This window comes from Thermobia domestica, chromosome 5 (genome assembly GCF_964235325.1).
Source record: "Thermobia domestica chromosome 5, izTheDome1.hap1.1, whole genome shotgun sequence".
NCBI classification, from domain to species: Eukaryota; Metazoa; Arthropoda; class Insecta; order Zygentoma; family Lepismatidae; genus Thermobia; species Thermobia domestica.
Genome location: NC_137458.1, coordinates 203,809,954 through 203,954,132, shown reverse-complemented (window position 1 = coordinate 203,954,132; position 144,179 = coordinate 203,809,954). Strand labels below are relative to the sequence as shown.

The window sequence follows — 144,179 nt, the reverse complement described above, 5'->3', positions numbered from 1 at the left end:
TTTTGCGGTACATTCCGGGACAAATGTAGCACACACGATTGGCATAGGTTTTGTTTCGAAATTCCAAGGTTGGAGGCTGCCGTTTCTCCAGCCCCCCCCCACTTTAAAACCCTTATAACTACGTACCGGAAGTGGAACAAACGAAAATGTTTGCGGTACATTCCGGCTCAAACGTAGCACAAACAATTGGCATAGGTTTTGTTTCGAAATTCCAAGGTAGGAGTTTCCGTTTCTCCAGCCCCCCCACTTTGAAACCCTTATAACTTCGTACCGAAGTGGTACAAACGAAAAGTTTTGCGGTACATTCCGGCACAAACGTAGCACAAACGATTGGCATAGGTTTTGTTTTGAAATTATAGGTGGGGGGCTGCCTTTCCCGAGCCCCCACTTTTAAACCCTTATAACTTCGTACCGGAAGTGGTACAAACGAAAATTTTTGCGGTACATTCCGGCACAAACGTAGCACAAACGATTAGCATAGTTTTTGTTTCGAAATTCCAAGGTTGCAGGCTTCCGTTTCTGCAGCCCCTCCACTTCAAAACCCTTAAAACTTCGTACCGGAAGTGGTACAAACGAAAATTTTTGCGGTACATTCCGGCACAAACGTAGCACAAACAATTGGCATAGGTTTTGTTTTGAAATTTTTAGGTTGGAGGCTGCCGTTTACCTAGCACCCCACTTCGAAACCCTTATAACTTCGTACCGGAAGTGGTACAGACAAAAATGTTTGCGGTACATTCCGGCACAAACGTAGCACAAACGATTGGCATAGGTTTTGTTCCGAATTTCCAAGGTTGCAGGCTGCCGCTTCTCCAGCCCCCCACTTTAAAACCCTTATAACTTCGTACCGGAAGTGGTACAAACGAAAATTTTTGCGGTACATTCCGGCACAAACCTAGCACAAACGAATGCCATAGTTTTTGTTTCGAAATTCCAAGTTTTGAGGCTGCTGTTTCTCCAGCCCCTCCACTTTAAAACCCTTATAACTTCGTACCGGAAGTGGTACAAACGAAAATGTTTACGGTACATTCCGGCACAAACGCAGCACAAACGATTGGCATAAATTTTGTTTCGAAATTCCAAGGTTGGAGGCTTCCGTTTCTCCAGACCCCCCACTTTGAAACCCTTATAACTTTGTACCGGAAGTGGTACAAACGAAAATTTTTGCGGTACATTCCGGCACAAACGTAGCACAAACGATTGCCGTAGGTTTTGTTTCGAAATTCCAAGGTTGGAGGCTTCCGTTTCTCCAGCCCCCCCACTTCGAAACCCTTATAACTTCGTACCGGAAGTGGTACAAACGAAAATGTTTACGGTACATTCCGGCACAAACGTAGCACAAACGATTGGCATAGGTTTTGTTTCGAAATTCCAAGTTTGGAGGCTTCCGTTTCTCCAGCCCCCCAGTTTAAAACCCTTTTAACTTCGTACCGGAAGTGGTACAAACGAAAATTTTTCCGGTACATTCCGGCACAAACGTAGCACAAACGATTGGCATACCTTTTGTTTCGAAATTCCAAGGTTGGAGGCTTCCGTTTCTCCAGCCCCCCACTTTGAAACCCTTATAACTTTGTACCGGAAGTGGTACAAACGAAAATTTTTGCGGTACATTCCGGCACAAACGTAGCACAAACGATTGGCATACCTTTTGTTTCGAAATTCCAAGTTTGGAGGCTTCCGTTTCTCCAGCCCCCCCCACTTTGAAACCCTTATAACTTCGTACCGGAAGTGGTACAAACGAAAATTTTTGCGGTACATTCCGGCACAAACGTAGCACAAACGATTGGCATACCTTTTGTTTCGAAATTCCAAGTTTTGAGGCTGCCGTTTCTCCAGCCACCCCACTTTAAAACCCTTATAACTTCGTACCGGAAGTGGTACAAACGAAAATGTTTACGGTACATTCCGGCACAAACGTAGCACAAACGATTGCCATAGATTTTGTTTCGAAATTCCAAGTTTGGAGGCTTCCGTTTCTCCAGCCCCCCCACTTTGAAACCCTTATAACTTCGTACCGGAAGTGGTACAAACGAAAATTTTTGCGGTACATTCCGGCACAAACGTAGCACAAACGATTGGCATAGGTTTTGTTTTGAAATTTTTAGGTTGGAGGCTGCCGTTTCCCTAGCCCCCCACTTCGAAACCCTTATAACTTCGTACCGGAAGTGGTACAGACAAAAATGTTTGCAGTACATTCCGGCACAAACGTAGCACAAACGATTGGCATAGGTTTTGTTCCGAATTTCCAAGGTTGCAGGCTGCCGCTTCTCCAGCCCCCCACTTTAAAACCCTTATAACTTCGTACCGGAAGTGGTACAAACGAAAATTTTTCCGGTACATTCCGGCACAAACCTAGCACAAACGAATGCCATAGTTTTTGTTTCGAAATTCCAAGTTTTGAGGCTGCTGTTTCTCCAGCCCCTCCACTTTAAAACCCTTATAACTTCGTACCGGAAGTGGTACAAACGAAAATGTTTACGGTACAATCCGGCACAAACGCAGCACAAACGATTGGCATACCTTTTGTTTCGAAGTTCCAAGGTTGGAGGCTTCCGTTTCTCCAGCCCCCCCTCTTTGAAACCCTTATAACTTTGTACCGGAAGTGGTACAAACGAAAATTTTTGCGGTACATTCCGGCACAAACGTAGCACAAACGATTGCCGTAGGTTTTGTTTCGAAATTCCAAGTTTGGAGGCTTCCGTTTCTCCAGCCCCCCCACTTCGAAACCCTTATAACTTCGTACCGGAAGTGGTACAAACGAAAATGTTTACGGTACATTCCGGCACAAACGTAGCACAAACGATTGCCATAGGTTTTGTTTCGAAATTCCAAGTTTGGAGGCTTCCGTTTCTCCAGCCCCCCAGTTTAAAACCCTTTTAACTTCGTACCGGAAGTGGTACAAACGAAAATTTTTCCGGTACATTCCGGCACAAACGTAGCACAAACGATTGGCATACCTTTTGTTTCGAAATTCCAAGGTTGGAGGCTTCCGTTTCTCCAGCCCCCCACTTTGAAACCCTTATAACTTTGTACCGGAAGTGGTACAAACGAAAATTTTTGCGGTACATTCAGGCACAAACGTAGCACAAACGATTGGCATACCTTTTGTTTCGAAATTCCAAGTTTGGAGGCTGCCGTTTCTCCAGCCCCCCCACTTTGAAACCCTTATAACTTCGTACCGCAAGTGGTACAAACGAAAATTTTTGCGGTACATTCCGGCACAAACGTAGCACAAACGAATGCCATAGTTTTTGTTTCGAAATTCCAAGTTTTGAGGCTGCCGTTTCTCCAGCCACCCCACTTTAAAACCCTTATAACTTCGTACCGGAAGTGGTACAAACGAAAATGTTTACGGTACATTCCGGCACAAACGTAGCACAAACGATTGCCATAGGTTTTGTTTCGAAATTTCAAGTTTGGAGGCTTCCGTTTCTCCAGCCCCCCCACTTTGAAACCCTTATAACTTCGTACCGGAAGTGGTACAAACGAAAAGTTTTGCGGTACATTCCGGCACAAACGTAGCACAAACGATTGCCGTAGGTTTTGTTTTGAAATTCCTAGGTGGGGGGCGGCCGTTTCCCCAGCCCCCCCACTTTAAAACCCTTATAACTTCGTACCGGAAGTGGTACAAAGGAAAATTTTTGCGGTACAGTCCGGCACAAACGTAGCACAAACGAATGCCATAGTTTTTGTTTCGAAATTCCAAGTTTTGAGGCTGCCGTTTCTCCAGCCACCCCACTTTAAAACCCTTATAACTTCGTACCGGAAGTGGTACAAACGAAAATTTTTGCGGTACATTCCGGCACAAACGTAGCACAAACGATTGGCATAGGTTTTGTTTTGAAATTCCTAGGTGGGGGGCGGCCGTTTCCCCAGCCCCCCACTTTAAAACCCTTATAACTTCGTACCGGAAGTGGTACAAACGAAAATTTTTGCGGTACATTCCGGCACAAACGTAGCACAAACGATTGCCATAGGTTTTGTTTCGAAATTCCAAGTTTGGAAGCTTCCGTTTCTCCAGCCCCCCAGTTTAAAACCCTTTTAACTTCGTACCGGAAGTGGTAAAAACGAAATTTTTTCCGGTACATTCCGGCACAAACGTAGCACAAACGATTGGCATACCTTTTGTTTCGAAATTCCAAGGTTGGAGGCTTCCGTTTCTCCAGCCCCCCACTTTGAAACCCTTATAACTTTGTACCGGAAGTGGTACAAACGAAAATTTTTGCGGTACATTCCGGCACAAACGTAGCACAAACGATTGCCGTAGGTTTTGTTTCGAAATTCCAAGTTTGGAGGCTGCCGTTTCTCCAGCCCCCCCACTTTGAAACCCTTATAACTTCGTACCGCAAGTGGTACAAACGAAAATTTTTGCGGTACATTCCGGCACAAACGTAGCACAAACGAATGCCATAGTTTTTGTTTCGAAATTCCAAGTTTTGAGGCTGCCGTTTCTCCAGCCACCCCACTTTAAAACCCTTATAACTTCGTACCGGAAGTTGTACAAACGAAAATGTTTACGGTACATTCCGGCACAAACGTAGCACAAACGATTGCCATAGGTTTTGTTTCGAAATTCCAAGTTTGGAGGCTTCCGTTTCTCCAGCCCCCCCCACTTTAAAACCCTTATAACTTCGTAGCGGAAGTGGTACAAACGAAAAGTTTTGCGGTACATTCCGGCACAAACGTAGCACAAACGATTGCCGTAGGTTTTGTTTCGAAATTCCAAGTTTGGAGGCTACCGTTTTTCCAGCCCCCCACTTTAAAACCCTTATAACTTCGTACCGGAAGTGGTACAAACGAAAATTTTTGCGGTACATTCCGACACAAACGTAGCACAGACGATTGGCATAGGTTTTGTTTTGAAATTCCTAGGTGGGGGGCGGCCGTTTCCCCAGCCCCCCACTTTAAAACCCTTATAACTTCGTACCGGAAGTGGTACAAACGAAAATTTTTGCGGTACATTCCGGCACAAACGTAGCACAAACGATTGCCATAGGTTTCGTTTCGAAATTTCAAGGGGGGGGGGCTTTCGTTTCCTCAGCCCCCCCACTTTAAAACTATTATAACTTCGTACCGGAAGTGGTACAAACGAAAATTTTTGCGGTACATTCCGGCACAAACGTAGCACAAACGATTGGCATAGGTTTTGTTTTGAATTCCTAGGTGGGGGGTTCTGGAAAGGGCAGCCCCCTAGTTAAAACTGCCATACATTTGTACTGGAAGTGATTCATACACAAATCTTTGCGATACATTCCGACACAAATGTTGTTAAACGATTTGCATAGGTCTCGTTTCGAAATTCCGAGGGGGCATCAAAACGGCAGCCCCGTAGCTTGAAACTCTCGTATCTTTGTACCGGAAGTGGTACAGAAAAGAGTTTAGCGAAACGTTCCTGTTCAAAAGTAGTGCAAAGAGTGGGCATAGGTTTCATTTCGAAATTACTGGGTGCGGGGCTGCCGTTACCACAGCCCCTCTTGAAAACTCATATAACTTCGTACCGGAAGTGGAACAAACGAAAATTTTTGCGGTACATTCCGGCACAAATGTAGCACACACGATTGGCATAGGTTTTGTTTCGAAATTCCAAGGTTGGAGGCTGCCGTTTCTCCAGCCCCCCCCCCACTTTAAAACCCTTATAACTACGTACCGGAAGTGGAACAAACGAAAATGTTTGCGGTACATTCCGGCTCAAACGTAGCACAAACAATTGGCATAGGTTTTGTTTCGAAATTCCAAGGTAGGAGTTTCCGTTTCTCCAGCCCCCCCACTTTGAAACCCTTATAACTTCGTACCGAAAGTGGTACAAACGAAAAGTTTTGCGGTACATTCCGGCACAAACGTAGCACAAACGATTGGCATAGGTTTTGTTTTGAAATTATAGGTGGGGGGGCTGGCGAAATGCACCTGAAAACAATTATTAATTTGTTGTCTTCGTTTTTCGTTTGAGTATTTATCTAAACATACGAAAGAAAATATATGGTACTTCAATAAATCTTTTAAACTGTTTCTCAGCATGCTTTTCCAGCTTCATTTTTTCCAACACTGTTGCGATTCTCGTATTTTCAACCAGTTCTCGTCTTATTCTTGGTCCTCTTTCAGATTCTTCTTCGAAATGCCGTTTTCTTTTCCAAAACTAAAGCACTTTCTTCATTGCCTGGGCATCCACATGTGTTTACAATTCATTTGAACCATCTGGATATGGATTTACAAAGTCTTCCTTAAATACAGCAAACAATGACAGAAGTTGTAACACTTCTTTACACAACAATATTATACAAGAAAGTTGCTATACAATTAAAACTTAACACAACACATATTAAGGTCCACTTGTGGTAGCCTCATTAGTAAAGAAAGTATTTCATATTAAGCACCGGATATTTGGTTGGTTCAATAATTTCTAAGAGAACTGTTGAATCCATTCTCATCAAGTTAACCCCCAGTCAAATTCTTATACTTACTGAGTTGCATTATTGTTGTATATACAAGTAGCCGAAAAGTTTTGTAAATATTTTCCATTTCTCCTAAAGTCCATTATGTGAGCCAAGGCACGGCAGCTATATTCATAATTTTCTTCTTCTTTTTTTTTTCATCTTCCAAAATGATTAACAGTGCAATCTGATCTTTGGTATAGGGGTTCTATTATTACTGCTGTCGGCGTAGTTAACATTTGCCAAAGATTCTCCCCTATTGGAGGCGTCTCTAGTTCTCTTGGACGGCTCTCATCGTATAACAAGCGTTTCCTTAACGACAACCACCACTACAGCAACACAACAGTCTTTTCCACCATGGTCTCTTCTGTCTTTTCTTCTGGCATGAACTTAAGCTTTCTGTACTGGAGTTGAAGATTATTCCATCGAATTCAGATTCCGGGATCTCGCTCAAATCATCTTTTGATAGTTGGTTAATATCATCATCTGATCCAATGGTAGTAAGGGAATTGTGTGTATGAATCCCTGCAAACACAAACCTTCGCAAACTGAAAAATATCAAATTTCTGTTCTTCTCCTTCATCATTTTCTATTTTTAAATACCAAGTGGAGCCACTATGTGTGTCGCTCAATGAGGTGGAAGACAGATCGGAATCTATTCTCTGCATTGAAAGATCCTTATGTAGCTCACGAAATGTACGTAGATCAGTTCTCACACTAACGTACGGAAGGATTCCTTTAAACTTCATGTCTTCAAGGGAGAACCAGAAAACAGCAAAACCAGTCACAGTATATATGAACGATGGTCTTACAACTTCTTCATCAAAGCGATACGTATATATTAAGTTGCCATTGCTGTCGTAACTTTGGTATTCTCTACATCTTCGCTCGCAGCTGATTGTTAAGGGTGCGTCGTCAATATAAGGAAATGATTGCTCGAATTTTGCAAGAAAAGAAGTTTTCTTCCAATCAGTCATTGTTTTCTTTTTAGAGACAAGTGTCAACGTACGTCTGCTACAAAGATCAATATCACTGCACTGAATTTTCAGGCTCTTAGTAACGATAATACGGTACTGAGCACAAGAATTGAAACTATCAACAATGCTTTACAATATCCTTTATTAGACATAAAGAATAAACTAACAATATTTACATATTGAAGACAGGTCAATACAACATTATGAATGTTTACATATGTTTGTGTATGAGTGTTCTGCTTGAGGGAAAATTTTATAACTATTGCCGAGCGGGGTTAGGCGGAGTATTAGAGAAATACAGAATGGCTAACGTAGTCAGTTTGTTTCTTAGTAATTTGATTCTACCAGAAAGTAGAAGTTAGTAATTTCATGTCATGGAATAGCTTACAAATTAGGATCAGTGATTCCACGTATATAGAAACTGAGAAATAATGAGTATTTTACTTTTTATATAAAAAAATGTGTATGCGGAGGGGAGAAAGGCATGGTGGCACAGTGGTAGAAGGCTCACCTTTAATGCAATGGGTCCCTGTTTCGATCTCGACGACACGAGATCTCCGGGTTCTTCCGTTTCCTCGACATCGGAATTCCATCAGTTATACCTTCATTCACTTCCCTTAATCACCCATCTCCTTTAGCCTAAGGGGCATAAACGTGAGACACAAAGCTGGAATGCTCATTTAACTCCATTCGAGTTTCTATGTATGCATCGTTATGAAACACCCGGATTCTGAAGGACAGGACCCACTATTATCATGAACTCAGAACCACGACTTGGGATTGAATCCGGTCCATCATCTAAGATCAACGCTTACTATATATACCATTCCCCATCACACTATATTTCCTTTAAGGGAATCCGCTCCATCATCTAAGATCAACGCTTTGTATATAAGATTCCTCATTGCATTATATTTCGTCTAAGGTAGCTGGATTATAAGAGCATGCCACCAGCCGCTGTCTGTTTTATCCAGATATTCATTTGAGCATATTAATTCCTCATTTCTGTGACACAAGGTACCTTGTAGCAAGAAGCCAAGCCCTTAAGTTTGGCTTCTTGCTACAGTTATAAAAACAACGTAAGTCACTAAAGTATTGATGACAACCAACAAGGGTTCGCATATATGAAATGAAGAAACTTAAGTATTCTACAGAGTAGGCATTTTTAGACATTTAGCAACTGCTTAAAACCACTCCTAGTTCTAGGGCAAAGTATAATTACTTGGTAGAACTAAGGTATTAATAAGCTTTATATTATTAATTAAAAACGTAAAGCCTTGTATTATTCATGCAACAATCTTTTAACTGGCTCATCACATGCGTATGTTGTGAGCAGAAATGGCGTGGGTTAAATAAAACTTGACACATGATCTACTGACCTACCATCCACCGTAACCCAAGACCCACCATGATCCATTCTGACCGCCAACCCACCAAAACCCATCATTATCAACTCCGGCCCATGATCCATACTCTCCTGTCCACTGATTAAGGACTTTACACTTGTAATAAAAGAAGTCTGGGAAATATACTAAACTTCAGCTCCTTAAGTTGAACGGCTCCAGAGGTACTCAATTTTTCGAAAAAATTCGGACCTCCACTCTGTTAGGATATGTATTATAATGAAAGCGATATGATAACATCTCACTTGTCAGTTGGGATTGGGGCCTACCTTATAGAATACCAAAAGTAATTTCATTTGGCTTTGGCAGTAATGATCATGCACACATAGTTATATTATTTTTTTTTAAATATAATAATTCATATGTTACAGGTGATTCAAAAAATATTTTTTCCAGTAGTCAGCTCCTCTAAAAACGCATAGGCTACTTCTGGAAAGCCTGCTTCCCTGTCAAGTCCTATTGCTAGACCTATTATTGCAATTACAAATATCAATATCCAGAAGTGCCTCAAGTTCTTTTTTCACTTACATATACTCATCTCATGTAAGTAAATAAAAACAAATGAAAAGGGAAGAAAAATAGAGGCCTTGAAAGTAAAACGAAGACAAATTCACCAGTATGAGATGCTGTCTACAATGCACTGAGTAGAGTAGGTCGGTGGATCGTAGTAGGTCAGAATAGGTAAGTGGGTCAGTGAGTCATGATGGGTCGCATGGGTCACGTCGCATGGGTCGCATGTGTCACGCATGGCGACGACCTACTGACCCATTCACAAATCTTGACCCATTTCATTTCTGGTTGTGAGGAGAGTCTTTTATAAAAAATTTTCAAACTACTTAAGCGTTAGTTAACTGTAGAAATGAGACGCTCAATCCTAGAAAGCTTATTACGGAAGTACCCCTGGAAAACTGTACACTAAAATACCTGTACACTAACTGTACACCTTGTCATACACATAAATCTAATAGAAGCTAGGGAAGTGGCGGCGATAATTGATCCGCAGGGCCAACGTGGCGTCAGGATGGAGAGGAGGACATTTTCAGGGGCCTCCTCAAGTGATTGGCTCGTACTATGCTCATTGGAGAATCTTTATACACCCATTGAAAGATATAAACCCATGCACACTAAATCTTGCGCGTATATTGTAATACACAATTTTTCGCGTTTGTTATATATATATATATATATATATATATATATATATATATATATATATATATATTCGTCTTTGGCTAAAGTTGAGTGATTAGTAAGTGAAGATGATAGAAAGCATTCCTTGTAAGAAAATGTCCCTCCCAACCCCCCAAAATATTAAAATATTATAAAAGTATAAGCAAGAAAACAAAATTAAGCTCGATTGAGTGAACCGTGACAATCGTAACTTCTAGGGATCATTGTAGAAGTGAAGGGAAATTTAGAATTTAACTTAAAGGAGATAGGTAAGGGCAGGGCCGTAGCGTGAGTGGGACGACAAACAAACAAAATTCAAGTAATTCAGATTCTTCTGTCATCTTAGAAAATGATTTTTTAAAATTTAATGTTAATTCAGATGTTTTATTAATGATCAGGACACGGTCAACTGGAACTCTCTCCAGCCATCTGTGTTAAGAGTTTTTATCTTAGAAAACTGACCGAATACGAAGTTAAAAGGGTTTTAAACTGGGGGCTGGAGAAACGGAAGCCTCCAAACTTGGAATTTCGAAACAAAACCTATGGCATTCGTTTCTGCTACGTTTGTGCCGGAATGTACCGTAAACATTTTCGTTTGTACCACTTCCGGTACGAAGTTATAAGGGTTTTAAAGTGGGGTGGCTGGAGAAACGGCAGCCTCAAAACTTGGAATTTCGAAACAAAAACTATGGCATTCGTTTGTGCTACGTTTGTGCCGGAATGTACCGCAAAAATTTTCGTTTGTACCACTTGCGGTACGAAGTTATAAGGGTTTCAAAGTGGGGGGGCTGGAGAAACGGCAGCCTCCAAACTTGGAATTTCTAAACAAAACCTACGGCAATCGTTTGTGCTACGTTTGTGCCGGAATGTACCGCAAAAATTTTCGTTTGTACCACTTCCGGTACAAAGTTATAAGGGTTTCAAAGTGGGGGGCTGGAGAAACGGAAGCCTCCAACCTTGGAATTTCGAAACAAAAGGTATGCCAATCGTTTGTGCTACGTTTGTGCCGGAATGTACCGCAAGAATTTTCGTTTGTACCACTTCCAGTACGAAGTTAAAAGGGTTTTAAACTGGGGGGCTGGAGAAACGGCAGGCTCCAAACTTGGAATTTCGAAACAAAACCTATGGCAATCGTTTGTGCTACGTTTGTGCCGGAATGTACCGTAAACATTTTCGTTTGTACCACTTCCGGTACGAAGTTATAAGGGTTTTAAAGTGGAGGGGCTGGAAAAACAGCAGCCTCAAAACTTGGAATTTCGAAACAAAAACTATGGCATTCGTTTGTGCTACGTTTGTGCCGGAATGTACCGGAAAAATTTTCGTTTGTACCACTTCCGGTACGAAGTTATAAGGGTTTTAAAGTGGGGGGGCTGGAGAAGCGGCAGCCTCCAAACTTGGAATTTCGAAACAAAACCTATGCCAATCGTTTGTGCTACGTTTGTGCCGGAATGTACCGCAAACATTTTTGTCTGTACCACTTCCGGTACGAAGTTATAAGGGTTTCGAAGTGGGGGCTAGGGAAACGGCAGCCTCCAACCTAAAAATTTCAAAACAAAACCTATGCCAATCGTTTGTGCTACGTTTGTGCCGGAATGTACCGCAAAAATTTTCGTTTGTACCACTTCCGGTACGAAGTTATAAGGGTTTTGAAGTGGAGGGGCTGCAGAAACGGAAGCCTGCAACCTTGGAATTTCGAAACAAAAACTATGCTAATCGTTTGTGCTACGTTTGTGCCGGAATGTACCGCAAAAATTTTCGTTTGTACCACTTCCGGTACGAAGTTATAAGGGTTTAAAAGTGGGGGCTCGGGAAAGGGCAGCCCCCCACCTATAATTTCAAAGCAAAACCTATGCCAATCGTTTGTGCTACGTTTGTGCCGGAATGTACCGCAAAACTTTTCGTTTGTACCACTTTCGGTACGAAGTTATAAGGGTTTCAAAGTGGGGGGGCTGGAGAAACGGAAACTTCTACCTTTCAATTTCGAAACAAAACCTATGCCAATTGTTTGTGCTACGTTTGAGCCGGAATGTACCGCAAACGTTTTCGTTTGTACCACTTCCGGTACGTAGTTATAAGGATTTTAAAGTGGGGGGGGGGCTGGAGAAACGGCAGCCTCCAACCTTGGAATTTCGAAACAAAACCTATGCCAATCGTGTGTGCTACATTTGTGCCGGAATGTACCGCAAAAATTTTCGTTTGTTCCACTTCCGGTACGAAGTTATATGAGTTTTCAAGAGGGGCTGTGGTAACGGCAGCCCCGCACCCAGTAATTTCGAAATGAAACCTATGCCCACTCTTTGCACTACTTTTGAACAGGAACGTTTCGCTAAACTCTTTTCTGTACCACTTCCGGTACAAAGATACGAGAGTTTCAAGCTACGGGGCTGCCGTTTTGATGCCCCCTCGGAATTTCGAAACGAGACCTATGCAAATCGTTTAACAACATTTGTGTCGGAATGTATCGCAAAGATTTTTGTATGTATCACTTCCAGTACAAATGTATGACAGTTTTAACTAGGGGGCTGCCCTTTCCAGAACCCCCCATCTTGGAATTTCGAGATAAGACTATGTCAATCGTTTGTGGTACGTTTTTACCGGAATGTACCGCAAAAAAAATTACGTGCCTGAAGTTGGCCCCCCACCTCTCCCAAATCACACCAAACGTTGCTCATCGTTAATGCATCGTTAGTGCACGTTAGTGCATTTAGAACTAACGTTAGTGCTATGAGCGTTTACGAGATATTGAAGATTTTGGTGGAGGACCTACTTCATATGAAGTTAGCCCCCCACCTATCTTTATGCAGACAGATTTTCACTAAACTTAGCGCATCGTTAGTGCACTTAAACACACTAAGCACTACCGTAAGTGCTACCATATTTTGGGATTATTCAAGATTTTCGGTGGGGGGCCAACTTCAGAAATATCAAATTCTATACAAATAGAGGTAGAAACATGGGGTTGACGGCAATCGTTAGAGCGTGATTAGTGCACTTAAATGCACTAAGCACTAACGTTAGTGTTACCACATTTTGAAATTTATTCAAAATTTTTGGTGGGGGGCAACTTCAGAAATATCAAATTCCATACAAAGTGTCAGTATTTTCAGGAATCAGTAACGAATGCACTAATTACTTTGTTAGTGCTTGAAGAGGGCGCAAATTCACGCTGACCACCAAAGATATTTTACTTGTAGCACCTACACTAATTAAGCACTAACGTTAGGGGTTGGTGCACGAAGAAGCACTAACGATGCACTAAGGATTGTACTGGAAATGATCATTAGTGCTTTTTAATTTGGCAGAAATTTGACACAGTGAAAAACTCCCCTTAAATTTCTTATGTGAGTTTCCTGAGATGTAACTGGCCATAACTACACTAATAGTGAAGCACTAACGGAAACAGCTCCAATTTTTTCGTTATTGGTTGAAGTGGGGCGCCAAGTTCATGAAAGCTTCCAAAGGTTTTTTTACTTGTAGGACCTATATTAATGAAGAACTAACGTTAGGTGTTAATGCACTAAGAAACACTAACGATTTCAGTAGAAGAGGTCATTAGTGCTTTTGATTTTGGCGGAAATTTGACGCAATGAAAAATTCCACATGAATCTCTTATGGGATTTTTGTGGCATATAATTGGCCATATCTACATCAATAGTTAAGCATTAACGGAACTATGAGTGTTTTGCAGAAGCGCTAACGATACATTAACGAATGGACTTATTTTTCGTTACTGCTTGAAGTGGGAACCAAGTTCACGCTGGCCCGCAAAGGTTTCTTACTTGTAGCACCTACACTAATGAAGCACGAAACTTAGGTGTTGGTGCACTAGGAAGCACTAATATTACAAGGAAAGAAAACTTTCGAATATATCGTGAACTTAGCCCCCACTACAAGCACTAACGAAAAAATTAGTTTTATACGTTAGTGCATTGTTAGTACTTCTAGAAGGAAGATACAAGTAGTTTCGTTAGTGTTTCACCATTAGTGTAGAAATGGCCAATTATAAGTCTCAAAACTCCCATAAGAAACACATGGGGAATTATTCATTGTATCAAATTCCCATCTCATTCAAAAGCACTAATTACCTCTGTTAGTGCAATTGTTAGTGCATCGTAATTGCTTCTTAGAGCACAAACACCTAACGTTAGTGCTTCATTAGTGTAGGTGTTACAAGTAAAAAAACCTATGGAGAAGTCAGCGTGAATTTCGCACCGACACTTTAAGCACTAACGGAAAAAAATAGTCCAATTCGTTAGTGCTTCTATAAAGCACTAACAATTTCGTTAGTGCTTCACTATTAGTGTAGTTATGGCCAATTACATATCACGAGACTCACAAGAAATTTAGGCAAATTTTTCATTGAATCAAATTTCCGCCAAATTCAAAATCACTAATGATCTCTTCTAGAGCGATCGTTAGTGCATTGTTAGTGCTTCTTAGCGCATCTACACCTAAGGTTAGTGCTTCATTAGTAAATGTGCTACAATTAAAATACCTTTTGAGGCCAGAGTGAACTTAGCGCCCCCACTTCAAGCACTAACTAAAACTTAGTGCCATTCGTTAGTGCATTGGTAGTGCTTCTTGAAAACACTAACAATTTAGTTAGAACTTCAATATTAGTTTAATTATGGCCAATTACATGTAACGAAACACATAATAAATTTATGGGAAATTTTTCATTGCGTCAAATTTCCGTCAAATTCAAGAGTACTAATGATCTATTCTAGTGCAATCGTTAGTGCATCGTTAGTGCTTCTAGAAAACACTAACAGTTTCGTTTGTCCTTCAATATTAGTGTAGTTATGGACAATTACATGTCACTAAACTCCTATAAGACATTTATTGGGAATTTTTAATTGCATCAAATTTCCGCCATATTCAAAAGCACTAATGATATCTTCTAGTGCAATTGTTAGTGGTTCTTAGTGCACCAACCCCTAACGTTAGTACTTCATTAGTGTAGGTGCTACAGGTACAATATCTTTGGAGGGCACGGTGAACTTGCGTCAACTTCAAGCACTAACAAAAAATTAATGCCATTCATTAGTGTATCGTTAGTGCTTCTAGAAAGCACTAAATGTTTGTATGAAATTTGATATTTCTTAAGTTGGTCCCACCAGAAATCTTGAATAAATCCCAAAATATGGTAATGCTAACCTTAATGCTTAGTGCATTTAAGTGCACTAACGATGCAATAACGATTGTCTTTAACTGCATGTTTCTACCTCTATTTGTATAGAATTTGATATTTCTGAAGTTGGCCCCCATCTAAAATCTTGAATAAATCCCAAAATATTGTAGCACTAACGTCAGTGTTTAGTATTTTAAGTGCACTAACGACGCACTAACGATTGCCGTTAACTCTATGTTCCTATCTCTATTTGTATAGAATTTGAAATTACTGAAGTTGCCCATCCCACCGAAAATCTTGAATGAATTCCAAAATATGGTAGCACCAACGATAGTGCTTAGTACGTTTAAGTGCACTAACGATGCACTAACGTTTGCCATTAACCCCATGTTTCTATCCCTATTTGTATAGAATTTGATATTTCTGAAGTTGACCACCCCACCAAATTTTTTGAATAAATCTCAAAATATAGTAGCGCTAACGTTAGTGCCTAGTGCGTTTAAGTGCACTAATGATGCACTAATGATTGCTGTTAACACTATGTTTCTTCCTTTATTTGTATACAATTTGATATTTCTGAAGTTGGCCCCCCCACCAAAAATCTTGAATAAATCCCAAAATATGATAGCACTAACGTTAGTGCTTAGTGCTTATAAGTGCACTAACGATTCCCGTTAACTCAATGTTTCTATCTCTATTTGTATTGAATTTGATGTTTCTGAAGTTTGCCCCCCACTTTAAAACTATTATAACTTAGTACCGGAAGTGGTACAAACGAAAATTTTTGCGGTATATTCCGGCACAAACGTAGCACAAACGATTGGCATAGGTTTTGTTTCGAAATTCCAAGGTAGGGTGTTGCCGTTTCTCCAGTCCCCCACTTTGAAACCCTTATAACTTCGTACCGGAAGTGGTACAAACGAAAATTTTTGCGGTACATTCCGGCACAAACGTAGCACAAACGATTGGCATAGTTTTTGTTTCGAAATTCCAAGTTTGGAGGCTGCCGTTTCTCCAGTCCCCCACTTTGAAACCCTTATAACTTCGTACCGGAAGTGGTACAAACGAAAATTTTTGCGGTACGTTCCGGCACAAACGTAGCACAAACGATTGCCATAGGTTTTGTTTTGAAATTTTTAGGTGGGGGGCTGCCGTTTCCCCAGCCCCCACTTTTAAACCCTTATAACTTCGTACCGGAAGTGGTACAAACGAAAATTTTTGCGGTACATTCAGCTACAAACCTAGCACAAACGATTGACATAAATTTTGCTTTGAAATTCCTAGGTGGGGGGGCTGCCGTTTCCCCAGCCCGCCAATTCAAAACCCTTACAATTTCGTACCGGAAGTGGTACAACCGAAAATGTTTACGGTACATTCCGGCACAAACGTCGCCCAAACGATTAGCATAGTTTTTGTTTCGAAATTCCTAGTTTGAAGGCTACCGTTTCCCCAGCCCCCACTTCAAAACCCTTATAACTTCGTACCGGAAGTGGTACAAACAAAAATGTTTGCGGTACATTCCGGCACAAACGTAGCACAAACGATTGCCATAAGTTTTGTTTCGAAATTCCAAGTTTGGAGGCAGCCGTTTCTCCAGCCCCCCACTTTAAAACCCTTATAAGTTCGTAACGGAAGTGGTACAAACGTAAATTTTTGCGGTACATTCCGGCACAAACGATTGGCATACCTTTTGTTTCGAAATTCCAAGTTTGGAGGCTGCCGTTTCTCCAGCCCCCCCACTTTATAACCATTATAACTTCGTACCGGAAGTGGTACAAACGAAAATGTTTACGGTACATTCCGGCACAAACCTAGCACAAACGATTGGCATAGGTTTTGTTTCGAAATTCCAAGTTTGGAGGCTTCCGTTTCTCCAGCCCCCCCACTTCGAAACCCTTATAACTTCGTACCGGAAGTGGTACAGACAAAAATGTTTGCGGTACATTCCGGCACAAACGTGGCACAAACGATTGCCATAGGTTTTGTTTCGAAATTCCAAGTTTGGAGGCTGCCGCTTCTCCAGCCCCCCACTTTAAAACCCTTATAACTTCGTACCGGAAGTGGTACAAACGAAAATTTTTGCGGTACATTCCGGCACAAACGTAGCACAAACGAATGCCATAGTTTTTGTTTCGAAATTCCAAGTTTTGAGGCTGCTGTTTCTCCAGCCCCTCCACTTTTAAACCCTTATAACTTCGTACCGGAAGTGGTACAAACGAAAATTTTTGCGGTACATTCCGGCACAAACGTAGCACAAACGATTGCCATAGGTTTTGTTTCGAAATTCCAAGTTTTGAGGCTGCCGTTTCTCCAGCCCCCCAGTTTAAAACCCTTTTAACTTCGTACCGGAAGTGGTACAAACGAAAATTTTTGCAGTACATTCCGGCACAAACGTAGCACAAACGATTGGCATACCTTTTGTTTCGAAATTCCAAGGTTGGAAGCTTCCGTTTCTCCAGCCCCCCACTTTGAAACCCTTATAACTCTGTACCGGAAGTGGTACAAACGAAAATTTTTGCGTTACATTCCGGCACAAACGTAGCACAAACGATTGCCGTAGGTTTTGTTTCGAAATTCCAAGTTTGGAGGCTGCCGTTTCTCCAGCCCCCCCCACTTTGAAACCCTTATAACTTCGTATCGGAAGTGGTACAAACAAAAATGTTTGCGGTACATTCCGGCACAAACGTAGCACAAACGATTGCCATAGGTTTTGTTTCGAAATTCCAAGTTTGGAGGCTGCCGTTTCTCCAGCCCCCCCCCACTTTAAAACCCTTATAACTTCGTACCGGAAGTGGTACAAACGAAAATGTTTACGGTACATTCCGGCACAAACGTAGCACAAAGGATTGGCATAGGTTTTGTTTCGAAATTCCAAGTTTGGAGGCAGCCGTTTCTCCAGCCCCCCACTTTAAAACCCTTATAACTTCGTAACGGAAGTGGTACAAACGTAAATTTTTGCCGTACATTCCGGCTCAAACGTAGCACAAACAATTGGCATAGCTTTTGTTTCGAAATTCCAAGTTTGGAGGCTTCCGTTTCTCCAGCCTTCTACTTTAAACCCTTATAACTTCGTACCGGAAGTGGTACAAACGAACTATTTAGCGGTACATTCCGGCACAAACGTAGCACAAACGAATGCCATAGGTTTTGTTTCGAAATTCTAAGTTTGAAGGCTGCCCTTTCTCCACTCCCCACTTTTAAACCCTTATAACTTCGTACCGGAAGTGGTACAAACGAAAATTTTTGCGGTACATTCCGGCACAAACGTAGCACTAACGATTGGCATAGGTTTTGTTTTGAAATTTCAAGGTGGGGGCTGCCGTTTCCCCAGCCCCCCACTTTAAAACCCTTATAACTTCGTAGCGGAAGTGGTACAAACGAAAATTTTTGCGGTACATTCCGGCACAAACGTAGCACAAACGATTGGCATAGGTTTTGTATCGAAATTCCAAGTTTGGAGGCTGCCGCTTCTCCAGCCCCCTCCACTTTAAAACCCTTATAACTTCGTACCGCAAGTGGTACAAACGAAAATTTTTTGCGGTACATTCCGGCACAAACGTAGCACAAACGAATGCCATAGTTTTTGTTTCGAAATTCCAAGTTTTGAGGCTGCCGTTTCTCCAGCCCCCCCACTTTAAAACCCTTATAACTTCGTACCGGAAGTGGTACAAACGAAAATGTTTACGGTACATTCCGGCACTAACGTATCACAAACGATTGTCATAGGTTTTGTTTTGAAATTCCAAGTTTGGAGGCTGTCGTTTCTCCAGCCCCCCACTTTAAAACCTTATAACTTCATACCGGAAGTGGTACAAACGAAAATTTTTGCGGTACATTCAGGCACAAACGTAGCACAAACGATTGCCATAGGTTTCGTTTCGAAATTCCAAGGTGGGGGGGCTGCCGTTTCCCCAGCCCCCCACTTTAAAACTATTATAACTTCGTACCGGAAGTGGTACAAACGAAAATTTTTGCGGTACATTCCGGCACAAACGTAGCACAAACGATTGGCATAGGTTTTGTTTCGAAACTCCAAGGTGGGGGGGCTGGCGAAATGCACCTATTGTTTTCCGTAACTGCAACCATATTAGATGGAATAATCTGCGATAAATTTGTCATTTTTATTTTGGATTTTATAAAGTATTAAAAAACCATACGTTTCATTAACCTGACTTATTATTCATAATGCTTTTGAAATTATCAAATACTTTACCAATCCATTGTATAATATAACAGTAATTCCCAACCTAGGGTTCTCAATCTTTGTTTAGGGGTCGCGGTGGCTCAGTGGTAGAGCGTTCACCTCTGGTGCATGGGGTCCTTGGTTCGATCCTGGCTCGCGCCAAGTGGACATTGAGGGGCACAAACACCGTGTGTGTGGGTTTGCTCGGGGTTCTCCCGTTTCCTTCCACTTTCTTCATTCCACTATTTAATTCATTTCTCGTCATCACCGTCTCCTTTAGCCTAGCCGGCATACCCGTGGAACGTAATACTCAAAGATTTCATTTCAATCTTTGTTGACAATGTTAACAAGATGTCAGTAGAATTTGATTAAAACTTTTAATGACGAATGACGGACAAAGGGTTTGATATGCAACTAGCCCTCACTTAATGTAAATAGGTCGTTCAAGAGCTTTGCGCAATTCGAAATTTACGTAAATCGAATTTCTTTTACCACAACTATTTTCGTAAAAAAGTATGAAAAATCGACAAATTACGCCAAATTAGCAGTTGTTCCTGTCTCACTCACTAGATGGCTCACAAGATAGAGTTTAGAAATTTAATTCTATTTCTTATTTCAGATGTAAGTGCCATTCGTAAGCTTTACTTATATTGCCAACTTCTTACGAAACTGAATTTGCATATATCGAATTGACATATCTCGGGGACTGACTGTACATGTCGGTAAGTGATATACACGACAATAGGTATGTTCTTTATATAGATTTATTGGCTACAGTACGGTGCACAACCGACAGGTACAGTCAGCCGCAAGTGCTCACAGTGTGAGCTTCACACAGACTCCTAAACACGTACGCCAGCTATTAATGGCAGCAGTTACGCTTCTAAAGGAAACGCTGCTCCTGCTTGCACAAGAGAGCGTTTCAGGGACGGAATATCATGTTACCTCGAGCACATCTTTGCCTCCAATTTTGATCACGCATCATAGTCCAAGAGATTGAGACGAGGGCTCCCATCCGGTGCTTTGACTACCATGAAAATGTTAGCAACATGGATCGACTTAGGAAACGGATATGAATCGTGTTGTAAGACTCAGTGGATTTAGCAAAGGAGGTGTGACCGAGAAATTGAACAACATCTATCAGAACATCAGACTGATGGTTCACAGCATGCCTTTTCACTCCAGTTTTCATGAAGTTTAACTTCATGATTCCATGATATGACATCTTCAAGAACGCCATGCCGGGATGCACTTTGGGAACTACCATAGCGACTTCTTTAGATGATATCGTATGTACACTGGATCATTTTCGACGTTCAAGAATTCCTGAGTGGTAAATATATTTCCGTCCGTGGTATGAATCATCTATGAACTAAAATATGCTTTCATAACCCTGTTCCGGCGTAGCTACAGAGGGAAATGCCCTTCATGCGTTTGTACTTGTAGATCAGATTCGTAGATTCTCACGCAGTGTCTGACAATGCACCATGAATGCAATCTCGTTTCTTTCACCATGACACTTTTGATTCCGTACCGGATTATTGCAATCGAGTGTGCATATGTATGTTGGCCAGTGGAGTCCTTACAGCACGTATATTACCCTAATTTGGCTTATCTATGACTGGCAGTTTCATCCGGCAGTATTATGGATGTTTCTGGCAGTTTCAACTCTATAGTAGTCTAAAGGTAACAAACACATTGATAAATTTGATCCTCTGCAGGAGGTTGAATATCTCAATTGTAGTCTTAAGTGCCTTATGCAAACCCACAACAGTTAACCTATTTTCATGTGTACCCCACCACATCTAAAACAAACAAATAAAAGGAGTTTAAATATTGTGATTACAAACCATCATACTCTGCACTACATCGACCTAACATGCGTCCTGACAGCTTTTACTTGGCTATTTATGATCACGTTAAGTTTGTATCAATACCAGCGCATGCTGAAAAGTAACGTGAAAACAGTTACGGGTATCCGTATAAAACAATGCATATACACTAGTAGCACATCTACTTTATCTACAGAGCTCAATCATTATTTTTCTATACCATCACCCTGGCAATCAAATACATCTGCCAACTTCCGACCAGTTTCATTAACTCACTGTAAAATTATTAATTTTGATTATGAAAGCATAGCCTGACTTCTTGCTTCACTGTATCGTCAGCATCAAAATGAAGTCTTTTTAGGTGTCTTTGAACTTCAGACAAAGATGAAAATCTGATGGAGCCACATCTGAACTCTATGCAGGATGAGGTATGACAATTCAACCTAAGTGCTGTAAGTTTTTATTGTCATTGTACTAGTGTGAGGGAGGGCATTCTTGTGGTGAATTAAAGGCACCATTTGTGGACGAACTCATCGTATTCGTTCTTTCAGTTTGTAATGCTCCACTTATAATGTCGCATCAAAACTTTATTTTTTAGAATATTTATTTGTTTCATTTATTATTCATGATTCTGTTAAATACTGCTAATTCCATGTTTGAGTATAGTTATGTATATATCGATAATGAAAAACTGGCAGTTTCACAATCCCAGACGACAAAGATCTAAGTCTGTGCCACAAAAGGGAAAGATAACGCATCAGCTGACATTGATGAACTCTTTAACCCAGAATTTGAAGCAACAGAGAAACAGAAAGGAGAGTTCTGCTGCGCTTATGAAGTTCCGTGTTTTCACTAGTTATATAATTTCCGAAAATTAATCTGAAATCTTGCGTTTCGAGAGTCCATATAAAATGTCAAAATGTCGAAGTGCACAAGGTCTTTGTCGTCAATTCTACGGCCAGCTTTCCAATAGTATGGCGTCCAGTCCATAGTGATTTTTATGCGTTATTTAGAAGCAAGAGATAGTTGAAGGAAAGGTAGTTTCCAAAGAGGAATTTATCAACTATTTGAGACCAAAAGAAAACCCTTCTATCATTAAGAAAAGTCTGTATTATTTGCTTGTAGAAAATAGATCATTTCAATAACAAATTAATGATCATAGGTGCATCGCAATTCTATGATTTTGTATAACAAACTACGATGCAATAGCGCTTTAAAAAACGCTGATATATATATATATATATATATATATATATATATATATATATATATATATATATATATATATATATATATACACGATTTAGTACACGCATGGAGGGCGTGTCCGCAGCCATTCTACCTATTTACTAGACCGTCGACACACTCGGCCCGTATTTCTTCTATCTTGGACGTAGTGTCCATGTGCACGAGGTACACCGTGAAGATCTGTCTCTGAACCTTGACTCGCTAATATGCGATGTAACTCCTATTCTCTAAAGGATTGGGATACGCCCACTGCGGGAGGCGGACTGCTAGCGAGTCAGTCCTGTACTCCGCAGGATGATACCCGAGCGTTCCAAGGCAAACTCACCTCCCGCTCACGCTCGCCGTTGTCCAGATTTCTGGGGTAAGTCCCTATAAGCTACCGAATCCCACAGTATAACTAAGCCCGGCAGAGTCCAACCCAATCCGGGAGCTCCAGGCGTGCACGAGGGGCTTGTTCAATCCCGGCCTTGCCTACCTCTGTTCGTTCAAGAGCAATAGCTTTCGCTCGCAGAGGTTCCACGCATACGTCGAGATGCTCCCATATCTCATCCCGAATCCTATTATACATGTTAAGTCACCATTTGAGTTTGATTCTAGCCCATATCCCACAAAGCTTCCTCCTTTTCACTGAGAGGACAATGTTAAGATGGATCTCGCAAAAATAAGAATACAAAGTAGAAACTGGATATAATTGGCAAAGGATAGAAGTCAGTGGAGAGCTTTTGTGAATGTGGCATTGAACCTCCAGGTTCCATAGGCCATAGAGTTAATTAGTTTCGAATAAATTGGTAAAGACCTACATGCCATTGGTTGCCTATTGATTGTTTTTATTCTGGTTTAAGTCCTTTTATAGTCTCTTTAAGAATTGAAATACCCGAATTCACGTCTGGTGGGAAACCACCCTCTGCAAAGCAATAAATAGATGAACCGAACTCAAACACACGTTGTCACCGACTCCGCACACACACACACACATAGAGAAAGTCAAAAGGTAGTGTGCTCCTAAAGGTGGCACTTCACCATTCACCTGATAGAATTGACAAAGGAGAAATTAAACTTCCAGAATAGTTGTGTGGAAGATTCAAATTCGGGACATTCTTATTGGTAAATAATCTTAACTGTTCAAGTGTTCATACGATGCCAGATTGATTGTATTACGCTTCCACGAATTTAGTGGTTGGTTTGATGGATTGGAGATAAAAGTCCCTTTCAGCAGAAGCTATATGACACCTGAACCTACAGCTTAACATGGGATCTGAACCACATGAATTCCAGCAGGAATCAACGAAGTGTTGTTACTACTATTGATTTTCGTAGGCCCTAATTATTAATACAAAATCCATTGCTAATATTAAAATTGTTAATATTACTGTATAATTTAGTTATCCACCAGACACTGGTTTAATATAAATCTTGTACAACGGAAACATGATTAATATTCTTATCGCAAACATTCATAAATGAATTGATCTTAACAATAAATTATGGTTGTTGTGTAATATTTTGCTCCGATTTGACATTATGTGTTGTCAGAGTGGTGTCGCTAGTAGGGCTGTGCGATATCCGGTTTTGAATATCGAACTTCGATATCGACCAAATATGGAAAGTCGATCGATATATCGAATATCGAAATATCGAAGGTTTGATAATATATCGGTCGATAATATCGAAAAATATCGAAGTATCGAAATATCGAAGTATCGAAAAATATCGAAGTATCGAAATATCGAAGTATCGAAAAATATCGAAGTATCGAAATATCGAAGTATCGAAAAATATCGAAGTATCGAAAAATCTAAATATCGAAAAATACCGAAGTATCGAAATATCGATATATCGAAAATATCGAAGTATCGAAAAATATCGTAGAAAATAATGCTATGTATATTAGAAAGTAGGGCATGACAGTGCTTGCTTCTAAGCTTTCCAGCCACTTTCAGGGACGTATGGCAAGATAGCCCCCCCCACTTTAGAAAATTGAAACAATGACTAGGTCATTCGTTTGTACTACGTTTGTACCGTTTGTACCGAAAATATTTTCGTTTGTACCATTTTCCTTATAGGGTTACTTGAGAGGTCAACTGGGGGGCTATCTTGGCGCCAAGATAGCCCCCCCGTATCACAGCACAAAAAATTGGAATACACCATTTGAAAGCAAATCGTTTATGCCGTTTGTACCGAAAAAAGTTTTGTTTGTACCCCGATAGTTTTCGAGAAACAGGGGATGATATTTGGGACGGGGAGCTATCTTGGCGCCAAGATAGCCCCCCCCGTATCACAGCACAAAAAATTGGAATACACCATTCGAAAGCAAATCGTTTGTACCGTTTGCACCGAAAAAATTTTGTTTGTACCCTGATAGTTTTCGAGAAACAGGGGATGATATTTTGGGTGGATAATGATACGTATTTACTTAAGGAAAAGGGCAGAAATAGAGAAAATTTAATTGAATCGGTGAGTGGAAAACAGTAGTAGAAAATGGATCGATCTGGGCCATATGAGGACAGCATTGGCCAACTCACAAGCCCCTGGGAAATTGAGCACCGTACACCGTGAGCCCACGGTCTTTTACGACCTCCATTTTAGGGGTGAATTTATTCCCTTTTATGAGCACTTAGGGGTGAATTTGTTCCCTTTTATGAGCACTTTTTAGGGGGTGTACTCGTTCTCTTTTACGACCACTTTTTAAGGGGTGAACTCGTTCCCTTTTATGAGCATATTTTCCAACCCCTACGAACACATAGCAGAACATCAGACTACGTAACATAACGAACATACAGCAGAGCAGATTGAACTCGTTCCCTTTTATGAATACTTTTTCAGGGGTGTATTCGTTCTCTTTTATGATCACATTTTAAGGGGTGAACTCGTTCCCTTTTATGAGCACTTTTCCAACCCCTATTTTAATTACGAACACATAGAAGAGTAGATAACACATAAGAGTACGTAACACACAGCAGAGCAGATAACACATAAGATTACGTAACATAACAAGGGTGTACTCGTTCTCTTTTATGAGCACATTTTAAGGGTGAACTCGTTCCCTTTTATGAGCACTTTTCCAACCCCTATTTTAATTACGAACACATAGAAGAGTAGATAACACATAAGAGTACGTAACACACAGCAGAGCAGATAACACATAAGATTACGTAACATAACAAGGGTGTACTCGTTCTCTTTTATGAGCACATTTTAAGGGTGAACTCGTTCCCTTTTATGAGCACTTTTTCAACCCCTATTTTAATTACGAACACATAGAAGAGTAGATAACACATAAGAGTACGTAACACACAGCAGAGCAGATAACACATAAGATTACGTAACATAACAAGGGTGTACTCGTTCTCTTTTATGAGCACATTTTAAGGGTGAACTCGTTCCCTTTTATGAGCATATTTTCCAACCCCTATTTTAACATAGCATAGAATACATGGAGACTATGAACATACAGCAGAGCAGATAACAAACACAACCACCTCCATTTTAGGGGTGTATTCATTCCCTTTTATGAGCATATTTTCCAACCCCTATTTTAACATAGCAGAAATTACACTGAGACTATGAACACACAGCAGAACAGATAATACATAGCACAGCTAATAAAAGAACATGGCTTATTTTTCAACCCCTATTTTAACATAGCAGAAATTACACTGAGACTATGAACACATAGCAGAGCAGATAATAAACACATCAACCTCCATTTTAGGGGTGTATTCATTCCCTTCCAACCCCTATTTTACCATAGCAGGAATTACATAAGATTTTTTTCAACCCTATTTTAAGACAATGAATACCTATGTAACATAGCGATTCGATACGCTCTTTGAACCGATTTGGATGAAACTCGGCATATGGGGGTTTTCGACGATGCTGAGTACGAATATCATACTTATCTGGGTCTTACAGTTTATGTGGGATACGCCCTTTGTATGACACTTAAAACCCAATCACTCGTAAACGAAGCAACATATTGAGGTGCTGTTTCCACATTTAGTAATTGGTCATCAGGTTCTACATGTCCCAAAATTAGTGGTCATCCAGGTCAAAGGTCAAAATACTTAAAGCCTAATAACTCAAAAACGAAGCAACGTATTGAGGTGCTGTTTCCAAATCTAGTAATAGATCATCAACTAGTACATGTCAAAAAGTACTGATCATCGAGGTCAAAGGTCAAAATACTTAAAACCTAATAAGTCGAAAACGGAGCCACATATTGAGGTGCTGTTTCCAAATCTAGTAATTGGTCATCAACTAGTACAAGTTCCAAAATAATGACCTTCCAGGTCAAAGGTCAAATATTTAAACGCAAATAACTCTTAAACAGAGTAACGTATTGAGGTGCTGTTTCCAAATCTAGTAATACGTCATCAACTATTACATGTTCCAAAAGTACTGACTATCGAGGTCAAAGGTCAAATATTTAAGCTTTAATAACTTTAAACAAAGCCTGTGTGACCTATTCAGTTTTGTACCAAGCAGAGAGAAGTGAAGAATGAATAAATATGATTGGTTTACAAGGCATAAATATGAGTGAGCTATTTAATTTTGTAGCTGAGTATTTTCACGAAAGAACAAAATTGTACTAATCAGCTTTTTCTGCTTGCTATAAAAGTGAATAGGTCATCAAATTTGTTTTTCTATGGTTGGTACAGAAAGTAGACCTTCTCCGCTTTTTTAATTGCAAACAAAATTTATTCATTCTTCAATAGGTCACTCAAATTTAATAGCACAAAAAGGCTAGTTACCATTGACCTTCTTTGCTTAAGCCACTCAAATTTATTCCTTCGCTTATTTGATTAGTACAAAATGTTAGTTCTCTCCTTTTTCTGCTTGTAACAAAAGTGAATAGGTCACACCAATTTATTCCTTTGTTTGTTTAAATAGTACAATATGGTCAAGAAATTGGGTAGACCAAAAACACAAAAAGTTATAACATGTTGAGCTATTTAAAATGGTATTTCCTTGCTTTTTTCGGTTTGATACAAATTTTACAAAAAGGCATAAAATTCTAGACCAGTTAAAAATGGTTCTCGTTGGTACAAAAGGAAATAGGACACCCCAATAAATGGCACAAAAAGTATAGAATGCTGATCCCTCTTCTCCTTTTCTGGTTAGTACAAATTTATACCTTCGTTTACTTGATTAGTACAAAGTGTTAATTATTTCCTTTTTTCTGCTTGGCTATTTAAAATGACCCTTCTTTGATTTTCTTCTGATTGGTACAAAAATAAAATTTCGTTTATTTGGGTAGTACAAAATTTAACAGAAATATTCAATTAGTTAAAATGGTCCTTCTTCACTTTTTTTCTGGTTCATACAAAGCTAAATACTCCATCCAAATTTGAGTAAAATGGTTCATGTTCGCTTTCTCAAATTTAGCCCTTCGTTTTGTTTAAATAATAAAACATGCACTAGAAATTCTAAGCTAGATAAAAATGGCATTTCTCCTTGGTACAAAATGGAATAGATCACTAAAATTTATCCCTTCGTTTCTTTAAATAGTTAATATGGCATATCTTTGCTTTCTTTCTTGTTACTCCATCCAAATTAATTTTTGCGTTACAGAAATTCTGCGCTAGTTACAAAGCTCCTTTTTTCGCTTTTTCTTTCGTTTATTTGAGTAGTACAAAATGGTATAAAATACTCAGCAAGTTAAAATGGTTCTTCCTTGTTTGGTATAAAAAAGTAGAACACCCAAATTTGTTCTTTCGTTCATTGAGCTAGTATAAAGGTATATAAATTCTGAGTTAGCTAAATTGGACCTTGTTCGATTTTTCTGGTTAGTACAAAAAAAAGGTCACTCAAATTTATCCCATCGTTTGTTTAAATAGTACAAAAAGGTACGGAAATTCTTCGCTTTTTCTGATTAGTACAATTTTGTTCTTTCGTGAAAATACTCAGCTACAAAATTAAATAGCTCACTCATATTTATGCCTTCGTTTATTAGACTAGTTTAAAATGATATAAAATGATCCTTTTTTGCTTATTCCTTTGTTTGTTGAAATAATACAAAATGGTATAAAATACTCAACTTCGGTTTTTCAAATTAAATAGCTCACTCAAATGCATTACTTCGTTTAATTGATTTTAGAGTTGACACAAATTATAACTCACTCAAATTTATTCCTTTGTTTATTTGAATACTCCAAAATGGTGCAATTTCTTTTTATTCTTGGTGGTACAAAACTAAATACTCCATAGTCCTTCTTCGCTTTTTGCTGAGCCATTTCTCATTGGTAAAAAATTGAATAGGTCACTTAAATTTATTCTTTCGTATATTTAAATATTCAGCTAGTTCATTTTTTCTCGTTGGTATAAAAAGTAGAACATCGAAATTATTCTTTCGTTACAGAAATTATGAACTTGTTAAAATGGTCCTTCTTCGTTTTTTTCTGATTGATACAAAAATAGAACATTTCAGTAGTTCAAAAGTTACATAACGGTCAATTTTCGTTTCTTTAAACAGTACATAATGAGCTAGTTAAAGTAGCTCTTCTTCTCTTTTCCAGTTGGTACAAAAGAAAATAGTCCACCTAAATTTTATTTATACTTCACTTCATTTTTTCTAGTTGGTACAAAACTAAATACTCTATTCCTTCGTTTATTTGAATAATGGCCCTTCACTTTTTCCAGTTGGTACCTAAGGAAATAATCCAATCAAATTTTTCTGGTTCGTACAAAACTAAACACTCCATCCAAATTTGAGTATTACAAAAATGAAATGAAATTCTCAGTTAGTTTAAAAAATGGTCCTTCTTGCTACAAAATTGGAAAGCTCACTCAAGAGTACAAAATAGTATTGAACTTCTGAGCCGGTTAAATTTATCCGATTGTTTGTTTCTTTAAATAGTACAAAATGATTTAAAATACGCAGTTATTTCTCGTTGGTGCAAAATTGAATAGGTCACTCAAATTCACCCCTTCGTTTGTTTAAATATTAGAACATGGTCTAGAAAAATGACATTTCTCATTGGTACAATATTCCTTCGTTTATTTAATTAGTACAAGAAGACCTATAATTCTCAGCTAGTTAAAATGGCATATCTTTGCTTTCTTTCTTGTTAATATAAAAGTAAATAAGCTACTCAAATTTATTCCTTCTTCACTTTTTTTCTGCTTTGTACAAAATTGAATAGATCACAAAAAGTTACTAAATGAGGAAACGTTATCTCAATATGTGGTTTCATTTATGAGATTGACCTTTGACCTCGATGACCATTATTTTTGGAACTTGTACTAGTTGATGACCTCTTGCTAATTGTGGAAACAGCACCTCAATATTTGGCTCCGTTTTCGAGTTTTTGACCTTTGACCTCGATGGTCATTATTTTGGAACTTGTACTAGTTGATGATCTCTTGCTAAATGTGGAAACAGCACTTCGATATTTGGCTCCGTTTTCGAGTTATTAGGTTTTAAGTACTTTGACCTTTGACCTCGATGGTCATTATTTTGGAACTTGTAGTAGTTGATGAACTATTACTAAATGTGGAAACAGCACCTCAATACGTTGCTTCGTTTTCGAGTTATTAGGTTTAAGTAGTTTGACCTTTGACCTCGATGATCATTATTTTGGAACTTGTACTAGTTGATGACCTCTTGCTAAATGTGGAAACAGCACCTCAATATGTGGATCCATTTTCGAGTTATTAGGTTTTAAGTACTTTGACCTTTGACTTCGATGGTCATTATTTTGGAACTTGCAGTGGTTGATGACCAAATACTAAATGTGGAAACACCACTTCAATACTTGGCTCCGTTTTCGAGTTATTAGGTTTTAAGTATGTTGACCTTCGACCTCGATGGTCATTATTTTTGGAACTTGTAGTAGTTGATGACCAATTACTAAATGTGGAAACAGCACCTCAATATGTTGCTTCGTTTACGAGTGATTGGGTTTTAAGTGTCATACAAAGGGCGTATCCAACATAAACTATAAGACCCAGGTAAAAATAGGTATGATATTCGTAATCAGCATGTCCGAAAACCCCCATATACCGAGTTTCACCCAAATTGGTTAAAATTGTCATAGAAAGGGCGTATGCCACATAAACTATAGGACCCAGGTAAAAATAGGTATGATATTCGTACTCAGCATGGTCGAAAACCCCCATATGCCGAGCTTCATCCAAATCGGTTCAAAGAGCGTATCGAATCACTATGTTACATAGGTATTCATTGTCTTAAAATAGGGTTGAAAAAAAATCTTATGTAATTCCTGCTATGGTAAAATAGGGGTTGCAAAAGTAATTATAAAAAGAGAACGAGTACACCTCTTAAAAAGTACTCATAAAAGGGAATGAATTTTATGTATTCTCTGGTCTGCTGTGTGTTCGTAGTCTCAGTGTAATTTCTGCTATGTTCAATTAGGGGTGGAGAAAATGAATACACCCCCTGTGCTATGTCCGCTATGTTTCGTAGTCTCTGTTATGGTAAAATAAGGGTTGGAAAATAAGCCTATTAGATCTGCTATGTAATCTGTGCTATGTTATAATAAGGGGTTGGAAAATATGCTCATAAAAGGGAATAAATTCACCCCTAAAATGGAGGTTGTTGTGTTTATTATCTGCTCTGCTATGTGTTCGTTCTTATGCTAAGGGGTTGAAAACGAATACACCTCTGCTATGTGTTCGTAGTCTTATGCTATGTTAAAATAGGGGTTGGAAAATATGCTCATAAAAGAGAACGAGTCCACATAGTCTCAGTGTAATTTCTGCTATGTTAAAATAAGGGTTGGAAAATAAGCCATGCTCTTTTATTAGCTGTGCTATGTATTATCTGTTCTGCTGTGTGTTCAGAGTCTCAGTGTAATTTCTGCTATGTTAAAATAAGGGTTGGAAAAAGTGGTCATAAAAGAGAACGAGTACACCCTTATTATGTTACGTACTCTTATGTGTTATCTCCTCTTCTATGTGTTCGTAATCTTATGTGTTATCTGCTATGTTAAAATAGGGGTTGAAAAAGTGCTCATAAAAGGGAACGAGTTCACCCTTAAAATGTGCTCATAAAAGAGAACGAGTACACCCTTGTTATGTTACGTAATCTTATGTGTTATCTGCTCTGCTGTGTGTTACGTACTCTTATGTGTTATCTGCTCTTCTATGTGTTCGTAATTAAAATAGGGGTTGGAAAAGTGCTTATAAAAGGGAACGAGTTCACCCCTTAAAATGTGATCATAAAAGAGAACGAATACACCCCTGAAAAAGTGTTCATAAAAGGGAACGAGTTCAATCTGCTCTGCTGTATGTTCGTTATATTACGTAGTCTGATGTTCTGCTATGTGTTCGTAGGGGTTGGAAAATATGCTCATAAAAGGGAACGAGTTCACCCCCTAAAAAGTGGTCATAAAAGGGAACGAGTACACCCCCTATAAAGTGCTCATAAAAGGGAATAAATTCACCCCTAAAATGGAGGTCGTAAAAGACCGTGGGCTCACGGTGTACGGTGCTCAATTTCCCAGGGCTTGTGAGTTGGCCAATGCTGTCCTCATATGGCCCAGATCGATCCATTTTCTACTACTGAAAACCACTACTAGTCCACAAAACGCATTTTGATATATTTGAAAAAATAACTTTCGTTTGTTAATGCCACAAATATACAGTCGACATTATAGCATTCCGTTATAACGTGCAAGGTCTTGCAAATTGCACTGCTCTTCATTACAACTTGTAGTTCTACATCCTTAGTGTTATTTTTGCCTTTACTTCAAAATGGTTTATTTTGGACTCACACTGTTTTCCCACTCGCCGATTCAATTCTAACTTTGAGTTATTACTGAAAAACTCATTTTTTTTTATTTTGATATGCACAACCAGAATTCTAAATACACATCAATTCACATGGATAAACATATAATACTTATTAATGGACATGGAAAAAGTACACATTAGGGGGCCTATCTTGCGTACAAGATAGCCCCCAAATCTCATCCCCTGTTTCTCGAAAACTATCAAGGTACAAAGAAAAATTTTTTCGGTACAAACGGTACAAACGATTTGCTTTCGAATGGTGTATTCCAATTTTTTGTGCTGTGATACGGGGGGGCTATCTTGGCGCCAAGATAGCTCCCCGTCCCAAATATCATCCCCTGTTTCTCGAAAACTATCAGGGTATAAACAAAATTTTTTTCGTTACAAACGGTACAAGCGATTTGCTTTCGAATGGTGTATTCCAATTTTTTGTGTTGTGATACGGGGGGGCTATCTTGGCGCCAAGATAGCCCCCCAAATGTCATCCCCTGTTTTTCGAAAACTATCAGGGTACAAACAAAACATTTTTCGGTACAAACGGTACAAACGATTTATTTTCGAATGGTGTATTTCATATTTTTGTGCTGTGATACGGGGGGCTATCTAGGCACCAAGATAGCCTCCCCAAATGCCATCCCCTGTTTTTCGAAAATTATCAGGGTACAAACAAAACTTTTTTCGGTACAAACGGTACAAACGATTTGTTTTCGAATGGTGTATTCCAATTTTTTGTGCTGTGATACGGGGGGGACTATCTTGGCGCCAAGATAGCCCCCCCAGTCTACCTCTCAAGTAACTCTATAAGGAAAATGGCACAAACGAAAATATTTTCGGTACAAACGGTACAAACGTAGTACAGCGGGGGACACTTCTAAATGGTACAGCCATATGGAGATTTACGGCTAAGGTGTACCATTTAGAAGTGTCCCCCGCTGTACAAACGAATGACCTAGTCATTGTTTCAATTTTCTAAAGCGGGGGGGGGCTGTCTTGCCATACGTCTTTCAGGGCCAGTTCTAATAAAATGTCTCGATATCTCTTAACCGTCAGATAAGGCAACGGGATGATAGAACCGATCACAGTACTAATGTGTTATTTTGGGTAAAGTGAGCGCTCAGCGCTACTGGCGCGACATAGTAGTAATGGTAGCATTTTAGGACACTTTTTGGCCCCTGGGTCCCTGCCTCAGGACCCATGGTCCCTGGCCGGGGTCAATGACCTAGGGGTACATAGGACCACCCCCTCTAAATTTTGGCAGGGGTACCATGGCCCACCCCCTAAATTTTGGCAGGGGTACATAGGACCACCCCCTTAAATTTTGGAAATTGCCAAATCTAAAAATTTGGTATGGTAGCCTAGGACCATAGTATGTACCTCTATTAGTATTGGGTGTCTATGTCGTTCCCTTTTATGGGTAAAAAATTGCCAAAAATTCAAATTTCGGGGGGTTTTGACCTAATTTATCCCGTTGGATGAGGTGTTATTACCTTATATAGTTATATGGGCGTATACAGGGGTTCATTACCTTTCATAGGACATGGGTATATTAATGCACCCCTTGAAAAATTTGGGAAGGGTACCTTGGCCCACCCCTTAAATTTTGGAAATTGCCCAATTTCAACATTGGGTATTATAGTATAGGACCCTAATATGTATTATGATAAATTTGGGTGGTCCACCTCATTCCCTTTTAGGGGTACAAAATTGCCAAAAATATAAACGTAAGCAATACGTTGTACCACGTGTTTGGTTTTCGACCTAATTTATCCCCTTGGATGAGGCCCTATTACCTTATATGTTTATATGAGCGTATACAGGGGTCCATTACTTTTCATAAGACATGGGTATATTAATGCACCCCGGGAGGGGTACCTTGGCCCACCCCTTAAATTTTGGAAATTGCCCAATTTAAACATTTGGTATTATAGTATAGGACCCTAATATGTATTATGATAAATTTGGGTGGTCCACCTCGTTCCCTTTTAGGGGTACAAAATTGCCAAATTTTAGTACAACCACGTGTTTGGTCTTTTGACCCAATTTATCGCTTTGGATGAGGTCCTATTACCTTATATGGTTATTTGGTTATGTATAGGGGTCTATTACCTATCATAAGACATAGGTACATTTGTGCACCCCGGGAGGGGTACCTTGGCCCACCCCTTAAATCTTGGAAATTGCCCAATTTAAACATTTGGTATTATAGTATAGGACCCTAATATATATATTACTATAACCTCGTTCCCTTTTAGGGGTACAAAATTGCCAAAAATATAAACGTAAGCAATACGTTGTACCACGTGTTTGGTTTTTGACCTAATTTATTCCATTGGATGAGGTCTTATTACCTTATATCGTTATATGGTCGTGTATAGGGGTCCATTACCTATCATAAGACATAGGTACATTTGTGCACTCCTTTAAATTTTTTTTGGTAGGGGTACATTGGACCACCCCTTCAATTTTGGAAATTGCTCAATTTAAACATTTGGTATTATAGTATAGGCCCCTAATATGTATTATGATAAATTTGGGTGGTCCACCTCGTTCCCTTTAAGGGGTACAAATTCGCCAAATTTTAGTACAACCACGTGGTTGGTTTTTTGGCACAATTTATCCCCTTGGATGAGGTCCTATTACCTTATATGGTTATATGGTCATGTATATTGGTCCATTCCCTATCATAAGACATGGGTATAATGATGCACCCCGGGAGGGGTACTTTGGCCCACCCCTTTAATTTTGGAAATTGCCCCTTTTACATGTTTGGTATTATAGTAGAGAACCCTAATATATATTACTATAAATTTGGGTGGTTCACCACGTTTCCTTTGATGGGTACGAAATTGCCAAATTTTAGTACAACCACGTGTTTGGTTTTGGCTCAATTTATCCCCTTGGATGAGGTCCTATTACCTTATATGGTTATATGATCATGTATAGGGGTCCATTCCATATCCCCTTAAATTTTGGAAATTTTCCAATTTAAGCATTCGGTATCATAGTACATGACCTCAACATGTATCATGATAAATTTGGGTGGTCCATCTTGTTCCCTTTCATGGGTAAAAATTACTAAAATATAAACATAAGCAATATGTTGTACCATGCGTTTGGTTTTTGGCCCAATTTCTTCCCTTTGATGGGGTTCTATTACCTTATATGGTTATATGGTCATGTATATGGGTTCATTTCCTATCATAAGACATGGGTACATTGTCGCAGCCTTTAAAATTTTGGGAGGGGGTATCTTGGCTCATCCACTCGGTTTTTAGAAATTGTTTAATATAAGCATTTGGTATCATAGTACAGGACTTCAATATGTACCACTATAAATTTGGATGGTCCACATCGTTCCCTTTCATGGGTAAAGAACTACCAAAAATCGAATTTCGGAGGTTATTGACCCTTTTGATAAGGATTTAGCACGTTATATGGTTTATTACCTTTATATGTTTATGTTCCCTTTTAAATTTGGGAATTATCAAATAACAAAATTCGGTAAACGTTTTCTAGGACCCATTGGTGTTCCTCTTATGGCCAAATATTCAAAATTTAAATGTTATTGACCGGCTTTATTATTGAATAAGTACAGGATTTATTACTTTTTTCATAAGACACAGGTGTATTTGTGTACCAATCTTAAATTTTGGGAGGGGGTACAGTTCTTATTGTCGTATCAATAATTGGTAATTGTTCTTAAAATTGGATAGTATCTCATTCATTGGGTAAATCATTGTCAAATATGAGTATGCTCACGTGATCAGTTATTAACCTATGATGGGATTAGGAGTCCAGGACATTGGTACATTAAAACTTTGTAGTATAATTTGAGAATTGTCAAATGAAATTACGTCATTGGTTTTGATTATTCACGCCAAATATAAACGTAAGCAAGACGTTGTACCACGTGATTGTCCTTGATGAGGTACTGTACAGGGATTCATTTCCTTTGTTGTGGTACTTCTTAAGTTTGAGTACACACACTTCTAGAAAACAGTTGGTTCTACTCAGGTAAACAATTGACGGACATTATTGACCTTATTGAACATATAATGATATGATTAACTCTAAGACTTAGGTATATCAAGAGAAGTATTCTTTAAATTTGGGAATGGTGATAAACAGAATTTTAACATAAGGCGCGAAATTTGAAACAATACATTGAACTTTAGTCACAGCTCATAGTCTAAGATCATTGGTGGTGATTGATTTGACCTTGAGCTTTAGAAATCTGATAGCTAACCTTATTGAATCTTATGACTCATAGACGAAAGGCAATACATGCTACAACAGTTTGAAATTTAATCATAAGGTGATGTAATCTGACACTAGCAAAGTTATTGTTAATGCAATTTGATTGGCTGATCACTATCTTTCCTGCAATCTGATTGGTTGATCACTATCTTTCGTGCAATCTGATTGGTTGATGAGTTTCAAATCTTTGCTGTATTCAGTTTTTAAGTTTTGTTTTACATTTAAAAATCTTGGTTTCGTTCAACATTTTGCACTCACTGATAAATATGATCAAAACCGTTTATTTGTTAATCGAATAGTTAAAAACCGGATAAAGTTTGACGGTGAACCGTGAAACGTAAAAATTTTTAGTTTGAATTTTTTTTGCTTGAAACATTTTGTTTGAAAATTCTTGCTTTCAAATTTTTTGTTTGAATTTTTTGTTTCAGAATTTTGTTTGAAATTTTTTTTGACAACTTTTTTGTTTGAAATTTTTTCGTTTCCAAATTTTGTTTAAAATTTTTGTTTGAAATTTTTCGTTTCCAAATTTTTTGTTTGAAATTTTTTGTTTCAAAATTTTGTTTGAAATTTTTTTCGTTTCAAAATTTTGTTTGAATTTCTTTCGTTTGAAATTTTTTTCGTTTCAAAATTTTGTTTCAAAGATTTTTGTTTGAAAGTTTGGTTTGACATTTTTTAAAATTTGTGCACTCATTAGTAAAAAACCGGAACTGTTTAGAACTAAAACCTCTGGCAACATTGTGGTGCAATAGTACACGTCAGAACATGATAACGCAACGTCATCAGTTTTGCATCATATATAAGTATCGTTCGAGTTAGTATTCATGATAACGTCATCATGGGTACTTGTCTGCAGTTTCTAAACACACGTGATGTGATGAAATCATTTACCAAGATTACTGATTTACAACAGAATGTACCTTATAGAATCTTAGCTAGCCAAATGATCCCTACAAAGTTTGGATTAAGAATCGTAGTGAAGCTTGAAAAATGATAAGAATATAATTTTACCAGCAAGATATTTACCCATGGAAGCATCAAAACAAGAAGAACTGTTACGTTTCTTAAATACTGGATCTGTATCTTTATGCTATAAAAGACTCTTGGGTCGAAGTCATCAATTTGAATTTAGTACACAGCCAGATTCGTCATCAATTGTGATGAAATCATGAATTCAAACATCAGCACATTCCTTTGACGTCAGACATAGTTGTATGAATGTGGTTGGTCTGCATGACGTCAGCAACTGTGATGAAACTATAAATTCAAACGTCAGCACATTCCTTTCCAATGACGTCAGCCGTAGTTCTATAAATCAACCAATACACTGTCATCCCACGAAATCATTTGAGCAAGTGCTTTTCAGGTGGAAAGATGTGTACTTCTAACGATAAAGAGTTCATCTTCGCAAGCTATTATCCAATAAATATATTTCAAACAAAACATGTGATGATTGGTATCAGTGCTAGAACATTTGAACCAGTGATTCGATTGGGCAAAGCAGAACAATTTGGTGTACAACTGACCTTTGAAGAATGGCAAATATTATGTTCACGAATCGACCAAATGAACGATTATTTTCATGATGAGCTAAATGTGACCATAGTCAAATCATTAGGCTCAAATCATGAAGTGGTGATGCGTACAGTCCTCGAAGAGAAGATGGTGCTGTTACGTAAGAAGAGTACATTCCTTGTCCCTCGCAACATGGTGTATCTAACACAAACGGAATGGAACAAATTTATAAACGTATTCCAGTGTGTGAAACATGCAGTGGAAGTGTGCAACAAAACAAGTATATTTCTGAAAAAGTACTATTTTGAAAAATGTGTTATGCATATTGTACAACATGTATCTAGATATTGTGATGGTTGTCAACATCGTTCGTGGGTGCATACCTGTATTGATAAACAGTTTATTTGTGATCAAATGGACATTGAGTTTCCACCAATTGATATTGCATTAGACCTTAAAAGACTTCAATTGGAATTAAAATTATATGCTAAAGACAAACTAGTGCAAGAAGTTCAAAATACATTGTATCGACAATATCCAGAACCACTATCTGGTATGGATTAGTGCTGTCGAAATCGGTTTTTGAAAAAACCGAAAACCGGTTTTTGAAAAAAGTGAAATTTCATAAAACCGAAATGTCGGTTTTGAAAACCGCTTTTGCGGTTTCGGTTTTGAAAACCGCTTTTGCGGTTTCGGTTTTGAAAACCGCATTTGCGGTTTCGGTTTCGAAAACCGCTTTTGCGGTTTCGGTTTCGAAAACCGCATTTGCGGTTTCGGTTTTGAAAACCGCTTTTGCGGTTTCGGTTTTGAAAACCGCATTTGCGGTTTCGGTTTCGAAAACCGCTTTTGCGGTTTCGGTTTTGAAAACCGCAAATGTCACAAAAATTCTACAGCACTAATATCAAGTAACGACGAGAAAACAGCAAAGAATCTTTCCCCACACCGGCTCTCAGTTGCCAGATGAAGGGAAATTTGCAGAAGGAAAAGAAGGTATTTTTTCTTAAAATGTCCTAAAGTGTAGGGAAATTCTATACTTTTACAATTGGCAGAATAAAAAAAAAATAAGCTGCAATTTCTCAAAGAGGCACGGCTATCGTTATTGGGAAGTAAAAAGATACAGAATAAAATATGATCGGTGTTTCCGTCTAGTATAAACTATTGCAGGTGTCTGGGACTTGCGATAAGAAGCCAGTCGACACATGCAAAACCACAACATTCACATTTATCGGAGTGGCAACAAATCAACAATAAAATTGTGTATTGCGATAGAGATTTTCTTTCTTTCTTTTCTCTTTCTTTATATTAAGAAAGGGAGGTGGTGCCTTTTTGTTAACAAAAGAAAGAGTGGCAGTACTATTTTTAAAAATATGGGGAGAGAGTAATAATAATATAAAAGATGTCAGTCTAAGTGGATGATATTTCAAATTGAATTTCATGAGTTGCATGTGTAGTGATCTTAAATAGGGATATACCTTATTATATCTCTGAGTGTTGAGTGTTGGCTTATTACCCTATTTTAGCGGGTACCACCCGATTTTCAGGTTATATATTCGTCCCCCGCTTAAACATATCTTAATCACGAAAAACCACCAGCTTTTTGGGATTGGAGAAAAATCTAAGAAAACTTAGTTGATAAAGTGTTGGTATGATATATTCCCCGTAAACCGCTACACCTTTGACAATCTCAATCGCGATTGAGTTAAATTTGGACTCGCGCTCAGGCTCAAGCTCTGGGCTATCTGAGCAGTGCGCGTGTGCAGAATCATTTGCTAATAAGAGATCTGCTCTAATGCACAATGGTTTTCTTTGTATATTTCATGTGTTTTCTATGTAATGTATTGGAGGTTCTATACGAATGAATATTCGTTTGTAGATGTTGTAACAAACATACTTGAATTATTCATACCTTCACAAGCTACAAGAATGCCGATCGACAATTTCAAGTGTAACTTTAAAGACTCTTATAGAAGCGAATTTACGTTTCTTAGCCAGGGCAGAACTCAGTTTGAAGCAAAATGTACAATCTGGAAAACTGTTTCGTTTGAAAAGTAGGATGCAGGGAAGCAAATTGGACCTCCCCTGATTTTTATATATTTTGTAAACTAGATCACGAGGAACACGAATCTGAAGGCGTTTTGACATTCCGACCTCCGGAACTCGAGATATTAAAACTTAAAGTTTAATATAGACGCTATATAAAAAAAAAACAATATTCTCTATACGAAACATATTATGTCCTGAGAGATATATAAAGGTAACCAAGAAAGTTCTGTCGCTTTTTGTGGAATTCTGTGTAAAATTGACCCTCATACCGTGAGTTTAATGCGAATGGAGATAAGGCGAAGATCAGTTGTTGGTGTGGGTATATCCGACATTCTACCTGGTTGTGGAAGTTCAGTTACAACGTAAACGTATGTAAGGACGGAGTGAATATGGAACCTCCACAGAGCGTCATAGGGGCGTGTATGCTGTACGAGTTCCAACTTGGATCAAACGCCACTGTAGCGGGGCGGAAGATACCTCAGGCCTTTGGTGAGGGTGTCGTGATTACGCAGACAGTGCAAGAGTGGTTTAGCAAGTTTAAGAACGGTGACGAAACACTCACGAAAGACGCACCACACGTGCCGGAAGACCAACACATGTACAAAATGAGGATCTTCAGGTAGCAATTGAGCCGAACAGACATGTGAGGAACTGGTGCTAACATTCAGTGTTAGTCGAGAAACCATTCGCCAGCACCTCCATCAATTTGGGAAGCACTACAAGTTGGGTCTATGTGTCCCAGATGATTTGTTTCCGGGCCAGAAAGTCCTCCTGTGTGTTTGGTGGACTGCTCACGACATCGTGCATCGGGAACTGCTACCGGGCGGTCAGAGAAGAACATCAATGCAACTGTCTACTGTCAGCAGTTGAGCCGTGTTCAAGAAAAACTCAATACCCTGGAGCCAACACTTCTCAATCGCTAAGGGGTTCCCCCATTACGGGACAACGCTATGCCCCACATAGCTAGAATGAGCCGGAACACCATCCTACACCTTGAATGGGAAACACTATTGCATCCACCATACTGTCCGGACATTATACCGTCCGGTTATCACCTGTTCCTTTCCTTCGACACTCACTTTAGAGGACTCCAGTTCAACTCCGTAGTAGAGGTGCTAAATGCACTTGATACCTTCTTCGCTTCACGGCAAACCAAGTTCTACCGCGAAGGAATCCATGCCCATCCCGAACGTTGGCAGAAGGTCATTGATACTGATGGGTACTATTTTTGATCTTCCAGGTACGTCTTTGGTGACATATCTATGCTCTAAGTGATAGGTCAAAAAGCGACAGAACTTTCTTCGTTACTTTTATACATATTACATAAAACTACTGTATAAGTTCTAGTATCTCGAGATCGGGAAATCGGGATGTCAAAATTCGTTCAGATAATTGCTAATTTTGGTCCAGTTTACAAAATATATAAAAATCAAATAGTGTCCTTTTTGCTTCCTGGTTACTTTATGTTCGAATATCTCGAGTTCCGAAATTCGGAATGTCAAAATTCCTTCAGATTCGTATTTCTCGTGGTTTAGTTTACAAAATATATAAAAATCAGTTGGGGTCTAGTTTGCTTCCGTTTTCACTGATGTTCGAATATCTCGAGTTCCGAAATTCGGAATGTCAAAATTCCTTCAGATGCGTGTTCCTTGTGGTCTACTTTACAAAATATATAAAAATCAGGTGGGGTCCAGTTTGCTTCCATGGTCAATTTATGTTCGAATATCTCGAGTTCCGACATTCGAAATGTCAAAATTCCTTCAGATCCGTGTTCCTGGTGGTCTAATTTACAACATATATGAAAATCAGATGGGGTCCAGTTTGCTTCCCTGCAGCCGAAAAGTACATTGAATAGTCGTCAAAGAAATAACTAAAAAAAAAAAAGCTAAGGATCGAACGTCAGTATTTGTCACCCTAATTTAGCTGTGACTTGTACAGCCATCGAATTATCCCTTTCGCACTGTGCTGCACATATTACCATAATAGTCTTGGAGCAAATAAAAAAAGTTAAAACACACATATAAATCAATACATTTGTCTCGATCGATAGACGCTTTCACAATTGTTAAAAGGTGTAATTAAAAACAGCAAACATTGTTTCTACTTTGAAAAGGACAATCCCTTATAAAACCGCAAACACGGTTTCGGGCGGCTTTCGCTTTCGAAAAGAGCTTTTTCGGTTTCAGTTTGGAAAACCGCATTTGCGGTTTCGGTTTTGAAAACCGCTTTTGCGGTTTCGGTTTTGAAAACCGCATCTGCGGTTTCGGTTTTGAAAACCGCTTTTGCGGTTTCGGTTTCGAAAACCGCATCTGCGGTTTCGGTTTTGAAAACCGCATTTGCGGTTTCGGTTTTGAAAACCGCATCTGCGGTTTCGGTTTTGAAAACCGCATTTGCGGTTTCGGTTTTGAAAACCGCATCTGCGGTTTTCGGTTTTCAGAAAATCGGTTTTCTCAAAAACCGAAAACCGCAAATGTCACAAAAATTCAACAGCACTAGTATGGATGTATGTGGAGTGTAATAAAATGATCCATTTCAATGAATTGTTTTTTTTTTTCAAGTACAACCCATGTTCTGACGTGTACTATTGCACCACAATGTTGCCAGAGGTTTTAGTTCTAAACAGTTCCGGTTCTTTACTAATGAGTGCACAAATTTTAAAAAAATGTCAAACCAAACTTTGAAACAAAATTTTGAAACGAAAAAAAATTTCAAACGAAAGAAATTCAAACAAAATTTTGAAACGAAAAAAAATTTCAAACAAAATTTTGAAACAAAAAATTTCAAACAAAAAATTTGGAAACGAAAAATTTCAAACAAAAATTTTAAACAAAATTTTGAAACAAAAAAATTTCAAACAAAAAAATTTTGAAACAAATTTCAAACAAAATTCTGAAACAAAAAATTCAAACAAAAAATTTGAAAGCAAGAATTTTCAAACAAAATGTTTCAAGCAAAAAAAAAATTCAAACTAAAAATTTTTACGTTTCACGGTTAACCGTCAAACTTTATCCGGTTTTTAACTATTCGATTAACAAATAAACGGTTTTGATCATATTTATCAGTGAGTGCAAAATGTTGAACGAAACCAAGATTTTTAAATGTAAAACAAAACTTAAAAACTGAATACAGCAAAGATTTGAAACTCATCAACCAATCAGATTGCACGAAAGATAGTGATCAACCAATCAGATTGCAGGAAAGATAGTGATCAGCCAATCAAATTGCATTAACAATAACTTTGCTAGTGTCAGATTACATCACCTTATGATTAAATTTCAAACTGTTGTAGCATGTATTGCCTTTCGTCTATGAGTCATAAGATTCAATAAGGTTAGCTATCAGATTTCTAAAGCTCAAGGTCAAATCAATCACCACCAATGATCTTAGACTATGAGCTGTGACTAAAGTTCAATGTATTGTTTCAAATTTTGCGCCTTATGTTAAAATTCTGTTTATCACCATTCCCAAATTTAAAGAATACTTCTCTTGATATACCTAAGTCTTAGAGTTAATCATATCATTATATGTTCAATAAGGTCAATAATGTCCGTCAATTGTTTACCTGAGTAGAACCAACTGTTTTCTAGTGGTACATATTGAAGTCCTGTACTATGATACCAAATGCTTATATTAAACAATTTCTAAAACCGAGTGAATGAGCCAAGATACCCCCTCCCAAAATTTTAAAGGGTGCGTCAATGTACCCATGTCTTATGATAGGAAATGAACCCATATACATGACCATATAACCATATAAGGTAATAGAACCCCATCAAAGGGAAGAAATTGGGCCAAAAACCAAACGCATGGTACAACATATTGCTTATGTTTATATTTTAGTAATTTTTACCCATGAAAGGGAACAAGATGGACCACCCAAATTTATCATGATACATGTTGAGGTCATGTACTATGATACCGAATGCTTAAATTGGAAAATTTCCAAAATTTAAGGGGATATGGAATGGACCCCTATACATGATCATATAACCATATAAGGTAATAGGACCTCATCCAAGGGGATAAATTGAGCCAAAACCAAACACGTGGTTGTACTAAAATTTGGCAATTTCGTACCCATCAAAGGAAACGTGGTGAACCACCCAAATTTATAGTAATATATATTAGGGTTCTATACTATAATACCAAACATGTAAAAGGGGCAATTTCCAAAATTAAAGGGGTGGGCCAAAGTACCCCTCCCGGGGTGCATCATTATACCCATGTCTTATGATAGGGAATGGACCAATATACATGACCATATAACCATATAAGGTAATAGGACCTCATCCAAGGGGATAAATTGTGCCAAAAAACCAACCACGTGGTTGTACTAAAATTTGGCGAATTTGTACCCCTTAAAGGGAACGAGGTGGACCACCCAAATTTATCATAATACATATTAGGGTCCTATACTATAACACCAAATGTTTAAATTGAGCAATTTCCAAAATTGAAGGGGTGGTCCAATGTACCCCTACCAAAAAAATTTAAAGGAGTGCACAAATGTACCTATGTCTTATGATAGGTAATGGACCCCTATACACGACCATATAACGATATAAGGTAATAGGACCTCATCCAATGGAATAAATTAGGTCAAAAACCAAACACGTGGTACAACGTATTGCTTACGTTTATATTTTTGGCAATTTTGTACCCCTAAAAGGGAACGAGGTTATAGTAATATATATATTAGGGTCCTATACTATAATACCAAATGTTTAAATTGGGCAATTTCCAAGATTTAAGGGGTGGGCCAAGGTACCCCTCCCGGGGTGCACAAATGTACCTATGTCTTATGATAGGTAATAGACCCCTATACATAACCAAATAACCATATAAGGTAATAGGACCTCATCCAAGGCGATAAATTGGGTCAAAAGACCAAACACGTGGTTGTACTAAAATTTGGCAATTTTGTACCCCTAAAAGGGAACGAGGTGGACCACCCAAATTTATCATAATACATATTAGGGTCCTATACTATAATACCAAATGTTTAAATTGGGCAATTTCCAAAATTTAAGGGGTGGGCCAAGGTACCCCTCCCGGGGTGCATTAATGTACCCATGTCTTATGAAAAGTAATGGACCCCTGTATACGCTCATATAAACATATAAGGTAATAGGGCCTCATCCAAGGGGATAAATTAGGTCGAAAACCAAACACGTGGTACAACGTATTGCTTACGTTTATATTTTTGGCAATTTTGTACCCCTAAAAGGGAACGAGGTGGACCACCCAAATTTATCATAATACATATTAGGGTCCTATACTATAATACCCAATGTTTAAATTGGGCAATTTCCAAAATTTAAGGGGTGGGCCAAGGTACCCCTCACAAATTTTTAAAGGAGTGCACAAATGTACCTATGTCTTATGATAGGGAATAGAACCCTATACATAACCATATAACCATATAAGGTAATAGGACCTCATCCAAGGGGATAACTTAGGTCAAAACCAAACACGTGGTACAACGTATTGCTTACGTTTATATTTTGGCAATTTTGTACCCCTAAAAGGGAACGAGGTGGACCACCCAAATTTATCATAATACATGTTAGGGTCCAGTACTATAATACCACATATATAAAATGAGCAATTTCTAAAATTTAAGGGGTGGGCCAAAAGACCCCTCCTAAATTTTTTAAAGGAGTGCACAAATGTACCTATGTCTTATGATAGGGAATAGACCCCTATACATAACCATATAAGGTAATAGAACCTCATCCAAGAGGATAAATTGGGCCAAAAGAACAAACACGTGGTACAACGTATTGCTTACGTTTATATTTTGGCAATTTTGTAGCCCTAGAAGGGAACGAGGTGGACCACCCAAATTTATTATAATACATGTTAGGGTCCAATACTATAATACCAAATATATAAAATGAGCAATTTCCAAAATTTAAGGGGTGGGCCAAAGTACCCCTCCCAAATTTTTAAAGGAGTGCACCAATATACCCATATCTTATGAAAGGTAATGGACCCCTATACATGACCATATAACTATATAGGATAATAACACCTCATCAAAGGGGATAAAATCGACCAAACACCAAACACGTGGTACTACGTATTGCTTACGTTTATATTTTTGGCAATTTGGTACCCCTAAAAGGGAACGAGGTGGACCACCCAAATTTATCATAATACATATTAGGGTCCTATACTATAATACCCAATGTTTAAATTGGGCAATTTCCAAAATTTAAGGGGTGGGCCAAGGTACCCCTCCCAAATTTTTCAAGGGGTGCATTAATATACCCATGTCTTATGAAAAGGAATAGACCCCTGTATACGCCCATATAACCATATAGGGTAATAACACCTCATCCAAGGGGATAAATTAGACTTTTGAAATTTGACTTTTTGGCAATTTTTTACCCATGAAAGGGAACGACATAGACCCCCAATACGGATAGAGGTACATACTGTGGTCCTAGGCTACCATACCAAATTTTTAGATTTGGCAATTTCCAAAATTTAAGGGGGGTGGTCCTATGTACCCCTGCCAAAATTTAGGGGGTGGGCCATGGTACCCCTGCCAAAATTTAGAGGGGGTGGTCCTAGGTACCCCTAGGTCATGGACCCCGGGCCAGGGACCATGGGTCCTGAGGCAGGGACCCAGGGGCCAAAAAGTGTCCTGAAGTGCTGCCATTACTACTGACATCTTTCTAACTTATCTGACGGTTAAAGATATCAAGGGATTGTAGGACGGGATCGCGGTAATAGAAATGCTGTTAGATTTATCTTCCCTCCCTTCACAAACATACTTCAAAGGGCAAAAGAGAAGCAAAATATCACCGGAGTGGGGAACTGCATTTGTTAAACCTTTTATTCTTTAGTAGGGAGATTGTTTACTGATAACGAGAATCGATTCTTGTATATTCACTTCAATAAGTTTCCTGTTCACCAGTTATACTCATTTGCAAGAAACAAAGATTCGTAGTATGTACCGGTATACTATAAAAGTTTGTGTGCAAGTTCAGTTGTAGTTCACGTAATTTTTGCGTTTTCGACAACATAAGAGGAGTAGTATGTAGAAATTGTATAAATATATCTGGAATATTGTATAAATATATCTATTCTATCCAATTATACCAGAGTTTATAAGCACAGCAGGTACTCATTATTCAGCTCTTTTCCTGTTACACAATGTCGTGTTTGAACGGCTCAGCGCCACAGATGACTGACTAACATCAAGGAAGTTTCGAGAAAACTAAGGATAAGGCTTGCAGATTATATGCGCCCTTATGGATCGCCACATTTTCTCGATTCTGGCATCATGTTGACTATATTGTTTGGGCTTTGATCATGTTTGGCATACAGAATATGTTACAGCCATTTCAATATAGAACTCAAAATATGCCTTGATATCAGTTATTGATCTACGGCGCTCAGCCATCTATTTACGGGCAAACTGCACGCAACATTTTTATGTTATTTTTTGTAATTAAAACATGTTTTCGAGTAATTATGGAGACCACCTTCATTATCAAAACATCGAATGGTATCGAAGTATCGAAATATCGAAGTATATCGAAATATAGAAAAATATCGAAATATTTAAGTATCGAAAAATATCGAAGTATCGAAATATCGAAGAATATCGAAATATCGAAGTATCGAAAAATATCGAAATATCGAAAAATATCGAAGTATCGAAATATCGAAAATATCAAAGTATCGAAATATCGAAAAATATCGAAGTATCGATATATCGATTTTGATATTTACAAAATATCGAAATTTCGATATTCACAAAATATCGATCGATATATCGAAGTATCGCACATCCCTAGTCGCTAGCCTTTCGATCCCTACACAGGCATCACCATTCAAGATGGACAAGGACTTTTATTCAAGCGGAGAAAATTCTCTGTGGAAGAAAATGACAAAATACAGGGTGTTTTAAAATGAATTCGAGATTTTAAGGCCTTGTAGTATTTATTACATTTAACGTACACATCAAATGAAAGAGCAACTCAAATAGTTTTTGTTACAATTATTCAATATGAGCACCATTCGTCACACGGCACACATCGAGTCGATAGGCGAGAAAGGCCCATAAACTTTCCACAGGGATATGGCAAAAACGCATTCAATTTAGGGGAGTCTCATTGCAACTGTACCATCTCGTGGGGATTTGATGACCCCCAAATTCGAACATTATGAGTGTTCATATCACCACTTAGGTGAAATCTCGATTCATCTCTGAAGACGACACGATCCAGAAAATATTCATTGTCATGTAGCAACATGTCATTTGCGAAGTTGGCACGTAAACCGTTGTCTCTAAGCCTAGAGCTAGTAGCAAATGTAAACGATAAGGACGTAGTTGTAAGCGTCTCATTAAACTTCTCCACATAGACAGTTGCACTGTAACTACAGTTTTACAAAATGTTACAAAATGTAAAACACAAAAAGCTTTCTGCTCATTAGTCGCCATCTTTACTACTAGCGCTTTCTAACGGCAGATAGAGGAAACAGTGCATGCGAACAAAACTATTTGAATTATTCTTTCATTTGATGTATTATTTATAATTGTAAGTTAATTGTACTTAATACTACAAAGCCCTAAAACCCCGATTTCATTTTGAAACACCCTGTTCTTCCAGTACTAATTAGGTCAGAGGTTGCATTGGAAGGAATAGTGGTAGGGGAAATCGGCGCCCCTATAAGAAATCGCACTGCCAAGAAATTAGATTTTTTCTCCGAATGTACGAGGTAGTATCAACAGTTTCAAGACTAGTTCTTAACACGCCAACAGATCTAAGCGCAAGGCGGTACGCACAGGCACAGAAGAGCACCGAGCTTCATAAGTCAGTGTGTCAAGAAATATGTATAGGGTCGTGTATAACGCAAGCTGTGCAGCCAGGGCCATTCTGCTCACGTGCATTACCACGTCTGCGATTTTATCATGGACAACAAGCGAACGTAAAATTGTGTGAGAAACAGGTCAATAGGCCCGAAACCAGCCACAGAGGTTGGGGGGGGGGGGGCAAGTCATTAAACATTATCTTACAAATATCTCATTTTTTTGTATTAATGATGGCATTTTGTATTGAGGTCTGGAGGGCCACGAAAAGTTTAGGGGGACAGCCCCCCTTAGCCCCCTCTAGTTGCAGGCCTGCTGTTCAAATCCGCCACAGAGACGTTTGACATGATTCGGCAAGTGTAGTGCGTATCCTAACGGGGACAGGAGGATCAAAATTTATGGCCAAAAGTTGAGTATCTCAGAATCCTCTCAAGTTAGGATTATACTTTCCATGTAACCTCCTTACTAAAAATAAACGGGAATTTGTTAAAGTGTTTTTTGAAAATTCCTGAGGGGAAATTTCTACACATCCAGATCAAGGTTGTCTGCCTAATCACCGTTTGAAATAAGTTTCTGAATATATGATAGTATTGTCCTCTAACTCGATTTTTATCATGTCATCAAAATGTGTATGTTAAAGTGGAGGGAAGGAGTATAAAATGTACGCCAAAAATAGAGTATTTCACATGTTAGGGAAATTAAACTTCGTTCATAAATTCATTATTAATTCCTTGCGTTCCAGTGACATGCATGTGGATGTCATAAAATACTCCGTTGCAAAATACCAGTGACATCCATGGTACAAAATGTATTCCTTACTAAGTTTCGTATTAATCCTGTAGATGATTAAATATTTACACTGACATCCATGTGGCTGTCATAAAATACTCCGTTGCAAAATACCAGTGACATCCAAGGGGTTGTCACGAAAACATCTTTTATTAAGGGTCATATTAATCCTGGAGGTCATGAAATTTTTAAGTGGATGCAAGGAACGAATTAGTACTACTGTTTCTCCTCAGGTGACAGCACCTTACTCATCGCCAGTCAGTCTTGCCAACATGAAGCAGCATAAAATCCCTTCAGAACATAAAAATTTCCCTTTTTCAGCCCAAATGTTCAACAATGCAAATACTTATCAGCAATGTGAGTGCACTCGTCGCGCTTGCATGTGAGTGTGTGTGTGTGTGTGTATGTGTGTGAGCGTGTGCGTTTGTACAAAAAAGATATTTATTGAACTTTATACAATAACTCTCCTTTATATAACGGTCCGGACAGCCTCTTAACAGTAAATTAAAACCTGGTATTACAGCACACATATGGGAAAATTAACCTGGAACGCAAGGACTTAAAAATAAATGGACGCGTGCTCCAGTATTTTCTAAAATTCTGCTTTCAAGGACGAAATTTTTATGATTGTTTTCTCAATATATAATAAAAGATACGGGCTAAGGCACTAAACTTTCTCGCTCGAAATTTATTACACTAGATCATATTATGGTGCAGTTATTACCAAAGCATGAAATACAAACATCATGCTTTGTAGAAATTTCGCTCAAAGAAAACCACCCACACATAGGCGCCTGAGCCATGGGGCAAAAGGGGTCACTTCCCAGACTGGGAGGGCAAACATAGCATTCCCCCACTTTCGGGGCACCAAACAATATCCAAAAAGTCTTGCCTTTCAGGGAAAACAAGACAAAGCACTGAAGTAAATTGCTATGTGTTTATCCTATTCTCTCTCTCTGTATATATCTACAGGGTGTCCGAGAAGTCCTTCCCTGATTACAGAAATTGATAACTCAGGCTAGAAATAAGATAGAAATATGAAACTGGTGTTGAATTGTTTACAAACTATAAAAGTTATTGTCTGTGTTAGGTTTGTTCTGTTTTACCAAGTCTCAATTTTTTTGTTTTAGGTTTGTAGTACGTAAGTAAGAAGCCCAAGAAGCCATGCCAACCAACCAGGAGAAGGCACAGTGTGTCCTGTGGTACCATGAGACACGATCACCAACCACGGTGCAGAGACAGTTCCAGACAACATTTGGGAGGACTCCACCTGATGTCAAGAGCATTAAAGCCTGGTATGAGAAGTTCAAGAACACAGGGTCGGTTGCTGACCTTCCGAGGTCTAGTCGACCAAGAACCTCAGCAGACGCGGTGGAGGCTGTGCGGCAGTCTTTTCTGAGAAATCCTAAGAAATCGGTGCGCAGGGCCTCACGTGAATTACAGATGTCAAAAAGCTCTATCCATGACATTTTACACAAACGTTTATTGTTTCGTGCTTACAAAGTGCAACTCGTTCAGGCCTTGTTGCCCGACGACGGTACACGTCGATATGACTTTGCGGTCGAAATGCTATCACGTATTGAGGACGATAATGGTTATCTCAGACAAATTGTCTTTTCCGACGAAGCGACATTCTTTGTCAGTGGAGTAGTGAATCGCCATAATGTACGCATTTGGGGTTCAGAACCCCCCAGGGAGGTCAGGGAGTTCACCACAGTCGTTGCATCGATCCCTCCAGTGATATTGGCTAATGTGTGGATGGAAATTGAATATCGCCTAGATGTGCTACGTGCTACCAAGGGTGCTCATGTGGAAGTGTACTGATGTGACCAAAACTTTTATAGTTTGTAAACAATTCAACACCAGTTTCATATTTCTATCTTATTTCTAGCCTGAGTTATCAATTTCTGTATTCAGGGAAGGACTTCTCGGACACCCTGTATATCTATCTATCTATCTATCTATCTATCTATCTATCTATCTATCTATCTATCTATCTATCTATCTATATCTATATCTATATCTATCTATCTATCTATCTATCTATATATATATATATATATATATATATATATATATATATATATATATATATATATATATATATATATATATATATATATATATATATATATATATATGTATGTATAGAGAGAGAGAGAGAGTTTTAATGGTGTCAGGTTTTCATCTATAATGTTCAAGATGCATATGCTTCGGTCAAAATTAGTGAACCATACATACGCAATAGCTGGAAAAGAAAATTCAAGATTCTCAGATTTTGGTAAACCATTGATACAAAGACCTAGATTCCAGCATTCTTTTAATGCTAGGTCAGTTTTAATATGCGCATGTCCAAAACAATGTGGAGGATTAAAACAAGTGCAGATGGAAAAGTGGGTACAATAACCTGTCAATCACATCCTCAGGGTGTCCCGTGCTGCAGTTGAAGAAAGAACATGGTAGAAAAGCGAGGTAAGGTCAACTTCTGCCGGTGTCCTGTGAATCAGAAGAAAAGTAGAGGAGGAGGGTGGGCACTTCTGCTATCAAGTGACAGTCCATGTTGATCTGTTGATCTTTAAACTTCTGAACAAGGCAAGTATACGGTAAAAGAACCAGTAACATCTTGCTGCCTTGGATTATATTCGTACAATTGCACATGTGGATGGAAAGAAGGCTACGCATCATTCTCACTTCCCTCCTTCTCTTTTATCTCCCCTTAGGACAATCACGTGAAAGAAGTATCTTTATAGTTTTCTAAAAATTTAGACAAGAAAGAATGCAAGACAGTTGTCATAGTTTTGGGACAGTATGTCTGTATTTCTGTATCATGCGGGTCCGGCTGGTGCTCTTCAATATCGTATTTTAAACTGTGGTGTGTGTTTGAGTCGAGACAAAATGTCTCTCCTGAAGTATTTTTAAAAAATTAGTGGCAGTAGTAGTGTCAATTCAAAAATAAGTGGAGAGAACTCCTCACGTATGAGTGCTGCGCAGAGTACACTTGAAACTGGTAAATCATCTTGTATCAACAGTGAAGATAGCATTTCTAGTGTAAGTGTGGAATAGAGACCGGGAAGTTAAAATGTCGATAATGTGTCTGACAAACAACATCTGTTTAACACAGTGTTTCCCAACCGGTGTGCCGCGGCACACTGGTGTGCCGTGAATGGGCTGCTGGTGTGCCGCGGGGAAATCGAAAGAAAATTATTCATTCTATAGAAATCAAATTGCAAGGCATAAGGGAAAATGTATGTTTGTATTTCACATTATGAACCTCTACTATGAATCTACAATTTTAAGTTTCATACCGTGTTACTCTTGTGTACAATTTTAATGTTGAAAAAAGTGTTTGTTATCATTGTTGTGACTATTGTTGCTCCTTTATTGTTGCAGACTATTTCGTAACTTGAAATTTTAAAATATCATTCAATACTTTCGACAAAGCAAACATGCATACAAATGTTTGTCCATTCGTTATTTAGTGATCTATCTTCTTAGTGAAAGGTTGGATACAGTTTTCGAAAAAGAAAGCGTAGTGTTGCAAACCTGAGTCCAATATTTCATTGATTTTTTTTTCTATTTTTAAATTAGAATGAAAAATAACCATAGTGATTAACCACGGGGGGGGGGGGGGACCAGTGATCGGACTTTTCTCTTTGTGAGAAAGATCATTAATCACAGAAAAAAATACCACGGTATTTTATATTTACAAATAATAATATCTATGAGTGTGCCGCGAGAATTCAATAGTGTGCCGCAAGTTGAAAAAGGTTGGGAAACGCTGGTTTAACACATCGCACGTAGACAATGATGCTATAAATTGCAAGATATTAGTGCTCCCAACCAACCACGCGATATTTCTTTCCCTCAAGTGTATTTCGGTAAAGTACGCCGATGCTTTCGGACTTGTTGGTTCGATAACTACCCTTGGCTTCATTGGGATCCATTGTCAGAGCGGGTGTTTTGTTTCATTTGCATTAAAGCTACAGAGAAAAATCTTTCGTTTTCAAAAAATATGGACGAAGGGTTTACTAAAAATGGTTTTAAGAACTGGAAAAAAGCACTTGAGAAATTTTCTTGTCACGAAAATTCTCATGTTCATCGAGAAGCAGCATTAAAATTAGTCCTTATTGAAAAGGTGAAGGTGAACTGTAAATTGAACAAACAAATAGCCGAAAATGTGGTATTTGCGCAAAATGCTCTTCTTAAGGTGATTTCCTCAATTAGCTACCTGGCGAGACAGGGATGTGCTTTACGTGGACATTCTGAGGAAGCAGGAAACTTATACCAGCTTCTGCAGTTGAGAGCAGATGATTCCGAAGATTTAAGCAAGTGGCTTCTTCGTCGAGATAAATGGACGAAGGGTTATGGGACGGCCATGCCATTCAAAATGAAATTCTAGAACTTCTTGCGCAATTCGTTCTTAGGGCATAGCATCTGATATTAAACGGCAAAAGTATTTTTCTTTTATTGTTGACGAAACTTCAGACATTTCGCGTCAAGAGCAAGTGAGCTTATGTATTCGTTATGTAAATGAAACATTCGAAGTATACGAGGATTTCATCGGTTTCTATAAAGTAGAAGGAATAGGTGCATCTACATTAACAACAGTGATTACAGATGTGCTTGTACGAATGGATCTATCATTACAAAGCTGCAGGGGACAGTGTTATGATGCAGCTAGTAATATGTCCGGTTGTTACTCTGGAGTACAAGCTAAAATAAAAGTGCAACCGGCGCTCTATATTCACTGTACTGCCCACTCTTTACATTTAGCTTTACAGTGGGCAGCATGACAAATTCCTTATATTAGAGATGTTCTTGAATTCGTGCGTGCGCTTGTAAATTTAATACGTGACTCGCCGAAGCGTTTAGCTAATTTTACAAATATTCAGAAGGGGTTGTCGGAAACTAATTACAGTTGTTGAGACCTTTATGTCCGAACAGATAGACTGTAAAAGCTCTGTCATTTGACAGTGTTCTGAAGAATTACGCGCAGTTATTGGAAATCCTGAAAAATATACATGATGATGATAAAAGTACAGATAGGTCTGTCGCTGGTGGCTTGATGCGTAACATGAAGGATTTTAAAACATTTTTCTCCATGGAGGCCGCTAAGATTGTGTTTGAGCTTTGTGAAGAACTGTGTAAACTTCTACAACATCCTGCTTTCTCTCTTTCTGAGGCTATTGACGTAGCGAAACGAACAAGAGATACTCTCACCAATCTTCGAACAGATGAACATTTTGACAGGGTTTGAATTAATGCTACGACAAAAAGAGAGTTGTTAGGCGTGGAAGAACCAACTGCCGCGCTAGTGAAAAATTCGGAGACGACTGGACGATGGCTCTCCAAACCATACTTTTAATGATGTGAAACACTTGTATAAAGTAGAAATCTGGTATAGACTATTGGATACAGTTTGTGGTGAGATCGAAAGACGGTTTGACCAACAGGACGAGAATACAGCGTTACACACAGAGAAACATTGTGAAAGCCGCATGTGATATACAATATGAAGAAGAACTGAGATATGTACTTGATACATATAATGATGATTTGGACGAAAGTAGACTTCGAGTTCAGCTAAGAATGTTCCGTGATGTCGTCATAAACGATGCCAGAGATGTTTCAGTGCAAGACGTCGTTGATATCCTAAGTAGCATGGGGAATATGTCATACCTCTTCTCTGAAATTAAAACTTTGCTGCAACTACATTTACTTTTACCCCTACAACGGCTACTGCTGAAATAACGTTTTCAGCTTTGCGTCGATTAAAGACTTATCTTACAAGCACTATGACTCAGAGTAGACTTAATCATGTTGCTGTTCTTCAGATTCACCAGGAAAGACTTGACAAATTAAATATGCGTGATATAGCAAATGAATTCGTATTAAACACAGAAATCCGCAGAAAAACATTTGGTTGTTTCTGAAGTCAAAACTATTGTGTATATGTGGTGTATTGAGAACTGCGAGTGATACTGATATAGTTTGTGACTTTTTTAAATGTATAAACAGCTTCTACTGTATCTTAAACATTTCGAACATTTGATGTTTATATATATTTTTACAAGACTAGGAAATGATCATTTTCAAAAAAGAAGCCCTAAATTTACGTAAGTGACAAACATATTACTTTTTTACCATAGTAGAGCAATGCAGTAATTTAGTATATAATTAGTTTGTTGACTTCGTTCTTGTATAATGCTTTCAAAAGGCAAAATTCATTCCTAATTCGATTAGCAATGGTTGTTCATATTGCTGTTCCAAGCGAAAAATTGTTTTGACTTCTGGGCGAGTATTTTTTGTTGTGAAATTCATCGAATTATCGATGCCTTGAGTGGTAAGAGAGTTCCGTGAGGAGCTTTTTTTTTTTTTTTTTTTTTTTTTTTTTTTTTTTTTGTGCGGTGAAATCTCCCAATGTTTTCGGATAATGTTCCCATTAAGGTGTCGAAAATTTTAATCAACCGAAAACCACTAGTAATTGAGGTTAGCACAATTTATTTGTTGATTGCATAATTTAATGTCGTTGTTATCAGAACATTTATTTACAATAGTGTGTTTTCTTCGTTGGGGTCTTACGTAGCACAATCTGGTAATGATCTTGGTTTCCGCTCAAGCAAATCCACTTTCAATTTTTAGAGGGTACAATCGGTCTAAAATGTGAGAAAATATACTGAGATTTTCCTGGGTTTTTCCTGTTCCACCAATAGTCTTCCTTCCCGATAGGGCGCCCAATTGCTGTAGACCACAAATACAAATAAAAATTGAAGCTATGCTTATCCTCAAAGCCAATGACACAATGAATTATTTTAATAATAATAATAATAATAATAATAATAATAATAATAATAATAATAATAATAATAATAATATTATAAAATTCACTTAATCTTTATTGGCCAATTTTGCCCCCCCCCCACTATTTACATGTGTTAGGCGCCTATGCACCCACAGTGAACTATTTCATGAGAAATGACTTATGTCCTATATCAGGGTTATTAAAGATTTGTTTATGAGATATTAACAACATCACGTGAGTCGTATTTGAAGAAACTGTGAAAAAATAATAGGCTACACTACCCTTTGTATATATTTTCTTGAAAAGTGATTTATGCAACATTATACAGTTATTAAGCTGGATCGCTAGTCACCTTTAGGGTAAAACTTTCTCACTAGATGGCAGAGCACATTGCGATACATGCGATGTTACCACATGAGTTACGGATAGAAAAGTGTTTAGACACGAAGCTATAGGGTCTGAATACTTTCTTTTCATTATAGGGAAAAAATCCAAGCTTTACGGTTTTATGAATTTTTAAATACTAACTAGAGAAGGTTGCGGGATATTACTCTGACTTCGCTTCGATATTATGCTCAGTCGACGCCTTTTTACATATGAAACAATAAGGCAACCGGAGAAATCCTCGATCGCAACCGTGTTCGAATTATGAGCGTTAAAAGTTCAAAATTGAACAGATTTTGCAGAAATCACAGTAGTAAGATCAAAACGTATGCATTTTGCAAGATAAGGGCAGTTATTTGGAATGGTGTGACGGGTAATGGCGTCTTACACCATGCAAATTGCTTCCCATTTGGTGCCATTGGGCCAACCAGTGGTAAAAGTGGATTGGAAAAGGTGGGGAAACGGTAGGTAGCGGGATGACGCCACGCCATTCCCCTGCCTATCTATAACCATTATACTGTAGTTTCTTCGGAACTGGGGGGACGCCTTAATTTTTTCGAGGTGGGGGTACGGCGTCCCCGTATTCTTCTTCACTTTTAATTCTGGGGCCAATAGGCAAATAAAATGTATTTGATACCCCTATTCGACTATATTGTTATTCAAATATCACTTTCCTGTGTGGCCACCTTTAAATTGAACAATCACATTTGTCTTGGAAACGCTTTGCCAGGCGTGCAAAATTCAATGAACAACGAAGTGATATTCATAATTAAACTTGTGATGATCTATATTGTTGTGTTCTTCCCAGGCCCGTATCCCGGGGGGTCTAGGAGGCCGGGCTCCCCCTAAATTTTTACTGCTCCCCTGAAATTTTCACGATAAGGTTGCAAATGAACAATAATATGGTGATGAACTATAATATGGTTGGATCGGCCCCCTAACTTCTACCGCTCCCCTGCAATTTTGGACTGACTACTGGCCTGGTTCTTCCCCTTCTGTAGCTAGGTCCAAACAGCTCGAGCAACGCCAGACAAGCTTGCCCTGCCGTGGTACTCCGAATCCTGTCGGCCTATGCTTATGCATCGCAGAATATGGTGTTCTAATACATCATCGCTAGCCATGTGCTTAGTTTTCAGCAATTGGAATGTCGATTATGGGGAAATATTGGTCAAACTCCAGGAAATATTTTAAAATATTCAACGAGAAAATAGACCGAAAAATTTAAAGAAGAAAAATATATTCACATAAAAAAAACTACATACGTGTTACAGTTTCGCCAACTAACACGTATGTAGGTTTTTTATATGAATATATTGTTTTGCTCAGCAAATAGTTGTTTGTGTTTAAGTATATACAAAGCAAAGCTTCTACTTATGGAAAATATTAAAGAAAAAAATGGTTAGCGAGAATGTGCGCTCAAAGTTGTGAACCAGGTGACTTTTATTCTCGAGAAAACCGCTGTTTGCATACATCATCTCTAGCCGATTGTTTGTTTTTTGGTCACATTTCTCGCGAAATACCGTAAAATATTGTATGAAGTTTGGCCACTATTTTCAAACAATCGCCATTAAGATCCGTTGAAAATTTTAAAAAATGGCTAGCGATGAAATATTGAAACACCGTCTTTCACAATGGATACAATCATGTCCATTGGTTTACTCGGGGTACTCCAGTTTTCTCCCTTCTTCTCATTCCATCAATTCTTCCATCATCATTCACTTGCCTTAATCATCATCTTCCTTAGCCTAAAGGGTATAATCATCGAATGTTAAACTGAAATATTTCATTTTTATCCACAGTGCATAGAGGTCAGCTGGGTTGGGAGTCGCGTTGAAGTTAGTCCCGCGGCAAAGCGTTTCGGAGACAAATGTCATTGTGTTTAGGTGGCTACACAGAACGTGACATTTGAATGACAATACAGTTGGTTTCAAATAAATTTTATTAGCCTATTTATCCGGTGTGCCAAATAGGATGCAATTTGCAAGTTGTAAGACGCCATTACCCTTCAACCCTTCCCCAATAAGTTCCCTTATCTTGCAAAATGTGTATGTTTTGACCTCACCATTCCCTCGAGTACCCAAGAAAACACTCCAGTATCAAAAATGAAGCGTGTATCTCAAAAAATGGTTTCTTCAAACTTTTTTCAAAATCTGTTCAATTTTGAAATTTTAATGCCCATAATTCGAACAAGCTTACGATCGAGGATTTCTCCGGTTGCCTAATTGTTTCATATGTAAAAAGGAGTCGACTGAGCATAGTATCAATATGAAGTCAGAGTAACACCCCACGATCTTCCCTAGTAAGTTGAATTAATTACTATTTTCCACTAACGGGTTCAGCAACTATTCGTGTATGTATGAAAGCTCAAAAACATATATAGATTATTCTCGAGAAGATATAATATTTTTACCTAAGCAAATTAAGTTTCAGCAAAAATAAAGAAAGGAAAGAAGAAAAAGAAAGAACACATATTAGACTACATATTTAACGTTCAAAATGATCGTCAAAATAAACTGTCTTTGTATTACGTGGAAACAAATAGCTAAAAATTGAAAAGCGCTTAGCTGTTTCTTCAATTTATTCTCCCTTTCTCTTTGCTTCCTTTCGCTCTTCGATCTTTTACTTGGAGTTGGATTCTTCTTTACATATATATATATATATATATATATATATATATATATATATATATATATATATATATATATATATATATATATAAAATTCCTTCCATTTCCCCATTTTCCACTTTTATTAACTATAATAGTTTTATCACAATTCACAGGTTTCGCCTCTGGACTTCAAACGCTAACAAGGAATTGCCCTACTACTCTGACTGTAACAGTACATATGTAAGTTTGGCAACGAAGCATTATGGCGTCCTGCGTAAGCATGAGATTCAGCCGCTAAAACTATTTCCGTAAACATAGAATAATATTTTTATAAAATGTAAAACATAACACGAAAAATGGTAATATAATATCCATATTCCGTAATGAGACAACTACTTGTAAAATAATTTATGCTTGTAAGTAAAAATTTCATAAAACTGAGCACAGGAGTAGTAGAATCTAACAGCAAGCGCCATCTTGCGTACCCATCTTAAAACTGATCAAGTTTTCCTCTTATATGTTATTTTTTTAGCTAATAGAATACATAAGCACAGAAAATAGTATCTCATGTTGTAGCTGACGCATAACTCTATTTTATAGTGTAATACTTATAATATGTCCCATTTCTTTACGCGTTGGTTAAGGCAAAGAACTAATGCTTATACTGACTTCCGGGTAGTGATCCACCTTAATGAAATATGGACAAAATCACTTCAGTTATTTTGGGGGGAAATTATCCACAAATAAACTCAACCTTAACAATAAAATAAACCTTGTGGATTTATTCGTGAGGAATTAACATATTTTATAGGGTTAGTAATTATAATCAAACATTTTGAAAGAATCATCGGAAAGAACTCACTCCAAGAGCAAACTACCCCTTATAGTTTTTTTCAGAACAAAATAAGTTACGCCATTTTATTAGCTCAGTAATCAAACATTTATTTATGAAATATGAACAAAATAGTCCGAATAAACTCACCAACAAGAGTAAACTATACCTGAAGATATTTTACAGGACAAATGTGCTGTGCCATATTATCAACTTGTTATGAAATATGAATAAAATCGCCTACGTCATTTCTGAAAAAAAAAAATCAAAAATAAAACTCACTTCCAAGAGAAACCACTTATGCCACAGTCTAGTGATATTAATAAAATACTGTAGACCCTATAGATTTACGAAATATAGACAAAATTGTCAAAGTCGTTTCAGAGAAAATTGTTCCGAAAGAACCAGCCCTAAACTACCTGTTCTGGATTTTTCCTAGAATATACGGGGTGTTCATTTATTATATAGCCAAAATTCACTGGTGAAATCCTCACATCTAAACAATAAAAAAAGTGCATATGAACATAGGGCGAAAAACGCGTTGTTTCAAAGTTACAGAATGCCGAAATCGAGAAAATTGTAACTTTGAGCTGCCTAGCTCGAAAACTATGAGAAATATCAAAGGCGGTTAAACAAATATTAGAGGAACTAGTACACTGCCCATCTAAATAACCATGTTTCAGAGTGGGGTTGTAATGGCGCATATGATTTTAGAGAGAGGGGAAGAAAAGCGGAACCTATAACGCAGCTCCATCTATAAAATCCGTTGTGCAGATACGTCTCAACTCTGAAACATGATTATTTAGATCAGCGTTTCCCAACCGGTGTGTGCCGCTGGTGTGCCGCGAAGAAATCGAAACAAAATTATTAATTCTATACCAACCAAATTGCAAGACATAGGAAAAAATGTATATTTTTGTATTTCACATTATTATGAATTTCTATCATGGAAAAAATTACTGTACTTCTAATATATTATTCTACATCTATTACTGTGTAATAGACAGTATTTCGGCTCGTACACATTTCCACGGTTAGCTACTATGTTACGCTTCAATTAAGAGTCACATTAACACCGAGAAATGGAAGCACTTTTACGGTACGCGTCAAGTGAACGTTCGTAGAACACTCATTCGCACGTGAATGACAGAACAACACTTTGTTCAACAGGTGTGTTTTGACTTCGACGCATCGCAAGCTGTGTGGTTCCAATAATATGCACCGGTTTTGGTTAAAACAGCAAAGTTCAAAGTACAAGATATTTGTTTGTTCGTTTGTTATTTAGTGATCTTCGTTCTTAGTGAAAGGTTGGATACAGTTTTCGAAAAAGAAAGCGTATTTTTAAAAATCTGAGTCCTATATTTCATTGCAATTGTTCTCTATTTTAAAATTAGAATAAAAAATAAGCATAATGAAATAGCATAGGGGAAAACCAGTGGTCAAACTTTCGTCTCTGTGAGAAGATCAGTAATCACAGAGAAAAATTACCATGGTACCGGTATTTTATATTTGCAAATAATAATAATAATAATAATAATAATAATAATAATAATAATAATAATAATAATAATAATAATAATAATAATAATAATAATATCTGAGTGTGCCGCGAGAATTCAAGTTACACCCGTAGTGTGCCGCAAGTTGAAAAAGGTTGGGAAACACTGATTTAGATAGACAGCGTACTAGTTCCTCTAATATATATTTAACCGCCGTTGATATCCCTCAAAGTTTTCGAGCTAAGCAGCCTCAAAGTTACAAATTTCTCGATTTCCGCATGCCCTAACTTTGAAACAACGCGTTTCTCGCCCTAGTCAAAAAGTAAAGAGACTTGCAATTTCTCGCACTGGGGTTTGGTAACACAGCTAGTATCCAGCGCTGAATTAATGTAGTCTGCAACACTTCTATGGTACGTGTCACTCTTATTCCCGCGTTAGTCGTTAGAGTGTAGCAGACCGTTAAACATGGCAGCTCCATTGGCGATCTGCACCAAGGAGGAAATGAGAGCAGTGATTTGCTTTTTGTTTGCGGAAGGTGTTAAACCTGCGGAAATTATTCGTCGAATGTAAGCGCAGTATGGTGACAAGTGTTAATTGTAAAGCATAAGGCACAAAGATAGGACATGTCTCGTAAACATTTGACCCGTTATCGTCTCGAGGAAAATTGATTTTTACAGCAAATCGTTGCTGTAGATGAAACTTGGGGACATCATCACGAACTGGAAAGCAAGGTTGTGAGCATGGTTGGAAACACCCATTATCACCAGAACTTAAGAAATTTAAACGTCAACCATCAGCTAATTCATTGATACGGCGCAACCGCAAAACTTTTTTTTTTTTTTTTTTGACGGAATCTAAAAACTTGTGAAACGTTGGGAAAAGTGTGTTGAAGTGCAGGGAGATTATGTAGAAAAATAACGTATGTTTCAGTTGTCTATCATTAGAATAAATATACCTTTGGAAAGGTTCCTTTACTTTTTGACTTTCCCTCGTCTCGTATATGTGTATACCATATGATAATAAGTATTTTGCCAGGTGCGTACTCAGAAATTTTTATTAGATGGTCCGAAATCGAAAGCTCGGAGGAGTTCTGGACCGAGTGGTCCCCAGTGTGTCCCTGGTTTAAGCAAAACACAAATATATTCTTAACAAGAGGTACGAAATTTTTAGGTTGGAGGACGAATCTCTGGCTATCACTAACAAAAGTCAACTACTACAAAGTGTGAAGCTACCGTGGGCTGTGATCTGCTAATCTTTTAGCATTGAAATAAGATTTATCCTTTTTAATAGCGTACCGTATATGAATTGTAATTTCTCTTCTCTTTTCTGTCATACCTTCTATCGTATTCATCGTAACACAATTTTTTCAGAGCCCTCTAAGCAATCTTTCTTTTTCTTCTCTTCCTTGTTTCAGTAGACACGAGTGCCTATTCTCACTTGCAAGATATAAACCAAGATGCTCGGACCGTTCTTCCCAGTGGATGAAAACTCACGTGGTTGTTCAGAGACAGTGTTTCCATCAGTAACTTTTCTAACTAGTTTTTATAATGTTAGTGTGAGGTAGTTTTTCAACGGAAAACTATTGTTTTAAATGAAGTTTCTATAAAACTAATCGCAAATAAAATATAGAGGACCTTATGCAGAGTCGTTCTGACGCGTGATTAGTGCAATACTAAAGTATTCGAATAACATGTTACCTGCAGTAGTCAGGCCTTTAGTATGACGCTAATCATACGTCCAAATGATTCTGCATAAGGCTCAGAATGTTTAAACAATTTGTGACAATGCTCCGAGATATGACAGTAACCTTCAAAATAATTAGTGATTATTTTCTAAGTTATTTCTATTGATCATTTCTAGATGAAAAAAAATGGCACATTATCATTTATTTTATATAAAAAAGTAATTGGTGTCTTCTAAACTCTCAAGTACTCGTAATGAGTCTTGCAACGAATATACGGTCTTGAAAAAAAAAAAAAAAAAGAAAGAAAAAAGAAAAAAGTAGATGTACGATCTTGAAGAAAAAATGAGTAGATGTACGATCTTGAAGTCATAGTTTGGATTTGACTAACTTCGCGCTACTTGCGAAAAAGGTGTTTCAAAATGTTATTTAAATGTTTAAAAAAAAAAAAAGAGAGAGAGAGAGAGAGAGAGATAAATGCCGCACGAATTGACCGAAATCATCGAAATCGTCGTTTTGAGGTATCGTCTTCTCTTCTTCTACGGAACAAGAACGACCCGTTTCTCGACAGGATTGTGACGTGTGATGAGAAGTGGATCCTTTACGACAATCGGTGACGTTCGGCGCAGTGATTGGACGTCGGTGAAGCTCCTCATCAGTTCCCAAAGCCGAAACTTCACATACAAAAGATCATGGTGACTGTTTGGTGATTTGCAGCCGGTCTCATCCATCACAGCTTCCTGAATCCGGGCGAAACGATTGCGGCGGAGAAGTACTGCCAACGAATCGACGAAATGCACCAGAAGCTTCGACGTATGTGCCCGGCATTGGTCAACAGAAAGGGTCCAATTATGCTCCAATTATGCTCCAATTATGCTCGTCCGAATGTTGCACAAAAGACGCTGCAAAAGTTGAACGCATTGGGCTACAAAACTCTGCCTCATCCACCCTACTTGCCGGACCTCTCGCCCACGAACTACCACTTTTTCAAGCATCTCGACAATTTCCTTCGCAAGAAATGCTTCAAAAGTTGATACGATGCCGAAGCGACCTTCAACGACTTCGTCGCGTCTAGAACTCCAGAATTCTATGCTACCGATATTAACACACTTGTTTCTCGTTGGCGAAAGTGTCTTGATTGTCATGGTTTTATTTCGATTAATAAAGGTTTGTTTGAACTGAGATATGCTCTTTTGAAGTTGAAAACCGCAAGCACTTTCTTTATAACCTGATACTTCTTCGTTCGTAGCAATTCTCGGGTGTCCATTACGTTGGTTGTGCACAGAACCTTACAGCACTCACAGTACTGCGTAATGTGAGCGGATGTTCTAGGTGGAATACATTTAATTCGGCAAAAATCACCCAGATACTGCGTCCACCACTTATTAACAGTGGATGTTGGGCCTTCCATTTCCTGAACACAGTGGGAAGACAAACTGTTGAGTATCACTCAGCATTCACCGTACGCCGAGTGTCAAGTACAACAGTCGCAACATGTCCCTTCCGTGAGAAAAAAGACGCAACCATTTTCTTTCCAACACTCCGAGGTCTCTTCACTTTGGTTGGGGGATCTTTATTCTTGAAGCACCACACTTGCGACTGCTGCTTGGTAAGCGGACCATAATGATAAATCCACGTTTCGTCACCCGTGACGATGATGGAAACATCACGACTTGCCCCTTGGTTGAATTTATTCAACATATATTCACGCCATTTCACCCTACCCTCTTTTTCCCTTTCCATGAGTAAATGGGGGACCCAACGAGAACACCTTTTCCTGAGACTCAAGTGTTCATGCATAATTGTCTGCGCTGCTGTTGACCCAATGTTAAGAGTCGCTTTGATCTCCAGGAAAGATACATGAAGATCATCTTTCACCATTTTCCTCACAGCTTCGATGTTTTCGGGAGTCACTGCTGTGTTTGGCCATCCGGAACGAGGTTGATCTTCAAATGACGCACGTCCCCTTATAAATTCCCGAAACCAATTTCCAACACTGGCTCGCAAAGGAGCAGATTCCCCAAAAGTATTCACCAAAGTTTCAAGGCACTGCTTCGCGGTTAAGCCCTTCTTGTAACCGTAGAAAATCATAGCGCGAAAGTCACGTCTTGACAGCTCCATGGCTAACTAAACAATGGGTCACGCGCGCTTCCTTATCTCTCTATCTCTGACCATGCTATCACAGACTCATTGTTGCCATTGATGGCTGAAAGTCACAAAACATCAGAGTGTCGAATGCAATAAACAAAATGTTGCTATGATGTTATTGCGCTGCTAAAAACTTTCGGCATGGCCCTCGTGTATATATAGATTGATTGATTAAATCATGCATGGGTGTAGGGTCTTCTCTATTTCTATTATTGTTAGGTATAGAAGGTGATTCAAACGTATGCAGAGGAATGATTGTAGAGGTTTTGATGAAATATGCGCTAATGCTCTTAGGGTGGGGTATCTATTCTTGAAACGCTGAATAGATTACAAAAGAAGTGGTTCTCAATATCTTTTCCAGTTTTTGCTTTATGAAAATCAGTATTGAAACCAGAAGTAGTATAGATTGAACTACTTCCGGTTTCGATAGTGTGTTGCAGGTTGTGATTTTATATATATACCATACTCCTGAGACCATGAATCGATTGCAGAAAAATGTTCTTCGCTGTCTATTACTATTTTTGTTCTATGGCGATAAATGTTAAAACCCGAAATGATTAATTTTAATTACTTCTGGTTTGAATAGAGGGTTAATGGAGAAGACAGGACCTGTTTTTGGGGTGCTGAATCGATTGCAAAATCTGCATCTCGATATCTCCTATTGTTTTGACTGTGATAACTGACGACAGACGAACAGACAGACAAACACGTTCTGTAAGACTTCCGACACTTATGCATAGCATAGTTTGAAAATCTAAAAAATCAGGTCATAAATTTTGTATGTGAATTTACAAAATGAAACAAGACGAGGACATCTTTTTCCATAATCGAAACTAGAGAAAAAAATTCTTCGAGAAGAGAGACGAGATGTGATTTACAAAATTTAGATAAGGAAACCCTATTTCTCGTGTCGACTCGTGAACACTACTATATCAGACGTATTTCTTATTATATTGGTAATAGTATTCGAACTGTGTTACACAATAGGCTTCAGTGTTTATCAAAATTGCAGAGTGCGTCTATTACAGTACGTTCCTTAGGTTTTGCTACAGTCAATAGTTGCTATTTATATAACGCTTATATTCTATTGCTATAGTATTTAATCAGTGTTCAAGGGAGACGTTTATGCTTAGTGTGTTACATTGCTCTAGTTTCCAGGAAAATGTTTACTTTATCTGAGTTACGGGAAAGTAAAAGAAAAGTGTGTTGTGAATTTTTAAAAAAATGACCTAAAAAAAGGAAGAAGGAAAAATAGTTACTGCCCATCCCTTTCTTGACAATTTGAAAAGACATAAGGCAACGTCGTACAAGCATTGATGGATCGGTTTTGCCAGCGGGAGAGTTGTCCGCTGACGTTATTTGAGTGCTGTTTTGCGGTCTTTGGGGGAAAGGGACCAGGCCTTTGAGTTTCTGAAACTGTATAAGAGGATAGTGAACAGAGTATAATCGAAGTGGCCAATTTTTGAAATGACCCTCCCTCGTTTATTTTAATGTAACAAAATATTTTGTTGGCAGTACATAAATACACAAAAATTGAACAAAATTTTAAGGTTGTCTCACTACAGGTGGTCGAAGTGGCCGAAATTTTAAATGGCTTTCCTTTGTTTGTTTGAAAGGTACAAAGTTTTTTCATAGGAAGACGAAAATGGACAAGAATTGGACAACATTCTGAGCTAGTTAAAATTCAAATTTGAAGATGTCGCACTATGAGTGATCGAAGTGTCCGAAATTTTGAAATGTCCCTCCCTCCAATATTTGAATGGTACAATTATTTTCTTGGGTGGACAAAAATGGACGAAATTGGACAAAATTCTGACGTAGTTAAAATTCAAATTTGAAGGTGTCTCACCACAGGTGATCGAAGTGGCCAAATTTTGAAATGATCCTCCCTCGTTTATTTGAATGGTAGGAAATTTGTTCTTGGGTGCTCAAAATGGACAAAGTTGGACAAAATTCTGAGCTAGTTAAAATTCGAATTTGAAGATATTGCACTACAGGTGACCGAAGTGGTCGAAATTTTGAAATGGCCCTCCTTTGTTAATTTGAATGGTACACATTTTTTCTTGGGTGGACAAAAATGGGCAAAACTCTGACCTAGTTAAAATTCAAATTTGAAGATGTACTACAGGTGATCGAAGTGGCCAAAATTTTAAGTAAGTAAGTTTGTTTTCAGAAGAGGATATTTCTATTTTGTTCGACAGCAAAAGTTTAAACTCCGGCAGCGCTCTATTGTTTGGCCTTCTTATATTTTCAGCAGTTTCAAGTCTGATAAGGAATTTATACCACTATGAAAGAACCTAGATGTGGCATTTTTTGCATACTCGACAGAGTTGATCCCAAAGAAATTGTTGAAAAATGTATTTCGGAAAGAAATGAACAACTCTTTTGAAAATGAGCTCTAAAATTAATTGAAATATTTCCTTTACAAAATCTAAAACTTGTCACAGTAGTTACTTTCTGAGATTGAAGGCTCTAGATACTGTGCATGTGTTTGAACGATGTGCAATTTACATAGTTATTTCCAAATATCAATAACTTGTTTTCTAGCTGGTCTAGAGACATGGAACAAGGAGCATAATATACACAGTAGATCAAGAGGGAGCCAAAAGTAGAGGGAGAAGCTCTGAAAAGGGCATAGTTTCTACGTTTTGTCTTGGCATTTGAAACCGTATGTAGGCTTTTTTGTGTTCACTGTAAGTTTTATGTGTATTGATTCGTAGCATAAGTAAATATTGTAATTGAAGTAGGTCTATCTTCATTAACTTTAAAACCTTTAACGGAAATTTTTGCGAGTCCTATTTAATTTCGCTGGGCAGGTTTTACTACGAGTATATGCTTATACCAGAAATGTATATTTACTTCTCTGAGTATATTTATTCTTTATTTACAGATACTTGGCGCATTCTTTTTTATTTGTAAATATATATATATATATATATATATATATATATATATATATATATATATATATATATATATATATAAGGGCGGATCCAGGATATGATCAAGGGAGGGGCTGAACCATATTTTGCCGTTTTATCCAGTATAAAGCAGGATTGAAGCCCATTTTATCCAGTGTATATCTGAGCGTCAAGGGGGTGCTATAGCCCCTATAGCCCCCCTTGGATTCGTCACGGGATATATATATATATATATAAGTAGTATTGGCTGCACTTTAGGACACTTTTTGGCCCCTGGGTCCCTGCCTCAGGACCCATGGTCCCTGGCCGGGGTCAATGACCTAGGGGTACATAGGACCACCCCCTCTAAATTTTGGCAGGGGTACCATGGCCCACCCCCTAAATTTTGGCAGGGGTACATAGGATCACCCACCTTAAATTTTGGAAATTGCCAAATCTAAAAATTTGGTATGGTAGCCTAGGACCACAGTATGTACCTCTATCAGTATTGGGGGTCTATGTCGTTCCCTTTCATGGGTAAAAAATTGCCAAAAAGTCAAATTTCGGAGGTTTTTGACCTAATTTATCCCCTTGGGTGAGGTGTTATTACCCTATATGGTTATATGGGCGTATACAGGGGTCCATTCCCTTTCATAAGACATGGGTATATTAATGCACCCCTTGAAAATTTTGGGAGGGGTACCTTGGCCCACCCCTTAAATTTTGGAAATTGCCCAATTTCAACATTTGGTATTATAGTACAGGACCCTAATATGTATTATAATAAATTTGGGTGGTCCACCTCGTTCACTTCTAGGGCTACAAAATTGCCAAAATATAAACGTAAGCAATACGTTGTACCACGTGTTTGGTTTTTGGTCGATTTTATCCCCTTTGATGAGGTGTTATTATCCTATATAGTTATATGGTCATGTATAGGGGTCCATTACCTTTCATAAGATATTGGTATATTTGTGCACTCCTTTAAAAATTTGGGAGGGGTACTTTGGCCCACCCCTTAAATTTTGGAAATTGCTCATTTTATATATTTGGTATTATAGTATTGGACCCAGGTCCCTGGCCGGGGTCAATGACCTAGGGGTACATAGGACCACCCCCTCTAAATTTTGGCAGGGGTACCATGGCCCACCCCCTAAATTTTGGCAGGGGTACATAGGATCACCCACCTTAAATTTTGGAAATTGCCAAATCTAAAAATTTGGTATGGTAGCCTAGGACCACAGTATGAACCTCTATCCGTATTGGGGGTCTATGTCGTTCCCTTTCATGGGTAAAAAATTGCCAAAAAGTCAAATTTCGGGCTTTTTTGACCTAATTTATCTCCTTTGATGAGGTGTTATTACCCTATATGGTTATATGGGCGTATACAGGGGTCCATTCCCTTTCATAAGACATGGGTATATTAATGCACCCCTTGAAAAAATTGGGAGGGGTACCTTGGCCCACCCCTTAAATTTTGGAAATTGCTCATTTTATATATTTGGTATTATAGTATTGGACCCTAACATGTATTATAATAAATTTGGGTGGTCCACCTCGTTCACTTCTAGGGCTACAAAATTGCCAAAATATAAACTTAAGCAATACGTTGTACCACGTGTTTGTTCTTTTGGCCCAATTTATCCTCTTGGATGAGGTTCTATTACCTTATATGGTTATGTATAGGGGGTCTATTCCCTATCATAAGACATAGGTACATTTGTGCACCCGGGAGGGGTACTTTGGCCCACCCCTTAAATTTTAGAAATTGCTCATTTTATATATGTGGTATTATAGTACTGGACCCTAACATGTATTATGATAAATTTGGGTGGTCCACCTCGTTCCCTTTTAGGGGTACAAAATTGCCAAAATATAAACGTAAGCAATACGTTGTACCACGTGTTTGGTTTTGACCTAAGTTATCCCCTTGGATGAGATCCTATTACCTTATATGGTTATATGGTTATGTATAGGGGTCTATTCCCTATCATAAGACATAGGTACATTTGTGCACTCCTTTAAAAATTTGGGAGGGGTACCTTGGCCCACCCCTTAAATTTTAGAAATTGCTCATTTTATATATTTGGTATTATAGTACTGGACCCTAACATCTATTATGATAAATTTGGGTGGTCCACCTCGTTCCCTTTTAGGGGTACAAAATTGTCAAAATATAAACGTAAGCAATACGTTGTACCACGTGTTTGTTTTGGCTCAATTTATCCCCTTGGATGAGCTCCTATTACCTTATATGATTATATGGTTATGTATATTAGTCCATTCCCTATTATAAGACATGGGTATATTGATGCACCCTTTAAAAATTTGGGAGGGGTACCTTGGCCCACCTCTTTATTTTGGAAATTGCCCAGTTTAAACATTTGGTATAATAGTATAAGACCCTAATATATATATATATATATATATATATATATATATATATATATATATATATTACAATAAATTTGGGTGGTCCATCTCGTTTCCTTTCATGGGTACGAAATTGCCAAATTTTAGTACAACCACGTGTTTCGTTTTTCACCTAATTTATTCACTTGGATGAGGTCCTATTACCTAATATGATTATATGGTCATGTATAGGGGTCCATTTTCTATCATAAGACATAGGTACATTGATGCACCCCGGGAGGGGTACCATAGACAATCCCTTAAATTTTGGAAATTTTTCAATTTAAGCATTCGCTATCATAGTACATGACCTCAATATGTATCATGATAAATTTGGGTGGTCCACCTTGTTCCCTTTCATGAGTAAAAAAATGCCAAAATATAAACATAAGCAATATGTTGTATCACGTGTTTGGTTTTTGGCCCAATTTATCCCGTTTGATGCGGTCTTATTACCGTATATGGTCATATGGTCATGTATATAGGTTCATTTCCTATCATAAGACATGAGTACATTGATGCACCCTTTAAAAATTTGGGAGGGGTATCTTGACTCATCCACTCAGTTTTAGAAATTGTTTAATATAAGCATTTGGTATCTTCGTACAGGTCTTCAATATGTACCACTATAAATTTGGATGGTCCACATCGTTCCCTTTCATGGGTAAAGAACTACCAAAAATCAAATTTCGGAGGTTATTGACCCTTTGATAAGTATTTAGCACGTTATATGGTTTATTACCTTTATATGTTTATGTTCTCTTTTAAATTTGGGAATTATAAAATAACATAATTTGGTAAACGTTTTCTAGGACCCATTGTAGATGTTGGTGTTCCTCTTATGGCCAAATATTCAAAATTTAAAGGTTATTGACCGGCTTTATTATTGAATAACTACAGGATTTATTACTTTTTCATAAGACACAGGTGTATTTGTGTACCAATCTTAAATTTCGGGAGGGGTACATTTCTTATTGTCATATCAATAATTGGTGATTGTTCTTAAAATTGGATAGTATCTCATTCATTGGGTAAATCATTATGATCACGTGATCAGTTATTGACCTATGATGGGATTAGGAGTCCAGGACATTGGTACATTTAAACTTTGTAGGATAATTTGAGAATGCGTCATTGGTATTGATTATTACAGCCAAATATAAACGTAAGCAATACGATGTACCACGTGATTGACCTTGATGAGGTAGTGTACAGGGATACATAGCTAACCTTATTGAATCTTATGACTCATAGTCTTAAGGGAATACATGCTACAACACTGGCAAAGTTATTGTTGATGTAATTTGATTGGTTGATCACTATCTTTCGTGCAATCTGATTGGCTGATCACTATCTTTCGTGCAATCTGATTGGTTGCTGATTTTCAAATCTTTGCTGCATTCAGTTTTAAGTTTTGTTTAACATTTAAAAGTTTGAAACTTTGGTTTGACATTTTTTCGTTTGATATTTTTCGTTTCCAAAATTTTTTTCTGTTTCAAGATTTTTGTTTGAAAAAATGTTTGTTTCAAAATTTTGTTTGAAACTTTTCGTTTGAAATTTTTGTTTGAAAAGTTTTTGTTTGAAATTTTTGTTTCAAAATTTTTTGTTTGTAAATTTTTGTTTCAATTTTTTTGTTTAAAATTTTTTCGTTTGAAATTTTTCGTTTCCAAAATTTTTTTTCTGTTTAAAAATTTTTGTTTGAACAGTTTTGTTTGGAAAATTTTGTTTCAATTTTTTTTTGTTTGAAAATTTTTGTTTGAAAATTTTTTGTTTGAAATTTTTGTTTGACATTTTTAAAAGTTTGTGCACTCATTAGTAAAGAACCGGAACTGTTTAGAACTAAAACGTCTGGCAACATTGTGGTGCAATAGTACACGTCAGAACATGATAATGCAACGTCATCAGTTTTGCATCATATATAAGTATCGTTCGAGTTAGTATTCATGATAACATCATCATGGCTACTTGTCTGCAGTTTCTAAACACACGTGATGTAATGAAATCATTTACCAAGATTACTGATTTACAACAGAATGTACCTTATAGAATCTTAGCTAGCCAAACGATCCCTACAAAGTTTGGATTAAGAATCGTAGTGAAGCTTGAAAATGATAAGAATATAATTTTACCAGCAAGATATTTTCCCATGGAAGCATCAAAACAAGAAGAACTGCTGCGTTTCTTAAATACTGGATCTGTATCTTTATGTTACAAAGGATTCTTGGGTCGAAGTCATCAATTTGAATTTAGTACACAGCCAGATTCGTCAGCAATTGTGATGAAATCATGAATTCAAACGTCAGCACATTCCTTTAACGTCACACATAGTTGTATGAATTTGGTTGGTCAGCATGACGTCAGCAACTGTGATGAAACCATGAATTCAAACGTCAGCACATTCCTTTCCAATGACGTGAGCCGTAGTTCTATAAATCAACCAATACACTGTCATCCCACGAAATCATTTGAGCATGTGCTTTTCAGGAGGAAAGATGTGTACTTCTAACGATAAAGAGTTCATCTTCGCAAGCTATTATCCAATAAATATATTTCAAACAAAACATGTGATGATTGGTGTCAGTGCTAAAACATTTGAACCAGTAATTCGATTGGGCAAAGCAGAACAATTTGGTGTACAACTGACCTGTGAAGAATGGCAAATATTATGTTCACGAATCGACCAAATGAACGATTATTTTCATGATGAGCTAAATGTGACCATAGTCAAATCATTAGGCTCAAATCATGAAGTGGTGATGCGTACAGTCCTCGAAGAGAAGATGGTGCTGTTACGTAAAAAGAGTACATTCCATGTCCCTCGCAACATGGTGTATCTAACACAAACGGAATGGAACAAATTCATCAGCGTATTTCAGTGTGTTAAACATGCAGTGGAAGTGTGCAACAAAAATCTTGAAACAGAAAAAAATTTTGGAAACGAAAAATATCAAACGAAAAAATGTCAAACCAAAGTTTCAAACTTTTAAATGTTAAACAAAACTTAAAACTGAATGCAGCAAAGATTTGAAAATCAGCAACCAATCAGATTGCACGAAAGATAGTGATCAGCCAATCAGATTGCACGAAAGATAGTGATCAACCAATCAAATTACATCAACAATAACTTTGTCAGTGTTGTAGCATGTATTCCCTTAAGACTATGAGTCATAAGATTCAATAAGGTTAGCTATGTATCCCTGTACACTACCTCATCAAGGTCAATCACGTGGTACATCGTATTGCTTACGTTTATATTTGGCTGTAATAATCAATACCAATGACGCATTCTCAAATTATCCTACAAAGTTTAAATGTACCAATGTCCTGGACTCCTAATCCCATCATAGGTCAATAACTGATCACGTGATCATAATGATTTACCCAATGAATGAGATACTATCCAATTTTAAGAACAATCACCAATTATTGATATGACAATAAGAAATGTACCCCTCCCGAAATTTAAGATTGGTACACAAATACACCTGTCTTATGAAAAAGTAATAAATCCTGTAGTTATTCAATAATAAAGCCGGTCAATAACCTTTAAATTTTGAATATTTGGCCATAAGAGGAACACCAACATCTACAATGGGTCCTAGAAAACGTTTACCAAATTATGTTATTTTATAATTCCCAAATTTAAAAGAGAACATAAACATATAAAGGTAATAAACCATATAACGTGCTAAATACTTATCAAAGGGTCAATAACCTCCGAAATTTGATTTTTGGTAGTTCTTTACCCATGAAAGGGAACGATGTGGACCATCCAAATTTATAGTGGTACATATTGAAGACCTGTACGAAGATACCAAATGCTTATATTAAACAATTTCTAAAACTGAGTGGATGAGTCAAGATACCCCTCCCAAATTTTTAAAGGGTGCATCAATGTACTCATGTCTTATGATAGGAAATGAACCTATATACATGACCATATGACCATATACGGTAATAAGACCGCATCAAACGGGATAAATTGGGCCAAAAACCAAACACGTGATACAACATATTGCTTATGTTTATATTTTGGCATTTTTTTACTCATGAAAGGGAACAAGGTGGACCACCCAAATTTATCATGATACATATTGAGGTCATGTACTATGATAGCGAATGCTTAAATTGAAAAATTTCCAAAATTTAAGGGATTGTCTATGGTACCCCTCCCGGGGTGCATCAATGTACCTATGTCTTATGATAGAAAATGGACCCCTATACATGACCATATAATCATATTAGGTAATAGGACCTCATCCAAGTGAATAAATTAGGTGAAAAACGAAACACGTGGTTGTACTAAAATTTGGCAATTTCGTACCCATGAAAGGAAACGAGATGGACCACCCAAATTTATTGTAATATATATATATATATATATATATATATATATATATATATATATATATATATATATATATATATATATATATATATTAGGGTCTTATACTATTATACCAAATGTTTAAACTGGGCAATTTCCAAAATAAAGAGGTGGGCCAAGGTACCCCTCCCAAATTTTTAAAGGGTGCATCAATATACCCATGTCTTATAATAGGGAATGGACTAATATACATAACCATATAATCATATAAGGTAATAGGAGCTCATCCAAGGGGATAAATTGAGCCAAAACAAACACGTGGTACAACGTATTGCTTACGTTTATATTTTGACAATTTTGTACCCCTAAAAGGGAACGAGGTGGACCACCCAAATTTATCATAATAGATGTTAGGGTCCAGTACTATAATACCAAATATATAAAATGAGCAATTTCTAAAATTTAAGGGGTGGGCCAAGGTACCCCTCCCAAATTTTTAAAGGAGTGCACAAATGTACCTATGTCTTATGATAGGGAATAGACCCCTATACATAACCATATAACCATATAAGGTAATAGGATCTCATCCAAGGGGATAACTTAGGTCAAAACCAAACACGTGGTACAACGTATTGCTTACGTTTATATTTTGGCAATTTTGTACCCCTAAAAGGGAACGAGGTGGACCACCCAAATTTATCATAATACATGTTAGGGTCCAGTACTATAATACCACATATATAAAATGAGCAATTTCTAAAATTTAAGGGGTGGGCCAAAGTACCCCTCCCGGGTGCACAAATGTACCTATGTCTTATGATAGGGAATAGACCCCCTATACATAACCATATAAGGTAATAGAACCTCATCCAAGAGGATAAATTGGGCCAAAAGAACAAACACGTGGTACAACGTATTGCTTAAGTTTATATTTTGGCAATTTTGTAGCCCTAGAAGTGAACGAGGTGGACCACCCAAATTTATTATAATACATGTTAGGGTCCAATACTATAATACCAAATATATAAAATGAGCAATTTCCAAAATTTAAGGGGTGGGCCAAGGTACCCCTCCCAATTTTTTCAAGGGGTGCATTAATATACCCATGTCTTATGAAAGGGAATGGACCCCTGTATACGCCCATATAACCATATAGGGTAGTAACACCTCATCCAAGGGGATAAATTAGGTCAAAAACCTCCGAAATTTGACTTTTTGGCAATTTTTTACCCATGAAAGGGAACGACATAGACCCCCAATACGGATAGAGGTTCATACTGTGGTCCTAGGCTACCATACCAAATTTTTAGATTTGGCAATTTCCAAAATTTAAGGTGGGTGATCCTATGTACCCCTGCCAAAATTTAGGGGGTGGGCCATGGTACCCCTGCCAAAATTTAGAGGGGGTGGTCCTATGTACCCCTAGGTCATTGACCCCGGCCAGGGACCTGGGTCCAATACTATAATACCAAATATATAAAATGAGCAATTTCCAAAATTTAAGGGGTGGGCCAAAGTACCCCTCCCAAATTTTTAAAGGAGTGCACAAATATACCAATATCTTATGAAAGGTAATGGACCCCTATACATGACCATATAACTATATAGTATAATAACACCTCATCAAAGGGGATAAAATCGACCAAAAACCAAACACGTGGTACAACGTATTGCTTACGTTTATATTTTGGCAATTTTGTACCCCTAAAAGGGAACGAGGTGGACCACCCAAATTTATCTTGATACATATTAGGGTCCTGTACTATAATACCAAATGTTTAAATTGGGCAATTTCCAAAATTTAAGGGGTGGGCCAAGGTACCCCTCCCAAAATTTTCAAGGGGTGCATTAATATACCCATGTCTTATGAAAGGGAATGGACCCCTGTATACGCCCATATAACCATATAGGGTAATAACACCTCATCCAAGGGGATAAATTAGGTCAAAAACCTCCGAAATTTGACTTTTTGGCAATTTTTTACCCATGAAAGGGAACGACATAGACCCCCAATACTGATAGAGGTACATACTGTGGTCCTAGGCTACCATACCAAATTTTTAGATTTGGCAATTTCCTAAATTTAAGGGGGGTGATCCTATGTACCCCTGCCAAAATTTAGGGGGTGGGCCATGGTACCCCTGCCAAAATTTAGAGGGGGTGGTCCTATGTACCCCTAGGTCATTGACCCCGGCCAGGGACCATGGGTCCTGAGGCAGGGACCCAGGGGCCAAAAAGTGTCCTAAAGTGCAGCCAATACTACTATATATATATATATATATATATATATTAAAAGTTGATGTATTTTAATTTCACACTGACTGTGAGTGTTTGAACTTGAAGAAACCAAATGTATCCAAGAAGTCTTGTACGGTTGCGGAGCTGAAAACATTAAAAGTGACCTTGCGTTTATCAATACTCATTTCAGTTCAATTTTAAAGATCGTAACGAGATTAGAAGAGCAATGATTAGGATTTTGTAGTGCGTTTAAACCGTTTGATTCGATAACGAAACAGACGCCACCAAGACCAATCGGACAAGCATTTCTTCGAAACACACAGTCAATAGACGCGAAAAATCCTGGCATAAAATTGTCTAATGTAAATACGAGTGTTCCTGGGAACAATGACGCTCGGCAAGTAACTAGGGATGCATTCGAGTCGAGTCGAGTCGAGATTTAAGCCTGTCTCGACTCGTCTCGAGAAAATGTTGTCTCGACTCGTGACTCGACTCGAAAATATGGTGCTGTCTCGACTCGTGTCTCGACTCGACAGTCTCTGTCTCGACTCGACTCGAATTCGAGTCGAGACGTCTCGAAATTCGAGTCGAGACAAAATATACGAGTTAAAATATACACACACATCAGCCAGACCGTTATGACTATCTACCTAATTGTTAGTATGTCCAACTTTTGGCACGAATTACAACGCCAACGCGTCTTGGCATGGTCGCAATGTTCCTCGGTGGGTCGCTGGAGAGAGTTGGCACCACATATGCACACACAGGTCATCTAATTCCCGTAACTCCCGGGAGGGGGTGATGCACCCTCACGTTACGTTCAATCACATCCCAGATGTGATCGATTGGGTTCAGATCCGGAGAGTTTGGGGGCCAGCACATCACTTGGAACTCGCTCCTGTGTTCCTCGAACCACTCCATCACACTCCTGGCCTTGTGACATGGTGCATTATTTTGTCGAAAAATTCCACTACCGATGGAAAACATGGCCGTCATGAAGGGGGTGTACGTAGTCTGCAAGCAGCGTGCGACACCTCGGCCGTCATGGTGCTTTGCTCGAGCTCCACTGGACACATGGATGCTCACCTGAATGTTCCCTAGATAATAATTAAGCCGCAACCAGTTTGTCTCCGTCCCGCAGTACAGATGTCAAGGAGCTGTTCCCTTTGAACACGACGTATTCGCAACCTCATATCGTCATGATGAAGAAGATATCGGGATTCATCAGACAATGCAACGCTAGGACATTGTGCCAAGGTCTAGTGGCGATGGTCACGTGTTCATTTCAGTTATAGTTGCCGATGTCGCGGTGTTAACATTCGCCATCGTTAGGAGTGTTCGGTGCACTGTGTGTTCAGACTAGTGTTGTGAAGGCCTGTAATAAAAACGGAAATTTTGGGTAAAAAACAGTATTTTTACTGTTTTCCCGAGCTGGGGAAAAAACGGAAAATTTGGGTATTATCAGAATCATCATTTTTGTTAATCACAGAATCATTTTAGTTAATATGTTAAATCAAACATATATTTCATAGATATCTTCATTGTTCTATGTAAAATTCCGGAAATTTTGAAAAAATTATAAAAAATCATTTGTTCGGAAATATTGGCAAAAACAGGAAAATGTAGTTTAAAAACTATTTCTTGGCCTGATGCTAGTGATCTTCCTTGCTGCAATATGTCTGCAACATATACAGTGGAAAGTGGAAAATCCGAACTAATTGGGACCACAGGTATTCGAATTTTCAAATTGTTCGGATTTTCGAAAATGACCAAGAAAATGTCTTTTAGGCTTACATATACTGTATGGTATGTTCTTCTATCGATACAGTGGTTATTCAGTACATACAGTAATTACAATACCGTACGTAAGGCTACTTACATTTAATGTTTCTGAAGAACTTGCTTGTACTCTAAGTCACACTTAAAACTTATAGGCCTAAATAAAAATAAAAATAAAAATGCATGACAAACAATTACATATAAATGAACTTTTGTAAAAACACTGACTTCACATAACGTCGATGGACACGCTATTGTTTGTTTATCGCTAGGGTTAAGACAAAATGTAAAAAGCTTCTAGGGACCGCGTTCGGATTTTTGACGTTAGGATTATCGACGTCCTAGTGTATATACAATGTATTTCGCTAACGGAAAAATACTTAGAGCAACAGGTTTTAATTCTACTTTACACACATATACCGCACAAGTGAGTAAATTTGAGCAGCGAGAAATATATTAAATGAAACTTCCGTTAGTTATTACAGACTAGCAGAATATCCGTTCTTCGCACGGGGAGAATACGTTTCATTTTTGGACACAAAGGGCACCAAAACTCTCACCAATGAACTTGAAGGTGGAGAATGGAAGGTGGAGCCCCAAAACTATGAATTTGACATTAATATCGATAATTTTCAATTATCTTTACATGTCACCATCCTCCTTAGAGTACTAATGGGGCTGAATTTGTAGATTTAAACGGCATCTTCTGTTCATCTCAGCGAGTATGGATTCGAGGCCATTTTCGATCATGTATATATATATATATACACAGAGGCGGATCCAAGGGGGCTATAGCCTCCCCCTTCACACTCAAGTATACACTGCATAAAATGGGCTTCAATCCTGCTTTACACTGGATAAAACTGCAAACTATGGTTTAGCCCCTCCCTTGATCATATCCTGGATCCGCCACTATATATATATATATATATATATATATATATATATATATATATATATACTGTATATATACTGTATATAATGCTCAAAAAAATTAGGGGTTCAGCTGAAATATCACACAAGACCTTAAGATAGTGTATGAATAAGCTTGTGTTTGACTCATATTATCATACAAGAAGGAATGCTTTAAGATACACTAGAAAAATGAGGTACATACTGGTGTTGGGGCACGGAAAACCTTGTTCACATGGCTCATGACACAAGACGGTTATGTGTACACCTCTCGAACTGCTCACAAATAGGCAAGGCAACAACACTGATTGTTCCTTAATATGTCATATGATCACTTCGAATAGCCAACTGGGCCTCGCACCTGCGTGGCACGGATTCAATCAGATTATCGATGAGTTCTTGGGGGATGTTGTGCCACTCATCCAGAAGAGCGACTTCCAGCTCTGGAATGATTGTTGGATTTACTGGCCTAGCGGCAATTCGTCTGCCAAGCATTATCCAGACATGCTCAATTGGAACGAGATCCGGAGAGCATGCTGGCCACTTCATCCGAGCGATACCCTCAGCATCCAGCATCTCATCCACTAACCGAGCTATGTGAGGACGAGTATTGTCATCCATAAAAAGGAACGAATCACCAATGGCACCAGCATAACGAAGAACAAGAGTTTTCGTGATCTCATCCCTATATCTGAGAGCCGTCAAAGAGCCATTTTGGATGATGTGGAGCTCAGTACGCCCACCAATGCTGATTCCTGCCTACACTATCAGTACACCACCATGATACTGGGATGTTTCTATCACAAACATGGGATTGTGTCGTGTTCCACACTCTCTCCAGACGAAAACACGTCGATTATCAGGCTCTACACTAAATCGAGACTCGTCAGAGAACAAAACATTGCCCCATTCATTGCGTCCCCACCCACGATGATCCTCCGCCTAAGCTCTTCGATCAACACGGTGTCATGCAGTTAATGGGACACACACCATAGGCCTACGTGCGTAGAGACCACCTTCTCGAAGGCGATTGCGGACCGTTTGAGTAGATACTGTGCGTCCTGTTGTTGTTCGGAAGACTCGCGGCAGCAAAGTTGTATTCTGACGTCGGTTTCGACGGGCTGCTAACAAGAGATAACGATCGTCTCTGGCTTTGGTTGCTAATGGACGGCCCTGTCCTTGTCTTCTTCGAACACTTCCAGTTGTTTGAAATCGATTCCACAATCGGGAAATCACACTCTGTGCCACTCCTATGGCATGGGCCACCTCCCGCCATGACTGACCAGCTTCCAACCTCATTGAGGGCCCTGGTGGCTCAGTGGTAGAGGGTTCACCTCTGGTGCTTGGGGTCCCGGGTTCGATCCCAGCCCCCGCCAAGTGAACTTTGTGGTGTACAAACACCGTGTGCGTGGGTTTTCTCGGGGTTCTCCCGTTTCCTCCCACTTTCTTCATTCCACCCTTTCACTCATCTCTCATCATCACCGTCTCATTTAGCCTAACCGGCATAACCGTGGGACGCAAAACAAAGATTTTTTCCCGGCCCGCATACAATTATAGCTTAATTTGCAAATCATCGCAAATGGAAGTGTCACCATCGATATTAGTGAACGCGAAAACTATGGATTTGACACTAATATCGGTTATTTTGGATTACTTTTACATGTCTCGGTATCCGACTCCCCCCCCCCCCCCCCGGTGACCACCGGCCCGAATAGGGTGAATTTGTAAGTTAATGTGATCAGAGTTTCACCATTGATTTCAGCGACCGCGAAAACTATGAATTCGACAGTAATATCGGCCATTTTCTACCACTTTTACATGACCCTGTAAGCGCACCCTGAGACCCCCTGGTTCGAATTAAAAAAAAAAAAAAAGATTCGTCTTGATCTGGGGCCTGGGCCAGAGTACCCCTTACTAAAATTTGGTAACTCTCGGTCCACTCGTCTGGTCCCCAGGCTGCATACAGACAGACAAACACAAACAAACTATTTATTTTATTTATATTAGACTAGATAGATTCTTGCAAATTATGCCAGATTTTCATATTATCTTTCCGAACTAATTTTAAAGACCCGCTCCTACTTATCTTTATATATATACACAGTATATCTATATTTATATCTATGTATATCTATGTATTTATATAACAAACGCAGGAATTACACCCTAAATAACGCTCCTGGAGGACCCCTTTCTCAAAAAAAAATTGCTGGGGAAACACTTGTAGAAACTTCAGTTTTCGTGCCAGACGATTACCGAGACCTGGTGGAAAAAAAAAACTCCTTTAGCGATCGAATTAAAAAAAAATAGTTCTCCTCAGGTTAGTATTCACTGAGAATATTGTTATAAAATTTAAATTTTATGGGTTAATCAGTAGACTTTGAATACATCCACATCGTATCCACTGAGTTGCGAAATTGTGTACCTCCAGATATGGGCGGTCGAAGAAAATTTTCTAGGGGGCATCTTCAATGTTTGCTATATTAGTCTTGCATTTAATGTGCATGGTTTGTTATATTACGTATACGTGAGCCAGGGAGGTTCATTGTTATCAAACACGGAGATTATGAAGGAGTAGATCGACTGTACAAAATATAATAAAAACGTCTCTTTCGGATTTCTATCATCCCGCAGTCCAACCCCGAGACGGAAACATAAGAGATAGGCTTTTTGTTTTTAAACAAGATAACGTGCCTAGCGAATGCTTTACATTGTGAAGATTATATTAGTGAAAATTAAACGAATATAATTTTACAACTTAATATACATATCACTAAATGTTGAGCTCCCCGTTGCTATGTGGTTAGCGTATGCGCCTTTTTCGAACGAGGTTTGATTCATGTTAGGAGCTCATGTGTTTCAAATCCGACGTTAAACTGTACGTTCACGTCTAATTTAATATTACTGAATATTAAAAAATAATGACTTACCAAGGTGACGTTAATTTGGCAGTCATCAAATCCATTTCATACTTTCACTTAATCCAGTGGATATTAATATAACAATTACAAGACACACGCGCATATAAATACTCAGAAACAAGTACATACACACGTACACATACACAAATATGAATCCTTCAAATCTATTTACATGTGGTGGACTGCGCTGCATCAAGCACAGTTATCCTCATCATCATCTTCTCATGTATCTGCATTATTTGATTCATCCACAGATTTGTTATTTGTACGCATCATTCATTTTTGCATTTTCGGGAGGGTTCAGGGTTCTTTCTTCATTTAAAGAGTCGGTTCTCTGTATTGGAAAGAGAATCAGGGGAGGAAGGGGGAATTTATACTTTAAGAATGGATAACATTTTAAGAAATATATACAAAACATAGCGGTCATACCCCCTCCCCTCTCAAGTTGTAAAGTGAGAAGGGACTGAAACATCCCAGACACTCAGTGTTCAGTTGACAATAATAAAACTATGGGTAAGTAAACATCTTGTACAGTCACGTTTTGCTTATTTTTGAACATTTCTGTGAATTCAACAATACAACAGCGGAAATACTATACTGGTTTTTTTTAACTGGTTTTATTACTCCAACCATCGCTTCAACTAAGGGATAATTCCCAACGGTCAGTGAGGCATCTAAATTTTCGTTCTTTTTCTGTTTCTGTTCTCCAGAGGAAAGAATGAGATTTTGCCAAGATGCTAAAGTCAAGATGTCATATGCTAAATGGGAGTGAATTATGCTAGATCTAGCACCAAGATGCTAGATATGGCTTCACTGGCGGGCTTCGATATCTACAGAACTTTCTGCCAATGCATAAAAAAAAAAAAAAACAATAGCACAATAGTTTCGATAACATATGTGTGGTCCTTCGGTAGGCTACACATCTGGTAAGAAGCTCATCCCAAAGAGTAGTTTGGACAAAAGACTCGTAGCCGGCTTGTATAGATAATTGAATTCAAATATTCAAGTATCCATTTACTGAATGCCCATATCGTGTATGTATGCATTTGCATGCATTATTTAATAAGTAAATAAAGTACACACACAATTAATTATGTCAGTGATAAACGGTGTTTATTGAAAAAAAAAAAACCCTCACCAAACAATGAAGATTAATCTTAGACTGGAGAAATGGTTATCCTTCGTTTTCATTATAATTTGGCCATGAAACAAAACGCCTGACAGATATACAACCCCTATATACAACTATGTGATGTTGGAATATATAATTCGTAGGGTATGATGCTTTACTTTTTCAGAAATTTCAGTACTTCTAGTGAAATGAAATCTTTAGTTTTACGTCCCACGGTTATGGCGGTTAGGCTAAAGAAGACGGTGATTATGAGAAATGAATGAAATGGTGGAATGAAGAAAGTGGAAGGAAACGGGAGAACCCCGAGAAAACCCACGAGCATGGTATTTGTCCACCACAAAGTCCACACGGCGCGATCTGGGATCGAACCAGGGACCCCATGCACCGGAAGTGAACGCCCTACCACTGAGTCACCGCGCCCCACAGTACTTCTTGTGTACCCCTATAAATGTAATAAAGAACTAATGGCCATGTTTTTTTTATATAAAAATATTCAATTAGAACTGGACAATTTACATAAAATTTGGAATCGACAAATGAAAACGGCACGTTTCTAGCACTTGTGGGTTCGAGATCTCATTGTTGAAAGGATAGGAGACAAAAATATAAACTTTTCTGTGAGGAGAAACATATACGCGTAAATCTAGTATTTTAATATATAGATAATAATTGGAATAGTTTTATTTTCGAGTGCTATTTTTTAATATTCGCAATATTGAAATTTTTGAACTTAAATTTTTCGCGTGTTTGAAAAAAAAAGATATATCATTACTAGTAAAATTAACCTAATACAAACATATTTATTTTTTTCAATTTTTCCGGAAAATAAAAAAAAACGTTTTTTTTTTAAAAAGTTCAAAATTTCCGGAAATTTGACAACACTAGTTCAGACACACTTGTACTTTGCCCAGCATTAAACTCTGATCTTAGTTCCGACGCAGTTCGCCGCCTGTTCTGTTTTACCAGTCTGCCCAGCCTACGACGTTCGACATCTGTAATGAGGTGGGGGCACCCAACCCCTCGACATTTGGACGTCTTTTCCCCTTGGTTTCGCCACTTGCTGAAGACAATCACCATAGCACTCCTCGAACACCTGACAAGGCCTGCAGTTTCCGAAATTCTCGTGCCGAGTGTTTCTGATCGAGCACTTTCTTCAAAATAATATTAAAAATTATAGAAAAAATTTTCGAGACATTCGAGTCGAGTCGAGATTTTTACCAACTGTCTCGACTCGACTCGAGTCTCGACTCGAAAATTCGAGTCGAGAAATACGTTTGTCTCGACTCGTCTCGAATTTTACAAAGTGTGTCTCGACTCGAATCTCGACTCGAATTCGAGTCGAGATTCGAGACATGTCTCGACTCGAGCGCATCCCTACAAGTAACACTGCTTCTTTGAAATACTGTCCTTTAAACGACCCGTGACACAGAAGGATCATTTTTCATGTACAGTAATGTTTTGATTGATAAATGCAGGTTTTTGCCAGAAAACACCGAAAACTACATTGTGTATTATAGCATGAATGTATTATAGTTATATACCAAGTAGGACGTAGTTCAAGTAATACAACTTTTTTCTCTAAGATAATAAAATTCATTTAACTTTAGGTTTTGGTTGGTGCATATTTACAATTTTTAGTGCATATTTGCATATTTTCGTGATTTTTAGGGCATATTTGCATGTATATTTTGCCGTTTTTTTAGTGCATATCAATCCATATCAATCCAAAGTCTATTAATAACATACCATACAAATATTATTATTATTATTATTATTATTATTAATAATAATAATAATAATAATAATACGTAATAATAATATACTACCTTATTTAAGATATGGAAATCTAATTGTTAGAAATGTTTCAAAAAATAGTTCAAGAAACATAACTTATTTTCGTTAATTAACAGAACTACGTGTATTCTTACCAGACAAATAAATAATAACATACTACAGGATGTTTGTTAATGTCTTGACAGTTAGTGAAACTAGTATCACAAAGTTGTAGGAAATGCAACAAATTTATTCATAGGGAAACAAAAATTGTTTATGTAAGTCCATTTGTCTGACTTTACGTTTATATGAGTATATATGGTAAAATAGGAAGATCGAAATAATAAGCTTAAATTCATGTATTACACAGGACAGTAGTTAAATTCGTAGTTAGACAAATGAGAGAATCAAAGCGGATGATGAACTTCAGTTGCTTTAACCCTTTGGGCATCCTATGGTACTATTTGTACCATACGGGTGTTTCATGGTACCGGTACATTGCGTTCTAACTCTTCTATTTGAGCTTTTTCGTCCGTTTTTTTGTTTTGTTTTTCAAGTCCAGAGCCGTTGTAAAAGACATTACGTATGGTTTCACACCTTCCTGCGTCCAGACATAGGAGGTGATGACGTCATAATTTTAAAATTATTTTTTCTCTTATGAAGCCTATGTTCATTATTTTTTGGCGGGCTTATTTTTGCACGTAGAAGATTGAAATTGTGCACAAGCATTCAGCCTACCTAGTAGTATTTATAAGATTTTTTTCAGATCTCTGCGTTAAAACAGGGGGGTCCAGAGGAGCTAAAAGTTGAAAAAAGGGATATTTAGACCAAAAAATCCCGTTTTTCGCGATTTTCCCGCCTTAGATACATGATGGAGACATGTGAATGGTACCGCCTGAAAGGCAGTTCTATTCTGAAGAGAATGATTGGCGGATTATAGTCCTAGGGTAAATAGAGATGTCTCAGGAAATTTTTTACCTGAGATCATGGTGTTTTGCGGTAATTTTGGTGCATTGTGGAGCTTCTTGATAAAAATTCTGCCGCCCTTACTATTCAAGATAGAAGCTTGAAATTTAGCACACACATTCAGTCTACCAAGTACTATTTATCAGATTTTTTTGAGATCTCTACGTTCACACAGGGCCGCTCCAGAGGGGCCCAAAAATGTGAAAAGAAATCCATCCGAAATTTTCCCTTTGACATCAATTTTCCCTCTTCTGGTATATGATATGGGCATGCAAGTGGTACCATTTGAAAGCCAGCTTCATTCTGAAGAGAATGAGGTATGAACCATGATCCTAGGATAAATAGTGACGATGCAGTAGCTGCTTGACTGAAAGTCTTAAAAATACCCCAAAAACCCAGGATCCCGAAAGGGTTAATTATTTTTACGTATCGTGTTTAACTTTTTTTCTAAAAGTTTCGCTTTCAATTTTACTTTACTTGATGTGTTTAGGAAGTTTAATAAAAACATAATAGGTGAAGCCTATTTAAGGATGACAGGATATCATTTTAAGGGCCAGGTCACCCTTTTCTCCCCGTGTCTACGCCACTGGTTCACTGTTTGTTGATTAAAATAGATTCCAAATTAGGGCTTGATTTCGTCGTTGATAGTTTTTTTTTCCTGCTATTGTTGTTTCTCTCAATTTTATCGACCCATACACGCCCATACCCATATTCTTCGGAAATTCGTGTGGAATTTATTCCCATCACCGACGTTTCTTCTGTCTGAAGCACATATAAACGTTTCAGTAAAGCACATAATGTCTATCATTCTGTAAGTATTATGTAGTCAATATCTATTTATCACTAGTAGTCGCTGAGAGGGAGTGTTATCTCTGAAGGTCGTGGAGAAACTTCTATTTAGCTGATGTTCCCTTTCCCTGGACCACTAAAATTAACTGTTTGTAATCTTACACGTGATTGGTCAGTTTAGTCTCGAATGTATCCTGAGTAACTAGAATCGGTAAAAGGATTACACCTGTGACTTTATTTATGATGCTGGATGAGTTACTTGAGTCATAGGGAAGTTGACTTTGTGACTTGGTTCCGTATTAACGGTGAACTTTGTGGCGTACAAAGTTAAAGGAGTGAGAGAGAGAAAAAACAAGCGTTTGTGTGCATTATCAGTTACAACAAATTCCATAATGGGCGTGAAAGTTTATATTTCAGGAATATCTGGAAACAAAGAGGCAAGTAAAATAAATTCTAAATAGAACATAGAAACCAATAGAACATATATCTATTGGTCAAGTTTGATAGATGATTTTTGCATCTTCAGTCTCTTCCAGTTCGGTACTCTTAAAATTTGTTTCCACTGGAATTGTTAGTGAAGGGTATGTATCAGTTTTAAGCTATATAAAAGATTAACGGAAGTAACATTTGTGACATTGACTTTCAGCAGTTGCAACAAATATATTATTAGACTTCCCCTGACCATGAGTAATGTAAGCAAGTTCGGTAGCTCGTTTATTTTTACCCAATTAGTTCAATAACATCATCGTTCAATGACCAGACATGAATTAATCTGTTAATGATGTTATGTGAGAAACCTTATGCACCTTAGTCTGGAATACCATAACCATTATTCTTTAGACTACTTAATATTGCCTTGAAGCAAAATGTTACATTTCACAAGATTAATATAACGTTTCTATTATTCTCATCAAAGATAACATAATTACTTTACGTTAAGTCTAAAAACATCACGATTTGGAACAGTTACATGTAAAATTGAGTACGTAGGATATTTCCAAATGAGCAAAAGAGAATTTTACCACAGGAGTAATAAACAAAGATAAGAAACGAACTAAAATGCAAAGGTTTGTGATATCTTAAAAAGCAGGATTCATTAGCAGATGTTCAAAATTGAAGTCTTCCATTAATTATCTCTATCTTTAAGAAAAAGAGTTGTGTTAACGTGAGACTAGACGTTTAGTATCGTGCAAGTGAAGTTAAATCACAACATAGCCCTATAGGACCTACAATATATATTGGCAAGTTTTCATTTTTAATAGGTAGGTCTATAGATTCAGTTGAGATATAAATTAGGTAGGATGGCGTTTAGTAACTCCCCCAACTCGTTTCATGCTTCCAGAACCGAGTACCTTGTTTTTGTCTAAATTGTGATAAAGGTAGAATTACAAGGGTCCTGGGGGCTTCTAATTCCCTTCGCTAGCTGTCCCTAGCTCAGCTATATTTTGTAAAGTAAGTAACAGACTGTAAACCGTATATGTGCAAGATTGGGAGAGATACTGAATATCAGCTAATTAGGTAGCCCATTTAATGAAATTGAAGAATTAAAGACAAGCTATTTACTTTAAGACGCAATAACCAAGACTCCTTAACGTCTGTGCTACTCGCCTGTCTCCGCTGTCAAGGTTCTAGAACACCCCCCCCCCCTTCGCATTAAGCTGTGATAAAGACAGAAAACAATGTGCCCTACGGGGCGCTAACCCGCCTTTACTCGCCGACTCTCGCTCGGCAATACTATATGAATTAAATATTAAACTTTTGTACAGAAAGGATCCAACCTAGCTACTAATCTATATAGGGGGACCTGTGTTCTAGAACCTTCCCGTCTCCGCTCGTTATTGTTTCACTCTAGCCCTAATACTTCTCGGTAGGCCTTTACACAAATCCGCTTGTGTAAATGCTTAGTAAAAGTGAGAAGTTTGCTAATAGAACAAAGCTGTTAGTCAGGGTTGGCTGGTTTAAACCATGTTTTAAACCTTTGTTTAAACCAGCTGTTTTTTTTTTTTTTTTTAATATATATAATTAAATTGTGTGAACTTCATGGTGACGTTTCCACATATCAAACCATCTGCATTAGTTTTATCTCCTTTTCACCTTTTAATCAAGGTGTCCCATGTTCAATTCTCGATCGAACCATAACCCTTCTTTCATGTGTACACCAAGTAGCTGTTTGGATGTCACTTTAAAGCGAAAGTAGTCTTTATAACCTCGGTACTACATAAAGATGTTAAACCTAAACATACGAAACAAAGCCAAAGTGTAAGTTTTTGCTTGCCTGAATGCTTGTTGCTTTATAAAGAAGCAAAGTTGCCTAAATGTATTGATAGACATTGGCAAAATTTATCGACTGCCTACGTATCTTCCAACATTAGCTTGGATTGGACTTCGTTTTAATTTTATTGAATGATATCTACATACTAAATTTGGAATTTAATACCTCAGTTTTAGCGTACTGATTATAATACGTTGACCTTAGATCTTACATGCACAGCAATAACAGGATTTGCTTTGCATTTAAAGTAATAACAGGATTTTCCCAATGGCTAACGCGGGAGTTTCCTGATTTATATGTAATTCTGTATAATGGTTTCACTTGTGCAACTTTTTTTTTTTTTTTTGTCCTGAAATGACGCTTGACAATTATATTAACAAGTATGTAAAGATCAGTACAACGTATTTTTTATCAGGAGTCCTTCGTGAGTGAGTCGGCAGACTCATTGCATTTGTGGCCAATTAGTCCCGGTTTTGAGTCCAAATGGAGGACAATTTCTCTGGGATGTAAGCCGGGAAGCTGTTTGGATCCCGCTTTAAGCTTATAAGATACCTTCCAGCATAACCCTGTCGTTGCATAATAACAGCAAGGCGAAACAAACTTATTTCTGTCCATATGTAATATAAATACATAGAGAAACTTATTTAAACCGAAAAAACCTGGTTTAAACAAACAAACAAAAAAATAAAAAAGGGGGCTTTTGGTTTTTTCAATAAAAACCATGGTTTTTTGCCAACCCTCTTGTTAGTGCATTATAATCATGTTCTTGGTAAAGTAATGACTAAGGGTAGAACAACAGCCAAAGTTTAAGACTGGATCTATTATACCAGAAATCAGGGTTGGCTGGTTTAAACCAAAAAGCGAAAAATGTCCGTAAAAGTGTAACTATTGGTAAAATCTTGAACACATATTTGTGGGTTATCACGTTTCACTCCATATATTATTCGTACTATATTCAGACCTAAATTCCCCATTCTTTACTCAAAGAGATTATATTACAAAAGCAACTTTTTATGTAACTTTATGGATGTTTATTTTGTGATTTTTTAATAGTTTGTTATTATTGTTATGCAACAAAAGAAAAATTCTAAACATTGTTTCGTTTTAATAATGTTTACTATTGATAAAATACATCGAAATGTCATACTTTTTTGGGGAGGGGGGTCATACAAGCCCCACTGAAGGCAATTATTGAAATATCAAGAATCTTTGGTAACTATTTATGTACAAATGGGTCAGAGCCAAAGTGGACTCAAATAATTCGTATCTTTATTCACTTTTCTTATTGATATGCAAAGTAAGTCGTTATATTTCTTTAACTTAGACTAATAAAAGTCGTAGTGAACTGACTTGGACTAAATTAGTTCTTCTGTACTCTGTAGTACTTGTCCATATGTAATTCTGTATAATGGTTCCACTTGTGCAATTGTTTATCTTTTTGTCCTAATGACTTTTGACGATTATATTAACAAATATGTAAAGATCAGTCAATGTATTTTTATCAGGAGTCCTTTGTGAGTGAGTAGGCAGACGTATCGCATTTGTGGCCAATTAAAGCGTTTTTCACAGTCCTTTGCACCCTTCAAAAACAAACCGCGTAACTTGATGTTGTATCACTGCGCGCACGAGTATTTGCTGATTGGTGAAGAGGACATTGTTTCGTCTGTTTCCCGCAATATTTCTGCTGCAGTACGTGCATGTATTTCTGCTACTGCGATGTGCATTACTCGTCTCACTCTCACACCATTGCCGTGATATAGGGCAGAATACCTAATACTTTCCTTTAAGAGCAAGTGAACATTGTTATTTTTCTCCAAACTGTAATTATAGATGAAATTACAATGAGTTATGTCAAATTATCAACTGAAAGATAAAGATATGGTGCTGGTATGTAACAGCAAGCATATTTATCATTATGAGAGATTATTTGTTTTTCATCTATTACCTAAATCATTACGCATATCCATGAAAAACAGATAGTACTTTCCCCCCTTATGTTCAATTTATTGATGTGCTTTCTTACATTGTATAGCATGCGAATGTACAAATAGTAATTTCAGTACTACAAAGTAAGTAAACAAATGTTCTATGAGAACATGAAAATTAGCTATTATAGGTCTTAATTTTCTTCAAGTGAATTAAACAACGTTGATATTGTTTGATAAAGTATTTGCTTTTCTTCTGCACTTACGGGTTTGCCTTGTTTATGTTTAACAGAATAACTCGGAGCAGCAGGTAACCTGCTGGCTTCCTTGGGCGACATCTTTAAATTGTGGCGCGCACTTCGCTTGTTTCGTCATTTGTTGTAACAGTTTTCTCTTACAAGTTCGATTTTGGTTCAAGATTTCGATCCCATATAGATACATACTTTGAGCCGGATCCTAAATATTCTTACTGTGCCTTAACAATACATTAATTACAATAATATATTGCATTTGTTGTGTACTATTTGCTCATGGAAGAATAAACTGTTATTAGTCTCATTTTCAATGTTGCTAACTCATAGTTATTTTTCAGTTTTTCACAAAGAATGGTTGTCAAACAGTTGTGTCATTTCATGAAAATGGGCTAAGAAAATGGAAAAGAGAAATCAAGTGTACTGGCTGTTCTTATTGAAGATAATAAGTTCCTTATAGTATTTCAGATCTTTGTTTGACCTTTCATTAGAGATGAGAAAATAGTCAATTAAAAAAAAGAAAGAGAGAGTGAGGGGGATGGAGAGAAGTTAAAGAGGATAAAACCTGTTTTAGTGATTCATTACGAAGTAAAATGAGGCTAATTTTTTCAGTTATAAATTGTATATCGCCTTTTTAAAATGCGATCAGAATAAATGACCATTTAAAAGATGAAAAAATCGAATATTCGGTGCCAGAAATGAAATAATGTACAAAGGAATCTTCAACATTTAAGAATTGTATAATATTGGATAGGAATGATCATAACTTTTGTCTTATTTTTTTCTGGCTGCAGTGAAACTAAGAGGAGGTACTATATGCATGTTAAATAATGTGTCTTTATTCCTATGTAGAATCTAAAACGTTTCTTGGAATTTGTTGAATAAGACGTCGATAGAGTTTTCATACTCTCATGATTGATATTAGTTTATGGCGTAACTTTTCTGTTAGATATGAAATGAAAGGATAAGTCACGAAGATTCAAAATATATTTTAAATATATTTTATTACATATAACAAAGGAAATAAAATAAATTCTCTATTCAATAAATAAGTAAACTCAGTAGTTTTCAACTTCTAGTAGAATTAACAATTGCTTGTTCCAAACACTCGCTCGATTGTAATGGAAACGTACAAGGAGCTCAATTTTCAAATAAAATGAAATGAAATCTTTTGTGTTACGTCCAACGATTATGCAGACTAGGCTAAAGGAGACGGTGATAATGAAAACATGGATGAAATGGTGGAATGAAGAAAGTGGGAGGAAACTGAAGAACCTAGCAGAAACCCACACACACGGTGTTTTTCCACCACAAGGTTCACTTGGCGCGAGCTGGGATCGAACCAGGAACCCCATGTGCCAGAGGTGAACGCTCTACCACCGAGTGACCGCAGCCTCCCAAGGGCTCAATTCTGAATGGAAGTCGTGAGTACAACTGCACATGTTTCTAGATCTGATAATTAATTCCTTTGTGGCTATATGATCCGCGTACTCGTCATTGGGCAGGAGACCCGCGTTCGATTTCCGGAGGAAATTTATGTAGTTCGGATCGCTCGTTCGGCTGTAGGTCCAAATCTCATAGAACCTTGTTGTTGAAGGGGACGATAAGCTTTAATCCATCCATCCAACCATAGATCTGCTAGTAGGGCCACTAAGTCATCATGTAATAGTGGCTCTGAATCCTAACATTTTAGGTAGATTCTCAGCTAGAGGAAACGTTAGGAGTGGGTTTAGTAAATTTTAGTTGTAATTTACACTGGTAGAAGAAATTCAACGTTCTATCCTTCTTCCTCCTGGTGCGTGTCTGCGTTTACATAGTAGTTCAAAGATTCACGAGATCAGTGCGTACGCCACTGCAAATGAGAGAAAATGGTTCCTGATTCTCCTATCACAAGCCCATGCCATTTCATTTTTAATCTCATTGTTTTCTCCCCTTCAGTTTGTTTATTCATTTCTTAGCACAAAATTGCATATAACATTTTTGTTTAATTATTTGGCAACATTTCTGCACTGCAGTCTGCATTGTTTACAAGGGGTGCAAAGCTTCGTGAAAATCAGATTAGTCCCGGTTTCGAGTTCAAATGGAGGACAATTTCTCTTGGATGTAAGCCGAGAAGCAGTTTGGATTCCGCTTTAAGCTTATGTGACCCCTTCCAGCATAACCCGGTTGTTGCATACTAACACCAAGGCGAAACAAACTTATTTCTGTCCATATGTGTTATAAATACATACAGCAAATTATTTAAACCAAAAAAACCTGGATTCAACACAAAAAAAAAAATAATAATAATAATAATAATAATAATAAAATAAAAATAAAAAGTTTAAACCAAAAAACCATGGTTTTTGCCAACCCTATAAGTAAGTAAGTGTAAAGGAAATCTACTGGATAAACAATGTTCTCAAATGTGGGGTCACTAATGTGAGGAATGAAATATTTTGCGTTTTTCCATAATTGTATTGAAATCTGGAATAAGTTTTGTCACCATCAATCTGAGGTCCGAGTCCGATTCCACATTAAGACGATTTTGCTTTAAGGTTTTAAGACTGCAAAGAGCAGAAAAGGTCTGCTCACATAAGTAAGTGGTAGAGAAAGGCATCAAATCTTGCGATGCCTTTTTAGACAACTCTTCATACCCACAGCGCACACGCACCCAAAAGCTACAAGTTCATTTTCTTTGAAAACTTTTTTCCATGAGGTATCACAGGATTGTTCCAATGGCTGCTCTTGTTCTGTACTAGAGAGATTCATACCTTGTTATGTCATGGATTTCTTCATTAGTGAAAGGATCTTCAATCCAACCATTACCACATTGTGGGACAGGGAAATATTCTCCAAAACTTACAGCTAATGCTCTCAAGTGTCTTACGAGTGTTTTGTGCATTGCATCAGAGTGTTTTTCACCTGAAGAATCAATGAAATCCTTGAGCACTGGAAATGATGAATAGTTATTGTTTTGTACTCGTACTGCCCACAGCTGCAGTTTCTTAATCTTAAAAAAATACGTTTTGCATAACAGCTGTGATTTTCCATTTTATTACAACACTTTTCAATATTTAGGCGTCGCGGTCCCCCTGGCTAGATCCCGCTGACCCCGCTTTGAGAACCACTGCTTTAGACCATGGGATCGATTTCAAGATTGCCAACAGTTTTACTAAAGTAGTGATGTAAAACGAACGAATATTTGTTTTGCATACAGTAAACACACTTTGAGTAATATACGAACGTCTGCACGTTTAAAGATTCAATGCTCACGATGTCAAAGTATGTGTGTGTTAATGCGCTTTGGAAGAAAAGAAAAAAAAAACTAAATGTTCACATGTAGAATATGTGTAAAACAAATTAGTAAAATTCATAGAATAGCACTTTCTACTTGTGATTTTCCTGGTTTCAGACAGGTTTTTCGTCTACTTGTACTTTGTATTGCACAAAACACTCTTTTTCGATAATAATTTCATAATACAGAGTTCCTTTGTTAAACTAGATGGGGAAGGAAATTCGGCTTTGATATCTAACCGTCATTAGGTCTAGGAGACATCTTTTAGCGTAAAACAGATTCTACAGTCCTTGGTAAAAGAGAATCATGGAACCGTCGAACGGTTACAACTGATTAAGGGGAAGTCCACATAACTTACCTCAGCCAACTGAAATACACAAACCAATGCATGCTTGATGATTCAACCTATTTCGAATCTAACTCGACTTCCTAGAGGGCCGCGGTGGCTTACTGGTAGAGTTTTCACCTCTGGTGCATGGGGTCCTTGGTTCGATCCCACCTAGCGCCAAGTGAACTTTGTGGTGGACAAACACCGTGTGCGTGGGTTTTCTCGGAGTTCTCCCGTTTCCTCCCACTTTCTTCATTCCACCATTTCATTCAATACTCATCGCCACAGTCTCCTTTAGCCTAGCAGACATAACCGTGGGACGTAAAACTTAAAGATTTCTTTTCATTTTCATTTCTAACTCGGCTTCCGGCTGAGTGAGCTCTCGCAGTTGCGTTCATACGCTAACGTGTTTGCAAAGTAGGATATTAAGGAAAGGAAGATGGGTTGTTTTATTTTATTTTATTTTTTGCGTAATTGTACTGCAATTTTTTTAAAAAAAAATCTGTTTTATTGTGCGTGTTTCTGATGGGCATTGTAAAATAAATTTGTATATTTACAAATTTGTTCTGTATTCTTAATTGTTTTCATTCTTGAAATAACAAATGCTATCAATATTGTCGTTTTTATACTTTGTCGTTCACGTAATTTTATTTCACTCGAGTGCTCTTGCAACTTTAATGGAACAAATCATGCTTATATAATGCATTATATCACTTCTATGGCTAGCGACTGTAATTCATCATGAGAGCACGGTGATTCAATGGGTGATATCAATAAAACGGAGAAGTTACTCATTATTCCCAATTTTGTAGTAGTTACTCGCATTGGTATCAATAAAAAGAGAACTGAGCACTACTCGTCTTGGCTGACCTCGGAGAAGCCCCGTCCTTTTGAAGTGACCACACCTCTATTCTCGAGCCGAGTAACTACTCCGCGTTTGATATCAATAAAAATCAAAGACTCCTCTGTGATGCTAGTAACTTCTCCAAATTTGTGGAGCAAGATAAATAGGTGACTCCGTGTTAAATATGGCAGTGTATATGATTGTTTTGCTACGTAGAAAAACTACATAGAAATGTTGCAAATGGAGATTACAAAAATCATTATAGGTTCATGAAAGAAAATGTAGAGTGGTTAGCACAACATTTTTTTTAGGAGAATCTACCTAAATTTGGGGTGGTGCTCTACGTAATGACGAAAAGATGCGGGTTTTCTTGCGTTACGTGAGTGATTCGGGATTCCAGGTCGGAATGTCAGGGGGATTCTGGTGTTGCTCAAAGTAATGTATTTATGACTACTACAAGTGTAATGGATGCGATTATTGCCAAATCTGAAAATTGATTGTTTCCGGAAGTGTGCGTAATATGCAAATAGCAAAGGTAGAGTGGCAAGAACAATATACATTTCCGGATGCTATCGGAGCACTTGACTATACACACTTGGCAATAAAGAAACCTAGTATTTTGGAGACGAATACGCTAATAGGAAGAGCTCCTTTGTGGCTAAGCGGTTAGCGTACACGCTTTCGGCATGAGAGACCCGCGTTCGATTCCCGGAGGGAGCTCATGTGGTTCGGATTTCACGTTAATCAGTGGGTCCCGTCTCATATAGCCTCGCTACTGAAAAGGACGTTAAACTCAAAATCAACTCAACTCAACGTTGATAGGAAGGGTGTATACATGAGAATGTATTTTTTTATGCCAAGGCGAAAGGGGATACGTATAGTGTGGAAAACGCAATCGGATGGACGTGCTTTATGATGTGACTGGCTGGACTTTTTTTAAAAAAGGAAACAAAGGTGCCAAGTGTCTGATTTCGTTTTTAAAGCCAAACAATCTAGAAAGACCTTGGACAACACGTGATATGCGCTTGTCGTGTTAATCTTGATATTGCTGGATTCGAATCAACATCCATCAGGTCCAATAGGTTCGTTCTCATGGTTTCAGTGTTACTTTTTTGTTTCCTTATTTTTTTTTTTTTTTTTTTTTTTTTTTTGTTATATTTTTGTTTTATTCTCGCTCGAATATTAAAGATTCCCTTTTGGATTTCTGTCTCAGTCGTAGATGTACTTGATATTTCGTTGCATTTCACTGTAATTGCCTTCAAAGCTTCGGCTTTCCTTCGTTTACTTTCTGGTAACTGTGACTTTGAAAATAACACTGGAAACTCTTTTATAATATCCACAAATGCACTTCGATTGAAACTGTCGTTTCTACTTGCCCGTTTCATGGCGTTTAGGATACTACGCCATAGATGAAAAACAACGAAATGACCGCGCGACGGATGAGAGAAATGAGTAATCACTTCTTTTATTGATACGACTCACTACTACGCGCAGAGGAAACGCGAGTGAACGTTCATAAATCTGGAGCAGTCGAGACCTGAGTAGTGGTTTGTTTTATTGATACGAAATTGAGGGAGGAGATTACTCCAGGTGTAGTTACTCCGATTCTCGAGCAGGACTTCTCAGGAGTAGTTACTTATTTTTATTGATATCACCCAATGGCATAGCACTCCTTTTGGTGCGAGGAATTCTTTTTTCGATCCTGGGCCACATGAGTTTGTGGTGAACAGCAATTTGTCCATGAATTCTGCCGTTTTCTCCTACATTCTCATTCCACCCATTCTTTCAAAATCATTTAATTATCAGAATCACATTTTTTTTATTAATCATCTGACTCCTTTAGCTTATTATCGTAGGCCGTAAAACTAGAATTTCCGTTATCGTATTTTATCAAATCACACACCCTCTATATACACCATTCATTGCATTTGGCTGGTGATGCGTGTGCCATCTCTGTCGATAATATGAGTCACTAATCAGATGTTTTACTTGCCGTGTTCTGCGCTTTACTTCAGTAAGATTCATCTCATAAAATTTGTTCAAATACAAATCTCGTTTGTTGTGGCTTATCTGTTATGTATTTTTTTTAAATCTTTCTCAAATTAATTAATTAATCATCGTTAATTTATATCAATTCCTAAATTAAATCTTTAATTTAATATAGCGTGGGCACACCCTGTAAGCTAAAGGACAAGGATCATACAAGTGAGTGGTAATGAAAGAATAAATGGAACGAGGAAGTAAAGGGAAACGGGGAAAACGAGGACAAGTAACAAGTACGCATTTTTCTTTTTAAATCAAGGTTAGGTGAGCTGAAATGGAGCCAAGAACCTTGACATTACAGGTGGATATTGTGCCAAGATCCCATTCCCTTTAGTAATTCAGGAAGAATTGATAAATTGGGGATGATCTGAAATATTTGGTAGAAAATAGCAAGGATAATAGCAAAGATATTAAATAGCAAGGAAAATTGGTTTTATGAGGTTACGAATTTTCCTGAAGTCTTACGTTGTTAATTAATCTAATGAGTTTGAGTTTGTACTACAGTTTGAGTATGGTACATCCTGAGTAGTGCAGAAGGGGTATCAATTTTTATAGAAAATATTGAAGATAAATCATTGCAGAACTCTTCGTCCGCGTTAGACCGTGTCTCAGACATATTAAGGATCAATAAATGCAGCCTTTTTGAAAGAAGTTTCAATAGTTAAAGGATGTACGTTGAGCTATCAAGTTGTATAAGGGAAAGTCCATTTCAATTAAGGCAGAGCATATGCCACCATCACCTCCGATATTGTTCAAACTTTTTTTTTAAATTTACATTATGTGTGTTTTTAAGAGATCCACATTTTTTATTTTTGTCGAAGAATTTTCTCGCCAAATAACTTGCCATCAAAGACTGCTAGTACAAATCATGAATTGAATCCAACATTGAAAATAATCAACTTCGGAGCCCCAGTATTCAGCTTTGGATACTGACAGAATTATAATTATTGTTGTGGTATGGACACTTATCCAAAATATAATTGCGCGCCTGAATTTTTCATAGTCCCTTAAAATTGTGAGTTTAGCAACAACGCGCTCGAAGTTTTAGGAGGGGAAGTCGTAAGAAAGAAAGAAAAGAATTAGCAGTGAAACTTTCCCAACACGCCTTTTTTGCTATTTGAACTATTCAGGTCCTTTTCCGTTATTTAATGAACGTTAGTTCAGAGCAAAATAGTAGCAGAATAGCAAATGCAGGAACTGTTTAGTTAAAGAAAACACACACATACGCTTTTTAACTCAAAGAAAATCATTTCAAAAAGAAGAGGATTTTCAGGAGTTCACTTTCTGTCAATACAACTGAAAGGTAGTTCTACAGTTTTTGATAGCCGTGTGTGTTTAGTTCTGTCTGTCGATTGGAATTCAGAAACTTGTGAGACTGATTCTAATCCCACTGGCTGCTTTTGTTTATTTAAAAGAAAAATCCGCTGTTCTTAGTTTACAGTTTCTGATTTTAGGATTCATTTATATATATATATATTTTTTTTCTCCAAGAGAATCACACTTTAGAAAGTCGCCAACTGATTATTGTCTGTATCTGACGATTTCATAAATACCCAGGAAATGGAAAATTTGATTTTTTTTTAAAGTTACATAGATGCTACTAAAATAGGTTAACGAATTTATTTTACCCAGTGTGCATATTTACGGGGTAATGCTGGAGATTTCATTCTCACAAAAATGTGTGCTCCCTTGAAGAAGAAAATTTACATCGCAGACGCGGTAAACTTTTCCTCCTTGTAGAATATTTTCCAATCGTCATGAAGATAGGGACGGGGAGCAACTTTTATTTTGTAGGCGAAAGTACTATAATTAAAAAGAAATCTTGTTAAGGAGATTGGTTTACCAAAACTCCGTTATATTTACCCTGTCTCTGTGTCTGTCCATCCGCAAGACGAAAACATCTTAAGGATTACTTGATAACTCACCATCAAATTTGTTCAATATGTAGCAAGTCAAAAGTTAGGAATATATATAATATGTGATGGCTGGGCGCATATGAATGAATTCATTCTCCCTGGAAAAAATATATAATTTGCACACTGATTCTCCTTCATTTGCTCCAAGTACTCGGGTGTTACGCCAAACAACTGATCTTCCAGTGAGTTCTTATTTATTTATTTATTTATTTATTTTTCGTTTCAGTCCCACAGTCATTGCTGCTACCCTGATTTTATTTAAGTCAGTATGTCGTGAATTTTGTGCCGGTATTCCCTGGTGCTTCTTGATAAGTTTCAATAGACTCATCGAATTATTTATGCCATTACAAACTTACAGTTAATATTTTTGACACAAAGAACTTGTTAATTATAACTATTGTTGCCTTATTTTTAAAATTTAAACCAAACCGACCCATACCATATCCTAGGTAGACCTATGTTCTGACTTAGAATCTTAGCACATTTGCCAAGGACGCCGGTATTCTTGGTACACTGTCCAAGGACTGTGTAGAGATATGTAATATACTAAAATAAGGAATCGATTTTATTTTTAAGTCGCCACGAAACGAAATCGTTTGCAGTTCTTGACGGAGGAAGAGCTGGTGCCAAATATTGAATTACGTGCATCTGTGGATATTGTTTTGCAGGGCTTGAAAGATTATAATTTTACTAGATAGAGTCGTCCTGTGGGTGGAGAAGGGGGCATTTACCTGAGACCCCTCGCTACATGAGTCCGACTTCTTAGGAAGAGATACTCTTTCTGATTCCTTTTTGGAAATAAAAATATTTAGAGATGAACCATTATTTTCTAAGGCACTTTTACAAGTGTCGCCACTAATATCGCGAATCACTCATAAAGTTAACTTAAGCTTCGTCAGAGATAACTATGATGCATTTAAACTTTAGCACTGCGAAAATTTGTTAGAAAATTCATCTGTACTAGATAAGAATTTATAGATTATTGAACTCTAAATCTGGTTGTCCTATGTTCAATAAAATAGAACCCTGCGTATAAGAGGGTTTTCATAAGTGAATTTACCGACAACTTATTATGTTACGTTAAGACTGGAGCGATCGGTCCAATAATTGTCCCACTGAATGCTACAGAGCTGATTACTGATTATGACTACTACTAGAAGTTCCTTTCCTTTAACGGTAGGCAATCTTAGATCAAATAAACAAGTGGCAATAGTGTTAATGGAAATAACTAATCGATTCTTTAGAAATCCCTTATACGTTGAAATTAAATATTTTCAACTCCAATTAGTACTATTAACTGACAACTTAATTATTGTTCAGTTCCTTTTTCTTTTTCTTTTAATGAACAAGTGGATTGTGTTGCGTATTGCGAAATAACGTTAGATTTCTAAACTATGGGTTTAATATTAGAACCTAAAGTGATAGATCTATAGCTTCTGGTTACAATAGAGGAATAAGGTCGAAGATGGAACCTGGTCTTTACACGCTGAATTCATATGAAAGAATTTTCTCTATCCGTTAAAATTTTTGATCCAAGAGGATCAGAATTCAAACCGGAAGGCAGGGTGAAAAAAAACATATTTAAAAAAATCATTTTTGTTGATTTTTTTTTAAATCGATTTTTTTTATTTAAATCAAATCTTTCTCCTCGTATAATACAAGTCGCGAACTGAAGAAAAAACATTAGGAATTAGTATTAAATCTTAATTATGCCATTTAAGTGAAAGTATTTGGGTTAAATTTTGAATTAATCCCCAATCGTTAACCTATTTCAATCCCAAACAATGTTTCTTCAGCATTAAGGAAAAAGTACAGCAACATTTATCAACATGACACTTTTCTTTTCACGAAAGTTACTGATATTTCGCAGGGACATATTTAAAAAAAAATCGGAACTAGCTAGCGGCACGAAATACATATAAAGTATGTAAATTCCGCCTAAAATTAAGTAACTAACTCTATGGCCTATGGAACCCGGAGCTCCAATGCCACATTTGCAAAAGCTCTCCATTGACTTCTATCCTTAACCAATTGGATCCAGTTTCTACTGTGTATTCCTATTTCTGCGAGATGCATCTTAATATTGTCCTCCCATCTGCGCCTAGGTCTTCCTAATGATCTTTTTCTGATTTGTTTTCCAGTTAAGACTTTGAAAGCGTTCCTACTTCCTTCCTTCCTGGCTACATGACCTGCCCACCTGAATCTCCTAGACTTGATGACCATAACAATGTTTGGTAAACCGTATAAATTATGTAGTTCCTCGTTATGAAGTTTCCGCCATTCCCCATTCTTGTTCCTCTTGGGTCCGAATATTCGTCTCAGGATCTTGTTCTCAAATACTTTGTCTATGCTCTTCCCTCATAGTAAGCGACCATGTTTCGCAACCATACAGAGCGACAGGCATGATTATCATTTTATATATTTTAAGCTTTAAATTTCTCGACAAAATTCACGACGACAAGAGATTTTGAACCGAATAGTAACAAGAATTCCCTGCTTTTAGTCGACATTTAAGTTCTTCGTAAATATGGTTTAGGTCTGTTAATATTGATCCTAGATATTTGAAAGTATCCACTTTATCAAAAGTATTATTCGATATTTTAATGCATCCAAAATTAGCCGTATTATGATCCCGAGTAACTTCTATATATTTAGTACATAAGTTTCGCTTAGTTTTATTTATTTATTTATTTATTTTTTAAGAAGAGGGGATCGGACCCCTCTAAATGCGCTCCTATTATCTGGAAACAAACAAATAGACATGGACACAAGAGAATTTTCGCCTTAAATGTCCATAGTGATTTCCCCGTTGGAATAGTTAACGATTTAAAAACCGTATATTACGAAGAGAAGAAAGCAGGATTCACCCGTTATCCGTTCAAAACGGGATTTTCCCTAAGGAGTTGATATACCAAGTTTTATCTTCCTAACGTGGCGAGCTCGTGAGATACTTTATTATTATTATTATTATTATTATTATTATTATTATTATTATTATTACATAAATATTGAATCCCTTCTACCATCCTTTCCCCCAAGGATGCGTCATTAAATCAAAGTGATATGATAAAAACCCAGCTTAAGGTAGGAACTATATTCAAAAGTTCATTTCAAAGTGTTCAGCTATGTTCCCGTGATGCAATCACAAACAACAATGCAACATCGCTTTCAATGTGAGGAAAGAAATTATAGACAATGCCTCCCTTCATCCCTTAAAACGGAAATTCTCAAAATACTGGGACACGGGAGTTTCATATGATCACAACTTGACGGGATCGTAAGATACTCAATTTTTCGCATAGATTTGACGCTCCGCTCTCTCTTTTAGAATACACACTTTAATCAAAGTATATAAAAACCCAGTTCGAGGTACATGAAAACTACATCCAAAAATTCATTTTTATATAATAGATTATAGTTGAACACTGTTGCAGCGAATTTGATTGAACGCAAACAAAATTGTCTTTCAAGATTCTCAAACCTTTTTTTTTTTTTTTTTCAATGGTATTCTGTTCTGGTGATGATCTCTTGATAAATACATATTTTAAGCCAATTTTGAAACTAGGAGTGTACTAAGAAACAGAGTTGAAGAGATAAATTATAAACACATTAATGTTATTATGTCAGTTCAAGTTTTGAACTATATATCTGGAAGTGGGTTTTGGGGTTTTGTTGTGGATTTTACAAAACAAAAAATGGGGATTTTTGGGCTCGGGAAGATTTCTACAACCCTGCTTCGTATAAAAGTTAAAATGTCCACTGATATTGAAGTTAGAAGCATATAAACCTCTGTGAACCTTCAAAATAATTCTTCGCTTGTGTATCGAGATATTGGAAACCCTTTCAGCTTCTAGGAATACAAAATGTTAGTGTTATTTTTATCTTATATATATCAGGTGTTCTAAAAATGGCGCTCACGGACCACAGAACACTATTCTACAAGTCAAAATAAACCTATATATATATATATATATATTTGTATACTTTTCGGGTCCTCGTCTGGAGACGCTAATTGCACTATGTGGCAACGTCGCAGATAAAGAATCATAGATTAGATCCACCAATCCATCAAATAATTACACTGATTCTTGCCAGATGACAGTTAAAGTCAAAAGACATTGACACTAGCACCACTTATTACCTTAACAACCGATGTAACTGTTTGATGGATTTGTAGAGCAATGCTAATGGTTCCAAGTTAATATGCGATGTTGCCACATAGTGAAATTTTGATTCCCCATTAGCGGCTGAAGGAGGTCCGAAGGACATTTCATCATGTAACATTTTCGATATATTTTGATCTGTAGAATAGTGCTCTGTGGTTCGTGGGCGCCATTTTTAGAATACCCGATATATATTTGTGTGTATTCCATACGTTCTATCAGTCAAATTACAAATAACGTATATTTACTCCGTTGTAAAGTAAAGAATATTTCATTCCTTTTTCAGGTGAAGAAACACCAGCAGAGGGTTATGATGATATTGGAGAGCAAAAATATTCCTTATGATACAATTGACATAACAGAACCAGGTAGAGAACCTGAAAAAGAATTTATGCAACAAAATAGTAAGGCAAAGAGTTCAAAATATCCATTACCACCTCAAATTTTCAATGATGATTCTTACTGTGGGGTAAGTATTTAATTAGTTTATAAGAGTAGACTGGTATTTAAAAAAAAAAAAAAAAAAAAAAAAAAGGAAAATATTAATTTTGCAGGGTAATACATATAACCTCTGGAAACCAGTGTCTACGGGATAGAGAGAAATCTTTTTTTGTAAGTATCCATAATTGGCCGGAAAGTGTAAGACCTTTGAAGTTTTCCTGTGATTTATGATGACAAGGTCGTTGCCTGTGAAATGTGGCCTTGGAAAAACTTGAGTTGGCTATTGTGAATGTATTCCAAGTTCTCCTTTTCTCTTACCAGCATAATTCTAGGAGGATGTTTGAACTATACTCTTAATGGGAGTACTGCTAATCGCGAAACGCTGTTCTGAAAGATAGGGTGGGCATAAAACCAGTGTAACCTATGATGGCTCTACTTCTGTACCGGGTGTTTCCATAACCTTCGATAATACATGGAGGACAGTGACAAAAGAAGCAATTTGAAATAGAGAACCACTATCCGGAAATGTGTTGTTTATAGCTAAAGAAAGAATTGTTGGATCCAGATGCGGTCAAAGAAAATCTTTCTTGTTGGACCTGTAGATTTTTTTTTTTAATATAAAAATGGATGGATAGCAGGAGCGGTACATTGTAGCCTCATAGAAAAGTATGATGTTCCGTGTACCTAACACGAAAGTACTAGTGCATACATTGTAATCATTGTAAAAATACGTACAATATCGTGGGGAAAGAAAAGATAAAAATGTGAGACTGGGAAACTATACGTTGAAGATACCATAACGTTGTACGTTGTGTACGACTTTCAGGGATGGCGGATAATGGCAAAAGAAACCGTTCGAGATGAAGAGTCGCTGTCTAGATATGTAGAAGTTCCAGGCTATAGTCCACCGAAAATTGTTGTAGTGGTATAAAAGAAATACCCATAACTGGGGAAAGAATCGTCGGATCAGGGTCCGGTCTAGGATTGTTATTGAGTGTTATTGTTATTGATTTATGTTGATTGGAGAGGGGAGGGGGCCAGGAGCAGCGCAAAGCTAGCCCACAAGAAAGGTAGAAAATTCCCTTTATTTGTACAAAAGTACGAGAAGAAAGCATACAGTGTAATCGCTAATTGTTTCAACTAGAAACGTGTACAGTATCGTTATTAAGCTTCGTGTGTGAACAATACATAGACATGGAACTGAAGATTTGCCAAGTAGCAATTCACTACATACATGGAATCCAAAGTTAGCTGGGTTTAGTCCTTGAACTCTGTGGATAGTAAAGGTGTTGTGGTTGCTGTTCATGTAGTACTTTTCAAACAGTATTGTGTATTGTATTAATTTCATGTGCTAAATTCTAAATGCTTATTAAAGGTTGTTCTGCCACACGATCAAACACTGCTTCTTCAAGGTTAGGAGTCCTGGAAGTTCCTTTCCACCTTTGAGTGTGGAACTCTGGTCGCGAGTGCCCCGTTTTCTGTAAACACTGGAAAAGTTTTGAAAACACGGAGTACTTTGGATGGATTCTCGATAGATACTTGTTTCAGTATAACCTAACGGCTGTATTACTGTTTCCATTAATCATTTCATACACAAACATTACATATGCAAGTTCTCAAACGTAAACCCAATTTCAGTGACGGAGTAGTCACTATACCAAAGACTACGCACTGAATTACCTAGGACACACCAGTACTTCAAGACTATCCAGAGTATTGCCAACATGCCATCTCGAATGTGCGGAATGAAACACCTCATAACCTATCTGACAATAGCTACAGTCAGTGATGATTTTTAGAGAGTGGCCCGGAGGGAGTTTTCCACACGAGGCTACGACTGGGTCATATTTCCGATCGTGTTCAGCGGTAAATGGGCTACTTTCGCAATACTACTTTCACCCCTATGTAATTAAAGTATTCCCTGAGGAAAATGTTCTGAAATCATCTTTTCGTACAATACCTCAACTCTCAGAATTGCATACCGTCACTATTGTTGTAGTTAGTTCGACATTTATTTTTAGAGTAGTGTCTGTGATATGATGTTGGATTTTTGTCTTCTTTTGGTTTGATTTTGTATAGGGTCCTTTTCAGCAGCGAGGTTATTTGAGACGAGGATCTACAGCTTAACATGGAATCCGAACCACATGAGCTTCTACTGGGAATCGATCCTGATTTTCGCGAGCCAAAGGCATTAGATTTTTGTGTTTGGATGATTTTTTTAATCTTACATATATTGGAGTTTGCTTTTTCTTGCTTTCTACATTCAGTTTCTGTTATATCTGAAGTACAATTATCACAGTAAGTGTTTACTTGTCTTAAGTGTCCTTATTTAGAAATATTTGCTGAATGTCCTTTGAAATATACTGCTACTTATACATCTAGCCTGTTCGCTGGAAATAGATTAGGGTTTGATAAGTTTCGGATTATTTCTGTGAGGAATTGGATTTTTATTCTGTAGGAATATCATTTTTAATTTTTCGTAGTGTTAATTTTTTTTATAATCATATTTTGTTGTAAATTTCGTATATTAATAATAATTATTTAATTTTTTCAATTAGTTGTATCGTTATTTAACTAGCTTACATGAGAGCCAAGTGATACTATGGAATAAGTCGATTACTCGTTGAAATGAATATAATTAGAAAAATTCTACTAAATTATATGAATTTATGTTATTTTAGTATTGTCGTATTCTAAATATTGGATTTCATTAATTGGAATAAGTATTTTCAAAATTAATTCGATGATTTAAAAAAAAAAAAAAAACCGCGGATTATATTCATGGTCTTGTATATGTTTATATTTCCGTATGCTTTAATGTAATTTTGCCATGGAAATAGGCATGTGAACCCCTGATTGCTGAATGTCTGGGGCCGAGACCAGGCAGTTGATGGTGATTTTAAATGGAAGACAAACGTACGGAATTTATGCTCCTATAGACATTTTGCACACCAGAAATGTAATTAGTGAAGTCTAAAAGCAAGGATTGGACTGAAATTGTGGAAGAAAATTCACTGAATAAAACAATTTGGAAAATATCGCCAATGCAAAAGTACCTCTGTAATAAGCTATCATTTCACATGTTTGCTGATCAGTAAATCTTGAACAGTGACGTAAGCTGAAACATTTTTGATTGAAAGATTCTTCAAAATTAAGATAAACCTAGATTTAACGTTTCGAAGGTTTTATTACTGCAGATCAAATTACTTTTACTGGGCAGGATTGAATTTTAAAAGCATTAAAAAGGCAACGAACATGATTCGTGGCTAGTTTTATTTTAGGCCCTCCTTCCTCCGAGTAAAATTACTGTATTTCCTAGCATTGTGCAGTATTTTACTACATACGTAAATTATTATTTTGGCAGCATGAAAGAGTCGTGGTGAATAAAAATGTAATTATGTTTTTCCTAATACAATGATCTCAAATTTATAGTAATGACAAAATTCATCGGATCAATTTTGTTCCATAAAAATAATACTTATTATTTATTACACACATATTCACAGGAGATACTTCTCTTTCATTTAGAATTGTTCTTTGGTGATGTTTACAAAACTGATTCCTACAAATATTTCGACTTGATCATCTCCCTATTTTGATTTTTAGTGCAAATGCATACTTAGTGGGCCATAAAAGATGAATAATTGATGGTTTGATAATATCTGTGTTTAATTATAAGTAGTGAAATGTGAATTATAGAATATGAATAATACATGAGATTTCTATTTATGTATGGACCAATATTAGAGTAAAGTTGTGATGTATGTTATAATATGTATAGAAAGCATATAAGACTGTTAGTATATTTTGATTCGATATATATATATATATATATATATACAGGGTTTTAATGAACTATACCGACAAACTGTAAGAGCTGTAAGAGGTGATTCCTCACATCAAAATAAGAGAAAAAGTTAATAGACTGTGGCGAAAAGTGCATAGTTTCAGAGCTAGGGCTGTCCAAAATCGCGAGAAAGCTAAATTTCAACAGGCCCTATTTTGGATTCCAGAAACTGTGCTACCGTGTCGTGACAAAACTCTGTAACTTTGGCGGAGAAGTTTTGCGAAAATGAGCCGTAAAGTTTTCATTCGAAAATGTGATCTGTATCGTGTAGAACCAGTGTAACTAGGCAAAAATGGTCAACGAATCAATTTTCACCAAATTTAGTCACACAACATGCATTTACGTAACATTACATGTAACCACGTGTTTCCAAAGTCAAGATACACTGGTTCTACACGATACAGATCACATTTTCGAATGAAAACTTTACGGCTCATTTTCGCAAAACTTCTCCGCCAAAGTTACAGCGTTTTGTCACGACACGACAGTGTGGATGTTAGTCCTTATCAGCATAAAGGAAGCCACGCATACATAATCCAAAACTGCATATGTCGTTAATTTTCAATAGGTATAGAGGGTATTTCCTACATGTTGTAATTCTTAGATATGCTTTAAATAGAGTTTTCAGATATACCCTGATTCCAAGAAGGGCAGGAAGTAAACTTTGACAACAATGGACATCCAGTGCTTCGGAGATAAGGCAGAAGTGTTAGGAACCGGCAGCTCCATGTTTCTTTGTATTCGGAATAAGTGTGATGATGTATATTTCGTCACGGTATATTTCACGTTTTCTTCACTTATAAGCGTGAAAGAAAACATCGCACCATACGTTTTCCTGAGTACGAGAAAGCGTGCTGCTGACGATCCGTAACGCTTCCGACATCGCGTCAAAGGATTCCGTATTCACTGCTATCAAGGCTTATCGTTTACCTACTTTGGACCAATCATAAAATCAGGGCATATCTCAAAATTCGGCTGATGGCATGTCTGGGAACTTCACCCTACAGGGAATAATCTGTACACCCATTGAACATTAATGAAATATGCATTTTTGGATTGCGTATGCGTGACTTCCTTTACGCTGATAAGGACCACCATCCGCAATCTCTCGAATTCGAAATAGGGCCTCTTGAAATTTGGCTTTTTCGCGATTTTGGGCAGTACTAGCTCTGAAACTATGCACTTTTCACCATAGGTCCATATGAACTTTTCTCTTATTTTGATGAGAGGAATCATCTCTTAAAGTTTGTCGGTATAGTTCTTTAATACCTTGTATGTATATGTATTGCATGTGTAGAAAATAACAATTTATGCGTATAAACACCTAAGCACAACCTTGTATGAAAATTATTTTATTTTATTTTTGAAATTTGAGAATTGAATAACTATTGAAAACAGATTACAGCGACCATTATTAAGAAAATTGTGAGTGAATTTAGATCAATTGTCACGAAGTTTGTCGCAAACTTTCTTTTCCTTTTAAAATGCCCATATATATATTTGGTCTAGGAATTAATTTGTGCGGTTGGTACGCACACATTGAAGCTGTAGTACAAACACAAAATACATAAATACCTTAAGAAAAATATTGTCCATCGCTAGCCACCACTTTCGCCCATCTGTCAGGCAATGTACGGATTCCGTGGCGAAAGAAGTCCTCATCCTTGGAAGCGATCCAGTCAGAGACCCATGTTTCGATATCTTCTGAAGAAGTAAACCGCTGTCCAATCAAATCGTTGTTCATGCAATCGAACAAGTAGTAGTCCGAAGGAGCAACGTCTGGTGAATACGGCGGGTGGGGTAAAACTTCCCATCCGACATTTTCTAAATAGGTTTTGACCGGTTTTGCGACATGTGGGCGAGCGTTATCATGTTGAACAATAAGTTTATCATGTCTGTTCTCCCATTCTGGTCGTGTTCTGGCCAGAGCTTGCTTCAAACGCATTAATTGTCGTCGATAACGTTCTCCATTCATAGTTTCACCCGGTTGCAGCAGCTCATAGTACACCACACCTTTCATATCCCACCATATGCACAGCATAACCTTTGCACAGTGAATATCTCGTTTTGGTTGTGATGGACCTGGTTCACCTGGTTTCACCCAGGCCTTTTTTCGTTTAGGGTTCTCGTAATGGATCCACTTCTCATCACCCGTAATAATTCGATGCAGAAACCCCTTTCTGCTCTGTCGTTGAAGCAGCAATTCGCAAATGGTTTTTCGTCTTTCAACGTCTCTGTCTTTCAGTTCATGTGGAACCCAATGTGACATCTTTTGAATCATTCCCATGGCTTTCAAGCGTTTGGAGACTGTTGTTTGATCAACGCCTAATGCTGCTGCAAGTTGTTCCTGCGTTTGACACGAATCCTGCTCGAGCAATGCTGTCAATTCTTCGTCTTGAAATTTTTTTGGCTGTCCAGCTCGCTCTTGGTCTGCCAAGCCGAAATCACCACTTCTAAACCGTGCAAACCACTTCTGACACGTTCGCTGAGCTAGAGCATGGTCACCATACACTTCCACCAAAATACGATGACTTTCAGTCGCACTTTTCTGCATGTTAAAGTAATGCAGCAGGACACCCCGCAAAAACACTTTATCAGGCACAAATTGCGCCATGTTCACTTAACTACAAACTGGTGTTGTTGACGCTTTAATCCACTGCCCTATACTACGAACGATACGCGATGACAGGGGTTTGCAACACATGTGTGGATACACGGAACTGTGGGACGCTCCGTTCGTTGCGCCATCTCTTGTCCACCCCGCACGAATTAATTCCTAGACCAAATAATTTGCTGTAAATAAAGATTAAATTAATTAGTACACAATTTTTATTTCCGGTTTCAGCTAAATAATTTCCTACCATTTGAGGAGTTACTTCATAAGAATTCTCCAGTATATTTTCAGTTATGAGAAATTAGTTTTTTTTTTTTTTTTTTTTTCAGTGTAACATATCTTCTGAATTACAATTAGACAAGTTTATAATAAGTCAAATTTGCAGTTGCGAAAGAATAGTAAATTTTTATTTTTATTTTAATTAGAATTGTGTTTTTAGCATTTGTAGATTGTGTTTTTTAGCATTTAGCATATCGTCATTACTGATTTATTACTCTTATTATCACATATACAGTAAAGGAAGTAGTTATAGCTGTAAATACTTTATTTTAATATTGAAAATTTCCTTGAATCGTCTTTCTATATTGACAATGGATCCGATATTGAGTCACAGGTGTAGAGGTGATCAAATGTTCTCGTGCGAACTTCTAGTTTCATCCAAATAATTGTTTTCAGTTCAGCGTTTCTTCTCGAATAAATTAGAAGACATTTTATTTCTTTCTGTTTTAACATACACCATCTTTCACTCTAAATCTTGCAACACCTTTTGGTATATCAGGCTCTGTGTCAGCATTGATAAATGAAATTGTGGTTGGATCCGAACCTCATGATTATTCTTAGATATGTTAATGATAGATTAAAAAATAAAATAAAATAAAACATATCGACTACCTAGAGCCAATTCTCTACTTGCAAACAGTTCCTCAATTTAAATTTGAGTTTAACCACTGTGCGGTTACTGCTCATTGATAGTGAAGACGGAGGTTGAGGTAGATAATAGTTGAGTGAAGGTTAGAGTAAATACCTACCTCTGTGAATGAGGAGGTTGAGGACGGGCCACATGAGGGTGTTCATATTGGTTAAAGCAATTCAATACCCCTTTATTTTGAACCATGGGTTGAACTTCGGTAATTTGACTCTATGAAAGTTGCGTGATAAAGACATTAAATTGGTAAGATACTTTAAATAAAACACAGTGAGCAAACAAATGTATTAGTCAGTAAAAACTTTCTTTCTATTATTTCGTGTTCCTGATTAGTACTTCAAATGTTTTATGTCCTTAGTTCATTTTATTTATTTATTTATTTATTTATTTTTTTAAGGACTATGAGGAATTTGATCTAGCGAATGAAGTAGATGAACTTGATAAATTCCTTAAATTATCAACCACGAGCAATGTTTCCAAAGCAGAAGTAAATCTTGGAAATAAAGAGGAGACCAAACCAGTTGAAAATGGACAAGTTAATGGTTTATCTTCAAGTAGGGAGGTTAGTATGAGTGAATCTTGAAATTGCTTTATCTTTCTAGAAGGATGGAACATAAAAAGCCAGCAGTATTTCGAAGAGAATTGCAGCGAGAGAGGGTGATTTTTATATATATCTGAGTTAAATTTAATTGGTACTAATAAAACGAAGGACTTCTGTAAAATTATATTATCTTTAAATTATGTTATATATATATATATATATATATATATACTATAAGAATTTAGCATAGGAGGCACGGTAGTAGCTCAGTGGTAGACCGCTTACCTCTGGTGCATGGGGTCCCTGGTTCGACTCCCGGTCAAGTAAGTTTTGGGTTGACAACATAGTGTCCGTGGGTTTTCTCGGGGTACTCCCGTTTCTTCCCACTTTCTCATTTCACCAATTCTTCTATCTTTTAGTTGCTTTAATCATCGTCTCCCGTAGCCAAATCGTGGGACATTAAACTCAAAAATTTCATTTGCTTTAATTTCAGAATTTACCATAAAGTTTCCGAAATTTAAAGAAAACATTGCAGGGTAATGAATTAGTTATATCGTCATCTAATACTCATGTTGAATATGAAATGTTTCAGTTGACAACGTCTATGTGAGACAGGGTCGGAAGCTTTCACCAATATCATTGTTTATTAACGCGAATCCTGATAGAGTGAGATCAATGAGTTATCATTCTAACAATTTATTAAGAATGAAAGAATTCAATACATCCCTTGTCACATTATTCTCCTAATGATTATGAGTACATTACTTGAATTTACTCAAAAGAATGAGAATTCTTTTATATTTGCACATAAAACTTTTTTATTTTATACTTATTGTCTACGCTATGCTACAGTTGCGAGACCATCCAATGTTACAGATGTTAAGTTGTCGTCTTCTTTTTCACTACGTTAAGCAATTTTCTGGCATCGAAGTTGACAGTTTGGATGAGAGAGCTGCTGTGAGGGTGCTAAGAGGAGACGTTAATTTCTCCTTCCCGAAATTTACATATCGAATCTACCTGAACGTTGGCAGGAAAAATTCGAACGATGGCACTATTGACTGTCTTGCTTTAAGGTGAATGTAAAGGCTCTACCAATAAATGGCAGCACATTTTCCCTCTCTTTCCAGTTTATTTTGTAAGGAGCGAAAATATTCAGGTCCAAAACCAAGTTGAATAAAGAATCAAAGAATAATCTGTTCAGTTTCCAATTATTTTGTGTTACTCATTGTTGATAGCATTTAACTTGACTCTTCAGAAACATGCTTCCGGTAATGAAACTCTCACAACAATGATAGAAACAAGATATCAACAAATAACATAGATCAATGTCTGATTATTTGTTTCGAGTATTGGCGCTCTGTACAAATTACATTGGAAACATATGAGATATGTGCTACCATCTGGTGATAACGCTTCTTGACTCGAACGGTAGAGGGACGAATCGCTATTAGTCGTTTCTGCATTACGGGCTAATTCGGAAATAAAGGAATTTCTGTTATAATTTTTAATGTTTGTGACTTGGTCAAGGCTTTCTTAGGAAATTTTGTTATTCTTGTTTGATTATAGTTAACACACAGATTGAATTTAGGTCAGAAGAGTCTGTGACAGATTTTCTTCTGTATGACACATGAAAGTTAACGTTTCTAAGATATTTATATAAAAATACTAACTGAAATGTCCGTACTTCGCACGGGGAGAATAGGTTCATGGACTTCTTCCCCTCCTTAGGATGCGCATTTCGATGAAAATACAATGTTAAAAATCTGTAATGTCACTCCTATGCCGATGGGGACTGAACTTGAATTTAAACGCCATCGGAAATGTCACTGTTCATCTCAGCAACTCCGAAAACTATGGGTTAGACACTAGTATAGGTCATTTTTGTTTATTTTTACACGTCACCCATTCCCACCCTTAACCCTCACCCCATGCTGATGGGAGATGTATTTGGACATAAACCACATCGGCAGTGTCATTATTCATCTTAGCGACTCCAAAACCTGTAGATTCCAGACTAATATCGGTCTTTTTTGACTATATTTTTTAAAATTGAAATTCACTCATCCCTTCTACCTCCTTGCCGAAAATATGCTCAGGGTCCGCTCATAAAAAAAAAAAAATTTAAAAAAAAATGATGCGGCGGTCTAGGAGGAGTTAACCTTCAGTTATCGTTACACTCAACAGATCAAAAGAAGCAAGTAACTACGGGGGAGGTTCAATAATTATTGTCCCCGGCATATTTGAAATACTTGAGCTGGGATGGCTGATGGAAGATATTGTAGCCTAATATCTTAGATGCCTATATGCTAAATTTCAGAACCGAGAGGTGGCACCTAGCTTGAAAAATGGAGAAAACCGAATAATGAGCTGTCATCAAGTACCTCCAGAAAAAGGGGTTAAGCCCAAAGGAGATTCATGAGGACATGATCAGTGTGTTGGGTGATGGAGCTCCTTCCCACCAGGTGGTAAAGAACTAGTGCCGCGACTTCAGTTGCGGCATGGAAAGCTGTCAACAGGCCCCTGGTGCTGATCCTCAAAGCAAAGAATGCACCCCAGAAAACATTGATGCTGTGCATGATACGATTATAGCAGACAGACGAATCACGGTGCAACAGTTAGCAGACATCATGCACATCTATGTAGGCTCAGTGTGGAAACCATTGTGAATGAACACTTAGGATTCAGAAAGGTGTCAGCGCGATGGGTACCCAAAATGTTATCTCGTGAACATCAGAAAGACAGAGTTCGATGTTCAAGGGCTGGTTTGGAGATTATGGGGGCAGACCTGAAACAGTTCTGTGATAGATTTGTGACAGTGGATGAGATGTGGCTCCACCACTATGATCTCGAGTTCAAACGACAGAGCATGGAGTGGCGGCACATCAGTTTGCTTCTCCCACGCAAGTTCAAGGTGCAAGCATCAGCACGCAAGGTTATGACCACAATTTTTTGGGATGCGAAGGGTGCGCTCCTTATTGACTAACTGGAGGTTGGAGACACTATCACGGGGGCCTATTATGCAGCCCTAATCCCTAAGTTACGCGAAGCAATCAAGGAAAAACGGCGCGGGATGTTGCAGCGAACAGTGCTGTTTCACCAAGTTAATGCTCCGGCCCACAAAAGCCATCTGACTGGTGCCGCAATCCATGCTGCTGGTTTTGACGTGTTGGAACATCCTCCCTACTCACCCGATCTCGCCTCTAGTGACTTTCATTTGTTTCCAAAGTTGAAGGAGCTCCTCAAGGGGAAGAAGTTTCACTCAAATGCAGCTGTTATTGAAGCTGTGGAGGAATGGCTCACGGCTCAGACTTTCTTTGAAGCTGGCATAGTGGCTTTACAGCATAGGTGGAAAAAGTGAATTACTATGAAAGGAGACTTTTTGGAAAAGTGATATTGCTTATAGGTCAGGGACAATAATTATTGAACCACCCTCGTATTTAACCTGTCTCCTACCAATTGATTTCTTTCATGGAGTTGTAAACTGGTTATATCCGAATAAAGTAATGCAAAGCAGAAAAAAATAACAATAAAACGATTGATAAAATTTCTAAGCCTTTCCAGTTGTACCCTTTTGTAGAAAATGTTCTTTATTTTATTGCTAGCAGTAAAAAATGGTTGAACTCCACGATAAAAATATTTTTTCGCTGCAATTCTCTGAAGAATGGCTTGTCTTCCTTATTTAAAGGTGGAGAAAAAATCTTTTTAAAAATAGGGTGCAAATGATTTTTTTTAAAAAAAATAATTTAATTATTACTGTTCCCAGTAGAAACATTATTTTTTGTTATCCACGTTTTTATATATATATATATAGTAACATGTTCTGCTTTGAGGCTAAGTGAATAACAATTATACTTTGTGTACACGTGACCCCTTGTTGTACTCCTGTTGAATTCACTGTACCTTGGATGCAAACAGTAGTTCGGATTTCACTTTAAGGAGTAAATGCTTTATTATAGTCATTATAGCCACAATACGAAAAAAAGGGATTTAGAACTTCAAGCGGTCAATATGTGAACAAGCAACTAAGAAATTATCCGAGAAAAGTGTAAGAAATGAAGAAGGTAGAGTAGTTAGTGATTTACATTGATCACGTTGTTTTTAGAGGAAAGTATAATTAACAGGATGTTACAATTAGTGAAAAAGCTGTGAAGAATGCGATTGGTAGAATTTTTTAAAAATATGAAAGCAGTGATGATTGGATCGAAAGAAACGGTGTCAACTATAGCAATCAAAGGGGATACATAACAGATGATTAGGTAGTACTGTTAGTTGAGATTGAAAATTTGAATGGAAGAAAAACTTCCAGATAAGTAAAACAAGTTCCAGATAATTTAAGCAAATTTTTCTTGTGAAGTATTGAACTATATCGAGTAGAATTCGAATGTGGAGAAGAATGAAAAAAAAAAAGTTAAATCCAATGACGAAGTGTTAGCAAACAATCCATAGAAATATTCGAAATTGCCTTACCCAATATTGTGTTGAATGCTTCGATGCAATACCTTGTGTTTCTTTAGACATTTTTTTTGGGGGGGGGGGAGGGGAAGGAACAGTGGCCCCTAAGGAGACCAAAATAATATGGCTATAATAAATAATAAATACCAGCAGTGGGAGGTGTGCACTCCCCTGCCCCCGGAACATTTTTTCTGAAAGAAACTCTGGCAGTACTTGGTCATTGGACCAGAAGAAGCTTCATCTTCACATTCATAGATAATATTCTTTTCCATCTCTGAAGACGAGTTGTCGACAGGTCAATAGAAACAAGAAAACACATTCTGATTTTTCAAATTTACTGGCCCAAATCTTACAGATTCAAAATTAACTCTGCTCTTTCCGTTGGAACAGAGTAGTCTGATCATTCGATACGACTACAATACATCATCACCCTTTGTTTGGAGATAGTTTAACAGAGAGATCGTCACTTGAGATATCTTTTATATATCGTTTCGCTTTACACCTAGCTTCTGGTTTTGATATTTTCTGTAGAAGCAATTTTCTTCATTGCTATGGTCAACTCTATATACAAAGCACTTTTTGGGTTCGAAAAGTGACCAACATTTTTCTGCAAAGCAGAGTGTTTTCCACCATCTTGTTTCCACAATAACTGTAAGACACCTTTGTTGACATTTGATCTTCCAAATGTTCATTCGCAGATAATACTCACGCATAAATGTCGCAGTCATTCAGCAGAACAATGACACAAAATTAGTGCAACTTTTTGTCAGATTACATATGACAAGGATGAGTATGTGAGCATAACACGACACGTGTAACTAATCATAAGTGTTTTGAAACATCTTAATATTGTTCTTACATGTTACTTGCGCCATCAGTTGAATTTCCAATACACCTGTTAATATCAAGGTTCAACTTCTGCAGAATTTCAGCAGTAAACCGCAAAGATATTGGCTTGTGGTAGATATGCATTTTACAATGACAACAATTCTTGCTTTAACAACGGTTTTAATAACATACCGTAAAATAACAGAGCACTGGCCTATTGAGTAGGATCTAATAGAACACAAAACATTCCAGCTTGAGGGACTTCTTTCGAAATATGTTCTCTGATAAGTGTGTTGATAGCATCCAAAACATAATTCACCATGTTTTTTGAAAGTTATGTGACCACTAGCCTGCTTACTTCCTCGTACATGGCTCAGTTTACTCTTCTCGATGATCTCTAAATTACTTTTAAGCAGAAGGTCAAATTTGCTTAACAAAAGAACAATATCAAAAAGTTTCCATGATCTGTAGCTGTCTTCCAATCTATAGGCTGCTTCATTTCCTTTTCATCTGTAAGTGAGCCCTCTTTTACCAATAAGTTTCAGCATTTCGACAATTCAATGCATTACCTCTGTATTCTTCTCAACCTGATAATACCGTTATTTTATCTGTCCATGAGGAAGTAGTTTCTTAACACTATATTCTCTTCTGTTAGATACATATTTTGGAAAACCTGTGTTCTTACTCGCTGATAAGCGTGTTTAGTGTTACGTTCTTCACGTTCAGAACATATAAGGAACGTGTTTGTTCAATCGGCAGAGTAAGCTGTGCACACGCTGCAAAAAATGCATTTTGAGCTGAACAATATGACATCCAAACTCTGTTGGTACGATCTTCTCGTTTATAAGTAAACTCAGGATTAAAGGGTTGATAGGGATGGAACCCTTTATTTTGGTTGATAGGGATGGAACTGAAAAAATTGAGGATATCTTTCTTTTGTGGACGTATAAAAAAGTTCGTTGATCTGTTCCCTGCTGTATCACGCTTTTCAATGTTTTCATTGACTTCGGAATCGGCATAACTAGAATTGGAGCTTTTCTGTTCATTTTCTTCTTTGATGTAGATGTTGGATGGTAGCAGATGTTGGAAGCGCACTAATTTCAAGGACTCATGGAAGTGGAACCTTCTTGTTCATTTTCCAATCTAACGGTGACATTTGTAGTTGATGTGGTGGGAGCACTAATTTCAGCATTCATGAAACTAGAGTTTTCCTGTTTATTTTCCACTCTGACAGTAGCATTCGTAGCAGATAAGGTAGGATCGCTAACTTCAATACCGTATTCAGTCTGTTGGCAGTTAGTAGTTAATAGTCTTGCACGTTTGAAAGCACTAAATAGGTATGTGATCTTTCTGCAGGCATCAGCATCTGCTTCTAATAGCATTGCCTTCTTTCCACGACGCTGCATCGGTTTTCACGATTTAACTCTTTGCGGCACGGAGAAATATTGTTTCGTAACCCCATGTTGCACGCGAAAAATATTTTTTTTTAGCAAATACAAACCCCACGTATTTTTGAATATATTAGACCCTAGAAAATACAGTGATAATGTATTTTGTCATAGTTTATAATTATTGGCGCCAAAATGGGGTGATGTATTTATTGCATCACTGTGCAATAACACTAATGCCTTTCCATAAATATGATGCACTTTATCTAAAACTAAATCTTTAAAATAACACGATTATGTGTTATATATTATGTATTATGAAATAAATAGAACGTACTGTTAAGATATATTTGTCCATACAAAGGTTTGAACAAAAATATTATATGGATTTTATATGAGTTACATAATTTTTCTTCTCGTGACAACTTTGGGAACCTTCATTTGTGATACTTCTGAAAGCAGTCTCGCGTCTTTCCTAAGCAAAGAGGCACGTCACACACAGCACAAACCCGTCTGTCTTGGTTTAGCTTTGGTGCTGCATAAAGCACATCTTCGTCGAGTAGACATTTTAGGTTAGTGTGATGACCCAGATCGTCAAAAATCTAGTGGAACATTTGGCTTCACTTTCTTTTCTTGAGTTGTTTGTGTTGGTGAGGAAGATGATCGAGGAGTCGATACTTCAACGCATCTTTTACTTAGAGATGATGAAATTGCACGGCGGAAATCTTCATTGTAAGACGTCTAACAGCAAGATTTTCGTGTAATACAAAAGCATTTACTATAGCTGCGTCGATAAAAAAGAAAGAAAAAAAAAATGCTATGCCACCATTTGTGGCTTTTTCTAACAATCTCGTAAACACTTTTCAATTGATCGAAGCGATCAACAAAGTTAATATTTGTATTATAATCAATGATCGCTTCGGGACAATTTACCTGTATTTTTGAGCTGTCCTGCTCCCTTTGACCTTCGAATGTAGTTTCCCGCGGGTCATGAAAATTCGATAGCAAATAAATACAGCTTTTGTCTTTCCATTTTATAGCTGCGGTGTTACTGCTTGTGAAACACTGATATTCTACACGATCAAAGCTTTTGTCGTTTGCAAACTTTGGAAGATTTTTTCTTTAATTTGTTGACAGCCCCACATCCATTGATATCATTTTCTTTCAAATTCTCTAGAAGGTTATATGTAGTAAAGTAGTTATCAAAATACACTGTGTAAGGTTTCCAGTTGAGATCGCTGGTTAACGTCTTTACTACTGATTCTCCAAGATTCCTCTGAACTTTGTTACCAATTTTTCCGATGTAAATATCAAACTTCAGAGCGAATCCAGATTTCTCTGCCAGCATCCACACTTTATAACCTCTTTTCACTGGTTTATTTGGCATATATTGTTTTATAGAACTTCGCCCATCGAACTTCATCATTGATTCGTCTACAGCAACGATTGGATTGGGATCAAAACACTTTTTAAAATTATGTCTTACTTTGTACAATTTGTCATAGTCTTGATCTCTTCTTGGCATAAGAACGTTGCCATTCAAATGTAGATTTCCCAACAACCAACTGAATCGATTAACGGACATAAGCTTACTGATGTAATCATCATGGAGATCAGGTGCTGTGCTCCAGTAATCCCTGTAGCTCGGTAATCGTTTGATGCCCATCAAAATATTAATTCCTAAAAATGTTTCAATTTCGTCCTTTGTAGTGGGAATATACTGCTTATTGGACTGCTGTGCTTATAGATTTGTTTGAAATACTATTGTGTCTAAGTTAATTGGATATGGATCTTTTAAATTTTGCACAATATTTGTCGGTCCTGTGTGACTGTTGAAAATTTAGGAGGTGATGGGATCTTGACGTCTTTCAAATCGGGTAAGTCCCTTATAGAAGAACATACTGGCTGTAGTATTGTTGCCTCCAGATTGTTGTCACCTTCAACGTCTGAAAGTGGACCACTTGAATCGCTTTGCGGAATATTCACATTGAGATCTTCAGTTTCATTTAATAAGGCACCATCTTCTGCATCACTTACGTCCACATCTAATTCAGGTTTGGAAGGAATCTCCTCATATAAAATAATTTCTTCAATTTCCTCTTCTATTAAGTCTCTTTAGCATCTCGATATATCCATATATATATATATATATATATATATATATATATATATATATATATATATATTAAAAAATAAGAAGCCTAATTAAAGAGCTAATACATATTTTCATTTGTGGTTTTCATGGAAAAGTTAGTGGTTGGACCGGAACGTGAAAGCTTGTTTCAATCCAGCCCGAATCCTTTACAAGAAAGGAAATTCAGTGAAACGTATTTAGATAGTTATACGGTGGAAACGATGATACGGAGCTAATGTTAGAGTTGACGTAGAGACCTATGCAGGGGTTGAAGTGGTTTTGAAAAGGAGAGGGGGCCCATATGACGTCACGCCGTTCCCCCTCGGCTATCTTCGTTCATTATTATTTCTTTTTGGAAGTGGGAGGACGCCAAAGTTACTTTTACGAAGTGGGAGGACGGCATCTCTCCGTGATCCCCCTCATTTTACCCCTATACCTATGTATGAAATATATGTAAAAATATTTTCTCTGAAAACTTCAGACTTGTTAGAAACGAAATTTTCTGAGGTAGGACTGCGCCCTCGGAGCTCCCCCAGGATTACATCATTGGTGTTATTGTATTCTACCATTTTCTTAATATCATCAATGAAAATATTATACGTAACTTGCGACGTATGAGAAACACACTTTCAAATAACCAATATAATATCTCTTTGGTCGGCTTGTTACACAGTGATGCAACTTTTGTATCACAACAAATAACATGAAAAAAACACGAATTTTACTCGGGTGACCTCTACATCATCTGCACTACATCCCAAGAATCCAAAATACAAGAACTCATAGAAAAAATACATAAATTAGCTTGCTTACCAATAACATCACCAGTTTAATTATCGCCGCATTCACTGCGTGCAAACCAGGGTTTGAAAAAGCCCAACCCACCTGGGTCCATATGGGTTTTTTCGGGTTTTATTGTTTTTTTTTTTTTTGGGTTTAATTGGGTTTTATCAAAATATTTCAATGTCTTTGGGGTAAAAGTGTTAAAATGTCATTTATATTTCAAGATTATCATTGTCACAACTTGTAACAATTTTCTATTCACTGCTTTTTTGAAAAAAGTGGCAGCCATTTTGAAATTTTACGTTGGATCATCGCCAAAATATATACAGCTACTTTAGAGTATCTCGTGCTTCTACTCTAAAAATTTCGACTTAAAAGACCGAAAATTGCGCTTTGTAGCGTGCATACCCGCTATTTTGAAAAAAAAAAAAAGTCACCATTTTGAAATTTTACGTTGGTATGCCGCCAAAATCTATACAGGAAATTTAGTGTGTCTCGTGCTTGTTCTCTGAAAATTTACATTTAAAAGACCGGAAGTGATTCCCTTTAGTATGTGTGGTACAAGCAGACGAACGAACAAATGCAGATTGAATCATCCCAAAAGCCTCAGTGACGTTTGCCAAATATGAACACCAAATATATTAATTTAACAGCGTAAAATAAATGTTTTTTATTGTTGAAGTTCACTTTCGATACCTGGTGCGTTCAATTACGGGAATTTCCCGAGCACTTGTTGCAAGAGGGATCTTTCCAGAAAATTTAAGACCATTAGGAAAGATATAATTCATATCTTATAAAATAAACTAGCTTTTGGCTAGCTGGGGGTTCTGCCCCCAGACCCCCGAGTTTGCTCGTCCTACGGCCTCGCATTTCTTATCAAACGCCCTTTGCATCAACAGTGAATTTCGTGAACTTGCTCTTCATATTTCCTGAATCTGCCCACCCGAGGGCATCGCCCCCCACACACTGTCTTTACTCGGCCTACGGCCTCGCATCTCTTGAACCCACAATTCTATCATTTCTTTTCCTATTTCAACTATTTAAAAGATAAAATTTTGTATCCCAAGAAAACGCCTATTTAAATAACAAGGAAATTTCTTCATCACCCTTTAGACCCCTAAAAATATTTAAAATATTCACTTTGGGCTATTTTCCTGTCGGTCATTCCTGGAATGCTATAATCATGCCAAATTTCATCATTCTAATCATGCCGGAAGGGCCTAAACATTTTGGGGTGTAGAAGACGTCCCATATAAATAACATGGGAAAGATTTTTCAGTTCCCCATAAAACCACTCTACGGTTGGAAATTTTTATTTCTCATGTTTCACTTAGGTAACGCTTACGAAAACGTAGAAGCATACCGAATTTCAAGATTTTATTCCAATTGTAAGTACCTAAAACATGAGATTATAAGTTAAAAAAAAATAAGGCCCATTTAAATAACATGGGGAAATTCATCCAATCTTTAGACCCTCTCTAAAAATTAAAAATATTCAGTTTTGGCAATTTTCCTGTGGCTTTGTCCCGAAAAGCTACAATGATGTCAAATTTAATCATTGTAGCCCTACAGGAAGTGGTCAATAATTTGGGGGTGTAAAAGGTGTTCCATATAAATAACATGGGAACGATTTTTCAGTTCCCTATAAAATCACTCTAAAGTTGGATTTTTAAATTTTTACTGATTTACTGATTTAGATACTGCTAAGAAAACGTACAATCATACCGAATTTCAAGTATTTATTCCAATTCTAAGTACCTAAAACATGAGATTAAAGGTCTAAAAAAGGCCCATTTAAATAACGTGGGGAATTTTTTCATCCCCTCTTTAGACCCCCTAAAAATTAAAAATATTAACTTTTGACAATTTTTCTGTCCGTTAGTCCCGGAAAGCTACCATCATGCCAAACTTAATTATTGTAGCCCTACAGGAAGTGCTCAATAATTTATTTCAGCTCATGTAGTTTTATATATAGTTAGGATGTTTCAGAATGTCTTAAATGAAATTAAATATCTTCCAGCATAAAATAAATAGTTTTATTGTTGAAGTATTCAGTTCCGATGCTTTGTGCGTTCAATTGGGGGAATTTCCCGAGAACTTCTTTCGGGACGTTATTTTTTTCCTCCTCCCTCGAAAATGCAGCTCCCTTTACTGTACATCGAAACTTCCACTAGTACGAAAGTTCGAATTCAGCACTTGAAATAGTAATCGGTACGTAGTTCGGAACTCTGAGCATCGCGTTTCTTAAATTTGACGAATTTTTACGCTTTTGTTGGTGTTGATTCTACAGAATGCTTATTTGAAGAGTACCTACAAATAACTGCACTAAACTGTAGTTGTTCGAAAACTAAATTTTACTGAAGAATTCTTGTGTAACCATCAAAGGTAAGAAATAATACTAATAGTTTTACTAATGCACTACATGTTTACTGGTAGTGCCGGCATCTATGGGTTTAAACGCGTCAAACGTATAAGGGACAACGTCCCTCGGCGTTGCCGAGCACACTATTCACGGAGAGTATTTTCTAAAATATAAAATTGCATTTTTTTTTCATTCAAATAGGCTATAAGCATAATCCATACATTAATTTGTTACTTAATTATCTCACGCTAAGGTAAGTTTTTTTTTATTCATTCAGTGAATTTAGAACTTTATAAAGGTCTTATGTTGAATGTTGTATACCTTAACGGGAAAGCATTCAATTCGCCCAAGGAAAGTCCAAAATCTGATAAAAATCACTTTCAATGTGATCACCTTGGTTGTATCAATAATATATTAACAAAAAGCTCAAAAAAACATGTGGGTTTTAAGGTGGGTCCAATCCGAAAAAACCCGGTGGGTTTTTTTGGGCTGGACCCACTTGGGCAAACCCTGGTGCAAACAGAGCCATAACAGAACCACAAAACGCGGGAATATGACAATTGACTGAAAATAACATGGCGAGCCACCTAGTAACAAACATCGTAACACGACGAATAAGTAATTCAAAATCTGCAGCACTGTACAAGTACCAGCTGAGCGTTCACTAAAGGGATGCAATAAGTGCATCACCATGCAACATCGTTTAATAAATCGGTGATGCAAAAAATGCATCAGTCCGAAATTTTCTTTTATATGTTGCATCTTGGAGGCAATCTCCGTTGGGGTGGGGTGGAGTGGGGGTGCACCGGGCGCCATCCGGCAGCCCTATCCACCCTGGGCATATGCCAAGCAAGTAGCGAATAGGACAAATTATATGTCGGTAAGACAAAAATATATCTTTAAAACAGGAGATGAGAGATGTTGGAGATGAGATAAAAGGAAACGAAGCAATATCTGGATTTTGTGGAAAGAAACATTTATAAATTGTATTTTATAAGGAAATTTAGATAAACAGTTGAATAACATAATCCAGAATTTTATCAACAAACAGTAGTTCATAAGAATGGAAATAAAAATTTCGTTAAGTAATGTTAAAATTTTATATAGAAAATAGAATCTAGAAAAAGTAATAAGAAATTTAGAGCAGTCAGTGACATGTAAAATACTCCCCACCAAAATTACGATCAAACTATTAAAATCCATGTTCATGTCAAAGGCAAAAGAAAAAGTTGTATTTAAAAATAAAGATTGCGCAGATACTCAATCTCCTTGGGCTAATTTATTTTGTAGATCAACACATGAATGTGTTTGTTGCAGGAATGCAAATAAGCGACAACATTTTACTAGCCCAAGAAAAACGCTACCAGCCCATATTCCACATCCCAATCGTGACGTTTATAGTCTTTACTGTTTAAAACCGATGAACTACTCGCCCCGGGCGAGTGGTTATTTGCATCCCTGATTTATTGAAATATCTTGATTAAGTTGATAAAAGGAACTTGGTTAACCAAGAATAGTAATTAAGATATTTTGGTTTGGTAGTAGAGCATCTGTCCGCCAAATGGAAGATTGAAGGGCAGTTCCATGCTCGTCCAATAATAATTAGTTCTTCTAACAGTTTATTTTTCAACAGTAATAAGAAGTAAATGCTGAGTATTTTTTTTAAATTTAGATGGAAATGTGGTTGTAAAGTTTTGTTTTTGTTTCCTTCGTTGTAAAAGTTTATATTTACTGTGTGAGTATTTTCACAAATGTTCAGTTAATTTTTACTGCATCGGTTATTTCTGCTATATCTATTAACGGTTTTGTTACTAGTTGATAAAAGCTTCTATCTTTAAAACTCAGTGTAACGAAATCAGTACATTTTTGAAAGGGCATTGAGATGTAAATCTGTGCGCGTGGGCTTTCTATCTATTTCATGCCTCCTATCTTTGGTCTTCTTGTAAATAATATGAAAAGGAAATCACGTATAATACTCACACATAGAATGACTAGTGTTTTTGACTTTTTACAAATATATTGTTACTTTTGACTTCAGTTTACATGAAAACTTTTCACAGTGACCTTTAATTTTACAGGCTTCTGCTGAAAAAGAAACGGTATCCAAAGAGTCTGAAAGGTACGTAGACAACACTGTGTTAATTTAATTTGTGAAATGTGTTTAGAAGGTGACTTCCGTCCATGTATTGCAGAAATATTTGTTTGAATCGCAACAGGAAAACACAAGATAATTGTAAAAATTCATAGTCCAAAGTGACTAGAAAAGTACCTGTACAGTTCCTTTCGACCATTGTATTTTTTAAGGGATTTTTTTGCTGTTGGGATTTTTAGTTTGCCACAGGTTGGAAAGTTATTTGATTTAATTTGTCAAGAGAACGTATTTTAAAATTCTATTATTGTGTTTCCGGTTGTTCAGAAGTACAGAGGATAGATCTCTGAATAATTTTTATATCTTACTATTCTGCTGTATGTTTTACGTACTGAACGTTTTAATTGAATTGAATTCTGCATGTTTTAACTGAAAGCAAGAAAAAATAGACTAAATAAATGTACATTGTAAAGTGAGTAAATTGATTAATTTTATTTATTTATTTTTAATTTTTTTCCTCGAGTTTCATATTGTAAATTATTGTGAGCCCACGTTGTAAAAGGTTGGGTTTATATTTTGGTTTAAATAGCAGTTAGTAATTATTTACTCTGTTTCCACTGACTGAAAGAAAGAGAGAGAGAGAGAGAGAGAGAGAAAAAAAAAAAAGCTTGTCACTTTGTGGAAAATAGAGTTTGTGAATTAGTGGAATTTTCTAGTCAACCATGAATAGTGTTAAGAAACGTTGGTTAAGTTTACAAATATTTTATAAACTTTTAACCGTGAATTAGTTTGTGTTGTTTACGTCTATAAAGGTGAATGGTGTCGAATAGGAGAGCAGTTCGGTTTCACATACCGCACAGTTCAGAAATTCTTTACTGATGAATTTCTTCTTTTTCAGACAAGAAGGAGAGGCAAGGAAAGAGATCCAAGGATCGGATCAGGTGAGAGTCAATATAATGTTATTAATTTTATATGCACATATAGTTACTCATGAGTGACCTCGCGTAGCGTAGTCGCTAACGCTCTCGTCTTGGTCTTGGGTGGGGACATTCGGTCGAAAAAATATAAAACCTTTCTCAAACCAGCCATCCTGAGTCTGGTTTTCCTCATTCACATCAGGTGAATGCCGGGATGATAACCTAATATGCAGGTCCCAGGCCACTTTCCTTTCCTTTCCTCGGATATGTGATTGCCAAGGGAGGTTATCCCTTACACGTGACGGGCTAACATGGCCATAGATGCCGAAAGCCCAAAAATCGAATCCCTAGTCCTTATTACTCTTGACGTGCTGTAGAGAGAAAATCACAATTTTGGGAAAGTCTTTTGAATTTCAGTTCAGTATGGGTTAAACAGCTGGGGTAGGATTGAGAAAAGAAGTTCCGAATAAACAATTTTACAATAACAGGTTTTTATTTTCTGTGGGTTTTTGCATGGCTGAACCTTTTGCAGATGAGATTTGATAGTGTCCCTGATTATAGGGTGATAGCGAAAGGATCTTCAGGTGGTTGAGGGACGATGTGGTAAAACAAATACTGTCCAAGATATAAGATACAGAAAATTCGCCATAATAAAGGTGGAGTTCTTGAATTAGAAATACTATACACTCTTGGTAAAGATAGTTATCAAAATAGTGGAATTACTCATGTACTGCAGCACGTGATTTTCGTAAATTACTGACATTGGTCATTCATGCACAGTGAATGTCGTGCGTTAGTGTTGTATTAGGTTATATTAGTACACGAGACGGTGTAGTACAATTTCTTGTGTACAATAGGTCAGGCATTGTTTTTGCAAAATAGGAGACCCATCCGATTTTCAAAGGGCGTGCTGTCAGTTTGAGCCAGATATGTCGGAGACTGTTAGTGTATTAGGTGTATCGAGAGTAACGGTGTCCAAATGATAATGTCATACAGGCTCGTGGCAAATCATCATTAGAGAAGAGAAATAGTGGGCTGAAAGGAAACCTAAATGAGAGGAACCGCCGAACATTGAAGTGGATTTTCACAGAAAATGTAGAGAACTAATCGGCATAAAGACTGCATAAATCCGACAAGAGCTGCATAATATTAACATTCGCGGTTGGACTGCGATTTCGAAACCTTTGATCATAAGCAAGCGGTGGCTTCACTGGTATGAGTCACAATTTCATGGATTTCGTTGTAGTATTATTGCCCTCAAAGGACAAATTGCTGTCAATGTAAGTTGATACTAGGTAAATAGGTGCGTCCTATAATGCAGATATTGTTCTGTAACTAGAATACAGTCTTCGGAGATGATAAGGCATTGATACTCACAGCCAGACATATTCAGGTGTAGTTTGAACAGGACATCAGGATGAACTTAAACACTTCTTCTGTTCTATTCTCTCGAGCTGAACATTATTGAACATCTGTAATAAGTTTTAAAGGAACGAATCCGGTGCACATTTCCACCACTGTTGACGCAACTGAGTATTACAGCGATGAGAAGTGGTTTACTCTTTCGCTCCAAACCATTCACGAGTTGTGTGCCTCAATTCCGGGTAGAAACACAAGCTTTACTACATGCCAAAGGAGGTCCAACAATGTATTAATCATATAATTTGCATTTTGGTTAAGTGTTCCCATTATTTTGATAACTGTAGGTTTGATGTGTACGTCAGTCTTTGGGCATATGTTCTCAACTGTGACGTCTACATCAAGGACTGTGGCAGTATGATTGGAGAAGGACAAGATGAGTTAGTTTTCTTCATTTATTTTTGTTTCTTTCTCTCATCTCCCTCAGCCTAAAGGCATAAACATGGGACGTTAAACTGAAAGATTCTTTTCTTTCTTCCTCCAGTAGTTGTACTGCCAAACCTATCTTTTCACTCTCTCTTCATATTCAACCTGGTAAAATTATGACTTGACTACAATATGACGGCCCGCTTGTAGTTGCAGTAATGTGCCGCTGAGAGAGAATAATAATAATAATTATTATGGTGTTCAGTGCAAGTGATTAATCATGTTGTGTTTTGAAATACGCAAGAGTCTCATCTGTTGCAACACTACAAAAACAATTTTGAGTAAATTTTTCTAGTCCTTGACCTTTTGCTATCTACGATGTGTGAAGTTTTCGGTAAGGTGAAAAATCAAGAGGCTTCAGTTGCATTAGGATCTCAGCAACGGTCGAGGTCCTTACGTATTGTAAAACACGAAATGACTGCTTGAATTTACTAAAAGCCATATTGGCTACTACAGTCTTCAGCGGCCAAGTACCACAACTATAAACTTGGGCTATTCTTGAAATAAACTTAGAGTTTGCCTCTCTACCAGGATAAGAATGACCATGATTCGTAACGTAATTGTGATGTTACGTTTCACGGGATTATGATTTGATTTTCAGTTTTAGCGTGTTTTTCTGCAGCGAAGCTATATGAGACGTAAACCTACAGCTTAACGTGTGATCCGAACCACGAGCTCCCGCTGGGAATCGAATCTGGGTCTTCCACACCAAAAGCGCGTTCTCACGAGGTTAGGAATAACTAAACATTTCAAATATATCTTCATTCTCTGATGATATATGCTTTCAACAATTTTCTCATGTAATTTCCGCTGTATTTAAATAAGTCGTAGCATGAAGATACATTTTTGGAGACGCACTGCATAGAATTCAGGCACTCGAAAGGATAATTATTCCTGGACTGATTTTGTTTTCGTACTACTTCGTCACTGTTGAAACCGCTTCAGATGCAAGAAGGTTGGCAGTCTGTCTCCAAGTCTGGGATGTATGGGGGTGAGTAATTGCCGCTATGAAAGTGTGTTTGAGCAATATGGGACTTGGCATGGTTATGAAACAGTAGACCTCTGGAAGACAGCATGCTGGAGCATCTATTCATAAACCCAGTAAATTTTCTATAAGGTCTCACAGTAGGCAGCGGCGTTGGTCATTGTCCCTTGCTGCATGAAATCGACAAGGAAGATACCGTGTCTGGCCCAGAGCACATGCTATAATCTAAAAAGTTGGGAATAATGTTTGAATTTTAGATGATATATTTCGCCCTTCCAAAAACTGCTGCTTGGATTCAGAGGTCATGTTGGACACCCATGTGTCATTTCTCGTGACGGATGTGGCTTATCAGTGTATCTTCTCATGATATCAATCCAAAAAATCAAAACACTGTTACTTCTGTTGATTTGAGATCCTCGGTGCCCAAGTAATTGAAGCCCAACCTTTTCCAGGCAGTTGTGTAAAGAATTGAACGTGGCCTTGTAAAAATACACTGATAGCGTGGAAATTATGAATCGTCAGTTTCTCGAATCATGGTGTCAACAGCACGTACAAAGTTGTCGTCGATTATAGACGGTCCGCCCGAACATGGTTCATCATGCACGTTTTCCTGTGATCCTAAAACAGGCTCACCGGTAGCCAGTTTCATATGCACAAAAGAAGGAACGTGCAAAAATATTGCAGGATCTTCAAATAGTCCTCATTTGTAATTCCACAACAGCTATCACTCTAAGGTAAACATAACATAATACAGAGTAGGGGGATGTGAAGCATCCTGTTATGTACCAAATTTAGAGTTTCCACCGGAGAAAATCAGGAAAAGTCAGGGAATTTGGCTTACTTGTGAAAAGTAAGAGAATTTCATGAAAAGCTGAAAAAACTCGAGAAATGTAGGAATTTTGTTCTCAGAACTCATTTTTCTTTTTACGTTACGTATCTCTTTGGTAGAGCAGTTTGTTTTTTAAGCTTCATTACCCACCTACATACACACACGCACTTTGTATATAGATATATAGATATACATGCATAGTAGATTAGGAACTCTCTGGTCGGAAAAAAAATATAGTTGCTTTCTTACTTTGTATATAGACTTGGAAATTTATAAATCGCAACCTGGAAATGTCCTTAAGTGCGTGCTCTCCAAGTAAGTGGGAACCCTGATTATTGGAATGCAGCGCCACATAATTTTGCCAGGTTAATGCTTGAGAGAGTCTATCTGAGAAAAATAAATGAAATGGGTTGGTCAGTAAGAGACGGAATAGTAAATAAGAAGGAAATGAGTAAACTGTTTCCTTGGTAATATGTTACGTGATATTGTAATGCTATAGATTTAACAATAGTTTAGGAACATTCAGTTTACTAAAGTTGCGAGTAGGGAGGGATGAAATTAATGGTATTGTAATCAGTGTTCGATTCCCGGGAGGGAGGGGGTCACTCGGTCGAAAAAGTGTAGGGAGCTTTTTCAGGCCAACCATTCTAAATGAGGTTTTCTTGGGTTTTCCTCGTTCACACCAGGCAAATGCCGGGGTGGTACCTAACATAGGTCCCAGGCCGCTTCTTTCCTTCCCCTTCCCCGGTTAGTGTGCTTGCCGAGGGACGTCATCCCTCTTATGTGACAGGCTAAATGGCCATAGATGCCAAAAGCCCAGAAATCTAAATCCTAACTCCCTTCTGTAATCAGTGTTTATTGTTGGATGTAAAGAAAGCACAGTAACACATGTTAAGTTGGTCACTTCTGTACGTGGCCACACTTACATTTCAACCTCACATCTGCTGAACCATGTGCTGTTGTCATTCTGTTAATTCATCACTTGTTTGGACATTTTCTGTGGAATCGAGGGTGACGAACTTCAGGGAGGTTTCGTGATGGTTGCAGCTTGCAGTGGTTTCTTTGGCTCTCCATTGTGAAGGGTAACGCATATTCTTTCCACCAATACAAAATATGTGAATATTTCTCATTCTAGCTTTGAAAGCAATATAACTTAAATAAAAATAAAATCTGAGCAAAACAAACGCCTATTATTTCTAAGTGTTTGCTTTAGTCAGATTTTATTCATTTATGAAAATTTTGATTTAATTGGGCCATGAAATGAAAACTAACAAATTCTCTTTTAATAAGGTAGATGGTTGTTGTTTTGGAAGTTTAGCGTCCCTTTTCAGCGCCGATGCTCTATGAGACGTGAACCTACAGTTTAAGGTGGAATCCAAAAGATTGTCCAATGTTGTCCCGGCGGGAATCGAATCTGGGACCCGTGCAACAAAGACGCGCGTGCTAGCCACTAGACCAGTGGGAAGGTCTACGACGGCGAGATTAAATGCCTATGGCACATAACACCATGTTCCGTGAAATTGCGCATATTTTTAAGTAAAATTAGTATCTTGAACTTCTAGATTATGTGCAAGCAATGGACATTGATTCTCTCCTCAAGAACCTAGACGAAGTATGATATTTCCTCATATTAGATTTTTGATGGACACTATTTTGGTTCAGCGATATGCATAAAGTTTGATGTGCTCCAGTAATTGTTCCTAATTGTGTGTGATCACACACTTCAGTAATTTCACTTAGTCATCCGCTTTCCGATCACCTCCGTACTAGCTCTTTTGGGAGCACCTGAAGGAAAGGGTTTTTGCACATAGTTTGCGTACGATTAAGGAGTTGAATACATCTTCTTCATTAAGTAAGGGTAATTCCGTGGGACGCGGCACTACACGCTGAAGGCGTCCGCCAACCCCACTGTTTTCAATAGTACATTCATCATGTTATCGGAGGACATTTATGAGACTATTTTCAGAACACTGAAATATATACTATGGTTTAATATAAATGTTAAACGTTTTCATCATCCCTTGTCTGCTGAAGTTAGTAGATAATAAGCATTACCTGTTCTTGTTCACCCTTACTGCACTTCCAATCAAACACTCGTAGCTCTTGTTAATCGAAGCTTTTCTGTTACAGCAGCCAGCAGCTGATGATGGAAAGGCAGAAAATGAAGCAGTAGAGGAAAAAGGAGAAGATTAACGTGGTAAGTTTCCGAGGTGTCTGTCATCCGTGGAATGAAAATTCCAAATTTCAGAAAGTATGAGTTAAGTAGAATTAAAGTATATAATTTAATGTGTATGGTATATAGTTAAACAAGTAAATATCGTTTCGCAGTGTGAAACTAAGACTTCCAAACTATGCGAATTCAATACTCAGACTTAAAGTGATACATCTTCAAGTACTGGTTGCAATAGAGTGATAAGATCAAAGATAGGGCCTGTTCCTCGGACGCTGAATCCATATCAAAAAGCCATTGCGCGCTTTGCCTTACTGTCTTCGTTCTATGTCGATAAACGTTGAAATTGTAGATTGCTAATTTTAACCACTTCCGGTTTGAATAGAGCAAACACAACCTATTCTAAGGACACTAAATCAATTGCAAAAACACATTTTGACAGCATTTACCATTTTTGCTCTACAAAAATCAGTATTGAAACCGGAAGTAATACTAAATTGGAACTACTTGCGGCTTTGATAAAGTGTTGTGATTAGTCATGCAGTCTTGTGACACTAAAACGTTTGCAAAAACCGGTATTGGAACCGGAAGTAATAGTAAATTGGAACCACCACCGGCTTTGATAGATTGTTGTGGATAGTTATGATATGTTGTCTTGACACCAAATTATTTGCTAAAAAACACTTTTCGTTATGTTACCGGCTAAGCGGTTAGCGTACGCGCCCGATTCCCGGCGGGAGCTCATGTGGTTCGTATTCCACGTAAATCAATAGGTCCACGTCTCATATAGCCTCGCTGCTGAAAGGGACACTAAACTCAAATCAACTCAACTCGTCATATGTTACCGTTTCCGTTCTATGGCGATAAACGTTGAAACCTGTATGCACATCACCCATATCCGACGTAACTTTGCGATATACACAGACACATACGAAGTTCCATAGCAGACGACCCACTCGTCTTCGCCGACTTCGTCGCTCTTGGACACAGGAGCACGCTAATTGGACCACACATAATTGGAAAAGGGTGTATTATTCCGATGAATGGTGGTTTGTGCTGCACCACTCGGACGGGCGCGTGCATGTGTGGCACCAACAGCATTAAGTATGGACCCTTCGTGCATAGTGCGTACTATACACGGTTGTATGGTTTGGGGATGCTTCTGTTGACATAAACTGGGACCGTTAGTGTGCATGTACTATAGTTTGACGTCTGTTGTATCTTCATATGTTAGGGGATCACCTACATTCTATAGTGTAACACTTCTGCTCGCACGGAAACGGAATTTTCTCCAGGACAACAATGCACGGTACCACCAAGCAGAACTATACTTACTTGGCTTGAAGAATATTTCACGGAGCTGAAGGATATGAATTGGCCCCCTAACTCACTGGATCTGATTCCTATATAAAATCTGTGGGATGATGTGGAACGAGCATTTCACACCATGATACATGCACCGACATCTGTGGTCTTATTGTGGGATGCCTTCAGGAATATATTGTGTCAGATCCCCGTGGAAACGTTATCAGCAACTTACAAAACCTATATCATACCGTGTCCAGGCCATCCTTCGAATAAAGGATGGACCAACAAAGTATTAAGTAGGTAGTCACAATTTAGTAAGCATTCAGTGCATTTAATATTTCAGTATATCTGAAAAATGAATTTTCTTTTATTATTCACAAAATTATTATGTTTGAAACAGGACGTCACACAGTGCGCTGAAATCCCAAAAAGCTTGTAAAAATATGAAAACGTTCAGTTTGTATGATATTATGAATATATAGGTATTCGATATTACCGATAGCGATTATGAGTACAAAAATAAAAAATAAAATAAAAAAATCAACATGGCGGATCCAATGTGAGGGGCAAACATTTTTAAAACTTCTCCAAATAGGCTGAAAACTACTTTCATCATATTTTTAAGACTGCTGATAACGATTGTAAAGTCAGAATGTCAACATTCAAAATGATTATGAAGTAAATTGCAATATAACATATGCAAAGTAACATATGTATTTATTATTGCTATAGTTTCAAATTACAAATATTGTTAAAAAGTGGTATGCTGGACGTCTATTGGGAAACACGTGCATAATGTTTGCAAGGGCACCTATGGACAGCTGTATTTTGTGACTTCAGTTAACTAGTAGTATTGCGTATGTCGTAAAATAAATAAGTCGATAGATTTATGCGGAATTCATAACTGTTTTTGGGCACTTATCTAATTTTGGTTACTTTTTCTTTATTTTGCGTTAAACTTAATAATAATTTGTGATAACTTCAATTATTTTCTCAGCTTAAATTATTTAAATGCCAATTCTACGTACGTTCATCTGTTTTATCCATTTTGAAAATCCAAAAAAATGTTGAAAATTAACGAAGTTACGATACTTTAAATCAAAGTGTTTGTTTCACGTTCATGTTCACTACATCCGAACCGGTCAAACGGCACTTTTCAAATGAGTGCCTGCTCCGCAGATATAACAGAGAGACGGATGTTTTAACGAAATATGATACTTGAAACATTCTACTATTGGACCCAAGACCGAAGAATTCGCATATCGAAATTTTGTTGTTTGACTTTTGACCAGCTTTTTGGGATTCCAGCCCACTGTGCATCAGTTCAAATGTTCCGTGAATATTGCAGTTCCTATTAAAAATCAAAATCCAGATTAAGTATATTCCATATTCATTTCAAACTTAATATCAGTCTAGATGATACCGTACTGTCCTGGAGATATACGGGGTGTTCAAGAACATGTTCATTGGATGTCAGGACGCCCATTGTGCTGCAAAGATGATTGAAACCGAGACATGCATGTAGCATGTACAAAATGAGAGGTTATCACTACCGAGGATGTTCATGATCTGAAGAAACACCATTCGGCGCTGCAACATCTCTTGATTCATGCCTGTCTCGGCGCCATTGTGGCCATTTTAAGCACTTCCTGTAATAACACTGCACACAGTGTTGCTCTACGTCTGTCCCTGTGTTCTTCCGAGATGCGTGGGCCAAGGTTCTGTTAATTAAGTATTGTTTCTAGTGCTATTTGACATCACTCCTCCAACCCCCTTAACTGTGCCTACGGTATGCTCTTTCCTGCATATCAATGTGTCTCAGGCTCACTGATAGCCCATCCGCTTCTGCTTCTAAACCTTACGGCATGTGCCATGTCGTGTGGTTCACCGTGTGTGACGGTATCACGTATATTTCAATCTAGATTTTTTTGTTGCATGTTCTTAAGAGGAATGAATGACCTCATGAAATTTGGACATATCTTTGCACACCATCTTGTATTTGACAAAAGAAAATTTTGACAAATCTTGCTTTGCATATATGGTATAATGAAGTTACCAGGAACACGTTATTGATTAATAAATGCAATGATTGCTGTTTGCTATAATTTGTTGAATTGAATCTGAGTATTGGAGTGATATTTTACATCATCTGTGAGCATATTACATCAATAATTAAACGTTTACATAAATGCTTATCAAACAAACATAACTTACCTTTTTTTTTTTTTCTTCCTTTCTAAAGGGCAAAACTTCCGAAAGAAGAATTAGTAAAATTCGATAATCTGCCAGAAGATTTCATTTTGGTAAATCGAACGTTTCTTTTATTTCTATCTTAATATTGTCGTGATTTATTTTCGCACAGACAGGTAATACTGTATGTATTTAAATAGTCCAATGATAGAAATCAGTTTGATATAACACTTAAAGTGCTTTGAGAAAGAAAGAAGGAAGTTTTAAATGTGCTCTCATGATTTTGTACTTTTATAAAAATATAAATATTTACATTCTTTGTTTATTGAATTGCATAATAGCCCCATTATAATTATAGCTTGTGATGTTGCTACCTTTGTAGATTATTGCATAGTAGTTTTGTACATAAAGAGAGTAGTTTACTATGTGTTCTAACAATTTGAAAACATAATGAAATGCTCAGTAGTCATTGTTTTATATTTGTAAAAGAATATATAAATATATATGTATATTTGCATTGGAACCTTGTCAGACCATTTGGATTCAAATGACAAATTCTACCATATGTGTTCTGAATGATGTGAATTTTCTTCTTATTTTCAAACAACGATAGTTATGTATATTTTCTTTTTTATATTATGTTAAGTTTGTTGATTTTTAAAAATTACTTGTGTGCATGCGTAATGACAAATTAATTTTTTGCATTTGAATATTTTTCAGTGACTATTCACATTGATAATACTAAAAAGAAATAGTTTTTATGCCATAAATAAGTAGTAATTTTTAGATTTTTGATTTGATATACACTTCAATGAATTTGGAATATAATAATTTTTGGAAAGTTGTTCCTCTTTTTTTAAGTACAATATTATTTTTTGTATGATATGAAGACTGTTAATTGTTTATGTGTGTAACAAATGGAAGTAACAGTGATATTGTAAGTTAATGTTCACAACATACTTCCACTATGTGCTACGAAAATATCTTAAAATTCAATTTAAGAACTAAGTTCTGGGAGTTAAGACAGCAGTTCTGAGAGTATTATATTCAAGAGGCATATAGCAATCTACTCTTCGAATATTTCGAACCATTGATTAGATAAATAGTCTATATTTATTTGATATGAAATTGATCATTTGATATTGTTTGTAAGAAATATATTCGATTTGTGGTGAGCTGATGAATGAGTTTTTGGTACTGACTTAAGACAGTATGATTCATAAATTTTAAATCACTGGCAAGAATAAATGTTATTATTTATTAGAAGTATTAACTTATCAATTTGTAATTGTTTCTGTAGGTAGTGCGGAAATGCTTAATTGGAATTATCACCTATAAGTATTTCATGTCCGACACATAGAACAATATTTTTATCTATAATAAAGTCTTACGTGGTTCCATGAAAATTATGTGGATATTACCTTGCTTGGAAATGTAGGCATATTCATTTCTTCCAACATATCTAGATTTTAAGTACATACTTAAGTTACATTTACAGCATTTTTTTTTTTTTTTCGGGGTGTAAACTTAGGTGTTACTAAATATTGATACCATGCAGGCGTAATGAAAATACCATGTGATTACTGAACTTACGCGCAGTATAGCAGCTCAAACATAAAATTTCATTTGATTTAAACTACTCGCTGAGCAAAACAATATGTTTATTGTAAAAATTAACGTGTAACAGTTTCGGCAACTATCCACTTTCGCTTCAACAAACACTAAGTCTGAACATCGAGATTTGCGAGTACAATTTATATCTTATGTAACATCCAAGCTGTGAGGGATGAATTCAAACCAATGTTTTTCTGTTTGTATTGGGACCCGCGATGTGCTGACTACACGTCTCCCAACTTAAAATCACTGGCTGGTCGGCTTAGGTCCTGCCATGCACTTAGGTTTATTCGTGTTTGTATCAGAGACATGGTGACTTTTTTTTATATGTTGTATCTACTTTTTTCGTGTGTGGAAATGTGAAGTGACAAGTTGGATGGTCACATAATCAAATATTAAAATAAATATATTTATTTTATAAACTTGTTAAGATTACTTGATTTTATTGTTTGTTCAGGTAGATAATTCCGTAATTTTTATATAAAATAGAAAACTGCTCATATCAGAAATGTACTGAAGTATAGAAATAAAATTTGATGCATTGAGATTACGTACATAAGAGTATGCATTCCATGGTCTAGTTTCGTGAAATGAATTCATTCGATTACAACGCTGATAATATTTTTTATGAAGTACATTCTAATAATGGCTTTTCGTGAGCTATATTTTTATTACATGACATCTTCCACTCGAATAATTCTGTATCATTGAGAATCGAACGTGGTAAAAGTGCCAGATGCCACTGTGTAGTACTTTTTACTTCTCTTTTTTGAAGCAGTATCGGGTGAAAATAAAGCATTCCATCAAGTGGTGTATGCAGTCCAAAAGTTGCATATGTACAGTTCAGCATTGTACACGTTTAACCTTTAGTTTGATGGAATCTATGATCAATATAGGATGAAAAATGTGATGAAGTCTAAATAGCTAAAGCATCCACACGCACACTAAAAGCGAACGCTCTATTCATGAAACGACATGGAAATTGGCAAATCAAAATATCAGTTGCAACTACATACTTTCTTTTGAATGGTATTCACTTTCATTTGATATATTTAATAACTTTGATGCCTTGTTATGGCGCTAGTTTTTTCTTTATTTTTCCCTCCTTATAAACAGTGCGTAGTGGTTAAATATAATTAGTATTGGTTTTACGAAATGATGTGGAACTAAGTTGTTGGACAAGCGTTCTTTTTAATGTCAGTAGTAGTTGAATATATTCACACAATTTCAGTGAACCATAATATTAGTCATTGGGTAAATAATAATAAAATTTAATAGTATTTCCGCACTTTGAATATGACAAATTTAAACAAACTTAGAATCATACTGTAAAGTTCGTTATTGTCTGTTAAGTGCTCGTTAGGCATAGTTGGATTATAACTTTGTAAGATTTGTGTACATAGTCACAGGACCATGACAGAAGAACTTAAAATGAATAGAAGGAAAGGTAGTTGTGAATTCAAATGTTTTATTTTCTTTGTCACTATATTTTATGTAGTTCGTTTACGAATAGGTGGATGCCTTCTTTGTAATATTGCTTACTTTTAGTGTCATGGGGATATTTCATTAAGAAAGGAAAAAAAGTTGACCAGAACAATTTAGAGAATATCGTTCAATTAACCGGTGGAAGTCGAATGTGTACTTTTTGTGTCCCAAGCCTCTGATTTTAGTCGTCGTTCTCTGGGTTTTGAACAATTGTAGTTTTTAAATTTTAATAGAATTCCTCTTAACTTTTTGATAAAAATAATCTAATAACATATTTTCTTCTTACAATAATGCGAGATATCCAAAATGTACTCCTTTAGGTATGGATTTTTCTTATTTCGTTTTTTATTTCAATATGTGACAGGTTGCATGTGTCTCGCCAATTATCAGATAGTATTTTTTTCCTATTAGTTGAAAGTATTTGAATCTGCATTTTTCAGTTATTGTGCAGTTTCTTTGCTTGTTTGTTTTATTGTTATTACAATATTATCGGTTATATTATTTCGTTTGGTATACATTGCACAGATAAAATATTGGTGTGTGATTTGTGTCCTTACGTGTGATACAAAAATGGCAAGTAAATATCTGCAAGAGCAGTTAAGAAAACGATTTCAGGTTCAGTTGATCATCTAAGTGATATATGTAAAATCCTTTGTGAGTGATATTTATTCTGCAAATATAATAGAGTTCTCGTGACTGGTCTAGAGACTAGCACGTGCGATTTTTGTAGACGTGGTTCCGGGTTCGATTCCCGGTGGGAGAGCACATACAATATAGTTTCACAATCATTGACTTGCATTAATTACCTATCTTTTAATCGAAGGGACATAATCAAGGGACGTTAAACTTTTAAAAAAAAATAAATAAAAAAAAAATTCAATTTCAAAGATAATAGATGCTAGTTTGCATTGTGTTACAATATATCTGCATATGATTTCCTACAGTGGACAGTTAGAAGTAGGGTTCAGTACAGAAATGGTATATATATATATATAAAGAAGTTTCCCTATATTAGAATAGAAAAGTAATAATAGAAAACTAGAATAAATCAATAACTATAACATCAAAAAATAGTTGCTACTAAGGATAAACCAAAAAGTAGTTGGGATACAAAATGTACCTCTTCCGGCTTTCGCGTTATAAATTAAAGTCTATGCTTAGCGAAGGAAAATCATGGACGTGGTGTAAGTTTTTAACGCAAGTCTACTAATAATATCATTGTATTTGATTTTTTCTATGGACTAGTTAAAGTGGTATGTTAATAGTATATGTAGCATTTTATATCACACAGTATAATAAAAATTATGCAATTAAGGAAAACGTAAAACTCACAAAATTGCACCATTACACTGTGCAGATGATCATGTAGAGAATACGTAAATCAAATGATATGGTTCATAATTTTGTATGTCTGAGTATCTTCCGAAATATCCTTTAATAGTGATCATAAGAAGAGAGAACTGTAAATCCTTAATATTTATCAATCAATGTAATCATAATACCTATTAGGGATCAATGTAATTAATTCGTAATAGGTACTTTCAAGTTTCAGTCAGTGTTTTTATGAGGCGAAACTAAAGAACATATAGATGAATTGACAGCTAACGTAAAAATAACCATAAAGATTCACTTTAATTAAATATATATGTTTAGTGTGGAGTGCCCTACAAAGGAACTCCCCGTACATATACGTGTGAACAAATCGTATCAGCAAGGAAGGGGTAATTTAAGTCAGGTTTGATCATAAAATTGCTCCTTTTCTTTATTCTTGTAGAATTATTTGAAGGAAAGTGAAATACAGGTATTTATTTGAATGGATTTTCAACTTTTACAGAAACGAATATATAAGATCTCATATTCTATGTAATGCTATAATCAACAGACAGGAATTTTCAGCCTGCTAGTTTTTATTATTATTACACTTTGTACATTGTTATTTAATGATACCCACCCTGAAGAAGGGAAGTTTGTGGGTTACACGCCTTTCAGCATGATCACTTGTTTCTAAAAGGTAAAAACATGTCAAGTCTTTCTAATTATTTTTAGAAAATAGCTATACCTTTTCTCTTTTTTTTTTCTTTTTCTTTTTTCTTGTGGCTTGCCAGACTATGAACACTTTTGACCACTTATGAAAAGCTTAAGAAATTGTGATAATAATAAAAAGAAAGAAAAAGAAACTATTCTCCCAGGATGTTCGGTGTTCAGTATTTTATCTAAAATGGTCACACATTGTGTGGTAAGTCAGTAAATAAATGTAATACAAAAATTGAAACTAGTTTCTCTTGAAGTAAAACCGGGATCTCTATAGAAGCTGATACGACACATGAAAATTTACATTAGAATTCTTGCCGCTAGTAATTTGCAGAATAACTTACTGTGTATAAAAGTGAAAGTGATGCTCAAAACTCCTGTCAGTGGTCATAGTTGATAATCAAAGAGAAATTTAAACAACGAAATATTATCAAAATGACACAGATTTTTTGTGTTGAAATCTCAGTTTGTAGGTGCATTTCGAATTAATAAAATAAGGTGGCATTATATTATTAAGAGTATGTTACACTTTCCATCTTAACTTACACATGTATTTGCGCGATTAGTGCGCAGTGCCCAGTTACTCATGTCCCAGTGAGAAATAAAAAAAATCAAGATGGGGGTCTTAATGGTTGAATATTACTGGTCATAGTAATTTAAGATGTTGGTTGAGAAAATGATACTTCTGAGAAAACGTTATAAAGTATCTTGTCTGGCAAGTTTGCTTTGGACTGGTAATGGTTCAGTATTTATTAAAAGTTGTAACAAAAACAGGATTCGCAATGCTTCCAGGAGGTATAAGGATGTTAATAGAAATCGAGTCATGGTCCACTTAGATATTTTAGAATATTTTTTTAACTAAGTAGGATAGTCAGTCAATCATTAGTTTCATTTTGCGTTACATTCTGCTTAGATTCAAGTTATTTTATATATGTAAAATAAAGTAAATGCAAATCTTAATATCATCTGTAGAAATTATTCCTGATATTAAATGCCATTATGTTGCCAGAATGAAATGCCTCTCGTATAATAGTAAGAAACTAAGTATACGTTTCTTCATTCCTAATTTTTCGCCCTTGTTGCTGATTCAGTTTAAAGTTCCATAATTCGTATGTGCCAATTAAATCACACTTTAATACATAATTGATTTTATGGTTTACTCTGATATAAAAATTATTTCGTAAATTTTACTAATAAGTTTTGGAGGCATTGAATAAATATGTAATCCTTATAAAATATATTTTGCTTTATATTGTTCTGCATATGCTAAAATTATGATAAGGTGCTGGATACTATGACATGAGAGATGAGTTTTCATTTTTCTCTTAGCGTTGTAAAGTGCTTAACTTTTTGATCTATTCATTATTATTTTTGTTGAAAATTCTGTAATTTGTAAATAAACTGTATGTACATAAAAAAGCTAGTTCAATTTTCAGATCCCTTATACTATTTACGAATAGAGAGCGTGATGAATAAAAGTGATCAGATGTATGATAACAGTATTATCTTAATTAACGATCTCTTCATCATTTATGGTGGATATCATCGTGTCCGTGAGTTTTATTAGGGTACTCTCGTTTTCTCCCACAATCTCATTCCACCAATTCTTCCATTATTCACTTCCCTTAATGATCCGTCTCCCTTAGCCTGAAGGACATAATCATAGTATGTTCAACTGAGACTTAATTTCATGTTCTTCACCTTTTACTGTTTGTTTATACCAGA

At 37.1% G+C, this 144,179-nt stretch overlaps 1 protein-coding gene across 3 annotated transcripts; it reads left to right on the top strand.

The window, feature by feature from the left end:
- The first annotated feature begins 87,851 nt into the window (after positions 1 to 87,851).
- On the top strand, positions 87,852 to 143,873 carry LOC145686353 (SH3 domain-binding glutamic acid-rich protein homolog). 3 transcript variants are annotated; one of them, XM_081759604.1, is made up of 7 exons: positions 87,852 to 88,094; positions 104,963 to 105,145; positions 112,901 to 113,065; positions 127,070 to 127,110; positions 127,979 to 128,021; positions 133,790 to 133,853; positions 137,377 to 143,873. In XM_081759604.1, exons 1-6 carry the CDS (start codon positions 88,050 to 88,052, stop codon positions 133,847 to 133,849), a joined length of 537 nt encoding a protein of 178 aa, XP_081615730.1. In that variant the 5' UTR covers positions 87,852 to 88,049; the 3' UTR covers positions 133,850 to 133,853; positions 137,377 to 143,873. The 3 variants fall into 3 exon arrangements, with proteins under 3 accessions (XP_081615730.1, XP_081615729.1, XP_081615731.1); XM_081759603.1 differs by having other exon boundaries at positions 87,853 to 88,094; positions 133,787 to 133,853; XM_081759605.1 differs by lacking the exon at positions 87,852 to 88,094 and adding an exon at positions 88,129 to 88,238 and having other exon boundaries at positions 133,787 to 133,853.
- The last annotated feature ends 306 nt before the right edge of the window (positions 143,874 to 144,179 follow it).

Excerpts from the sequence above, each read along its gene's own strand:
- LOC145686353 (XM_081759603.1), top strand. The coding sequence starts at position 88,050 with ATGGGCGTGAAAGTTTATATTTCAGGAATATCTGGAAACAAAGAG. Across the intron at positions 88,095-104,962 it reads GAATATCTGGAAACAAAGAG|GTGAAGAAACACCAGCAGAG; the intron begins GCAAGTAAAATA and ends TTCCTTTTTCAG. Across the intron at positions 105,146-112,900 it reads ATGATGATTCTTACTGTGGG|GACTATGAGGAATTTGATCT; the intron begins GTAAGTATTTAA and ends TATTTTTTTAAG.